Below are 114,783 nucleotides of genomic sequence, written 5' to 3'. Positions count from 1 at the left end.
ATATATATATATATAAAAACATATATATATATATATAAACATATATATATATATATAAACATATATATATATATATATAAACATATATATATATATATATATATAAACATATATATATATATATAAACATATATATATATATATAAACATATATATATATATATATATATATAAACATATATATATATATATATAAACATATATATATATATATATATAAACATATATATATAACATATATACAAACAAACATACATACATACATACATACATGTATGTATATATAGATAGATATAGGTATGTATGCATGTATATATATGTGTGTGCGCGTATATATATATATGTATATGCATGTAGAGAGAGAGAGAGAGAGAGCTAGATTTGGCTGTACTCGAATGAATCCTTACCCAGATTAGATCAGATCTAATTTGGATAATAAAGATGTCACATCAATAATCTGAGCTATTGGATATGGCATGCTCTCCTTCCACTCAATTAACAATATTTACAAAAAAAGCAGAAAATAGTCCACTTTGGCTTGTTGTATGCAATTTACATCTGTTTGGTAATAATAACTCTACTTCCGTTATTCAAAACTTTGAGATTTGTATTTGGCTACTCACTCCTCTAAGCGCCATCATATAATTTTAATAAAATTACACATCAAAACGAAGAATCTCGAGTACTATATATGTGTTTGAGTACGCTGAAAATGAACTAAAGCTTCTTCAAGGAAGCGGACATAACTCGTCCTCTATCACATTTTGATACGGCAATCTATGTTGAAAGCAACCTTTCAATTTGCATCAAAAAAAACAAGCAAAATGCTTCTCATCACATACTGCCATGTCAATTTATCAAGAAATATATATGCACAAAAGTCATTGCCCATAATCATTTGGCTATATATTTTCTCATATCTAAACTTATGAGTATAAAAAAATATAGATATCAAAGTCAAGATGAAAATGAGTGTCGTGATAGCTTGGCCATTCACAGGGCATGGCATCAGGATAGGACAGAGTGATGCCCCTCGAAGTTGTTCGAGTTTGGAAGGTGGTTCCTGCTGCCACTAGGATGGCAAGAGGCCAAATCCGGCCACCACTTCGTACCTGAGCCCACGAATTAATATAAAAGAGGCGTTGCTTCCTTATTAGTTGTTTAAAAAAAAAAATGGGGCTTGGTGCCAAAGGGGTGTGAAATATGGTTCGACGATGCTTTTGAGTGGGTGAGAGAAAGGAGAGGGGAGAAAAAAAAAAAAAAAGAGTAAGAGAAAAAAAGAAGAGGGAGAGAGAGGATGGGGGCGAGGGAGACGAGAAGGAGAGATGGAAAAGGAAAAACTATTTGGGATCCGTAGGAACTTTAATGGCAGCATGGCGGTAGATGGGAGGTTCGAAGGTGTTGGATTCGTGATTAGAGATCACTGCGGTAGTTTGGTCGCAGCAGGAGGTCGCCGCACGCCAGGCCTTACCGTAGTTGGGGTAGAGCTTCGCGCTGTCTAGAAGGAAATTTCATATGCGAGGCGGGCGCTTGGCGCTGAGGGGTCACTACATAAGAAAGGATATCTCCCGATGGTTTTTTTGGTCTCTACCGACGCTTTTAAGCGTCGGCGGATTTCCAGCCCACGCACCACAAAGCGTGGGTCAGACGTCGGGCAGGTGGGCGTGGGTCCGGTTTTTGCCGACGCTAAGAGAAAGCATCGGCAAAAACAGGACTTTCCCGATGCTAATGAAAGCGTCGCGAAAGTACTCAACGCCGATGCTTATAAGCGTCGACGTTAGCAACCTGTTTTTAAAAAAAAAAAATTAAAAAAGAAAGAGGGGAACCAGGGGCTCGCCGGCCTGGAAGGAGAGCTGATGGAGGAGGAGGATGATCTCAATGTCGTCGATCATCGAGATCCTCTTGACTGGTAGAGCTCCATCCGACCTCTGGCCTCCGGCAAGGAGGAGTCCACCTTGGAGTCCTGCACCAAGTGCCCCTGCTTCGAAGCCCAGGCGATCCGGAGGAGCTGGTCGACGACCGCCTTGGCGGCAGGCGAGGTGGGCTTGAAGGCGGAGTGGCGGAGGTCGGGGTTGTGCTCGGCGACGCGGGCCCGCCGCCTCCTCCTCCTCCTCCTCGATCGTGTTCAGATCGATCTCCATCCTCTCCCTCCCAACACCCCACGCCAAAGAGTAGCAGAAAGAAGAACGGAGAAGCCCAAAGGTGCAGTAGATAAAGAAAAGGGGAGAACGGGTGGGGTCTCCGGTGTGGGATTAAAAGAAGAACGTCGGCGGATGGTGGGGTGGGCGGATGGAGCGGCAAAAAAAGGAGGGATCGGGGGAGCGGCTGGGTGAAGAAGGAGGGATCGGGGGAGTTGGGCCCCTTTTGGCCTCCGACGACGCTTTAAAGCGTCGTCGTCTCTAAGATCGGGGGAGCGGCTGGGTGAAGGAGGGATCGGGGGAGTTGGGCCCCTTTTGGCCTCCGACGACGCTTTAAAGCGTCGTCGTCTCTAAAATCGGGGGACCCGCTGGATGAAGGAGGGATCGGGGAAGTTGGGCCCCTTTTGGCCTCCGATGACGCTTTAAAGCGTCGTCGTCTCTAAATTTCACCCGACCCTATCAAAAAGCGTCGTCGAGTTTCGACCCCCGCTCGAAATTCGCCGACGCTTTTTGATAGCGTCGGCGGGGAAGAGTCGGCAAATTAATATTTTTTTGTAGTGGGTGTACGTTGAGGGGGATTCTTCTATGGTGATCGAGTGGATCCGGGGTGCGGACAGATATGGAGATGGTCATCCGCTCATTCGCGAAACACGCAAGTTGGCTTTGGAACTGGGTGAGCTTCGAATAGCACATATTTATCGGAAGGCGAATAGGGCTGCAGATTGGGTCGCCTCCTATGTTGCACGACATTCTGGGGAGTTCTTATGTACGCCTTCCGTAGAACTCCCGTCTTCACTGTATTCTTTACTTTTTTTTTTTTGATTTGGCAGGATGTATTCAGATTAGAGCTATATGAATTGTCGTTTTTATTAAAAAAAAAAAAAAACTATTTTTTTGAAGTTTTATCTTGATATATCGGTGGCCTTTCGATCGATAACATACTTCTTCTATGCTAGATTTCTTGAAACACTATTTTCTTGTATTTTTTTTTTGGCTTAATTTCTCTTGATGAACTCTTCTAAAAGGTCATGTACTTTATTATGGTGGATCTCTTACTTTCTCCATGGACGTATATAGACTGCAGGTTAGGTAAACTATATTAAATCTTGGTGTACCTTGCTAGTTTAATTTTCTATGATGTTTTAATTATTTATTCAATTATTCTTGGAGCTATAGTAATTAGCATAAGAGTCTGAAGTTAACGTATGGAAAACAATAGATTGTTTGTGATAACAAGTAAAGATTTCATGACTTGAAAAGGAAACAACTTGGCACTTTGAAGGCCAAAGTTATAGGCCATGCTGGTGAAGGATGGGTGCGATATGATATTTGATGGGACAATGCAGAAATCTGCCACTATAACCGGTGAAAAGTTTTCTAAGTTGGATAAGATGGTAATAGTCAATCTTCATCTAGCAGGCAAGTTGATGAATCGGTCTTTTTTTTTTGGTGAAAAAATCAGTCTTATTCAATATTTCTTCGACGCCACTGGATCTTTATATTATCTAGGCAATAAAAGCCAGACGAAGAATGTTAGAAAAGTGGCTAGCTCCTGTTGCCACTAGGATAGCAAGAGGCCAAGTCTGGTTAGGGGAGTTGGCACTTGGACCTCACCTAAACGCAAGTTTAGCTCCTGTAAAACACACCAGGCATAATGAAGGCCGCCCAAGCAGCCCTCAGCTCCACACCTCGGAAGCGATATGCCAAAGAGTTGACTGCCCCTACAGCCACGACTTTGGCAGATGGGTTCTGAATAATGAAACTCGCGTCGTCCCTCGTACCTCTGTCCAAGACAGATCCATCGAAGTTGACCTTGAAGAAACTCAGGGATGAGGAACTTCCGGATGAAAAAACATCGTACGAGATGCTACCGAAACAGAATGGAAACTCCAGATGTCCCAAGCTATCAAGGTCCCTCCGACAGGTATGATGTGACTAATCTTCGCTGCCTGCACACGGGTACTCTCTACCACAAGTCTCGATGATATATTGCGTTCGTCAAAGGTTTAGGCGTTCCTTGCTTCTTTATTGTTATAAAAGAAGTGATCTTGTGGCTAAAAGGATGCCAAACAAGCTCCTGACGGCACTTTTGGTGGGGTGCGAGAAAATATGAAGGAAAGAGGAGAAGAGCGAATGACGAAAAAAAAAAATTTTTAGAAGTTTTATCCCGATCTCCATATCTAAGTGTAATCTCTTCTTCAATTTACCTTTATTGTATGTTTTTCGAATTGTTTTCTCTAGATGAACTTTTGCGAAAGGGCCCACACTCTATTAATTATAGTAGACCTTTCTCTCCCCCAATGCATACAGTTTGAATTTTGGATGAATCATGTATCGTGCCATTTTCATATCTATTAATTTTTTTTATTATTTCATTCAACTGTCTGAGGTTGCAACACTTGAGCCAAAAATATTATTAACCAAACACACTATTAGAATAATTTTAGATATCACGTAACAACATATATTAGCCCATATTATCTTTTTTTATCAGTCAGTATTATTTATTTTATTAGCATGATGTTGTATTAATTAGTATTATTTTTTTATTAGTATAATCTTATATATGAGTATATATCCCTTAAAATATACCGAACATGATGGAACACAGAAATAAAATTATTTTTTTACTCTCTTTTATTTTTTTATAAATATTTTGACAGATATCGAATTTTTTTGTTTCTTCTGTGCATCTAAGAATGATTCGTCTTTTTTTTTTTTTGCTTTGGCAGGTTTCTCATACAATACATGTACGGATACATTCAATAAAATCAAGAAACAAAAGATTACGGAGTGCCTGAGGCAACTCCCCCTCTCCGGCCCACAAGATGATTTTAGGATGATTAAACACATAAGTGGCCAATCAATCTGCAGTTCCGTTGGCTTCTCTAAAAAACTATTAGTTTGAAAAGTTCCACCATCCCTTATTATCATCCAGATAAGCAAAGAGTGGTTCGAGCTCCCACTTTTGAGACTTTTATGATCTAAACTGATCATCGTGGTCAAGTCATCCTTCAGAGTAATCAGCTGATTTCCTTTCTTTTTCGGCATCCACCGTTGGGATCGTGCAATGGCTGGAATCCAAGAAGATCGAAGGGAAGCAGCAAGTGGTGGAACTTTGCCTCGGTCTGGACCCTGCGCACGGGGTTCTGAAAGCGGTCAGTTCACCTAAAGCGAGAAGAGTCCCCGAGTTGGGCACCCCACAACCGATCCTAGCTCTCTTTTCAAGTACAACCATCCTACACTAGTTGTTGTCCCTCGCTCCAGCCTTCAGCTGCCATCTTCGGTACGGAAGACTTCATCTCATGAACTCTGATGGCATTACCACTTCATTTCCTTCGAAAAGAATGGGGTGGGGTGGGGTGGGGTGGGGTGCATCCACACGGCCTGCCCCCCCCGCCCCACCACCCAACACCAACGACAAAACTGTAGGAGTAAAAATATAAAGGGGACTTCATACGCAGGCTCTCACTTATTTGATACATCGGTTTTCGGAGCAGAGCTGCATACAGTCTGGGCAGATCTTCGTCATGCACGAATAATATTGCGGGCCAGCTTGATTATGTTGGAGGGTGACTCGGCCTCTGTCATCGGGTAGATTCAGAGAAGGTTGAGGGGTGAGGGCACAGACATTCTCTTGATCCGCGATATCGTGGTGATGATGAAAGATGGGATGGCCATCCAGGCCAAGCATATATTTAGAGAGGCCAATGGGGCAGCCAATTGGGTGGATGCCTACGTGGCCCACCACTCGGGATATGCCCTCTGGTCGGGGGAGGGGGAGTTGCCATTGGCACTCCGTGAGTTATTGTATTTTGATCTTATTGGGTGTATTCATATACGTACTGTATGAAGCGTCTGCTTTTAGCAAAAAAAAAAATATAATAATAAATAAATAAATAAATAAATAAATAAATAAATAAAGAGGACTTACTTGCCTAAGCTTCTCTCTCTCTCTCTCTCTCTCTCTCTCAATTTTTTAGCTCTCTAGATTACGGTAGTTCCATCGCCCTCTCGCCACCTCGATGGGCCACCGGTCTTTTATCCTGTCCTTCCTCGCGAATGCGACGCTCCGCGGCCCTCGTCCGATTCGATCCCCACCTCCTTGTCGTATCTTTTGGACGGTGAAGCCCACGCGCGTCTTTTGGCGGCCCTCCCCCGCGCTCTTTCGACCGAGAAATCCCTTGGGATCTAGCTTTGCTCGCCACTGCCCCCTCCCCCTTCCCTGTGACAGCCGACCCAACTACTCGATGAGGCGGGGTACGGTCCGAGCTTGATAGGGTGGGAACTACCGGCGAGGAATGGACAAGCCTTGTGGACTCTCTCTCTCTCTCTCTCTCTCTCTCTCTCTGTGACCGGGTCTAACTCCATCGTCAGCTGATGACAAGTAAACGTGTCTTGCATCGTAGCTTTTGCATTGGCACATAGGCACAAGACCCCATCTAAAAAAAAAAAAATTCTAGCCCAAAAAATATTATTTAAATTGTTTCATTTTATGCAAATATTTAAAAGTTCTTAGACGAATAATCGATAATTGAACTATAACAAACGCAAGCATGCATGGATCCTCACATTATAATTTCAAAATTACTGAAAATCAAAATTCAAATATCGTGAAGAAAGCATGAATTTCTTTCCTAAAGAGAAAAGTTCCAATTTCTCAACAATGGGGTTCCCTATATCCACGATAAAAAAATGGAAGAATTATTGGGAAAAAAAGTAGAATTTTGACCGCAGAAGATTTTACGATGGAAAATGCTTTATGCACCTGCTATGCTACACGCACACAAAATATTCATCAAATCCATAATTTTGCCAATTTTGGCTCCATCCTACCTTTTTATAGCAACAAATCTAGCAGGTCGCACGAACCTTCGTATGACATATAATTGAGTGGCAAAATTATTATAAATATGAAGATTTATTGTTCTCTACGAAAATTTTAATAAACTGAAAATTGAAACTAAAAGTCATTCATTTACTTTTTTGGAAAAAAAACTATTCATTTAGTTAAGTACGTTGGAGTTAAATAATCAAAAGATCAATATAAATTCAATCAAAATTTAGCTAGCAAGATCAATTTTGATTTCGAGAAGACTCAACGTACCTTATTGACAAATTTTGCCTAAAGCTAGTCATTTGGGCACACCAATATCGTGAAAAATAGTGAAATTTGCTTATATATAAAATGGGAGTAAGGAAAATTTTAGCTACTTTTCTTCACTTCATCTCCTACATAAACCTAATTTAATTGTGAGAAAGCACAAATATGGAGTCTAATGCAAGAATCTTGCAAGATTTGGATGTACCCGGGTCATATTTACTTTCTTGCTTAGGTTATGTAATTTTTCTCATTTAACTCTCGCTTGTTTAACGAAATTGTCCAACATTTTTGCATTGCATGAAATCTCAAATCTATGGCAAGTTAATATATGAAGCTATTAAAATTATTTAATACCTTTACTTTAGGAAATCATTATTAAGAGATCTTATATGTATAACACCAAGGGTAATTTATGGATTCTAAAATCTAAGAAAACAACCTATTCTAAAGGATTTAAAAAAGATGGATTTTTTTTTTATTCTTTATCTTGTTCATAATAACATTTTAATACAAAATTCATATCAAGTGCAATGGATTCCCTCCTCTATTATGGGTTATAGACCCAAAATTTTTATATATTTTAACTGAAAAAGGAGGCAGTTCAATCTAGGCTTATACAATATGAGGGTTGCTTCCTGAAATTCTAAAAAAATGGGGAAGATAAATCGTTCAGAAGAATATAAAGATACAACTATTATATTTTTCTCACTATCATAATAACACTCTAAATAGAAAATAAATTAAATTCATGTCAGAATTCATGAAACTTTAGGATCACGGACATTGGGTTGATAAGAGAATAAATCATTCTAAGATGTCTAGGAAAGAAATTTTCTTTATGTTTGGTTTGAGAATAGCAAATCTACTTATGTTTATGGGTATATATAGTTATACCAAGAGTTATTCTAATTTTTATTTGGCTACAATTCTAGAACAGCTTAAGATTAGGGATTTTTTTGTTCATAAAAATCAAGTAAATACTAAGCATATAGATGAGAGCTTTGTGGCAGGATTGACTTATGAGAGCTCTTCCACGGGATATACTTATAATAACCAAGTTTGGCTTACATAACTATTCCTTGCTTAAACCTGTTTAAGACAACTTGACAAGCATATGGTGCTTAACAAGCTTTTACGTGTCTATGTTATTCCATAACCAAATATTGCCTAAAGACCAGTTGGCAGATATAAGGCTTAATTATCAGAAGCCTGGGATTTTATCCCTAGGGTTTAGGCTTATTAGATTAGGTTTTACAACTAAAGCCTATATAACTAAATTTGGGCGAATTAATTAAGGTTTTGTGACAAGATAGAATTTCCGCATGTGATTTACTGCTTATTTATTTATTTATTTTACTTAGAAAAAGGAGGGGGAGAGGAACCCTCACCCGCATAGCAGCTCCCATTGAGCCCCCTTCTATCAAGAAATGTTCGATGCAGGTAGAAATTTTGCTTATACTCTTCCCGACCCATGGGTCACTCCACGTGTGAGTACGTCACCCCAGCACCACCTCGGTGCCAACTGGACCAGATAGCGTTTCCACCGAGCGTGTCCAGACAGAAGGCATATGGTCCCTAATATTTAATCGACGCCTGTGTGTTTCGAACTTGAACTGCGCCGGTGGAAGCAAAGTTCCGTTCCAACTATGCTACCATCCTGGTTATAAAATATAAAAAAAATTAAATCTTTCTTGTTTGAGGATTCCCACAACAATTATAGTTTTTTTTTGGGTTTTATTGTGCGTGTCTTGGACCAGAGCTCGTGTTATTATTAATAATTTAATTTGTTGTTTTTTCCTTAGATGATGAATCAGAACCTAGAATATTTCTTTATAAGTAAGAGACTTGACAGCTTCTAGATTCCGATTACATTCAACCGTTCGCCTGCTGCCTGGGGTACCTTCCTGAAGATGTGGCGTTGCCTTCAACTGCTTAAGACCTCAAAGTAAGACGTCAAGTAGCTGCAGGTTCGTGGGAAGAAAAGTAAAAATCAATAATACAGATAAAGGAACTTCAGCATTAGCTCTAAAAAAAGTTTCCCTAATGTCAGGAAATGAAAAGAAGTAGACATACATCTTTGAAGAAAGAAATCAATCCAAGTATGAGGTCTAAGCTTCCATGCATCGTCGAGGCCTAGATTACTTATGACCTGTGATGGCAGTTTTGGTTCCATGCCATCAATGAATAGGAATTCCATTATTGTTGGAGCACCTTCTGCGTGCGTGCGTGCGTGCGTGCGTGCGTGCGTGTGTGTAGTGAGCCCTGATTTGCAGATACCATGGACGCCCATATCCTGATGAGGGAACTTGGTGTTGGGAAAAAAAAAGAATCATACTCCGATAGAAAGTGTCTAGAATCAAATAAATGTTGGTTTGTAAGCCCTATACTCCAACAATCCAACATCACTAGATGGGAGGCAAAATGGATTGTCCTGCTCTAGCGTGGAACCACTCAATTCCTACCGAGCAGACCCTAGAGCCGAACAACCCTCGAGCAAGTAATGACGTCTCGGGTCTGAGCTTTGGGTGCCCTGCAGGATCGACCAAGAGCCGAAGAGCCCCGTCGACTGCAAGTATCTACAATGATGCCCCTCGAGCCGGGCTTAGAGCGCCCTGCAGGATTGACCAAGAGCCGAAGAGGCCCCGTCGACTTCAGGTATCTACAATGACGCTCCTCCAGTCGGGCTTGGGGCGCCCTGCAGGATCGACCAAGAGCCAAAGAGTCCCGTCGACCGCAGATATCTACAAAGACGCCCCTCGAGCGGGGCTCGGGGCGCCCTGCAGGATCAACCAAGAGCCGAAGAGGCCCCATCGACCGCATGTATCTACAATGATGCCCCTCGAGCCGGGCTCGGGGCGCTCTGCAGAATCGACCAAGAGCCGAAGAGGCCCCATCGACCACAGGTATCTATAATAACGCCCCTCGAGCCGGGCTCGGGGCGCCCTGTAGGATTGACTAAGAGCCAAGGAGGCCCGTCGACCGCAAGTATCCACAATGACGCCCTGGCCCAAGCTCGGGGCGCCCTACCGAGCTAACTTCAGAACCGAGGAGGCTAGGCCGACCTTATAGTCCGCCGAGCCGACCTCGCTAAATATACTAATCGGCCGCAGGTAACGGCGCCCCGATCTGAGTGGGAGCGTCCTGCAGAGTCAACTAAGAACCGAGGAGACTGGGCCGACCTCATAGTCCGCCGAGACGATCTCATTGAACATATGTTGTGGCCTCCATGTCAGCCCGACCTTAGTGCTTATCAAGCGAATAAATGTTGCGACCTCCAAGCGAGCCCGACCTCGCCCACAGCCGCATCCACGTGCGCACTTACGCGCGTCCCTACGCCCGCATACGTGGCCGTACATTACAACCTCACCGTGCTATGCTTTACTTGCTGGCCACTCCATAACATGTCGACTAGAGGCCATACCTTGTTGCCAAGGGCCATACCCTGCCACCTTAGTTAACGCCACGCCGTTCACAAGAACAACGTGCACCGTGTGCCTCAACCAAGTCCTGGTTACATGCCACCTGGCCCAACATCATCTCCTCTCATGATGAGGACGGATCATACCTCCATTATCTGGACATATTTGCAGGAACTATAAATAGCCCACATCAGGTAATGCCTAGGGACTTTTGGACCAATTAGGATCCACTCTAACTTAATCATCGGAGGGCCATCACCGAAATCCACCGGTGAGGCTTCGTGCAGGTACACCGGTGCGCACGAGTTGACGCTCTTTCTCCGTCCCGACTGGCGGCTCCTCCGACTCCTCTGGCGTAGTCGCCCTGAGGCCAAATTTCAACCATAACATCACTAATCCCATTCTTATTTTAACATCTAGACGTATGTTCTGCATGAAGTTGATCACTTGCTCAACGTATCTGCTATATTTCTGAGGCTGAAGGAATAAATTTAAAGAACATGACACGTAGTTGATTGAATGCGAGTCATCATTATCATCTTCTTGAGTCACTATTGCAGCTCAAGAGTGATCCTCCAATATCCTTTTTCCAGGCATTCAAATTAATACATGACATCATGAGAAGATAGTCGACGATAGCTAGAAATCTATTCAGTTAACGAGCCATTTGGTTTCGGACTTGAGCTAGGATGGTGGTGGTCTTGTATCCGGATATAGGGAACAAGCCAAGCCAAATGGTGAATATGGCTACACTTGGGTTTGAGCTTGGTGGGATGGCCCGGGGTGGGAGGAGAACAGGAACAGGACCGTGTTGTCGCCTGCCGCTCTATTCCTCGTGCACGGCGGACGGAGGAGGGGATGGAAACAAACGCGGCCACGTGACGCTGGGCGCTTTGGACGGGAGAGCCAGGAGGCAGCCCTTGTCCTTAGCCTTGGCGGCTGCCAGGAGCCAGGAGAGAGTAGAAGGGCTAATATAACACAGGGTATCGTTTGTGAGCTCCTTCTACTCCCCGGGCCCCATCCTCCACCTCCATGCCTTCTTTATATTTACACCTTTCGAAGAATGTTGCCTCATTTGAGGACAGACATTAGGACAAATAGCCAATTATTCCCTCCCACCTCCCTCTACCTCTCTCTCCCCCCTCACTTTCTCTCTACTGTTAATGCTTGTGTCTTGTAGTTATACACTTTCTAGTGCAGTACAGAGAAGAGTTAGAGTGAGGAAGGTAAAATCCAAAACAAGAGTTTAAAAGAAGAATCACCCTCCTCCTTTCCACCGGACTAACTACAAAAAGGAGGTCCTAGCGGCAAGGCGCTGGGGACAAAAGAGATGGAAAAACTAGTTGCGAACGGGGACAAGCCAGTGCTGAGAGGATATCGATCCGATCGCCTGTTTGGTATGCCGTCCCTGCATCATTATCACTATCTCCCGTTCCCATAAAAACATATGCCATCGAAGCTTGTTCTTTTGCCTGCTGCTCCTATATATCATAAGCCAAATTGGATGCTCCTAACTCCCTTTCTCCATTTTGTAGCTCGAAAATGAAAAAAAAAAAAAAAAAGGAAACAAAAAGAAGAGAAAAAAAAGTAGAGAGCGACAATAAGAGATGCTTTGGCCTTTATGAGCTATGGTTTTCACAGGTGGTATTAACAGTGGCTGCTCCAGTGAAAAAGGGTAACAGGTTTCTCTGCTCCTCCGCTTGCTTCTGTTTTATTTCCTAGTCTCGTTATTTTTCTTCACATCATATCTTCCTCCCTCCCTCCCTCCCCCAAGCTAGATAGTTGGATCGAAAAGATTTCACCAGCTAACAAAAATGAACAAAATAAGGAACATCCCCGGCTATGCCTTCACTGCGGCGCAGTCCCCTCGGCCTGGAGGATCCACTTGGTGAAGGCATCGAGCGTCTTCATGTCGGCCCTGTAGTGCTTCTGGGTGAACTCGAGCAACGTCGACCACGTGAAGTCCGGGTAGGCCCTCGGGTGCCCGGCGTTCACCAAGCCCTCCGGCGGCCGCACTATCTTGTTCATCTCCGGGCACAGAAAGAAGGCCAAAGACTTCCTCGCCACCTTGCTGTTCACCACCGCCCGGTGCAGGCAGCTCTTGTACCGCCCATTCGACAACGCCTGCAAATCCGATAGCGGTTTTAATGCCTTCACTTCTCGTCGCAAAAAAACTCGATGACACATTTCGCATGAGCAGAGTGGATTATGCGTACGGTGCATACCATGAAGGTGTCGCCGATGTTGACGACGAAGGCATTGAGTTTGGGGCTGATGGTGCGCCACTTGCCATCGGTGAACACCTGGAGGCCGCCGACGTCGTCCTGGTGAAGGATGGTCAGGGAGGTGGGATCGCAATGGGGGCCGGTGCCGAGGACCAGCTCGGGCTTCTGGCACCGTGGGTAGTAGTTCAGCCTCATGATCGAATCATTCCCTTGGAAAAACTCCCGAAAATGTGCCCGCCCCACCCCAAGGCTCATCCCAAGAACCTCCATTATCTCCAATGACAGCCTACTCATCGCCTCGCAGTAGTTTTGGTAGATTGTGCTGCAAAACCCAAAAAAAACAAAGCACAGTCACTAATGAGAGAGAGAACATTGCTTGTGTTCATGTCAGCCTTTTTTTTTTATTCCTACCCGAAGTGCCGGAAATCTTCGCCGAGAGTGTGGACGAAGTAGTCCTGGACGATATTTGGGGAGAGAGGAGAGGGGGAGAAGCGAAAAGAAAGGGTCTCCTTCCACGGGAGCCGATTGGCGAACCTCCCGGTAAAGCTGCTCGCGTAGCCGCAGCTCTCGCCGGGCTTCCTCTGGGCTCTCTGCTTCTCGGAGAGAGGCATCGAGAAGAAGGCCTCGACGCAGCTATGGACCTCAGAGAGGAGCGCCGAGGGGATGCCGTGGTTGACGACCTGGAAGAACCCGTGCCGCTCGCACGCCTCCCCGACGCGTCTGGAGACCTCGGCGGTGGCGGCGGGGTCGCCAGAAAGGAAGCCGCCAAGGTCGATCAGAGGGACGGTGAGCTCCTCGGCGGCGTCCGGGGTGGGCTTATCCTCCTCCGGCCAGACGAATTGGACCGGAATGTCAGGGCGCTGGCTGAGGATAGCCGCGTCGAACACCAACGGCGGCGGCGTCTGCTGGGCTGAGCTGCTCATCAGCCGCGGTTCCGGTGTGTCCGGTCTGGCCTCCGGCGTGGCGACCGAGGGGACTACCATAGATTTCGGCAGTTTTTTCGTTTAATTGGGGATAGGATGAAGTACGGAGGGTGGAGGAAATGGAGAGAAATGGGTGGGATTGAAGAGAGGGAGGTGCGAGAAGGGAAAAGCCAAGGCCGGTGTACAAAATTATGCAATCTCAAGGATTCAATCTCGTCATATCTTCTGGCCTTACTTACTGCAGCTCTTCCCCCTCCCCCTCCCACACCACAAACATTATATAGTGGGAGGGCTGAAGGCTGTTTTGCTCCGGGTTCGGCTTGTATCTTTCGCGCGAAAGAGTGATCGATCCTCTTTCGCGACGCCGACCGTTGGATACCTCCTTGCAGAGATTGCAAAGCATTCCGATTTCTCTTATTGCGCGATCCGACGGTGGATTCGCGCGAAGCAAGGAGAATCCTTCTTTCGCGCGAAAGATACAACCCCAGTACGTTTTGCTCCTCAGTGGGCAGTTCTCGGTGCGGCAAATCAGGGCCATTCATCAATATTTTGTCCTAAATGATACAATTTAAAACATCATTAGTATAATAATGTTTTTTGTGGATTTGCTCCCTGTGAGAAGGGAAAGCAAATCTAGTGCCATATGCCATATCTGGCCAATGAAAGCATGTCAGTAAATAACAAAAGTGCAACACAAAATATTATAACAATGGATACTAGAATATTATCCGCCAGTGCACGGTTTTCTAAGATTTTTTTATTTTTTTTTTGAATTTCGAAGAGAGGTTGAATTTTCCCTCTCCTACCCATTTAATGTATATTTAGAGATAGGGATTTGATCTTACTTCTTAGTTATCCACTTTACAAAGTAACTCTAAATTCATATATTTTATATTTTTATAATATAAAATAAATTTAATTTTTCAATAAATAATTAAAAAATTTCATGAAATTTATTTTAAACTTTTTCCCTGCGTATGTTTCCTTTTTTTTAAACATGAGGATTTTTAATATATTTAAATATCTTTAACATATTTATATAACTTTAACGTATCTAGATCATTTTTATTTAAAAAATTATGGATATTTTAGATATTTTTTATGATTTTTTTAATTGTTTTTAAATTTTTGAGTAAGCTTGAGTTTCCTCTCACCTTTTTATATATTAGGTTGGGAGATGGAGATACAAACAAAAATTCAATAATAGTCCAAATATTTTTTTTATTAGTCTTAAATTTGATCTCTAGGTTATAAGGTTATTGATGCAGGAGTATGAGCCCAAACTGGAGGCGCGTGGGGTGATTGAGTTCCTTCCTTGGGTGAGCAACAAATCACATTGGGTCCAAAAACTTCCGGCAACAAATCACGGTGGGTCCAAGATTTTCAGCATCAAGTCACATTGGGTTTAGTTATCCCAACGCCTAATTTAATTGAATCCAAGGCGTTGAAGAGTCTTGATTTAATTTAGGAGTTATTTGATTGAGTCCATGTGTGAGAGAAATGAGTCCTTGTGCGAGAGGATTGAGTCCATGTGTGAGAGAATTGAGTCTATATGTGTGAGATTAAGTCCATGTAATAAGTGGTTTAATCTACATTGGGTTTAATTGTTCCAACGCCTAATTTAGTTGAGACCAAGGCGTTGGAGGGTCATGATTAGCTTTAGGAGTTGTATGATTAGCCCATGTGTCAAGATGAGAAGAGTCCACTTTGATTAGGATTCTAAACCATGGCGGCATGAAGAGTCCTAGCTCCCTTGGACTCTATCTCAATACGCCAAGTGGAAGTCTAATTGTGGTAGGAGTTTGGATGGTTGACCCATTCAAACAAAAGGAGACTTAGGCATAGGTGAAGAGCATCTATAGGAGGCGTATAAGAAACCTATTTCACATGCCAAGAGGTGGTTCCAAGGATTGGATAAGCTTTAGTTAGTAAGTTATTTAGAGGATTTAAATTTTAGAAAGAGTCCTTGTGGTTAGGAGTCCAAAAAAAAATTCTGGTTTTAACTTCCTATATTTGCCAACCTCTTTCTATATAAGGAAAGATAAAGAATGAAATCAGAATTAGAATTTGTTTTCAAGCTTGAGTTTTCTTCCATGGAAAGGAGAGAATCCTTTTCTTCCTTTGGTGTGACGCCAAGGGGGATGAAGGAAGAGAGGTGAGATGCCATCTTCCCTTCTCTCATCCGTTGGATTGTTTGAGGGAGAGATTCTCTCAAACGACTCTATATTTATCCTCCCATATTTCACGCTCATCTATATTCACGCCTTTTTAGGATTAGCTACGTTAACTCCTTTTTAACTTCTCATCCTTATCCACAAAGCTCACGCCAATATTTCCTTGCGCCAATCTTTCATCCACTAAAATCCCATCGTGCCACCTCATCTCCTCCCATCCGCTGCTCCTAATCTCATTAGAATTCTGATTAATCCAAGTTTCATGCCCCAAACCCTTCACACTTAAACCCCATCACATCCTCCCTAGAGTCCCTCCCCAAATGAAACTCTAACTAACCACATTTCAGCCTAACCAACATTTGGTCCAACCAATTTCAGCCGCCACCTCAAATTGGTGTCCAATTTTAGTCAACCGGTTACTCATCCTCGAGCTCAATATGATTCAACCAGCAACCCACCTTCTTCCTCCTCCATTCCACCCACAAAGAACCCTAGCCGCTATTGTCAAAGAAAGAAGAAAAAAAAATTTCTGCAACCCACCTCGACTGGGTCCAGTATTCTATTTTCATCAAGGGGTGAATGATTATGGATTGGCTTGATATTGAGGTTCCAGTGAAACATAAATCCCCAAATAATAAACTTAAACAAGAAACCTTATAAATCATTAATTTTTATTACTAACACACATACTATATATATATAGTATATATATAGTATATACTATATAATTTTTATATATACTATATATATATATATATATATATATATATATATATATATATATATATATATATATATATATATATATATATATATATATATATATATATATATATATATATATATATATTGGCTAAAATTTTATAGGTCAAGAAATAATAACTTATGAAAATTAAAATTGGCATTTGAATCTGTATATATAAAAATTACATGAATGGAAATTGATGAAGATAAAAACCTAAAAGTGGGCCAAAACATATCTCAAGAATAAAAAAAATCTGCTTGGTATAGTTTTAAATATGTAAGAAGAGAGACAAAATGATTAACATAAATGGTAAAATTTTCATTATACAAAAAATGCTTTATGTTTAGTATTACTATGGTAAAAGAGACGAGTAGGACAAAAAAAAAAAAAAGAATACAAATGAGAAAGAGAGAGTAAGAAATAGTTTAATTGCATATAATTATTTCAAACTTGAAAACTCTTAATTTTTCATACAATATAGATAATTGAAATGAAAATCACACTTGTCCAATTCATCCCTGAATTGTTATTTTTTAAAAACAAAATAGCAGCTGCTATAATTGTTATCCTTAGTTGTAGTAAAAAGATTTTGCACATAATTAAAAAACAAGGATAGTTGTTGTTAAAAAATCATGTAATTATTCTTTGAATGCCAACATCTTATTGGCCAAGTTGGATATTCAATTGTAAAAATAAATGGAAATCCTTTATATAAACAGTGACCATACAAAGAAAAACTGAAACAACGGCCGTTTATTTCAGTTACCGGCCGCGGAAGAAGTTTGGGCGTGGCGCGCGGGGAATCCGCCTCGGCGGAATCTGGCCGTTTGCAGGGGGCTTCGCGCGCGCCCAAACGATGCAAAAATTATGGGATGGAACGCGAATTGTTGGCGTTGGGCCCAGGTTGGAAACCTTGCCCGTAATAGCTAGTAGTAAAAGCTTAACGCGTTTTCCACCATTAGAATTTATTGGTTGATTAATTATACCAAACTTAGTCGGCTTTACAAAATTTTATTTTAATTAATTTATGATTAATTGTGTCAAATTTAGCCAGGTTTAACAAACTTTCTCAATCTTTTAGTACTATATAAATATAATTCTCTTCTCTAATTCTTCTTTTTCAATATCCACATCTGAGTGCAATAGGGCTCCCTCCTTAGTTTTCCTTAGATAAAGAAGGTAAGGGCCAGTGCTTCGTTTCTTGATTTCTTGTTATCCTTAGCCAAACAGGATAAGGAGATGGATAGATCCCATCATCTCATGCTGCTCTGATCAGGCCATAATTATATGTATTAGAAAAATTAAAAAAACCAGCCATGAATTGAGAAGCTCTGACGGTAGGGTTGGCAGTGTTGGTGTTAAATTAGCCTTTTTGTGTCAGTACTATTTGATCATTATTGATTAGTTAGGAGTGAGGTCCAAAGACAATGTTAGCTGTAGATCGCTGGATATATCTGTGATGCTATATTTCTTAAGAACGACCAGTGCCCACTAACCTCGATTCTCTACATCGTAGAAAACTGAACTAAATTGGTCTATTATTGGGCACAGCCAGGTTGGGGGTTGCAAGATTGGGCCCACTACTTCGCCCTGTGTGACTACTGGATAAAAGTGCGGTTAGAGAGACCAGTCCAGTCCAAAACAAATCCAGCCTTTGTGATAGATACTACATCGTATGAACAGGCAAGGCCAAGGTGGGCCGCGGCCTGGAGACTTCTCCAACCTCATTCTGATATTTACTTTGGGAGAAGGCTTGTAGTTCTACTGCCGGCACCGGAGTCTTCGTTTTCGTGAAGTTTTTTTTCCGTACGTCAAGATGACGCTGGTCGGTGTGGAATGTCGTGATTCAGCTATCTTCTCGTGAATCAAAAATGGCGAGCAGAGCCCTATCGCATCTCTTTGGCGAAATCTCCAGATAAGCATCTGGTTAGAAATTACAGTATGCTGTCGTAACCTGCCACAACTGGCCATCCATGATTGCTGTAAGATGGAAGCTCTGTTGCTTGACCGGCCAAGAGGTTTTAAGCCCGAAGCACCGTCAGCCTAGGTCTAGGAAAGCGATAAACTGATAGTACTGGCGAGAACTGCCAAAACCATTCAGGCTGGCCAAGCCAATTTACAGGGGAGCGCCCGAGATACTCCGGTGCTCCTGCTCCCATAAAACTCGCTTGTTGGTTGGGGTGGGGGTGTCTGTCTTCACGCGGGCCGGGCAATTATTGGAGGGTAGCTGCGTGATAAGAGGGACTTCATTGTCCCAGAATTTGGACCGAAGTTGGAGGGCAGTTTGGACGGCTCTGAAGTCGGCTGGTATCAAGCTGAGTAGACTGGTTGAAGCGCGTTGGCACCGGCTTCCTCCAAGAATGGCCTGCAAGAAGCCCGCTTGGCGGAGTCTCTCCAGCGGAGACACTCCGATTCTTAAGTTAAAATAGAAAGGCAACATTATGAAAGAAAAAGTATTTCAGCAGAGTTTGGTCTCTATGAGTAGTATCGCATGCATGCATATGCGTGTATATACGTATATATTATATATACTATATACCTGAGGTCCCCTAGGTTGTCTCTTTATATAGGAGAGCTCATTTTGTGATTACTTGGGCTGATGTGGCGTGCATTGATGGCCAAGTAATGACTGGTAATGCAGTCGTGACGTAGGAGCCAGTCTGCGTGGGCAATATGTAGCACTAGTGGGGCGCCGGCCATGGTGCTACAACGATTGCAGGCTGCTAGAACTGTCGGTTATTAAGACTTCCAATCCTTATCAACACGTGCCAATTGTTCTCCTTTGCTGATTGGCTTCACGGTCGGTGGCTCCTCGATCGATCAATTCTTCGAGCGAGGCCAAAGTCATTCTCTTCGGTTGGTTGGCTGCTCAGCTGGGGTCGAAGTTATTTTCCTCGATTTATATCCGAGGTCATAAAAGTAGGTCTAACCATAGGTCGAGGTAGCCAATATTTTCTCATCGGACTTGTTAAGGGGCGCTGTAGTGTTACAAACCTATCAACTTTGTCTTCTTGTGTAATAGAAAACACGATGTTACAAAATTCATCAATTTTGTTAATTAGCGCCGATGCCCTTCGAACAGATTGAGCTCTCTTAATTTATCGAGCAACGAGCTTTGCTCCAAGAAAATTTTTAAGTGAGCTAAATCAGTGTTCAGGACCTGTAGACCCGGACCAAACCGGAATGGTTACTGGGTCGTGTCTGCGATTCAACCGCGGCTTCAAGAACAGATGCATCCATACCTGCTCTCTCCTCCGTTTTCGAGCGTCGCTACCGTGGAGACCCTCAAACTCGTCGAGCCTTCCATATCCTCATCTCTGAAACATCAAGAGCCCCCATGCCCACCTGCCCTGTTGTTACGTCGTCACCATCTCTCATCATTGAATCTCTATTCTTTCCTTGTCGATGGCTCGAGAGGGGAGAGAGGAGAAGTATTTAGGATTGCGCGTATTGATAGAGGATATGGAGATCTTGTTCCCCTTCCCTCACTGGTGGAACCACGAGCAATTTTATTATTGACCCGGCGGTCCGGACGGTTGAATCGAAGGGTTTTAAAAAAATTCTGGGTTTTTCCTTGACGTGCCCGTATTGCTGAACGGTTGGCGGGATGACCGGGTCGACACGGATGGGTCCACCGAGTTCAAGAACGCTATGGTAAATGGCCAGTCTCCCATAAACAATCCTATAAGGGCTCATACTTTAGGGGTAAAAAAAACTTACCTAAAATCTATATTTTTCTTAATAAATATTTTCTAAATAATATTTAGATTAAAAAAATAAAAAATAGCTTCGAAATTTTTTACATTACTACTTTAATTATATTATTAACATATTTTATAATATATTATATAATTTTATTATATATTATATTATATGTTGTTTTGGATGGACAAATGGATCGATGAGAGCGGCGGATATATGGATCCACAAAGAAAACAGAATGTGTCGGGCATCGGGTGACTCAGGAATGAGGAATGAGGAGGGGATCAAGATTAAAGATATTTTAGAAGCAAAATAATTTATCCATATGGGTAAGTTTTTCTATTTATTTCGTGGGTCAATGTTGCCCATAAAATTATAACTAAGTGGCATAGAAAAGTATCTTAATAAAAAAATTAATCAACTTTTTCATCGTATTTACCTATATATCATATTGAAAAGGGCATGTGCCCCGTGCGTGATCGGCGCACTCATCAAACAGCCAACAGCTCCGCGAGCCCCACACCTGATGCCAACACGCGAGCCCTGACACGCGCCTCAATCATCTGTGGCACATGCCAGGCACACGTGGCCCCAGCACAGAAAAAGCTCCAAGTCCGTACGGTTTATAATTTTAATATCTTAAAACACTATTTTAAGTTCCACCAGGCACTAAGGTTAACCAAGAATGGCAAACAGGAGGACATATGTAACAGTCCTCATCATGGTATTTTGCCACTATAGTCTATAGTCCTCACATAGCTACATTCTCTAGACCAGTAGTATAAAAGCCACCTCAATGCTTCTCACAGTTCCCCAACTCTTTGAACTACCAAATTTGGAGTCATTCAGCTAATATATTTTGTCATTATTGGGTTACATTATTTCCTTGCAATTATGTATTTTGTCCATCTTATTGTGACAGCATATAACTTCATGATTCTTCAAACAGTCCAAAATAGATTTGATGGACAACGTGCATAGGTGGAAGGCCCTAATATGGTTTAAAATCGTCATTAACAAGAGGCCTTTTAACTTATAAACTATTGTGCCCTAATTAGATCAGTTTTATTATTTATTATGAATTGAGATCATTATTGTTCACGGATTTTGAGGTCGTGATAAATTTTTTAGATCTAACATATTCTTTAGGGCTCTGTCTAGGGAGTGTGCGGTCGTATCACATTTTGGACCTGGATGTTGGGTTTGAGACGTGACAACATTCTTCCTTATTTGGTATAATGAGATCGTGGTAAGCTGTAATGCTATTTTTCTAAAGATTCGTTTGGCCATTGATTCCATATGTCGCATGTCATCGGGCTATATATTGGTCGACTAAGCTGGCAGACACAATTTTAATGGGTACTAAATCCAGACCATATCACTTGCATTCTTATTAATAATGCATTCTGATGATTCCAGTTAGGTGGCAAGCATTGGGTCCGAGACAGCTAGCAAAGTCTCCAAGCTTTAGGCCGTACTAATCTCATCATATTGTTCGAGGAAAAAGAAACCCTCTGGACCATACAAATACTTTCCAAATGTTTGTCATCTGGCAGCTGAAAGTGATGTTCCAGTTGTTCCTCGTGCAATAACCAACGAAGCGCATCATATCACAGAAGCAGTTGGCGGAGAGAATTTTGGCCTTACCGATCCTATCCCGGATGGAGCATAATAGATTGGTCTGGCTACCGACAAGCCGGTCGAGGGTACGTGCCAGAGATATTCATGCTTGGGCTAGTAGGGAGCCGGATAGACGAATTGATGGTGATTGGATATGGAGGATGAGGGTGCATCCCCGGGTGACGCTTTTTCTTTGGAAGGTGGCCTGGCGTTGCCTTCCGACCAGAAGTATGTTGGCCAAGCGGAGGGATGAGGATGACTCCGCTTTGCGAGGGGTGCCTGGAGGCTGAGGAGACTATTAGTCATGTACTTCTTCGATGCCTTATAGCCGTGCAGTGCCGAAGACGTGCATCTACGCTACTCCCTCCGTCGTAGGAGTCGCTGGAGGATATGTTCCGGTACCTGAGTGAGTCTACTCGGAGGCCGAGTTTAGCTGAGACGGGCATTATAGTGGCTTACTTAGGTGATCTTCTCTTGAGTACCTCCACCTCCTAGTTATCTTAAGGTGATCTTTGATGGTGGCACGACGGAGGATGGCGCTTCCAGGGGCGTTGGTTTTGTGATCAGGGATCATGGGGGCAGCTTTATCGTTGCTGGAGGGCGGAGCACACCAGGCATGACAGCTGTGGGAGCGGAGTTGCGGGCAGCCTGAGAGGGCGTTTTGTATGTGAGACGGATGCTAGAGGCTGACAGGCTTGTTCTCGAGAGTGATTACTCTCCGGTGATTGACTGGATGCGAGAAGTGGATACATATGGGAACGACCACCCCTGATATGGGACACTCGCAGTTTGGTGTGAAAGCTGATCTCATGTCAGATTGCTTATGTATACTGGGAGGCGAGCAGTGCAGCAGACTGGGTCGCCTCTTATGTTGCCCGGCATACTGGAGAGGTCCTCTGGACTAGCTTAGAGTGCATTCCATATTCTTTATTTTGTTTACTCTCTTTTGATATGTCTGGCTTTACTCACGTTAGATATGTATGAAATAAAATACCGTTTTGACCCAAAAAAAAAAAAAAAAAAAAAAACGCGCATCATATCACCAAAAAGATGTCATGACGGCATCAGGAGAGGAGGGGGCCTCTGTTTCACGAGGAGGAACTAGTCAGGCGCTTGATGCAAGGCGAGCTTGGAGGCGCGAATCTGCCCTGCCCAAATAGCTCTTTCTCATGGGCAATAATAGTTTTGTCACCTTAAAATACCGAGCTGTTTTTACTTCAGAATCCCTTGCAGACCTGGGTAAATTGCTTGGATATATATAACCTAGAGGCTTTCTTCCCAAAACCATCCATTACTTACACCAGTTTCAGAATGATTTACGACCCACAAAAAAAAAAAGGGTGAATGCTCATTACAATATTGTGTCACAAGTGCTTGGCTGCTTGGTAGTTGGGGCTTACTATTTTACGAATTTTTCCACCTTCATTCTTATCCAGTGATAGTTGTTCAAGATAGTCCTGTAGATTGGTTTGTAGTGGCCAGGTGAATATTGTTTCAAAAATGTGTCTTACGGCTCTAGTAGAAGTGAAGCTGCCATTCCTATAGTTCTATATCACTGCACATCGCATATCATATGAAGGCAGTCTCCTTTCAATGTCGTGATTAACATGATCACATCTCTGTATCTTTTGATTTGTTCTTCTTTCTGCATTGCTTATCTTTCTGCTTCCAAACTGTGTTTTCTTGTTCTTTCTCCTGTCTTCTGCTGCTTCTGATGTACATACTTCTACTAAGTTTAATAAAATCTGGTGGCATGCTTGGGAGACGACTGGCTTCTCCGGTTCGACCATGACCTAGAGAGTATTCTAAAATAAACATAACTGCCTTGACTACTATTATTGTTAATAATCCACTAATTTTAATTGTACATTCTTTATCTTTTATTTTAAAAGAAAAAAAGTTTGAGTTCGGCCATGCTGAAATCAGCCAACTTCAAATCAGTGAAGCAAGTATAGCAATGGTGTGAACTTATCGATGCATAAAAAAAGGTATCAGGGAGAAGTGAGAAATAACCCAGTCCCCGCTTCCCCCCTCCCTTCAAGAGAAAAAGAAAAAAGAAAGAAAAAAAAATTCATGGTACATGCAGAATATAAGTATTTATTAATTATAAAGTGATCATTCATGTTTTATAGAGTTTCCAAGTTGTACCTCCTAGAAATCATGTAAATATTTAGAGTTCTACTATAGTTCACCTCGCTAATCACTACTCAAACAACCGGTCTGATGTGGCAGTCACGATTTGTAAATATCTAGAGTGCGACCATAGATCCCCTCATTGTCCCCGTCCTTGCAGTCGCCTCCTTTCGTCAGCCTCTCGCTCTCCTACTTGGAGGGGTGGTTGTTGCTACCTCCGGAGGTAATGCATGAAGGTGGAGGGAGAAGGAGAAAGGAAGAGAAAATATATTCGCTAGAAATGAAGGAGAAATCTTGTTCTCTTCTCTCTTTTTTTCCTCCAATTTTTCTCTTATATGTGTTGGTTTGCAGTTGACATGATCTATAGATGATACGGTGAATCTGATCCAACTAATAATATATAAATCAGTGGAGGGCCTTAGATTCCATCCACCTTATCATCAGTTATCGGCGTGACTAGTGATTATTGGAGAGAGAACTTTTAGCATTTTGCGAAGTAATAATTATTTGTGTTACCTCAACTAAGTGGCACCCAACTCTCCGTGAGAGCGGTCATAAGATCTAATTTATCCCAACTGAATGCCAGCATGGGGAAGATACTGTAACGATCTAATTTATCTGATCAATAAAATCTAATTTATCCCATCAAAGTAGCATCCAACTAAGTGGCACCCAACTCTCCGTGAGAGGTCATAAGATCTTATTTATCCCCTAAATGCCAGCATGGGGAAGGTGCTTTAACCATGGGTTAGTGACCTTGGTTAGATATGGCAATAATTTTAATCAAAGGATCAATATATCTGATCAATGACATGCATTTGGCACTCGTTGACGCCTAAGTATGTTCGTTTAATGGCAGCTTAATTAAGGATGCTTTTAACATGGGAAAATGGGCTGGAAAAGCCATTCTTCAACATGTGAACACATAGTATTGGGCCTTCTTTTCTTTTTTTTGTGGGACAACTGAAAATATTTCTTCACCAGCAGGAATATAATGTGACAACTTAATATAGAATTAGGAGAAAGCCTTCTAGATGCCATTGTAAGCTTCCTTTGCAGCCCAAGTGTTTAGTTGTCCCACTTACAAAATACCATTACCAGCAACCCTTTTTGTGGTGCTAAAATTACTTTCAAATACTTTCCCAGAGCCTTGCAAGGTTAGTCAATTTTAAGGAAACATATATGTTACTTATTATCAAGTAGAGCTGTTCACGAGCCAGGCCTCGGGTCTAAATTACATTCATTCTTTGTTAGACTTCGGGTGGAATATATTTAGATTTTGATATTTTCCGTGCCCAAATCCGGCGCATGGTTAGCTCTATCATTAAGTCCAAACCGTCAATCTTTCATACTACTTTCCATCTACGCTAATCGGCATGTACTATTTTAATTTGACGATGCATCATAATGTTTTGGTATATGTTGATTCTAGAGAAAACCAATCATCTAAGATAATTCCTTGATACCTTTTTCTTTTTTTTCTTATCCTTTTGGTCACAACTGGCTGGAGAGCAAATTGGTAATGTCAGACTAGGCTGCGTTGGATTTGCAGTTGCAAAAAGGCTCAAGACCTTTGCCTGCTTACCATTTACCATTCAAGAAGTAATAAGACTTCTCTCTCATACAAATATGTCAAAGAAGTCATGTTGTGTTTGATGGAAGGGGAGATTAACTTCTTAAAGATCTAATCAAGATTGTAACAAATAAAAACAGCACCAACCTTATACTGATGTTGATATGCAGTGTTTGCTCTCTAGGACACAAATGTACTTAATTTGAATAACTACATTCAATTATTTGACAGTGTTCTGTCGTAAAGAAATTCCTTGTCCATGGGAATCCTACCCTGTACTCTGCAAGCTGCTAATCATCTACTCTAGATTAGCAATCAAAGGGGCCCCTATTAGCTCTTTACTGACCCTCCATCTTTCAAGACCCTTTCGTATTGCACCAAGAAAGGGAAAGAGCATGGATGGATAAACCGATAGGTAATTTTATTTATGTTTTTGTTTTTGTTTTTTTGTTGAGATCTCTTTTATACATATTTATAAACTGCTTAATTTATCATATTTGCAATTTTACATATTGAACCTTACAATGTAGCAAAATTGATGCATGTCATCCCTTTAATTAAAAAAACCTACATCAAAAGAGAATATTTTATATTAATCATTTAATAAAAGATCTACCTATAACGTTAATATCCTTTATGAATCTTTTTGAAAAATGTAAAAGAGGAAGAAGATGCTCACCCTAGAGGACGGTGCATAGAAAAGTATAACCAAAGTAAAAAAACATTGTTGTATTTCAGTAAGATTTGCCATAATGATCGATACAATGCATATCGATCGTATCGATACCGACCGGCACGCAATATGGGAGGCATACTAGCATTTGATACACCGAATCAATCTTCGTATCAAACATACTGATACTGTAAATTAGTACGAGGTCTAGCACTGAGAAGGTACTGAGAAGGTACTTTGAAAAAAAAATAAAGTTATGTTTGGCAAATTGGTCATTTGTCTCTCTGCTTCAACTTTTGGCTTGGCTATTGCATATAACATGTCCCCAATCCACTCCTTGATCAATTTTCCATCCTAAGTGCTAGTTAGGAAGTGTTATGCTCAGATATTGGTAGATGTCATCTTAAGGTTGAGCCATTCATCAATACCATAGGTTGAGGAATTGAGCAAAGAATACGAAAAAATTATATTCTACACCACATGCATCATACGACAATACACCGTATCATCAATTATAGCTGCTTGCTTTTATGGATCATATTCTTCAAAAGTTCCCCTCAATGCATCATCATAGAAACGAATTATTGTGATTGGCATCGGCCCTAAGCAGAGAACATACTAATACCAGAGCCATAGGCCCAAAGGCCGAGAGAGCGAGGCATACGACTTTCCACTTGATCCTGCTCGTCGTCTCCCTGGCCATTGACTTTCTTCTCCATACAAGTTGGTAATGCGCCTAAGTGGTCTCCCCATCCCCGAGCCCTCCAAGTTCTCGCTCCCCGTGCTTAAAACTCGTCAACCCCTCCGCCGGTTCGCGCCCGCGCCAGCGATGATGTCGGTCGAAAAACCCGCGGCGGAGACGCCGGCCGTAGAGCGAGAGCATCTCCCGCCGGTCCTCCTCCTTCGCCCGCTCTTATCCCACTTCCACGACGCGCTCGCCCCCAAATTCCGCTTCCTGAAGCCTTGGGAGTCTCCGCTCCCCCGCGACGAATTCCTCGCCGCCCACGCCGGCGACGTCCGGGCCCTTCTCTGCGTAGGCCCCTTCCCCGTCGACGCCGGGCTCCTTGCCTGCCTCCCGAAGCTGGAGCTGGTCGTGACCGGGAGCGCCGGGGTCAACCACATCGACGTCGCGGAGTGCCGGCGCAGGGGCATCGCCGTCACCAACGCCGGGAACGCCTTCACCGATGATGTTGCGGACTATGCGGTGGCTCTCTTGATTGATGTCCTGCGGCAGATCTCCGCGGCTGATCGGTATGTGCGGCGAGGCCTCTGGCCGATCCAGGGGGACTATCCACTTGGTCGCAAGGTCACTTCTTGTCTTCTTCCAGTTGTTTCCGTTAAACTTGCTTGATTCTTGACTGCTATTTATGATGGTAGCACAGTTTTAATGTCTGTTCGTCTCAAAATTTCCATTAGATGTTGTCGCTGTGGCTGTGAATTATTGGAGATTAAAGAGGACAGAGGATGAGTGGGATTCTAGCATTAGAGAAGCGACTCTGTAATGATCTGATTCATTGAAAAAGCTGCATGAATTTCGGAGTTGTTCATCGCGTGATGCCTTGGCTCATTAAATTATAACGTAAATTCTAACTTTCGAATAGGGATCAGCAAAAAGGAATTTCAGTTGAAATTTTGGTGGTAAAGTGGAGAAGTTTTTTGGTTTTCTGTCAGCATGATTCAGAGAGGGTGGAGATCTTTGAAAACATAATCTTGTCATAGATAAATTACTAGTTACTACAAAATAGTGTGTGTCCTCTAAGATATGACAGAACCATTTTATACTTCTATGGTTTATATTAAATGGCAATGAACGTAAGATGTGAAGCTCTGCCGACTGGGTCATGAATATTGCTCTGCTTTTTTTGCGAACGGAAAAAAACTTAATGGCTGCATTATCTATACATGATTTGGCAGAATCAAAACAATTTAGCTGCTATATAGGTTAATAACTAATAAAATCTAAAAAAGGAAAGAAGTCATGCATGATTTAGCAGAACAGGATACCATGCTATGCTGACTAGTTCGCTTATCTTATCGACTAATGTTAAATGTTTCGTGATCTGATCTGTTATGCTTACTATTTTCGGGTCCTTTAGTTTTAGTTGGCTGGCAATCTTAAAGTCTATATTCACTCTTGTCATTTTAGGCTTTTCTTTCTTGGAGAAGCTGTAACTGGCATGGAAACTGGACAGTTCATGCCCTCTCTCTTTTTCTAAAATGAATATCATACAGTTTTTTCTACATTGGATCATGGATGTTTGAGACATGGCTAGCTGAAATTCAGGATGATGCCTATAGTCAAAAGTAAATTGTTGTTTAACTCCTTATGCAAAGTTATATAAGAACATAGTTTGAAATTATAGACTTTCTCTTTCCTTCTTTTTTTTTTTTTTGGATTTTCTTTTGTATATATACCCTCCTAAATATATGAAATTGCATAAATATCCTCGTAAAATTACTATTTGCATGTACATCCTTCTTTTTTTTCTTTTTTTTTGTACATCCATCTAATGTTGTTAAAAAATAAACGGCTTAAAACTAAAATGTCTGAAATACCTTTATGGGTAAATATGTAAAAAAAGTTGTAAGGGTGTACACACAAAATGCAACTTTACGAGGGTATTCGTGCAATTTCTCATAGTTGGAAGGGTATATATTCAAAAAATTCATTAAAAAAAATCAAAACTCAGCTGGAACTTGCCAAGTCTTTTATAATTTAGTTGGATCAGCAAATCAAAAAAAGATCGAGCCACATTGTCAATTTTCTTTTTTAAGGTCAAGTTGGAATATTTGGTGATCATTTTGGTAATGCTATTCTCTATTTGATTTTGATATAATTATCATTATCATTCTTGTGCAGAGCCTGTTCATGTCTAACTAACATGGGTAATGACTTAGACAAATGCAGAAGGCTAGAAGATCCATTTGATTTGTGCACATTTATCCTAGAGGAATATATTGGACCTTCTGCTATATTGGTCTCTTATAGTTGAGGTGGTGCACATGTAAATCAACTTCGTGTTTTACACTAGACAATATGTGAGCATGTGGGCCTCTAGAGAATTGATATTCTGATGTTGCAGTTGCATGATACCTGAGTTACAATATATTGAGATTTGATTTAATCATGAAAATGCTTCTATTTAGAGAGTCTAAGCTTTTGCGAATAACAATTGGTAAAAGTTATGCCCCTTTCCAGTTCCTGAAATTTTTCGGGTTTTATGCTACAGACTAGTAGTCTCATTTTTTTTAACAATGACCTATCATGTTCTTATTTTGACTATCCTATCAACCCGAAGAAGAGAGAGAAAAAAAGGAAGTTCTCCTCGATGGCTTGAATGCAAGAAGAGGCAGTTGTCCCGTCGGACCACCTAGCCTCATCCAGGTGCCGTTCAGAAAGGGTCATGCATCGGAGGTACTGAAGTAACCATCACAGCTCTCGGGGTCAGTCAATCTGGATCAGTCTGGACCAGTTCTCATACTTGGACTAGCTGCATTTGTAAGCATAATTTTGCACATGCCTACTGGAAGACATACCAGATGAGGATGCTTTCCCTAATTTATAAAGTTCTAGGAAAAGATATCTGATGCAGAAGCAACAGAGCATGACTTGGGCTAGAATTCTATCTCTTTAGCAGTTGAAAGAACATCTATCTGATGAGATGTCTCGGTCCAACTTCATAAAAACACCTTGAGTAAGCCTTCTAACATATCTTGAAACTTAAGTATGAAGAAGGGAACTGTGGCTGATTTATCTTGGAGATATCAGGATCATGAAGATGGAAACTTAATATATGCTGAATGGATGACATAATTTCTTCGAAATATCTGTCTACAGGAAGAGCATTTATTGTTATTTTTCTGTAGCTATTGTTGGTTTTGTTTTATAATGCTCTTTAAGTTTATATGTGGGTTACTCAGTGTTTCCATAAGCTAAGAATGTTATAGGATTGGTTTGTTGACATTTAGAATTTTCATTGAGTCAATTTCATTCTTTCAAGGTAGAAATTAGTCTAGTGTGCTTAATCCAAGTTTGAAATTGGGGTAGTTATTATGAGATGAGCCAATTTGAAGTCCTCGTTACAATTCTTGTATTGATTGAATTAAAAGATGAAAAAAAGGAGATGTGGCTATTCATCAGGAAGCCTCAGTATAACTTCACAACCCATCCTCAATCTCTGACAACTGCGTTTTGGTGTCAAAGAACCATGGTTAAGTTACCGTGGACCTGCGGACCCGAGAGAAAAGGTCATGAATCTGATGCATTTAAACTTCTGTTCTGTTTTCCATGCATTTTTCTTCTTCAGAAAAAATAATACTTATGGTAGTTGTTGCTTTCTGTTTTCCCACCAATATTTTTCTTTTGGCTGTTTGGGGGATTTTTTTTTTTTGTTAAATTGGATTTCAAATATTATTAATGCACAGTTCTCTCTGTAAATACTTCACCACAGTTTGCAACAACTATCTAGAGAGTATTCAAATCAAGCTTCACAGTACAATAGGCAACTAGTGATTGCATATTCTTGCTCAAAGAATTTTGAAGATGTCTCTAATAAATTTCTTACAGTTATTGTGCAGTGCTTTTATCCTTATTTTTTGATGAGTCCTTCTTCTTGGTCTTTTTAGTTGCCATTCTGGATCGCTCGTATATTAGAAATTTCATCTGGTTTTGTGATTTAAATGACCATTTTACATGCTTCAAATAGATAAAATATAGTTACTGAAAAGTACTGCTCTGGAACCTTGTGCTCTTTGATATCGTTATTACAGCATTTTCTCTGGCCATGAGAGGAAGAAATTACTCTCCACTATGATTCTATTTGCTGGCCACGTAAATGAGAATGATAGAATCTTTCTTCTCTTTGTTACATATCAAGTAAAGAAGATTGCTAATCCTTTTTTCCTAGCTGCAGACTAGGTGTTGATACAGAATTGGAAACCCTTTTTTTCATTGTTTGTCTGTCAGGTAATTCTTTAGAAAGAATACAAGTCTCTATTTATCATCAGAGTCAAAGGTGATATTAAGATAAAGATAGAACATCTACCCTTTTCCTTTATAGGGAAGCCACCAAGTCATTAGATGATCTTACTTTCTTAGTTTATAAAGATCCTAGCCAGAATTTTACAAGCTCCTTCGAAGGCGCAGGACAGCTTGGGTACTGCAATATCCAGTTAAAACCAGTTAAAATACATACCTTCCTCAGATATGACCCAATCTTTCTTGTGGAGAACCAATGGAATGAGATCTGCACATCTATCTTGATTTTAGGCAAAATCTTTGCTGCTGGCTTGTCAAATGATAAACAATTTGAGAACCTTGTTTTCTATTCTGGAACTAATATGACATTATCAACCTTTTTCTGTATTCAAGAAATTTGTTTTAAAAGCCCAAAATATTCTTGAAAACTCACATTGCACATGCTCAAATTATTTATTAGAAGATTCTGAAGAAAGATTTAGCTAATAGTTTTTTGGGTGAAACTCTCCTTGATTTGAGAAGTGATTGTATTTGATTATAAATAGGAAAACTTACAACAATAGAATGGGAAGAAAAGTAATTACAAAGATTTTAACAGCTCAATTGGAACATTAGAGAGATTTCTTCTTTGTTTCCAACAACTCTGCATCTTCCTTATTGGTTTCCAACGACTCTATATCTTCCTTATTGATTTTAAAATCTCTACATCTTCAATAGCATTTGATAGATTGGTGATTTCCTTTCTTGGAGGGAATTGCATGATTGATGATTTGTTTCCAACAACTCTGCATCTTTCTTATTAGTTTCCAACGGCTCTATATTTTTCTTATTGGTTTTCAATATTTCTGCATCTTCAACATCATATAACAAATTGGTGGTTTCTTAACATCCCCCCTCAAATGAAGCTGCGAGATGAGGCTTAATTAATGGCGATTGAACTCATATGCTGGCCGATCCAATGGTTTGATAAAAATATCAGCTGTTTGGAGTTTGGATGGAACATGCTTCGTGCGGAGTAGACCTTGTTGGACTTTTTTCCGAACGAAATGAAAATCAATTTCGATATGCTTGCTACGGGCTTGAACAGGATTGGCTGCGATGCAAATAGCACTTTGATTGTCAGTTAGGAGGAGAGGAGGGCATTGTGGAGGAATGCTAAGATCATGTAAAATGTAGGATAACCAAAGTAATTCAGCGGCAGCATTGGACAATGATTTGTATTCTGCTTCGGAGCTGGAACGGGAGACAGAAGACTATTTTTTGGCTGACCAAGAGATGATATCGCTACCAAGGAAGGTGCCAAGGTTTGCTGTACCGGTCGGTACCAGTCGGTACCGACCGTATCGTACCCGTACCGATGGGTACCGGTATCGGTACACCAATGTCGGTACGGTCGGTACCGAGCGTATGGTACCGTACCGACACTCGGTACGCCTATACTAGTGCGGCACCGGTACGGGGTTCGGTACCGGTACGGCGAACCTTGGAAGGTGCAGTATCCTGAGGTAGATCGTCGAGTCTCCTTACAACCGGCCCAATCGGAGTCAGAAAAACCATAAAGGTTAAAAGCCGAGTGGTGGCGAAGGTGAAGTCCAAGAGTGATGGTGCCATACACATATCTGAGGATCCTTTTGACAAGTTGATAATGTCCGTACGTTGGAGAATGCATAAACTATGAGACAAAATTCACACTAAAAGAGAGGTCAGGTCTGGTAAATGTAAGATATTGTAAAGCACCAACTATACTCTAATAGTGAGTAGGATCAGAAAATGGGGTAGTGTCTGTGGAGGCTTTGTCCTTGGGAGACATGGGGGTGTTCACTGGCTTACACCCCTCCATTTGAGCTCGTTGAAGAATGTCTAAAGCATACTTGGATTGTGACAAGAGCAAACCATTAGGAGTACGTGTGATTTGAACACCAAGGAAATAATGAAGAAATCTAAGATCCTTCATATCGAATGCTTTATGAAGATCAAGAATAAAATTTTGTAAAAGGGTAGGATTGGACCCTGTCAAAAGAATATCATCAACATAGAGGAGTATTAAAGTGTCACTCTGTTTTTTGTAAATAAAGAGTGAAGGGTCAGCAATGCTACAGAAGAAGCCAAATTTTGTCAAAAATGAGCTAAAACGAGCAAACCATGCACGTGGTGCTTGTTTGAGACCATATAACGCTTTGTGTAATTTGCAAACATGATGTGGAAAGTGAGAATCGATGAAACCAAGAGGTTGTTCCATAAAAATAGTTTCTTGGAGAGAACCATATAAGAAAGCATTTTTAACATCAAGTTGTTGAATGTCCTAGTTTTTTGAAAGCGCAATAGAGAGCACAAGTCTTATGGTACCTTGTTTGATTACCGGAGAGAAAGTCTCATGGTAATCGATGCCATCAACTTGATGATACAATTTTGCAACTAAACGAGCCTTTAAGCATTTTAAAGTACCATCAGAATTGAGTTTAGATTTGTAAACCCATTTATTGCCAATGACATGCATGTTAGGCTCTCGAGGGACTAAACTCCAGGTTCCATTTTTAATTAGAGCATGTAATTCATCTTTCATAGCATTGACCCATCCCTCATGTTTTAAAGCAGTTTTAATAGTTTTTGGTATCGGAGGGATGGAGGTAACACTATGAAGATGGGCATCCTTGGGATTGGGTTTGGAAATACTTGCCTTACCCCGTGTGACCATGGGATGAATGTGTTCTGAAGACATGCCGGGAGCCGAGGCCATAAGAGGACCATATGACACCTCGGAGAAGTGATCCATAAGGATAGCAGGACTCTCTGGCGCAGTGGTATCTGTGCTCAGATTGGCTGTTACGTCCAAAGTGGGAAGCTCATGCGCTCTCTATCCTCTGTTTTTGACTGCCTTTACGAAGTTCCTATGTCTGCCTGGCCCACCCTACCCTTCTGAAAGTTCGATCCCCTTATTAGTAAAGTCAAAGGGAGTCCTGAGCAAAGAGAAGTAGTTTGAGTAGACTTTATAAAAAGGAGATTCACTATGATGTGCAAGAGATGGTAAGCGATTAATTAAAAAGGTAGCGGTGGAAAAGGCCTCCACCCAAAAATTTTTGGAGAACTTGCTTAGCGGTCCATTTATTGACCGAACTTTAACATTAAATCCCTGTTGACCGGTTGTTTAACAACCGGTCCATATATATTTCAACATTATTTTATGGGACGAAAATACCCCCGCCTCTCCCATTCCCACCGAAAAAGGAGAAGAAAAAGGCAGCCGCCGGCCACGGCCCGCCCCCTCTCGAGCTCCCTCCCACGCCTGCCGCCGGCCACAGCCTGCCCCCTCCCGCGCCCGCTGCCCCCTTCCGCGCCGCCGGAAATACCTCCGCCCCCACGGTGGGGAGGTGCCGAAGAAGAGGAGCCGCTGGCCAGCCACGGCTGCCGCAGGCTGCGACTCGCCCCCCCGGTGGCCCGCTCCTGCGGCCGCCACCGTCCGACCCCCTTCCATAGCTGCCGGCCTCGCGAGAGGAGAAGGAAGAAGAAAGAAGGAGAAGGGAAGAAGAGAAGAAAAAAGAAAAGAAAAAGAAAAGAAAATAAAAGAAAAAGAAGAAAATAAAATAAAAATAAAAATAAAAATAAAGTTAACTGTGTTCCTAAACAAGTTAACTGTGTTCACAGACAACTTAACTGTGTTCACAGACCTGGAGTCGACCTCTGCTCACCTGGAGTCGACCCCTTAACAGCACGAGTCGACCCCTGCTCACCTGGAGTCGACTCTCAGGCTTTCCTAGACAAGTTAATTGTGTTCACAGACAAGTTAACTGTGTTCCTAGACAAATTAACTGTGTTCCCAAACAACTGAACTGTGTTCCTAGACAACTGTGTTCCTAGACAAGTTAACTGCGTTCCCAAACAACTTAACTGTGTTTCTAGACAAGTTAACTGTGTTTCCAAACAACTAAACTGTGTTCCTAGACAACTGTATTCCTAGACAAGTTAACTGTGTTCCTAGACAAGTTAATTGTGTTCCCAAACAACTTAACTGTGTTCCTAGACAACTGTGTTCCTAGACAAGTTAACTGTGTTCACAGACAACTTAACCGTGTTCCTAGGCAACTGTGTGCCTAGACAAGTTAATTGTGTTCCCAAACAACTTAACTGTGTTCCTAGACAAGTTAACTGTGTTCACAAACAACTTAACTGTGTTCTTAGACAACTGTGTTCCTAGGCAAATTAACTGTGTTCCTAGACAAGTTAACTGTGTTCCTAGACAAGTTAACTGTGTTCCTAGACAAGTTAACTGTATTCACAGACAACTTAACTGTGTTCCTAGACAACTATGTTCCTAAACAAATTAACTGTGTTCCTAGACAAGTTAACTGTGTTTCCAAACAACTTAACTGTGTTTCTAGACAACTGTGTTCCTAAACAAGTTAACTGTGTTCCTAGACAAGTTAACTGTGTTCACAGACAACTTAACTATGTTCCTAGACAACTGTGTTCCTAGACAAGTTAATTGTGTTCCCAAACAACTGAACTGTGTTCCTAGACAACTGTGTTCCTAGACAAGTTAACTGTGTTCCCAAACAACTTAACTGTGTTCATAGACAAGTTAATTGTGTTCACAGACAACTTAACTGTGTTCCTAGACAAGTTAACTGTGTTCCCAAACAACTAAACTGTGTTCTTAGACAACTGTGTTCCTAGACAAGTTAACTGTGTTCCTAGACAACTTAACTGTGTTCCTAGACAAGTTAATTGTATTCACAGACAACTTAACTGTGTTCCTAGACAACTGTTTTCCTAGACAAATTAACTGTGTTCCTAGACAAGTTAATTGTGTTCCCAAACAACTTAACTGTGTTCCTAGACAACTGTGTTCCTAGACAAGTTAACTGTGTTCACAGACAACTTAACTGTGTTCCTAGACAACTGTATTCCTAGATAAGTTAACTGTGTTCCTAGACAAGTTAACTGTGTTCACAGACAATTTAACTGGGTTCCTAGACAAGTTAACTGTGTTCCCAAATAACTTAACTGTGTTCCTAAATAACTGTGTTCCTAGACAAGTTAACTGTGTTCACAAACAACTTAACTGTGTTCCTAGACAAGTTAACTGTGTTCCCAAATAACTTAACTGTGTTCCTAAACAACTGTGTTCCTAGACAAGTTAACTGTGTTCACAGACAACTTAACTGTGTTCCTAGACAAGTTAACTGTATTCCTAGACAAGTTAACTGTATTCACAGACAACTTAACTGTGTTCACAGACCTGGGGTCGACCCCTGCTCACCTGGAGTTGACCCCTTAACAGCACGAGTCGACCCCTGCTCACCTGGAGTCGACTCTCTCAGGCTTTCCAGAGAGCTGTTTTTCTGCCTGATTTCAGGGGTCGACTCCAGCTCTTTAGGGGTCGACCCCAGCTCTTCAGGGGTCGACCCCAGCTCAGCATAAGTCTACAATAATTTTCAAATAACACTTAACTGTGTGCACAGTTCTATTTACTGTGTTCGCAGACAAAATAATTATGTTCCGAAATAAATAACTGTGTGCACAGTCTAAATAATTGTGTTCCGAGGTAGAATAAGTGTGTTCCAGGATGATTTAACTGTGTTCCAAGCTTATTTAACTATGTGTCATCCTAGATTAAGTGTGTTCCAAACTTATTTAACTGTGTGTCATCCTAGATTAAGTGTGTTCTAAAGTCCGTTGGTTCCCTCGGTGGGATTAGTTCCAACAACCCCTACGGACTTAACCGAATACTACCTGAACCAACTAGATCTCCGCCTTTAAACTTATTTAACTGTGTTCCAAGCTTATTTAACTTTATTTTTATTTTTTTCTTTTTTTTTCTTCTATTCTTCCCTTCTTCTTCTTTCTTCTTTTTTCTCCTCATGCGAGCTGGCGGCACACAGTTAAGTTGTCTGCGAACACAGTTAACAGGACTGTGCACACAGTTAAGTGTTCTTAGAAAATTGTTGTAGAAGTGAGCGAGTCGACTCAAGATTCTCACGAGTCGACCCCAGCAGAGCAGGAGTCAACCCCAGCAGAGGCGAGTCGACCCCAGTTCAAACTTTTTCTTTTCTTTTTCTTTTTTTTTTCTCTTCTTCCCTTCTTCTTCTTTCTTCTCTTCCCGCGAGGCCGGCGGCGCCGGAAAGGGGCTGGGCCGTGGCGGACGCTGGAGGAGGGCGGACCGTGGCCGGCGACCGCCGCAGGATGCGGGACGGCGCCCTTCTTCCTCTTCTTTGGCACCTTCCCACCATGGGGGCGGGGGCGAAGGCATTCCTGGCGGCGCGGCCGTGGGAGGGGGCTCGGGAGGAGGCGAACCGGGGCCAGCGGCAGCCGCGGGAGGGGGCAGGCCGCGGTCGGCAGCAGCCGCGGCTGGGAGATTACAGTTTAGAAAGTCTCTGAAATTCTTCTTCTTTGGGAGGATGGGAGATCATGAGGGAAGGGGCATTTTCGGTATCTTATTTCAAAATAAGAGGGGCTCAGGGACCGGGAATTACAGTTTGGAAAGTTTCTGGACCGGATGTTTTAGATTTAATTAACAAGGACTTTTTGTTACAGTGGAGTCTTTAGAGGGATGGGAAAGTAATTTTCCCAAAAATTTTTGGCATACCACAGTGATATAGCATAGTAAGGCCAAGCTCACGAATGGTTCGGTGGCGACGTTCAACGACACCATTTTGTTCCGGAGTGTGTGGGCATGACAATTGATGGACTATACCAAGCTCCTGCATATAATTAGTAGAAGCATTGCTAACAAACTCACCCCCACCATCACTTTGCAAAATTTTGATCTTATAGAAAAATTGTCACTCAATAGAAGCAACAAAGGCACGACAGTAGTTAAAAAATTCAGATTTTTTTCGCAAGGGAACAAGCCACATATACCTACTATGATCATCAACAAGACAAGCATAGTATAAAAAATTATCATGGGATCTAATAGGTGCAGGTTCCCAAAGATCCCAATGAAAATTTTCAAATAGACCATAGTCATTATTCAAACAAGGTAAAAATGGTAATTTGCTAAGTTTGCCTAACTGACAACTTTCACAAATCCGAAATTTATTTTTTCCTCACAATCGAAGAAGTCCTTTGGAATGCAAAGCTTGAACAACAACAGCTTGTGGATGGCCAAGTCGTTGGTGCCAAACTTCACTGTTCACTGCTTGAAAATGCACGGAAAAGTGGGCCTCTGGCGATGTCTTGATTGTGTATAAATTACTCCTCTTGATTCCTCTTAGAAGGATGATGTTTGTCCCCCTTTCCTTAATAGCAAAGCCAACATTATCAAATTCACAATTTATAGGATAATCACTAGTTAGTTGTCCTACAGATGTCGTTCTAAATTTGGAACAAGCAAGACATTGTCAAGAATAAGAGTATGTGATTTATGATGCAAAATAGCTTGGCCAATATGCATAATAGGTATTTAGCAAAAAAAAAAGCGTAATAGGTAACATCATACCATTACCAACCATCACATGATCAGTGCCTTTATAAGGTTTGAGATTATGCAACATACCAGCATTTGACATCATGTGAGATGATGCTCCAGTGTCAGTTGTCCACTTCTGGTCTTCCAAAACATCACGGATTTGCAAAGCAGTAAACGCCTCTTGATTTGGAGTGTCATCATCAGACTGATCATTGCGGAACCAGCACACAGGGGCTTCATGTCCATGCCTTTTATAAATTTGACAACGAACAGTTGCATTGGAGGAGTGACTCGAGGTCTTGGATCCAGTAGGTTTGGTTGGTGGAGCAGCATTATGATTTGCAGGCTTATTTGAAGGAGTGGGTTCTGTACCTTTGCTTGAATAATTCTTGCTATAACCACAGAATGCACCTTTGTTTTTGTTGCCTTTGTTTTGTTGACTAGAAAATGCAGCATAGCTATGGGAGTGGTGTTTGTTGGTGTTAGTATGAATTTCGAAGGCTTGAAGTAAAGGAATTATCTCACCATAGGATGGAGTAGGTGGTTTAAGCATAGAAGAAACAAAAGGTTCATATTGATCACCTAAGCCATTAAGAGAGAAAAAACCTTTTCTTTGTCAGAGACAGGTCATTCCACAGCAGCAAGGCTATCGGAAATTCGCTTAAACTCACGAATAGAATCGTCAAGTCCCATCTCAGAGGTTTTGTGAAGAGAATTCAACTGATATAGAAGCATAAACTGCCTCTCCTGGGAAGGTTGGGCATATGCCTTTTGAAGAGCACTCCAGACCTTGGCGGCTGATTCCAGTCCAATAACAAGACTGAGGGCTTCTTCAGTTAAGCTTCCAATGATCCACCCTCTTAGAAGATCATTCTTCTTCCACTTGGCGTGTTCGGGGTTGGGAATGAAGCTAGTGCTGAGTGATCCTGACCTAGCAATAGTTCGTGTAGGTTCTGGTGTGTCGCCATCAAGATGGCCAAGCAAATCTTGGCTTGCAGCAAGGATTAGAATTTGCTCCCTCCAGAGAGGATAGTTATCTGATTTCAGGCAGAGGGTAACAAAATTACCGACAACAATTGTTGTAGAAGCCATGGAGGAGAGTTGCACGAAATTGAGCGGAAGAGTGGACTTTTGTGGATCGGATGATGGTTTTTTTTGAGAGCGTTAGCACTAGGCGGGCTCTGATACCATGAAGAAAGATTTAGCTAATAGTTTTTTGGGTGAAACTCTCCTTGATTTGAGAGATGATTGTATTTGATTATAAATAGAAAAACTTACAACAATAGAATGGGAAGAAAAGTAATTACAAAAATTTTAACAGCTCAATTGGAACGTTGGAGAGATTTCTTCTTTGTTTCCAACAACTCTGCATCTTCCTTATTGGTTTCCAACGGCTCTATATCTTCCTTATTGATTTTCAAATCTCTACATCTTCAATAGCATTTGATAGATTGGTGATTTCCTTTCTCGGAGGGAATTGCATGATTGATAATTTTGTTTACAACTATGCCATCTTCCTTATTAGTTTGCAACGGCTCTGTGTCTTCCTTGTTGGTTTTCAATAATTCTGCATCTTCAACAGCATATGACAAATTGGTGGTTTCCTAACAGATTCCAGAGGTAGCATGATTGCCGAGCCTGATTTTGTCTAATGTGATAATCCTCATTGTTAAGACCTCATATACATGGTTGATCCCTTTCCCTAATAGTTTAAGGTTTTGAAGTCTAGTGGTTCATTAACATGGTAATAAAATTAAAAATCATAAGTTCAGATCCCCTTTCTGGGTATTTTCATGAAACCATGAGTCATTCTTGACTCGTTCATAATTTCATGTGTGTAGTCTGAGATGCATGTCAAAGAGGTTGATAAGGCCTAACGACCCCTTCCCTAAGAGCTTAAGCTTTCAAGGTCTAGTCGTAGGATATGTTATGTTAGTAGTAGGCAATTGCATCTCTGGACTCTCACAGAGCAAAATGGTGGTGAATCCTTTGACATGCGAATACATCTCTCTCTATATCTATCTATCTATCTATTTATCTCTGTATGTGTGTTTGTGTGTGTGTGGGTGGGTGTGTGGTGTGTGTTGAGGTTCAGTGAAACACATTTGTTGAACATCTGGACTGGTTGTATGCACATTGAGGTTCAGTGGAACACCTTTGTTGAACATCTAAAGTGAAAGATCTTCTTTCCTTTGCTACTATCCTCTTTGCTGGAATGCAATTAACATGACAATTTAAGGAGTCTTCTTGGCAACATTTAAACCTCCTTTGGAACTGGACTCTTAAGTCATCGCTTGTAAAGCATCACTGCCTGATATTTTCTTGATGTTCTGCAATTAATTCCAAATACTTCCACAAAATTCTGTATTGCTAGATCAGATGGTTGACATAATGATACATATAGCCTTCTATCATCCAGGTTTTTAGGAGACTTGAGGTTCGGTGGAACACCTTTGTTGAGCATCCAAAGTGCAAATGATCTTCCCTTTGCTATTACCCTCTTTTCTGGAATGCAACTATGATGAATTTAAGGAGTCTTCTTGGTGATATATAGCCTTTTATGGTGGAGAATTTTAGAAGAATTGATGTCTTTCTGATTGCCAAGGCCAACGGTCAATTATTTTCCATGCTGCTTGCTTTTACATGCTATTTTCTGTCTATGCTAGTGCGCAACTACTGTTCCATTTTGACATAATGATAATCATGAAATTTCTGTACATGTTGATTTTAGAGATTCAATGTGCATATGTGCATGCATGCATACTTGAAACACCATTGCTGAACATTTATAGTGAAACATAATCTTTCTTTTGCTGTTAGCCTCTGCCAGAATGCAATTAACCTGACATTTTAAAGAGGGCATTTTTAACTTTTGAAACTGAACTCAAGTCATCTCAGTTATAATGTGTTACTTTCAGAAACTTTCTTGCTGTGCTGCAATTGATTCCAAATACTTCCAGAAAATTGTGTATGCTAGATCAGGTGGTTGAGATTTTTGGGAGAATGATACCTATAGCCTTTTGTGGTCAAAATTTTAGGGGAATCAATATCTTTCTGATTGCCATGGTCAGCTCAGTAATTCTCCATGCTGCATGTTTTCACATGCTACTTTCTGTCTATGCTAGCGTGCAGCTACTGTTCCAATTTGACATAATTATTCGTTATGAAGTTTCTGTGCATGTTGAATTTAGAGATTCAATTATACTTTATTGATATCTTGTCTTATGATGTTGCAGCTGGGTGGAAAGCGAGTTGGTATTGTGGGGCTAGGAAGCATTGGATCTGCAGTTGCAAAAAGGCTCGAGGCCTTTGGCTGCACTATCCTGTACTATTCAAGAAGTAGAAAGCCATCCATCTCATACAAGTTCTTTTCAAATGTTACTAATCTTGCAGCTGAAAGTGATGTTCTGGTCATAGCTTGTGCATTGACCACTGAAACATACCATATCATCAACAAGGAAGTCATGCAAGCATTAGGGAGGGATGGCATTATCATCAATGTGGGACGTGGGGCTCTGGTTGATGAGAACGAATTAGTCAAGTGTTTAATGGAAGAGGAGATTGGAGGTGCTGGACTTGATGTGTTTGAGAATGAACCAGCTGTGCCCCAAGAGCTCTTCCACATGGACAATGTAGTACTATCACATCATAGAGCTGTGTTCACACCAGAGTCTTTTCATGGAGTGCTTGAAGTAGTTTTGGGCAATTTGGAAGCTTTTTTTTCAAATAGGCCATTGCTTACTCCAATTTCGGAATAGAAAGAATTCAAGAAAATTTTTCAACAATTTATGACTACATTAGCCACATGAGGGTTGATAAGACTCTGCATTATCATTCATAGCTAGTGGAAGCCAAGCTGTTGTGCTTGTCTTGTAAGGTTAACATTTCACAGGGCAAAATAACAAATATTATTACAATATCAGAAAAGTTAGCTTCATTTCCTAATTGTGAGAGTGTATGCTTATGTTCGGACCTCTCTTACTGCAATACTGACCTGGTGACCTCTTGAAAGAAATTTGGGTATGTGGATGATGTGAGAAACTTTTAGGTCATAAATTAATCCATGGCAGGCCTGCATAGCTTGCAAGGTTTTAAACTTCTAATAGTGGTGATTTTCTCTTAAACCTTTATTTGCTGAGTTATTATATAAATCTTTGCTCATCAAAGATTTAGTCACAGTATGACGTCATTCTGATTGTTTAATTACCATCCGTGATACTGAAATGTGTCATATTTATAGCTCTCCCTGGATGTATATACTCTTTTAATTTTTGGGCAAGTCCCTATATATACATTAATGCTGTTTCTTCAGCATTTAGTTCACATATTATTGCCAAACTGGAATCACTTCGCTGGTGAGTCTACTTGTGCCTATCCAATCTAATGCATCTGCATTCTCTATGCAATACTTGACATCAAATCAGCAGGCAAGTTTTACATGTTGCCCGTTGCTCTTGCTACATGTTGAAAAATCCTAAAAACTCCTCTCCAACTCCTACTCTTATATATATTAAAGATACATAATCTACTTTGCTCAAAGAAACACACAAAGTCTAGGATGTACTAAAAAACAATGAGCTTCACTTATCACTATTGTTCTCCCCATGGAGGACAACAACCAGCTAAATGATTAACTCAAGTTACCATATTGTCTCTAGCAAGATAAACTTGAAGGAAGTCATTGTAGACCGATTTAGTATTTTTGTTTCTCTATGAATAAGTAAAACACTATTTAGAGATTCATGTTGGAGTTAGCATTTGCACGAAATATCTACCATTTCTTGCTTGTAGTTCTATGTTTTTTGAAAATAGTAATTCTTTGCCGCTAAAACCTCTAAAGATTTCATAAATAAATATAAAAATAATCAAGTTCAATTTTTTTTGAACTCTTTTTAAAAAAATAGAAAACAAAAAACAATATCAAGAAGTGTTAATTTTTCGTCTATTGTACTAATTTTCGTAAATTATACCATCTCTCGTATGTGGCATCTCTGTCTCATGTCTCCTTCAATTTTTGTTTTCCAAATATCATCCTGGTCTCAATAATTAATTAGCTTCATATCATATATAATGTGATTGTTTCATCATGCGACCGTCTCTTAACACGTGGCTGCCAGGCTTGGTCATCATTCACAGGGACATCTCTAACCGAATAAACTACCGCCGCCAACTTCGACCCAGCAGCAGTTAACCCCGTAATAACTCTCGTCGCCCCCGACGACTACCGGCAACCGCCCAAAACCCCAGTCGTCTTCAAGAATCGTCAAATCCTCCGCCGCCAGTTCGCCCCTGCCTCTGCGAGGATGTCATCCGAGAAGCCAGCGGCGGAGACGCCAGCCAGAGAGCAAGAGCAAGAGCTTCCCCTCGTCCTCATCCTCCTCCCGCTCCACCCCGTCTTCCACGACGTCCTCGCCCCCACATTCCGCTTCCTGAAGCCTTGGGAGTCCCCCTTTCCCCGGGACCAGTTCCTAGCCGTCCACGCCGACTCCATCGGGGTCCTCCTCTGCTCCGGCCCCACCCCCGTCAACGCCGAGCTTTTTTGCCTGCCTCCCCCGGCTGGAGCTTGTGGTGGCCTCCAGCGCCGGGTTCCACCACATCGACGTCGCGGATTGCCGGCGCAGGGGCATCGCCGTCACCAACGCCGGGAACGCCTTCACCGATAATGTTGCGGCCTACGCCGTGGGCCTCTTGATTGATGCTCTCCGGCAGATCTCTGCCTCCGATCGGTACGTGCGGCAAGGCCTCTGGCCGATCAAGGGGAATTATCTACCACGGTCGTAAGGTCACTTCTCCCCATTCTTCTCTTTCGTTCTCTCTCTCTCTGAAGATAAAAAAGTTGTTCAAAATGAAAGAACGTATTTTTTTTCTTCATATTTTTTGTTCTCACTTTCTTGCTCCTTCTTCTTTTTCTCTTTGAACAAAACGGTGGAACTATTGATGATGGTATCATTGCCCTATTACTATCCTCCTATATGTATATATGTGATGCGGCCAACTGCCAACCTCGCCTTGCTTTGCTCAGCCACCCACTCTACGCTGCCGGGCCCGCCCCTGACCCGGTCGGCGGGCCTTCCTGTTTCAAGTGCGGCGACCTCCTCCTCCTCAGTCCACCAACCGTATGTCTCGCCGAACCGTCGCGCCTGCTCAGCCATGGCGCCAACTGTGGAGCCCAGGGCCGCGCTACCGAGGCGGTGACGCTTATAGGCGGATACTGGAGGAGGAGCCGCCGGACGCAGTGACGATGGACTGAGGCAACAAGGAGGCCTCCCCTGGCGCCGGCAGTAGTCTGCGCCTCGTTGCACCAAGCCGTCAAACGTAATCGATCCTCCCTCGGACGTCGATCCCGCCGGGAAGCCACCGGGGCGGATCGCCGGAGGCGCGGCCGTGGGAAGGACCGAAGGAGCTGCACTCCAATAATCGCGTCGTCCTCTCCGCCCTCGTTTTGTTTCCGTCTGCACGCGTCGAAAGCAAGGATTGTGGTGTCGAATGATCACCACGTGGATCCACATGGACCAGTGGAACGTGGTTTGGCAACGGAAAATCCGCTAAAGGGTACGGATCCGAACACCGGTCACCCACTCGACGGTTCTCAGTATCAAACGTCATTGATGACGTCGTTCACGAGGAGTTCCTTTGACTCAATCATTGGTCATCTGGTACGTGATTGTCTTCCAGCTGTCCTGCTTTCGTTGGATACGCATGGAGATTTGACACTGTATGAATGTATACTGTATCATCTTCGGCCAAATCTACAAGCTAGAATATAACAGAGACCTGTAAACTTAAATGTTTGTCTTTTTTTTTTTAATTCCCACTTAATCTCCATTAGACAATAGTTAATTAAATATTATATCTGAAAATAATTATATCAGGGAAACATTATCAGCAGGTGTTGATAAATTACAAAACTATAATCCACATAACCTGTTTTTTTTTTCCTTTTTTTGTACTTAGAGCACTAAACATAATAGATGCTAATATCTTCGTACGTAGTATTGGTACAAACTGTTCATGCAGTAGAGCGGGCAGCCATGGCCTATCTTTCATGTAAAGAGCCTCTACAGAATGGACAATATATTAAAAAAAAAAAGAAAAAAAAAAGGAGATGAAACAATTTGACGAGTGTGGATGAAAGAAAGAAAACAGGAAAAACCATGATAATAGTGGCCTTTTTTCTCTTTTGGCTCTCTGTAAACATAGCTATTAATGCTGGAACTGGCATAAAGAAAGCGGATTGATCGGCAAATTCTTAGCGCTGCCGATAAACATATTAAGACCGGAACTCTGATTTTAATATTATATTATTGTTATTGTACAAATGCTGTACGAAGATGGGTTTCGCAATAGCTGCTTTGAGATCTATGCAGATAAAAAAAATAATTAAAATTTAGAGTGCTTTCAGAACTGTGCAATATGCAATCTAATAGTTAATGTTATGAAAGAATATCAATCATTCGTGCAAAGGAGGTGTTGAATTTGGTTTTGTATTGAAGTGCAGAATTTTTTTGCATCAGGTGTGACTCTTTTGAGGTTAGCCGAGTCCTTATTTGGGTTGATTTCTGAATTTTTGAGTAGCTGAAACTACGAAGAGAACCATGGAGTCTAGGGCTGACTCAAACACAAATCAGCGAAAGTTAGAAGCTCTAGAAAATAGCACCATACACATGAGCAGGACATTAGAAACCCTAATCAACACTTTGGCGGAAATAAAGAGGGATAGTACCTGAGCTCATATAAAGATGTGCTTGCCACTCCTATAGAGTGCCATCTGGTGTGCTAATTGTTTGTGCAATCACGAACAGAGAGAGAGAGGGAGAGAGAATGATTTAATTGTGTGCAACTTTGGGTTGGGCTTGGCTGGAACCCGAATAGCTCAATCGTTTTGCTGGATAAGATCATACTAATATTTATAGATTGAGATTGGATTTTAGACTTCAAGCAAGGCTCCCAGATTCAGCTAGGGTTAACCAAAAAATCAACGAAATCCAACCTAACCTGAAAATAAATAAGGTTATGTCTTATACTTTTAAATCTACTAAGTTATTGAATTGGAAGAGTGTATCGAAGTGAGATCTCAACAAACACAATACTAATTACTTAACAAAATGTCCAAAACTTTTTTTTTTCCTATATCAAATTATCAATAGATCCTGACATTCAGATTATCCAATCCAACCTAACCTAATACTAAGCCAATTTGTTTTGAACTTAGCCTAGAAAGAGATTGAGCTGATTTGGGTTGGAAAAGTCCCAACTAGAGTTTGGTTGGATGAGGGCGAGGTATTGGATATAAAGCATCAACATTTTAATGTCAAACTGTCATAGGGCTAGATATGGGCTCAAAGTCTGCATGATGCCCATTCAGTCCAAATGTTCATGCCCTTTTTCACTCATAGGAGATACTGCATATGAGTTTTCTGAGGTGCATCCTCAATATGCACACCTAAATAATTTGTATGGGCCTAAAAAGAATGTCAATGTCATCTTATTCTAGTTTATTTATGATAATTAAATATTTTGATATTCTTTTACTAGATTAAGATTTAGAACTACACATTCTAATCGGTTAAGTGAGAAATGAACACTTTATACATATTGTTACAAGTATAATCATTAATCAATAGGAAACAAGCAATTTATGTCACTCCTTAAGATTCATCAATTAAAAATTCTATAAACTTATGGTATGGAGTTTGATGTCATGGTATTTCGCAATCTTCCGTCCTGTAGAATATCAGGCCATAACAAGATTTCAAAAAAGCCAATACTTATTCCCATATAATAGGCCAACAATTGTTAGTTTACTTGCTTGGCACTTTTCTTCTAGGAGCTTTCTCTTGGAAGAGGCCTAAGATTTAAACTTAGTGGTGGCATTGGTTTTTTTAACAAAAGAAACCACACGATATGCCCTCTTTGAAACAAAAATAAACAATGATTTGCCTAGTTTAGTCATGGACTGCATTTTTTGTGACATTTCATAATGGTTGTTAATATATGAAATAATATAAGACATTATTTTTCTTCCGATGAATAATGAAAATATCAAATAAAGCAGCAAGGAAACCTGCGGTTTGAAAAATAAAAAAAAAAAGCACAAAATGATAACAATTATTTAAATACCCATTATGTATGCATATTATGCAGTAACAATCTTTAGAACAAAAATATTTGTCCTAACTCTGTAACATAAGTAATTACTTCTAACCGTAGACCGTACCAAATGCTACAACTTTAATTTCACCATCAGGGTTAAGTCTATTGCAAGAGCCACATGTTGCCTATAACCCTTATCAATCAAGAAGGGACATAAAAGGAGATGTATGTTAGATGCCTTCAATCTCCAATCCAAACAATTATGGCCTAATTGATGAAACAGAGGCAAATATTATCTAATTAGTATGGATTACCTAGCCTCTATTATTTAATTATTTTTTAATTATGGGACTGATAATTTTGTTAGTAAGAGTATCTGATTTTTAGGTTTATTTTTTAAAAAAAGTATTAAAAAAATATTGTAAAATAGAAAGTTCCTCTTATATTTCATTGGATTTTGTTCTTCCCATGCTTCAAAAAAAAAATTCTAAATTAACAACAATTCTAAAGCCGAACAAACTGTAACCCGAGTATCATGCCCCTTAACAAGCTCAAAAGAATATGCCGCAGATTCCAACATAGGACGTTATGCTCGATCAAAATTGCTGCGGCGGATTCCTTCACCCTTTAGGTCTTCCCTCGGGCGGTACAAAACGTCTAGTAATCTACCGGTCTCGACTCCCTAAGCCTTTTCGAGTTCATTGGGAAGCCCATCCGCTCCGCCGGCAAACGGTATGGCCGACGGCGGCGGCGGCGGCGGCGGAGGAGGAGCCTCCTTCTCCTTCTCGAAAGACACCGCTACTGGAGTCACCGGCGGTCAAGACAAGCTCCCCTCCTCCTCCTCCTCCGCCTCCTTGGATGGGGGCGCCTTTCTCCTCCGTCTCCTCCAAAAACCCCCTCAAACCCAACTCTCCGCCTCCCCTTTCTCTCTACCACCCAACCACGACCCCGCCGTCGCCGCCCTCGGCCCAAGCCGTCACTTCCTTCCCCCCGATTTCCGACCTCCACCGCCCTCCCACCCTCCCCCTCCGCCGCCGCCGGCGGGCCACTTCCCCGAACCCCACCTCTTCTCCCCTCCTCCCTTCTCCGTCCCCCCCGGGTTCCCCCCAGTCCTTTGGCCGCCGCACCCCGGCTTCCCTTCCCTCGGCGCCGATGCCGGGAGCTCCCACGGCCCCGGGAACCATCCCTTCTTCCGGATAGACCAAAGGTTAGGGCTTTCGGCTACTGGCGTCGGCCCTGTTGCTGCCGCCCCTCCAAGAGGCGATCTTTACAGAATTCCAGGGCACCCGCATCCAGATAGGGTTCTCGTGGATCAAATTGAGTCTGGCAGGAAGTTTTCCGGTCCTCAGGGGCCAGAAGGGAGGAGCGATTTAAGGCCACCACCGGGCTTTCAGAAGTTTCCAGTTGGTGGTGCTGCTGAATTGGACAGATCATTGGCCGACCAGAGCATTCCCAAAGTCAGCTCGGCGCAATGGAAGGCGCAGGCCGAGAGGTTACGTGGGCACTTTGAGCGGAACCACTTCCATGGAGAGAGAGGAAAAGATGCCCCGTTTCAGAGGCCACCACACAGGCCACAGGGATTGGGGCAATGGATCGCCACGCATGAGAGGCAAGATGGGGATCAAAAGGTGGGGAGGAGGGAGAGGAGTTGGAGTGACGAGAATCATGAGTCTCATTCTTACCCAGATGATGCAGCGGCACACGGAGAGTTTCGGCACGATGATCATAGGGGGTATAGCGATATTCCCCTCAAATCCCAGCTTAGAAATCGGCCTGTCAGCTCTAGCCGACCTATCAACAGCAATCGACGTCCTGGTGGAGAATCCGAGAAGGATGCAGATAATGAGGTTGATGATGGAGGGAAGAAAGCTAGAGGGCATAGGCTGGAAAGTTCAGATCAGAGTGAAATTGATGATATATCCTCTAGAAGGGATAATTGCAGGGAAGAGGATGTGTTAAACGAACAACTTATGGATTCTTTGGAGTTGAGGGATGATGCAGTGCTTAAGAATGCTATGACCCATGTCAGTACTTCACGGGGCAAGGTAAACCATTATTTCCTCAATATCCTCTGCACTTAGCTTTTCAAAGATGACATATTTTCTCTTTGAACCTTGTGTATCCTATGTAATATGTCTCTGAATATTTACGCGCCAATGCTTTTTAAAGATCACAAATTCTCTCTCTGAATCGTGTGTATCCTTTGTTATATGGCTCTGAATATTTATGAGCTTATTTAGTCTCTCTCTCCCCCCATCCAAATTGCTTCTTTATGATGTGCAAAAGCTGGTCAGTTAGCATGTCTTCTTGTGATTTTTTTGATGACCTAGAATAAAATTAATGCATTAACCATGTAGCCATGGAAGTGATTTTTGTTTATGTAGGTTTGTGTTGGCCTTCTTTCTCTTTGTTGCTGATTGTGTTGTCTATAATAAGCTGTAACCATCGAAATAAATTTGGAGAAGTACATCTTCAGTTTATGTGGGGTTCAGGTTATTCCAATTTATAAAATATAATTTTGATAGTTTCACTACAAAATTGAAAAAAAAATACGCATTAAATTCCTGCACATTACATTATACTTCAGAGTTATTTCTTTTCTTTTCTTTTCTGAATTTTTAACCATTTTGGTCTGATACTGTGAAACTAAGGCCAAACCGCCAATAACTGCTGAAAATGCTGATATCAAAACTCATTTGGCATGACTAAGACTGAAACCAAGTTCTTAATCAGCACGAGTAAATATATTTCTTGATTGTCTTGTGCATCATATAGTTGCTGTGATAGCTCATGATGATCCTGATGTTGATCTTGGTCTTGATCTGCCATACAACCACTTGTGGTTACAAGCACTGTTTTGTCCTTTTTCTAGACAAAGCACTTACTGTTTCAGTGACATGGAAACATGCAAATTTACAATAATAAACTTATTTACCGCAAATATAAATGTATATCAGATATAAAACTTTGTTTCACAGTTTCTGAATCTCGCCAGTTTGCAATTCTTTCACTCATTCATGTCATATATGATGCCCATGTCTGTCAATCATATTGAAAATTCCCAAATAATCCATTATTTTATAGGTATTAGGATACATTTCCATTCATTAACGGAGTATTCGTTAGACAATCTATATTAAAGTAATGACTTAACCCCATGTGTTTTATCAATTAACATGAGGCGTGCATAGCAATTGAGCATAACAAGGATATTTGTTTGACAATCTGTAGTTCATTGATAAAATGAGGAAGCAGAAAAACAGATTCACTTGACTATCAAAGAAAGCTAGGAATTTCACATGGATTACATTTATTGAGAATGCTATATGTTCCTTTTTTGAATAATGTAAGTTATGGTAAAACAAAACTACTTTCACTAACACATGGTTTGAGTAAATCATGTGAGCCACATTACCTAAAATCTCGATCTTTCTGGTATTGACTATAAGTTGATAGATTTTGAAATTTTTTTTACCTATTCATCATTATTTTCGTTTGTTGACTATTGAGCTTGTCATGTGCTTCCATATGAAAACAGTTGGACATCACATGGAATGTACTAAATGGAAGCCAAGTCATTCTTAGTATTAAATGTGGCTTGATGGGGTAGCAGTTAGATACTTCATTGGCTTAAATTTATGAATCATATACTTTATAAAGTATAGATGAATAGAAGGTGTTACAGTATAGATAACTTGGCTTCCATTTAGTACATTCCATGTGATGTCCAACTGTTTTCTAAAATATGATATATATTTTCAAATTTATTTAATTTGTTTAATTCATCGAATTTTTTTCCACTTTTTGCTTTTTTGTCTCAAAGTGTCCTAAATAAAATGAAACGCTGAAATATTTTTGGCTTGAGGCTACGTGAAAACATGCTCTTAAACCAAATACTTCAGTTCTCATAGATAATGGTTCTTAATGGGACAGTAAGACCAAAATTTAAATGTCCAACTATTACCCAGCTAAAAAAGGCTTGTACCTTAGGGGTGAAGAGTTGGGGAACATTAAATTTGAAATATGAGCTCTCCTGGAAATGATTTTTAATAAATGAACGGAAAATTGTGAGACATAATTATGAGGAATGTCCATAATTAATAAATATACAACTTCTCTTTATTTTATAAAAAAACATGTGTTGAGCCTTCAGTTTATCAAGACAATTTGATAAGATTGATAAAATGGGTTTCTTTTTTGATTCTAGACTGTGGTTCAATGTAAAAAATGATTTTGCATCATTTTTGCATCAGACTTGCAGGTCGGGCCTTCGAATTCTCAAAAATAGAGGGGAAACAAATGAAAGAAGAGCTTTAGACCATCCCAAATAGAAACATGAGTGTAAGGGATTATTAGGCATGGTTTAGAATTGGATAGTGCAATATAACATCATATTTTTACTTATAATATGTATAACCTACATTAAAATAATATGCATTGGCAGAGATTGGTAAGTGGTGGTGGAGACAAGCATGAGCAATTTGGCATCACTTACCCCTGTATAGTTCCAATAACCCACTCACTTGTTCGTATCATGAAGTTAATATGGTACTGGCACTTAAATCCATAAGAAATGTTGACTATGTAATTTACTTTATCATATAAGGTGATTCTTGACCAAGATAATGGGCTTTAAGACAGACTTGGCAATTTGACTGGTTGGGCCAAGTCTTGGCACATCTTTTCAAAAGTTTTGATATTCTAGGTCATTAGCCTAATGTTATCCCGAGATAGGCATTTCTATCATGGTGTGATACTGTGATTGCTGGATTTTATGCCCCCCACCTTTTTTTGTATGTGCGTGTGTGAACATTAGCAGGTAAGCAGGTAAAGAGTACATGTGTTGAGCTACTAAGGAAGTAATAACCCCTAAAGAGGCTAGAGCAAGACCTAATTGAAAATGAATCGAATTATTGATTGTGTCATAAAGACCCTTATGCCCACGTCCTAATCGACCCCCCGGAGGAATATGTGTTTCTAAAAGATCTTTGATACTGTGTCCAATTCCGAAGTTAGTTCTATACATATGCCCAGCAACGAGAAAAATAAATGCAATAGCTAAATGATGATGAGCAAAAAGGGTACTTGCGTTTATGGATGGGATCCCCTAAGAAGGGTTAGAATGGCAGTTCCAGCTCCAGGACTCGTCTCCTAGGGTACTTGGCACAACCCCATGCAAATGAGCAGCTGCTCCAATCTAGGATATAGGCTGATGTCCATGTTTGTTAATTATCAGGCTGAAGTTTAATAAAGAAAATAGATCTCTTTTCCTGTTGTAACTGCATTTCTAAAATCTGGTATTCCATTTCTAATATGATTTTCAGGATGTCAGGTCAGACACTTTTAGAGGACATTATGTATCAAGCCAGCGAGTGAGGATCCGAAGGAGAACACTGGAATGTCGCTGGGACATAGATGCACTGACACCTAGTTTCCTTTCAATTTTTGAATCTTTAGTACCTGCAGAGGAGGAAATAGCCAAGCAAAAGCAATTATTATTTTCACTGCAGAATTTGGTAAACAAAGAATGGCCCAATGCTCGGCTGTATCTTTATGGATCATGTGCCAATTCATTTGGGGTCTCAAATAGTGATATTGATGTCTGTTTTGCTATTGATGATACTGACAGAAACAAGCTTGATATTTTGTTAAAATTGGCAGATGTCTTGCAGTCTGGTAATCTTCAAAATGTGCAGGTAAATAAGAATGACATGTTCTTATCAGTTCTGCTAATACTTTCTATCTGTTAAATGACAATGTTCAACATTTTATGCTTAATATGTCTGTTTCACTGAGATTGAAATTTGTATAATAATTTCTTGTATCTGTTATTCTTCTTTTTTCTAATAGGTAAACATTGTGATAACAAAAGGGAAGAAATTCTATTGCTTATTTATAGTTTTGTCAAGCATAACTTATTCTCCAGGTGAATTGCAGTTAGGTCTTCAAGTGGGCTGAATTGACATTTCTGATTCAAAACTGAAATGGAAATGACCAGGTCCAATCTGAATCAAAGTTAACTAGTCAGGCTTGGATAAAAAAATTGACCTTTTCCAATTATGGATTGGATGTGGACCATATATGGCACGCTTTGTTGTGCCGGTACCGGGCACCATACCGGTTGCCCAGCGGCACGCGTCGGTACGGACCTACGCCGTGCCAGGCCTGTACCGACACAGGTGACCATGGGAGAGAGGAAAAGAGAGAATGAGCGGGGGAGGGAGGGAGGCCGACAGAGCGTGGCAGAGGTCGGCGGAGGGCCGGTGGAGGCCGGCTACTGCAGACACTAGTGTAGGTGGCAAAGGCCGCAGCCGGGCCTTTGTTTCGTTCGAAGTAGGAGTCCGGCCGTTAAAAAATTTTGCAATTTTTATAAGAAGTCGGCAAGCGGCCCGGCCGCGGCCTCAGCCACCTACACCAGCGCCGGCAGTAGCCAGCCTCCACTGGCCCTCTTTGCTAACCTCCTTCCCTCCCCTGCTCGTTCTCTTTTCTTCTCTTTCCTTCTCCTTCTCCCCCTCCGGCAGCCGCATCTTGGTTGCTTAGCCGGAATCATCCTGGTCCGCCATCGGTATGGCTCGGGATGCCCCGAAGCAGGCGGTTTGGGACGGTTTCGCTCCTGGTTTGGGACGGTTCTACCGACCTTGATATATGGCCTAAGCTAAAACAAAATCAGCCTTGAAGTAATATAATATGATTTTGCACCTACCTGATCCTCCTCAAATTTAAGAAAGTTAATCTCTTTGTGAGAACTTTTCTTTAATTAATCATCTATTTTTTGTTGTTAGTGATATCTTCGATGTGCTTGTTAATTAATCTTATGCTGATAGGTTGCTGATATGCTTATATCTTGTTATACACCCATATACCTGATTTTTTGATCCAGTGAAATCTGATCGGTAATGGGTTAGGCTTGGATTTGACTATTTGATTCTGATCTGATTTTAATAAATTAGGCTTGAATCATGGGAAAACTGGTTCTGGGCCTGACCCACTTTCAGTCCGAGTTGCAGCTGTCTCTTTTTAGATAATTTGCTGCTGCCTGGGGGTTTGTCCAATATTGGCTTTATATATCTACTTTCACCATATTTTCCTATTTAAGGCCATATCCTTTGTGCTAATATTTTAATGTTTACTTAGGTGTCCCATAATGTGCAACTTAAAAGGAAACAAATTATCTCATCTTGCAGTGGAGTCTCTGGTGCTTGTTACCTGTAATGCAACCACGTTATTCAGCTTATCTCTTTTTAATATATGCACAGCATTAGTTGTAACAAATCCAGCTCTAAAATCTTTAGGTTTACGCTAATCCATTTTACATCCTAAAATTTGCAATACTCGTTTAATGACTTCACACTCTCTTTTGTTGACTAGCCCAAACAAAACCATCAATTATTTCCATCGCATATAAATGATCCTTAAGTTTCAGGTTATGCTGCAATTACACTGTAGATAACAATCTAGGACATTGCTACTTCATCATTTTCTTATCAGAAGTGTTCTTACGACATCTTAATTTGATCATAACAGAGTAATGTATCAGAAGTATACACTCTAGGCTAACTATTACTATTCATCTGCTTAAATATTAAAAGCTAATACGTGACTTCTTGATTCTCTGATTCCACATCCTCAACCTGCGAGAGCTGATACTTGTCCGACTTTGAGAGTATACACTAGGTCTCTCATTTTCTCATTTAAGCACTAACATATACATATTCATACATATGTGCATGTGCATGCATATGTATGTATGTATATGTGCATATCTAAATATGTGTGCGGGCACGTGCGCGTGCGCTCAAACACACACACACACACAGGTCACAACTTCAAATACAATGCTTGACTTCACACTCGCCTTGAGGCTTCAACACTATATTTGCTTTAGATGCAAATTTCTGAATTATGGTTCCCCATCTTTTCATATAATTATTTTATTCTCGTTCATTGCTACTCTCTTGATACATATGAATAGTCTTTAAAGCTTGCACAACATTTCTATCACAGATTGCCTACTGCAGGGTCGAAGTGAAACTCTCTTTAAGGACTATAGTTCTTACACATATAATCTCTTCTTCCATGTAGAGACTAAAGAACATTTCATCTCTTTTAAAATTTGAGCCACTCATAAGATTACTGGATGCTTATTTTGTTTTTACACAAGTATCCGCTATCCTAAGTTGCAGGCTCATCACAAGAATTTGGGATGGTGGCTTCTGTCACAGCTCAACAATTTAGCCTAGAATATATGCTAATCCTCTTGTATGCCAATGTTCATATATTCATCTCCTGCATCTTTGTTGCAGTTCCCTTTGAAAGTATTCTTAGAATTAGTTTATCCATATCCATCAAAATTAGTTTTTAATTCTTTCTTCTAGCCGTGTACATGGTGTAAATCAAGTATGGTGCTTTTTTCTTCTTCTTCCTATTTTTTGTTTTTTTCTATAAATAAATATGGAAAGTTCATATTAAGAGGTGAAAGGAAGAATATGAGATCACTTATCAAGACTCAACATAATTCGGAAACTACTAATGGGAAACTGGCAATGACCCTGTGCCACAATGGTATAGTTACAGCCAAAAAAATTGCTCCACATGACACTATATTGCGTGTAAAATGAATGTGTTTTTTCCCTGACTAGAGTATATCTGATTCTGCTTTATCCCCTCTTGTAAAGGACAAAATTATGAGCCTCCCATAAAAGTAAGTTTTGTTACCCAAGTTTTTCAAATGTTCTTTTCTTGGTAATCCATTGTAAAACGCTAAGCACCCTCTGTAGTTAACCATTAAGTGGAAGTAGCTTTAGCCTCTCATAAATTGAATATTCTGTTACTTAACCCTTCTTGCTGCAATTTATTGATCATCATTGCTTGAGTCGCCCTCTTTTCATACATCTCCAAAGTGACTCACCGATGGTCCACAGCATGTGCATGGTCGTTGAAGGCTAACTTCATTCAGATTCCTATACAAGATGCGGAGTATGGTGTAACTTAAAATCTAAATTTCACTGACCTATTGCAGAACTTCTGAGCTACCCTGCTTGCCTGATAAACAACTAACAATGAGTCTTGGGGACTTCACAAGGAATCTAAATTTCACTGACCTATTGCAGAACTTCTGAGCTACCCTGCTTGTGTGATAAACAACTAACAATGAGTCTTGGGGACTTCCCAAGTAAAGGATTTCCATCTCTCTTGTATAATAAGTAAGAAATTCCTTCCAATATGACCAAGTAATTATTTATTTTTCCAATATGACCAAAAAGGCAAGAAATCAAAAAGTAAATCTCTTTTGATCTCCTTATGGAAACAGTAATTTTTCAATCCTTCATCAAACTTGAGCATAGTCTTAAAGGTTCCCATGTTTTACCATTTCCTTACTGAGGTGCTTGCTTTATGCGAGAGTGAAGACTTGCCAGAGCAATCTTTGTAGAGGAGCAATTTCTTAGATTAGAACATCAGAAAGAATCAGTTGTCCCTAGATTATGGCTGTGCTCTAAAGACCAGCAATCAAAACATCTGATTTAGGTTAATTTAATAAGTGCACTGAAGAAGATGATCCTTACTGATTTTCTTTTCTATAACAATAGCACCTTTTGGTATAGTGGCATATAATAAACTTTGACAGTGTTGTAGTAGGAATTACTCAAAATCCCATTTTATCCCTGTGTATACATAAGTGTCTGTGTGCGTGTGTGTACCAGTCAGGTAAATAATCTTTCTTTTTCCAAGGGGCATTGTTATTGAAATTTGTATTCTTTGGCTGGTAATGTTCCAGTCGGTCTTGTATTTATAAATTTCTGTTATAGAATCTTTATTCAATTGTAAAAGAAAACTAAGAGAAGTAATATGTGCTCGGTAGTAATGTAATTATGTGATTCGTACTGAATATAAGTTAGTGTGAATATTTTCTTTCACTCTTAATATAAGTTAGTGTAAGTATGTTCTGGAATATGTTGTGCTGATTTTTCACTTGAAATTGTTCATTTGATGCAGGCACTAACTCGTGCTAGGGTTCCTATAGTAAAGCTAATGGATCCAGTTACTGGACTTTCTTGTGATATATGCATCAATAATCTCTTAGCAGTTGTTAACACAAAGCTCCTGAAGGATTATTCACAAATAGATGGTAGACTAAGGCAGTTGGCTTTTATTGTGAAGCATTGGGCCAGATCCCGTCGCGTCAATGAAACATATCAAGGGACTCTTTCTAGTTACGCGTGAGTTCTGTTATATCTCATTCTTACAAATGATCTGCATTAGTAACTTGGGCATATAACATGTTGATTCTGGTTGTCTTTCCAGTTATGTGCTAATGTGCATTCACTTCTTGCAACTCCGCAAGCCTGCAATTCTTCCTTGTTTACAGGTATGTAGGGGTGGCTGTTGACAATCTTATGGAAGTATTTTTCAAATTTAGATTTTGCTATTTGTTACTGATATATTTTTTTTTCCATAATTAGATATTAATACCTTAACTCAATCTTATAATAATTTTGGCCTGTTATTCATTCGACCTCCATTATAGTTCTGTATAGTGTTTATTGTAGGCTAGCTTAATTGACCTTTTCGATGATGATATATTTAGATATTCTGTATCTAAGGCATTAATCAATATTGGCACAACAGTGTCTCAGTCAAGGTTCACAATCTCGGTATTAGACCCTCTACCAATACTATGGTGGTACAATGTCGGTACGCCCGATGCAGGTATCAGGTATTAATATTTGATATCATGATAAGCCCCCTTATTAGAGGCCTGGGATAGCAGTTCGGGGACTTGCATCCTTTGAAAGTACATTCTGATATTTTAGATGTCATCCAAACTTGTCCTTTTAGTGCGTATCAGAGACATGTTGGACCAACAAAATCCATTGCCTTTGTTCCAGATCAACTTTATAGGAAAAATCAAGTTTTACTTTCATTTGACATTTAATAAAATATCAATAGTAGTCATGCATCTGTGGAGGCACTTTGGTCTTGCAACAAAAGTTCTATCAACTAGGGCTTTTCATCCACTCAAATATGCAATTACAATTTCATCTTCATCTAGTTCTCAACCTATCAATATTTTAATCATCTCTTAAAATTGTCTATTTTAAGCATCCATTTTATCTTTCGGCTGTACAAATTGCTGAAAATGTTCATAATACATCACAAAGTTCTCTTAGTTCCTGATATTTTACTCATGTTTTAATCTACACTGTTCCAGCTAAGGATCACCGAACCGGTACCGGTAGGCATACCCGGACCGGTTCGATCCGATACCACTGGTTCGGCCTCCAAAAGCCCAAAAAAATTTGGCTTAGTTGGTACGGGCCAATACCGTTTTTTAACGCCGAACCTGACCGGTCAAAGACCGAACTGGTTCGGTACGGGCTGAACCAGCCGGTACATTCCTTGGTTCCAGTGCTACTCTCATTTCCTGTTGCATGAGGAAATGAATTTTGATTAACTCATTCGTTTTTTGATTTGGTGGATGAAATCTTGTTAACCTTGTAATGATAAATTCCACATTCTATCAAATTGTTTGATATCATAAATGCAGAATACTCCTTTTTTTTTGGGGGGGGGGGGGGGGGGGGGGGGGGGGGCAAACACTTACTCCAGAAGCTTGCTGATCTTAGTTTCTATTCTACTTCCCATACTTTTTTGAGAATTTGTTCAAGCGGGATTCCCTTCTAATGTATGCTGCCATCTATATGCCAGGCATTGGAGGCAACCTATGCTGTAACTGTAGATAATGTTGAATGTGCTTACTTTGACCAAGTCGAAAAACTGCATGATTTCAGTGCTCGGAATAAGGAAAGTATTGCACGGTTGCTTTGGGCATTTTTTCAGTACTGGGCATATCATCATGATTATACGAATGATGTTATATCTGTTCGAACAGGAAGCATCATTAGGTTAGTATCTTCAGCTATTTACACCAGCTTTTGAATATTGCAATACTGATTTGATTTTATTCTGATGCTTATGCAACTGCTTCTTTGTCTAGATTATAATATTTTTTTATGTTTAACTCATCTATATTTTGTGCATAGCCAGTCTCAAGCTGGATAAAGGACGCTTGTGATAGGTTGAGGCCAGCATAAAAACTGTTGTCACATCCTATGAACATGAATCTATTTACAAGATTGTTCTTCTTTTGTGAACTGTCATATGCTTTTTTTTCCCATGAAAGATACAAAGTGAGGTCATAGATGGATCTTTCTGTTTCTGCTTGGAGAAAAGAACAAGGCAGCAAAAATAGAGGCTGGCCACAGGAGAAGTTCCTGCGACCAACTTGCTTGGATTAGGCTGCTCCTCTGGTGGACCTATACTTTTTCGAAGTGATATTCTTGCTACCTGATTTTATAACCGATGACAATGAATATATCATTTGATGCTGTTTGGATTATATTTATGCCGTTGGTGGTGCTTATGGACTAAAATTTCACTAGCCTAGATGTCTAGGCTACCTTTAATAATCCCCAGGAGGCCACTTCTTTGTTCAATATCTCATTTGTCTAGGTTGCTTTAGGGCTGTCCTATTCCACCTGTAGTTGGGAATGCTAGTTATACCCTTTGTGCATAACACAGGTGCTCTTTCTTTACCCACATCTCCAACCCTGATCCATGGAACACTTCCTAGTGGGAGTAGACCCCCTTGCACTCTTTTTTTCAATAAGCACATCCCACCATAGAACCACTAGGACAAAGAGAATAAAGAAGCAAATAAATTGGTAGAATTTCATTGAATTTACTCCAAACAAATTGATATTAAAATTCACAATGGCCATTATGCCCCTTTTGGGCACCACATGAGCCAAATACTAATGCTTGTAACGGTTGTTTTTTTTATGATGATATGATTTGTACTTTGGAGTGATAAAATTTATTTTGTATGGATGATTTAAGAAAAGTCATTCTCTTCACGAGTCAAATTCTCAGTCATGTGATGGGATCAGATCTCGTTGTTGTGTTCATCGAAAAATCCTTTGCATGGGAACATGCATTCTGGATCTAGTCATTCATGGATTATTTATTTATTTAATAATTTTTTTAGGTTGATCTGCTGTTATATTTTGGGCATATGTATTATCATACAAAGATTATGTCTTTCAGAAGGATATGTAATTTTTTTGTAAAGCTATTACCTGACTCAGATTTGAGCATGCAGCTGTACTTTTAATGGCAACCACAACCTCAAAGAGTTTAGAGGATTTTTATTACTCTCATCAGTTTTATTTTATTTTTTCTTAATTTTTCTAAAATTTTTCTGTTCGTATTTCATTGTTGAGTTTTTTGTTTTGGGCACCAGTCAAATCTGGTTCATGGTGCAGAGCATGAATGAAACTCGATATCCATGTTGTTTGATGTATTCAACCCCTGCAACATCAACTTTTTTGTGTGTTATAAACAGTAATTATTAATTAACCATGGAACATGTCTTAGAATGCTTGTGAAATTCTTTTGTAACCTGAAGGATTTTTCTGGCAGCAAGCAAGCTAAGGATTGGACAAGGCGGATTGGAAATGATCGTCATCTAATATGCATAGAAGATCCCTTCGAGATTTCCCATGATCTCGGCCGTGTGGTTGACAAGTACAGCATTAAAATTCTGAGGGAAGAATTTGAACGAGCTGCAGATATTCTGCAATACGATCGGAACCCCAGTGTCACTCTCTTTGAGCCTTATGCACCGTGTTCAATGCAAAGTTCAAACCAGTAAGGTACCCTGAATAGGGATTTTAGCTGTAAATCCTCGCTGGTACATCCTTGTTCCTTTTGGAGGGGCAGTTTTCTTATAGCTCCTTTGTGCATGATATGCATTATAATAGTAAATCTATTTTCTGCTGTAAAGAAACTTCTAGTTCTGTAGATTATGCAACCTAATTATTGTCGAAACTGATCTGGTTTACATCTGAATCATAGCTGGCTTATGCATTTGTTTGAAGGACCCTTTTTTTTTCTGTTCCTCCATCGATTCGGTTCCATTTTCTTAGGAAAAGTGACTCCAACAATTGGAAACTGGACCTTGGAGGAGGAGAATTAATTGAAACAGAAACTAAAGTTTGTGATCTTGTCAACACATTTCACGTGGATTATGCCCATCTTGTATTACAGGTTTTCAGTATCAAAATGGGCAAGGTCGAACTTGTTGCTAGGGTTTATACTGAAGGAAGTTATTTGTTGTTACAAGACCTTATCTTTGATCTTTGACTAATATATAGCCTGTGCTTCATGCAGGCATTGGTGCCGTGGATTAGCTTTGTAGATATTTTAGGACAGTCTGGGACTCGAGTAGTATGGATAATTAAGATTATCTATTTGATTGCAGTGGTTGTTGAGATAAATTTTTATCCTAATTTTCTTTTTTAAACTTTTTTGATCATGCCGGAAGCATTTATGCTAACATACTGTAATCGAAGCTCGACGGATAAATGATTATTGCTAAAAGACAATATGTATAAATATAGTTAAATCATGTTGTATTTATTTAGTTTTGATAGTTGCGAGGGGAAAACTTCCAGGTACAAGAAGAGGAAAGAAAGAAAAGCCTACAAAAACGGACTCCCATTGAGTCAGCAGAGGATAAGAAGGAAGTCATCCGTCCAGACCGAGGGTGTACCGAAGATGACACCGAGTGAGGGTGCAACTTGGTTTCCTTCCCTCCAAACACGAGTAGCTCTCAAATCATCTCGAGAGCACTTCACTGATCTAATATTGGGGAGGTAAGGGTGACGAAGGGAGTCTGCCCCATTAATACATGACAAAACGGTAGTTGCATCACCTTTAAATGAATTTTGGTGGCTTCAAGCATGTGTCTTCATACCTATATATTCAGCAGTTAATTCAAAGTTGGTGACTGAAAGGATAGGGGCATAACTCCAGCTAAAAGGACTCCGGCATCATCCATCAAAATTTATCATGCTGTGTTCCAGACTTCCAGTTGTGGAGGCTCCCAGTGGTGATGCGAGAGCGAGAGAGAGAGAGAGAGAGAGAGAGAGAGAGAGAGAGAGATAGCCGCGGCGTATATGGCAGTTGCTTGAACTTGCCGAGCACCAATACAAGTCGTTTGAAGTTCTTATATATCCTTCCATATGATCTAGAGAAAATAAGCAGAGACCACATTGAATCGGACATTCATTACAGAATATATCATACCATACCATATTGATTTGGTATAATAATATGGGACAGAGAATATACTAATTCTTGGTGGTCGAATGATCTCTAACACAATAATAAAGTGGCACTGAAATGGAGCCTGGCATAAAAATGGCGTACCTCGATTTTGTTCCTACCGTAATCCATCTACGGCAGGCAAGCGGCCTCATACAAATTGTAGAGGTTGACTGCGACTCCAAACATATTGAAATTCTAGAATTTTCTCCAAATCCTACACCGTTGAATCCTTTGGGCATTTCAACGAGCATTGGTCAATAGTTTCAGGTTCACCATTGCGTCGTTGACGTACAGAGAAGCTAACGCCCGGAGTGGATAGGAAAAGGGATGTAGGGAGCCTGCCCCAAGGCAAACAAACGACCCAAGGCAAGTGGAATTTTTGAGAACCCAGGATCGGATATCACACCCATCTCCAATGGACCAAATAAAATTGTTGCTGATATTAATAATGTCCATTTTCTCCATTGAATCTTTGCATAAGAACTCTGAACCCAATCTAAGCCAACCCAATTTTAAAGTAGATTGAGTTAAAATCTGGTCAAACTGAAGCTGGATCTCGCCCAAGCAAATACCAAACTCCGTCAGCCCTGCAGCCGGCCGGCCAGCAAATTAAACAAACCGCTTCCTTCGAAATGCTGCTCTCCTGCCTCCATGTGGGAAAAAAGCCCATACCGGAGGTAATCGATTGCTCCGTCAAAGAGAATAAACCAAAAGAAGTTTTCACATTGCTCCTCGTTAATCCCTCCGCCTCACAAAAACATTCTCCCGTGATCAAAACACAACCAAGTAACCAACCGTCAGGAATGGCCGATTGATCTTCCAATATGCTAGTTTCAACAATTCTCGTTCCTTACATTTCTTCTTGGCTGCTTGGCCTGTAGTAGGTATCTGGTTCACTGCTTTAGGTATTAGTAGTAGAGCTTCCAACTTACACCAACCTTCCCCTTCCCTTTCCGCAACCAAGCAATGACTCCTCTCCTCCCCCTCCTACCATGGCTTCTTCTTCCCCTCATCTCTTCCCTCCTTCCCGCTGCCACCCCTTCCACCCTCTTCAACTTCACCTCCTTCACCCCCAACAACCCCAGCATCAACTTCTCCGGCGACGCCTACCCCTCCGGCGACAACGTCATCCAGCTCACCCGCAACCGCGCCGATGGCAACCTCAGCCAGAGCTCCGGCCACGCCGTGTACGCCAACCCGATCCAGCTCTGGGACCCCGCCACCCTCGCCATCGCCGACTTCACTACCCACTTCCAGTTCATCATCAATGCTCTCGACCCGACCAGCTATGGCGATGGCCTTTCCTTCTTCATCGCATCGGTTGGCTATGAGCTCCCGCTAAACTCCAATGGTTCATGGCTTGGCCTCTTCAACTCAACGACCAATAATTCTAGCTCGACGCAGCTCGTCGCCGTCGAGTTCGACACATACATGAACCCATGGGATCCCGACGACAACCACTTCGGCATCGACGTCAACTCCATCATCTCCAACGTAACGGTGACGTGGGGCAGCGACATCAAGGACGAGGGCACCGGATCGGCGTGGATCGGGTACAACTCGACGTCGGGCGAGCTCTTTGTGTTCCTCACCTATGGTGACGACCGCTATAATGGAACTCCGAGCCTGTCGCACCGCCTGAACCTGAGAGAGGTCCTCCCGGAGAGGGTGATCATTGGGTTCTCGGCCTCCACAGGCGGCCGGACGGAGCTCCACCAGATTATTTCTTGGGATTTCTCCTCTAGCTTTGGTAACGACCAGGAGGCACCTTCCAAGAAGAAGAGGAAGAACTTACCTTTGGTGGCGGCCGTGGTGGTGGGAGTAGGACTAATAGCTGCATGCTTTGGTTACTTACTTGCTCATAAAGAAGAAGTCGGGTGAGAAGAGAGGAAAGGAGAATGACTTGGTACTTGATGCATCAATGGAAGGTGAATTGGCTAAAGGAACTGGACCCAGGCGGTTCACTCACAAAGAACTAGTCCTAGCTACAAGAAAGTTCAGTGAGGAAGGCAAGCTTGGGCGAGGAGGTTTTGGAGGCGTCTACCTGGGACTTCTCAAGGGCAATCCATCGTCTGAGATGGTGGCCGTCAAGAGGTTCTCGAGAGGCTCGAGCCAAGGGCGGAAGGAGTACATTTCGGAGGTGACGATCATCGGCCGACTACGGCACGTACCGAAACCTTGTGAGATTGGTAGGGTGGTGCCACGACAAGGGAGAATTCCTCCTTGTTTACGAGTACATGCCCAACGGCAGCCTCGACGCCTACCTCTTCGGCAAGAAGTCCTCCTTGTCCTGGCTGGTGCGACACAGGATCGTGCTCGGCCTGGCCTCGGCATTGCTCTACCTTCATGAAGAATGGAAGCAGTGCGTGGTGCACCGAGATATCAAGGCGAGCAATGTGATGCTCGATTCAAGCTTCAATGCGAAGCTCGGCGACTTCGGGCTGGCAAGGCTGGTAGACCACGAGCTCGGCTCGCAGACGACGGTGCTGGCGGGGACGATGGGGTATCTGGCGCCCGAGTGCGTGACGACGGGCAAGGCCGGCAGGGAGTCTGATGTGTATAGCTTTGGAGTGGTGGTATTGGAGGTTGCTTGTGGGAGGAAGGCGATCGATCCCAAGGCTGGGGAGCTGGAGATGAGGCTGGTGGACTGGGTGTGGGAGCTCCATGGGAGGGGGAGGGCGGTGGAGGCTGCTGATGGGAGGCTTGAAGGGGGCTTCGATGAGGGGCATATGGAGAGGTTGATGGCGCTGGGGCTCTGGTGCGCACACCCAGACCACAAGTTCAGGCCTTCGATGCGGCAGGTGCTCCGAGTGTTGACGGCGGAGGCTCCGGTGCCGAGCCTGCCGAAACCGATGTACTATGCGCCGCCGGTGGACCTAACTAATTTTACTTACACTGGGACGGGGATCATGGGTAGTTCTAGCTCCAGCAGTCGGAGTAATGTGTCCTCGCACGCATCTTCAAGGGCTCCCCCTACCAATCCTCTCTTGAACGCATAGGAGGAGCATGGAGGAGCCATGACTTCTTTGGATAATTTGAGTTCGTTTTCGCTTTTTCTTTTCTCCTCTTCTCTTTTTTAGGTAGAAATAGTAGTTTTAGTTTGAATTGAATTGAGGAGGTGAAACTGAAACGTGAGGTGGTGGTGCCATGTTTACAAAGATTGCATGGGCCAAAGGTTTCGGGTAGCATCATTCGCACGAAAGAATGATTGATGATTGTTTTTTTGGCGACATCAACTGTAAGATTGCATATTACACTGCTCTCAAAGTATTTCAATTTTTTTCTTCCCCTATTTGCATGGATCTCGAAGTAGCCATTGCGCAATTTAATGAAAGATAGTGAATCATCCAATCCCACATTGGGACCAAATGGATAGAATACATGTATTTATGATATGTTAGTATGCTTACCTGATCATCGCTCCAAGTTAGAGGACTTGCTCATCTTTCCTTTTTTTTCTTAAAAAAAATAATTCAAAGAACAAGCCTCTATATTAATCATGTTGTTGTTGAAATTTGGCCTAAGGGTGACCATGCCGGAGGAAGCCAAGAAGACGCCAGCTGGGACAGAGGAAGCGAGCCACCTCCTGCGCTCCGGTGTACCTGCACAAAGCCTTAATCAGGGATTCCAGCGAAGGCCCTCCAATGGCTAAGTTAGCCAAATTTTTGGAGAGGTTTTTGAGTGTTTTGAATTGCTTCTCATAGCTTACCAAGAGCCTTTTCCTACCTCTTTTTATAGGGTGAGCGTTTCGGCCGTTACCTGAAATCTCGGGCCGATTTGTGATCAGCTGGCCATTAGCTTGAGGTAGCGTGAATCACGGAGATCGATCCCGCAGACGGAGGATGTGGGAGATATTTTTCCAGATTTGTTCTAAGAATCCATCACATCATTTCAAGCAGAAGTAGTTAAGGGCTCTTCAATGCGTTGCGTGTGCGCTCCCTCTCGAGGCGTTACGTGATAGTCTACCATGGGGCATGATCTGGTTGCTCAGCCGCCTGAGCAGGCCGATCAGAGCCGTTGAGGTAGGCTATATAAGGCCTTGGGGAGGAACCATTCCTTTTGTGCTGAGGATCCGCAGGATCTTTGATGGGATCAAGGTTGACTGGGCCGAGGTCGGCTTGGCCTTTGGCAGGGTCCAAGGTCGGTCTAGCTCTTAGCGGGATCGAGGTCTGGCCTGCTCGGCTCTGAGGTCTGCTCGGCCGGAATTGGATGGCTCAACGCTGGAGTAGGATGATCCATTTTGCCTCCCATCAAATCCTAATCATTATTACTGTGATTATGAATAAGCTTGCTGTAGCTATTCATAATACACGGAGTGGGGACCGGGTAAAAGAAGAATTCCCCCTCTATCGCTTGAAGCCACGGTTGGTTGACCCACCGCCCAGCTCTCAAAGCGTTCCAAATTCCATTATTTATCCGTTGGCACAGATCTGAAAGAGGCTAGCTGATGGTCCAACGGTGGATTCGTGCGGGAAAGATGCTGTCGGAGTCCTTGGATTGAGCCGCTATTTACTGGTAAAACTGGAAGCCAAACAAAGACACCTGTGCCTCTTAATTTACTCATTTACAAAGGTAACGCGCGCGTGCGCGAGGCTATTAACCGCACCATGCTCCTTCGGACAGGGCTATGAACTGCTATCCCTGTAGCCACTATTTGCAGGTACAAGGAAAACAAAGGCATTGGTAGAGTGAGGTCCTTTTGTGATCAAAGATGATGCAGGAGATATTTTGGTGGTTGGGGAGAGAAGGCTCTCCAACATCAATATTCTTATGGCAGAGCTTACAGCTATATGAGAGAGGCTTGCTTATGCAGTCTATCACCTCCAAGCTAGTAGGAGAGAGAGGATTGAGGATGAGTCCACAACACTGAGTACCGAGTTGACACAGTGATTGTATTCCAAATCTGCTTGTTCTAAGGTGTAGATGCATCAGTATCACCAAAAAAAAAAAAAAAAAAGAGTGGTTATTACCCTTCATAACTGTGCATTGTTTTTGTGCATGATTGGATGCATAACTGTGCATTACCCTTCATAACAACAAAAGGTATAGCAATTTTAGAGTGGTTATTACGGTAAAAAAAGGTGGATAAACAACCGAAGATATCAGAGCAAGGCTGAAAAAAAAAATAAAACAAAGTATCGCAAAACTCAAAGTATTTCATGGCTGATAAGTATAATACCAAGTCTTGCATCCCCAGCAAATTCCCAACATCAGTGAATCTCTAGGTCCAACTTCCAAGCAGAGACTCGAAAAAAGAAACAAATTAAAAAGACAAAAAAGTCCTGCAGATAATTATAACAACAGACACCTATGGGTTTCCAAAATTATTTCTTCCTTCCTGTACAAATTATAACATGGTGCTGCAAGTGCTTTAGCATAGAGCTTAAAAGTGCCTCCCACATGACAAAGATCCATCATCTCGTTTCAAACTCTCCAAGAAAGTTTATCAATAATAAGGTCTGAATGTGAGTTATGAAAGAACATAATAGCTAAGCTTCCAACCAAAGATTCACAGACTAGGGATTCGCTGAGACCAGCTGTGCATCCATACTATTTACTTCAGCAGCATATTAGTTGACAGCAAAAGCTTATATCTTATCAGTGAATGGAAATGTTCATTGATAAAATCAAAGTGCTACAATAGACTAAAACTTGCATCCACAGTATCCAAAATCTAAAGATAGAATGCCCTTGTACAATGGTTTGCAGGAAATGCCAGTGTGCAGGGGTTAGGGAATGGCAAGAAGTTAACACAAGTCTGACTTCAGATTTTCAGCCTGCTAATTGTTTAACTAGGAATTTAGTTTGGGACCAGAGAATCAGTGATCTGATCTGACCTCATGCTCATGCCAGCATAGATTCTGCAGCTGTTGTTAAATCTCAAAGACCAGAGAATAGCATGATTCAGAGCCCTCATTAGTTCAGTAATGATTGTTCTATTTGTTCAGTCCCGTAGCGTTCCTGGATGGAGGTAATAACTTTGCACGTTCATCCATTTGAATAAATACAATATTATAAAATTTTTACTGCATTGAAAGGCAATGTGTTGTGACTATGCTCCACATGATGTGAACAATCTTCTTCAATTTCAAAATTATTAAAACAAGAACAGAATTTCAGCTCCATCATCAGTGGTTCATCACTGAAAGGCATTGTTTCAGCACAATTTTCCTTCTCACATGGATGTCAATTCTTAGCAAGATCAAATCAAAGTCAATTATTCAGCATCTCAATTTAGTAAGGTCCAACTTTGTCTTAACGAATGTGTATATACTATAGCAGTTTGCTCAGTTGTAAATCAACATCCCCTTGATTCATCTCAGTTGTGCTATTCTATACCATCTTAACCATACCACTGCCATAACTCCACCTCCGATCCCGATAATCCCTTCTAAATGAAACACTAAAAGCATATTAACGATAATTTAAGTTTCAACTATAACCCAAAACTTAAAAAAACCTGCAATACTACTGAAACTTTTTGTTCTTAACCAAAACTGTTTTTACAACCACTATAAATTTTACAATCTCAGCCAAAACCAACTTGCAGGATCAAACATATTCTAGATATGGGCAACTTGTTAGTTTTATCTTTCTTATATTTCTTTTTTTCAAATTTTGGAAATCAATTTCTCAATATTAATCTTAGAAATTAAGAATTTGAAGTAGATATAGAAGAATTATAATGTTGGACACTGTAGGCATTTAGAGGAAAGGTAATATTTTGTCTCGGATTTGGTTAACCAGAAACCAAACAACATATTGAATAATAATCTGTTAGTTTGCTTTCAAATAATGAAATGACTGATTATATTCCTAAACATGAAACATTTTATTTTATTATTATATTTTTAACAATTATGAACTTTTTGCTTGTTTCAAAATGAAACTGCCCGGATAATACACTCAAATGTTTAAAAGTCGATACAAAAAATAAAATGATTTCTAAATTTTATCTTGACTCACTATTCTTCAATTATTTTGATTTTATATTTGGAATTTTTAGGATTTTCTGTTTTTTATCTGAAACTGCAGGATGGAGTTAAAAATTGCAAAAAGTGTCAAACAAAAACTCATTTGGCTCAGCTGAAATCAAAACCAAAATTTTGAACCTTGACAACAAAGGGAAATCCCTTCTTCGTAAACCTTGAAGATATTTTGTAACAATAATTTGTTTCCACATATCTTCATTTTCTATCAATATGATTTGTAAAATCATTTACCCATTAAGGCCAATTACATTACATAAATCAGACAATCAGCTTTGTGTTCAAGTTTTGCATATTCTAACAAAGTCAAGTGAAAAGACATCAACTCACATTATGTCTCACCCCAAATGAATGTACAGTTTAATACCTTTATTTTATTTCCCACTCTTTTCAAATATAATGCGCTTGCAATGTTCATTTAGAAGAACATAATTATGTAATTTGACTTTCATACAATCAAGTTTCTGTCAAATATCCAATACTGATTTATGAATGCCATTTATAAGAATTATAAATTCAAGGTATAGCAAACAGAAGTAAATCACCATGCATTTATAACAATCTACTTGAGCATGTAGTTTACCTTTCATAGGAATACATGGGATTTTTATAACCACCAATATTCCGTGACCTTTAAAGCAATAATTTAAAGCAATCTAGAGAATCAGCAAAATCTCCAAGACACTATAACATAATAGCTTATCCACATCATGTCTGCAAACATGCATTCAATAAAATCCCTGAAGCACTCAGCTAATGAGACACTTTATAAACATTATAGAAAGAATCTCAGAGAGCAATGGAGAGAGGCAAGTATTCAGGGACTGAGATTCTTTCCTCTGACTAAAAGTTTAATTTTATAGCAAACTTCTCAATAAATTTCGTCTTCCCTATGGCTCCTTACCAAAATATACAGCAACTGATTCAATTCTTCATGTCAAATCTTCTAATTCATGTCAATTTACAGCCAAAAGTCCATATCCTTCTTTCGCCATAACTTATGAATAACTTATTCAAAGCGGTGACTTAGACCCCTAATTTCTTCATAGGTCACTTCAGTGCAAATCTTGTACTGGTTCATGAAAAACACTCACATTCCAAGTGAAAACTCCATTTATTTATTATCATTTCCCTCATCGCAGAATCTTCTTCCTTTGTACATACATATCAAGCTTAAATTCATTTATTTTCAGAATCTCCAGCCCATGAATAGGCCTCTTCACCTCTTCTTGCTGTCACATCACCAAAGAATAATTATAATTCCTCATCATCCTGCTCCGAAATACATTTGAGCATCTGACGATCCCCAAGGCAATGCCTAATTTTCTACCAGTACCCAGAAGTTTAAGTCTGCTGCCAAACCAGAAGTGAACAGATAACCAGGGTGCACATTTTCTTCCTATCTACGTGCATCAAATATGCCACAAAATTAAGCAGATTATAGACAAGTTGTAGACTCGCTTGAGAACTGAGGACACAACTTCTTTAACTAATTTTAGCAACACCATCGACTCAAATGGTCTCTGCGATTGCTGAAGCCCGCAGTCAGCTGCTACATTCCTTGCCAATCCGTATCAACACAATTACCTGCTACCATGGGTAATCAGCTTAACACCTTACATCAATTTTGTCAGCTGATGAAGGTGGAAAATATGAAATGAAAAGGGAAATTACATGAACACCTCCTCAAAAAGGAAAGACAAACAGCAAGCAGGGAGAAAACCTGTAATTGGAAGATTGTCACTAGGATTCGTAAATTTTCCATAAAGCATTTGATTTTTGATTGTCTAACTGCAAATGATCATCCTTCATCTTTCATCTGATAAGTTTGTCAGTCAACAGGTCAGCAGCCTAAAAGTTGCAGAGTGGCCGCAAAATGTTGCCATTGAAATATCACTAAAAGATTACAACTCCTAAATTGTATGAAACAGGATAACCAAACAGGCTTGAAGCACTAGTTTGCAATTTACATCTAGAAAAGTGTATTCACAGGAGAGTAATGTGTGGATAATGCAAGAACATTTCTTTCCAAGATCTACTTACATTCAAAGGTGTTAATTAACAAAAGTTTTCAGTAGAAGTTAATTACACTAGCTCAACCATAATAATCCAGCCTTTTCCCAGCTACTTGGGGTCAACTTTATGGATCCTCATTCACCAAGGACATGCAGAAAAGGAAAAAAAATAAAATCCAATGGAATAAAGAAAATGTAAAAGTGAGTAAAAAAAAATTCAGAAATAAAACCAAACATTCTTTTATTGCAGAATCAATTTTAAACAATCATCTTAAGTTATCTCTTGGGGCAAGAACAAAGTACTAAAGTCACCCGGTCGCTCAAAAGTTCTCATGAAAGCAACAGGTTATCCAAGGTCAAAAACTGTTAGGTAGGTTTACAAGAAAAGAACTTTAAGTCTTTTCTCCCTGAACTCTCCAGGAAAAAAGGTTTGTGGAGTTCCACTCGAGGAAGAGCAAAGCAGCATACATCAGCATTGAAATTAAAAAGAAAAAGAGAGAGAGAGAAAGAAGTGTTTAGATCAAGAATGCTGTGCAGCAAGTATTCACCTATGAAACAGCTATAAAAACAGCAGCACATTTTGCTCTGTATATGGCCCAAGGAGCTGGATTAATAAATATAAGTATTCCAAATAATCGTGGATGGATGACCAATAACTATCATCATTTTTGGACCATTTTACGGGAAGATTCTAAACGATAGCAAAAAGAGGAGCAATGCATTAAATAGTTGACAGAATCTAATCAACATCAGTCATTTACCAGCTTTTAATACATATGCCCAAGAATAGGACCATCATTTTGGTCAGATAGGGGTACACAGAAAATTTATTAAAATAATGTCATCAGCAACATAGTAGAGTTGAAAATTTTTCTTGCAGTAGCCAATGTTGAAGAATTTTAAATTTCTGATCTTTCTGAACACATAATTAGCTCACAAAGTCAGATACATGGTAAGGTTCCCAGGTTCTCCTTGACCAATTCTGATAGCATGGCCCTACCTAACAGTGTGGCTGCTCTCCAAACCCAAAGCCTTCCACTTGAGTAGATATTCTGTGACCCAGAATGTCAAGACTGAGTCCTTGACAGGCCAACTCTGAAGACCATGTCATACTAGCATAGTAGTTCATCCAGACCAGATAGGCAAACCACATGGTAGAAAGTAGAAGCTTTTTTGAAAAGCACAGAGACTGTGAAGTAAGATTACATGTCCACAGCACCATGGAAAATGATATTCTGAAAAGCCAATTGCCTCTCTTACAAGGAATCTGGTCAAGGCCTACACATTGCAAAAAGAAGGAAGCAGAAGAATCTTTGACAACTTTTTTCCTTTTAACAGCATAAGTTTGGAGCAAAAGACCCGGTAGAACTGGGGCCAAAGCTTAGCTTACTTTAAGAAAAGTTGCATGCAAAAACTGAAGGATGGAGTGACAGTATATTTACATGGCCCAGTAAGCACTACCTCATGCACACGAAAAGGCAAGAGCCCTTTCAATCTACCAGGACAAAAGGAACTTTATCGATTTGAGTTGCCTCTCTACCAACAGTCCGAAGAATTCTAGTTTGGAGTAAGTTGTGCAAGAGATCCCTAACAACTCAATTGCACTAAAAGGTTCCCTCACACTCAAAATTGGAATTGAAGACCAATCTTGGCGAATTCAAAAGGAAATTGCTTCTCTTTTTGTTCAGAATTTTATACATCCATCACCTCCAAAGAGATGGAAAATTCAAAATGATGTACAATAAACACTAGAACCAATGCTCATAAAAATTGATTAACTCACCGAGCCTTCTTCCGGGACGTGAATGAAAACCCACCAGGTGGTGATGGTGAGAATTCCAAAGGGAGGTGCGGTGGCTCAGACTGGCCAGTAAGCATTCCAACTATCTCCTTGATAGACGGTCGGCGAGCTGGAGACCTCTGGAGGCACAGGAGGGCGACTGTGATGCAAAGAAGCACCTGCTCCCTGTCCACAGCTCGAAGGGATGGATCGACGAGATCAAGGAGCCTTCCTAAGTGAGCAAGGTGCCGCGCCCACGAGATCAGGTTGGCCCGCTCGAACTCGGACATGGGAGATGCTGTCACCTGCAATGGGCGCCGGCCTGATACGAGAACCAACAGAAGGACACCAAAGCTGTAGATGTCGCACTTCTCCGAGAGAGGTCCGCCACCGCCATACTCAGGGGCAACATAGCAGACAGTGCCCCTCATGCTTGGGGTGCTGCTGACCGTGCCACTCTTCGGGATATCCCCACTTGCCCAGTCCCGGCTGCTCCTCCTTCCAGTGGTCCTGATGTCCCCACTGATGCCTTCCGTCCACCAGTCCATACTGGTCCGGCTGCCCCTGCTCCAGCTCTTCTTCTTCCTCCTCTTCCTCCTGCCTGAAGGCGACGCAAGGTCCTCATCTTTCTGCCACCATTGTTGCTCTCCTTTCTCGGCATTGCTCTTGGACTTCTCAATCGCCCGCTTCTTTTGCTTGTTGGTGAGTTCCTCGCAGAACTCCTCCCGCCACCACTCCCTCGGCGGCCGGCTCTTCTCCTTCTTCTTCGACTTCTCCTCATCCAACGAAACCCACCACTCCATTCGCCGCTGCTGCTTCTTCCGCTCCGACCTCCCCCCTCCTGATGACTTCGGCAAGCAATCCTCTGCAGAAGCGGCTGAAGCTGTAATCCAGTCACTCTTAGGCCTCTCCTTCTTGATCTCCGACCGAATCCATTCCATCACATAGTCTTTGACACCGCCTCCAGACTCGGAATTTGCTCCCCCACCAGTATCCTGCCGCCACCACCAGTCCTTGCCCGCCCCGCTCTTCTTCCGGCCGCCTCTCCGGCTTCCGGAGGCTGCAGTATCCTTCCCGCTATCCACACTCATCCTATCGAATCCCCCTCCTGTCTCCGAAGTTGATTGCACTTCCAAGGCCACTGCAGTCTCCACCGGTGATTCCATGGTGAAGCCCTCATCTTCCTCTGGAGATTTCTCAGGAGCTATAACACCATTTCCACTACCATTAATTGCAAACCCTCCACATCCAATTGACTCCTCGAACCCGGTGGTCGTCGTGGTGCTCTCGGCAGTCTCTCCCATGATTGAAGCATCATCCTCGCCTCCACCCACCGCTGAGTCCTTCTTCCTATCGTTCGGAAAGGATTTAGAATCACCGGTCACGGCCTGATTCAGCTCGATCTCGACGACCACCTCATTATCGCCCAAATTGGCGGCGGCGGCGGCCGGGAGGTCGTCGGCAACGGGGGTCTTGATGCGGGCGAGGCCAAAGTCGGCGATCTTGGCGGAGAGGCGGGCATCGAGGAGGATGTTGCTGGGCTTGATGTCGCCGTGGATGACCGGGGGGTCGCACCCGGTGTGGAGAAACTGGAGGCCGCGGGCAATGTCGAGCGCCACCGAGAACCGGCGGCCCCAGTCCATGAGCTCCGGGCACCGCCGGTCGAGCAGCGCGTCCTGGAGGCTCCCGTTATGCATTAGCTCGTACACCAGGAGCACCCTCCGCCCTGTCCCCCCGACGACGGCGGAGGCCTCCACCACCACCTCCTCCTCGACGTCTGCCTCCCGCCACCGCCGCCACCACCGACGCCGGAGGCGCTTCTCGTCGGAGCTGCAGTACCCGAGGGGAGCCACCACCCATCCACGGTCCGGGGAGGGCCCCATGGCGAGCATCTTGCCAGCAAGGGCGAGCTCGTTTTGGAACTCGCGCTCCCCCTGGAGCGAGCCGGAATCCATGAGCTTGACGGCGATCTCCTCGCCGGAGGGGAGGGCGCCGCGGAACACGGGCCCGAACCCGCCCTGGCCGAGCTTGTGGGAGGGGGAGAAGGAGGCGGTGGCGCGGCGGAGCTGGGAGTAGGAGAACCGGCGGAGGGTGCTCGTCGGAGCGGGCTTCAGATCGGCGGGGACTGTGGGGGCTGCCCTGCCGCGGGCCAGGCGGCGGTAGAGGAGCACGGCGAGCACGATGGCTGTGAGTGCTGCCGCGGCGAAAACCACGGGGACCAGGATGGTGGGGCGGGGGCGGTGGTGGTAGTGGGGAAGAAGGGCCGCGGAGGGATCCGGCGGGTCCGCCGGCATCGGCGGTAGCCTGGATGGCATCGCTCCAGATACCCTCAAGGGGTAGCAGCAAATTATATAGCTCAGAAGTTAAGAGAAAAGATGAGGAAAAGGCTCTTTTCTATCACTGGCCCCTTTCCTCCTATTTAAGTCATCATTGAGAGAGAGAAGGAAGAAGCGAGCATGGGGGCTTCTTCTCTCTCCGGAAGAGAGAACCACCATTTGGGCCATTTGCCTTCGCTTCCATTTCTTTTTTTTTTAATACGATATAATAATTTTAATAAGTGATAATAATCGAATATTTAAATTATGTAAAATCGATAAATGTATAAATGTACGATTGTTTTTGGTGTGACTCCTATGATCTCACAATTAATTTAAATCAATATAAAGTTTTGTGCACGCACATTTTTTTATGTGCACGTAAATTCTTTTATTAGATGAAAAGAGGCTTTAGTATTATTTTTTTTTCTCGATCTTTTCAGGTACCTACACAGCTAAGCCACCGCATAAAGAATGGTACACCTTCCTTCACGGGTGTCGACCGTCGGATCATCCGTACTTCGCTTTGAGAGTTGTGCGGCGGCTTTGACATCCGTGCTGTCGATCATCCAACGGTGAATGGGCGCGAAGGAAGGTGTATCGTTTTTTACCGCGAAAGAGACAACCACGGCTAGAATGGGTAAGAGGGTGCTGGCTTTTGTTTGTCGTTTTATTTGGATTATTTGGAGTGGGACCGGGAGACCTCATAAATGTAACGAAGTTGGGGAGGAGGGGGTGGGTTGGAGAAAGCAGAGTCTTTTTTAAGAAGTTTTCTTTTTCAAGTAATATAAAAGTTATTACTTTCACCGAGCAAATTAAATCGTAATGAAACGCTCGTGTAGCTTATCTCCAATAATACGGATCAAAATTTCCTAATGAGTACATCATCTAAAGAGATTTACTTGTCACTTTTCTCATCACAAACATCTCAAAGGATGCATAATAACAGAAAAAAAAATAGAAGAAAAACAAAGAAAGAAGTGGGATAATAAAGAGCGCATCCAAGGTCACTTTTTTTCTTTTTCTATAAAACGATCGTTTCCACTAATCTGGCATAAGTACAGGCATACCTCGACAGGAGATGAGGACATATCCAATTAATACATATATAAGCTTTCTAGTATGCTCATGCATACCCAACAGTTCATAGACACATACTTATTACTTTATAGATACATACCTCATGCTTTATTGATACACACCTAAAATCAAGATAATATATAGTCGATCATGTTATTTTTGTTAATACATATTACATGCCTAAATAATACACAGTTTCTATACCTTCTCAAGGTCTCTAGCTATAAGCTTAATCTATTGTTCATGGTATTATCCTCAACAAGATGAGGACATTGATATTGGGAGGTGAAGGCCATTGTTGGTGACATGAAGTCCTTGAGTTCGGGTAAATTTCAGGTCTCAAAGTTTGTTAGGGAGAGGAGGACGTTGAAATAAATGAGCAGTTGGGTAGACCTTTCAACGTCGTTGAATGCACGCTGGTATGTGGAAGAAGAAAGAAAAGTGAAAGAGAGGAGAAGGAATTGGAGGACTTGGCTCTCTATAGTTATCCGTTACGTGGGTTTCATGAGAAAAGCCACGAGGGTAAATCATTGCTCAATGACATTCGTAGACTCCTGAAACAATGTGGCTTTCATCAGGCCACGTATGTTTAAAGAGAAGCAAACGGTGCCGCCGACTAGGTTGCTTCGTTTGCAGTTTACCACTCTGAAAGTTTCGTACGAATAGATTACGATGCAGTGTCGGAACTCTTATCTAGTTTTTTGTTTTCTAATTTTATTTGCCGCATCTGTGAGCCACCGTTGTAATATATATATATATATATATATGGATGCAAAGTTTTAAGAGTGGTAATTAAGGGTGGGATAGGTGGTGTACCAAGGGACCTCATCGTGGGATTCTATCCTGAGAGCACCCTTTGCCTGGGTACATGCAATAAAAACATGGAATTTGACGTGGTTTATTGGTATCAAGACAAAGAAGAGCAGGCAGACCTTGCAGTTGTAACTATTTCCAAGTAAAATATAAGTAGCATTCCATGTTTATGACGCTGATTCGCTATTTTTGACATTCATGATGCAAATATGCTCATTCAAGTGTAGTAAAATTGATTTCTTTCAAAATATTGATCCATCCTGCACTTTAAGCATTGATTGTAATCATTGTGTCCACAATTTTGCTATCATGGCAGTGTTAAATAATGTTGTTATTAATACAACTAACATTTGCACATCTTGAATTTTTTTTTTTTAATCTGGACTACTTGATCATGAAATATGTAATGTTGATAATGCTATCATTCTACTATAAAAGGTGTAGTACCATCCTGCATTTTGCTCTTACAAATCATTATATAATTATAGCATAGCAAATGCCATGAACTGCCATCCTTGCAAGGATGGCCATTTTTTAGTCCTATGCCCAAAATGGTCACACTAATCTTAAGTTCGAAAGTGAAAAGAATGAGGTCTGCATCCAATTAGTGTTAGGATTTAGTTTAGCATTCCAGCTCCTTAATTGATGAAGCGGTAAGAAAAATATGAGGAGAGACATCTCAAATATCCTAGTTAAGCTAATTAATTAGCTAAGGATAAATAAAAATGTATGATTAAAAGGAAAAATAATATTTAGCCCAGTTCCCTACTTATCCTTTTATTCCAACATCTGGTTTTTTTTGCATCATTGTTTCTCACCCCCCATCAATAGGAGATCTGTTTCTAAATCTTTTTTTTGCTCTCGCTTCCAGATGTACATCCTAGAGTTGCTAGGGCCTGCCATGGTTTAGAAATCAGAACTCAACAAACTTTGCTTCAAATACTGCGATAATGCTCTTAAATCACAAATCATATGCGTGTGTGTGTGTGTATTACTCGTGTATCTGCAAGATAAAAATTAAATTATGGCTAGTCAGGCTAAAAAATATGAGCTTCTTAACATGAAGCATATTCTATTTGAAACGCTGGAATCATTCATCAAATCATTTTGTGCTATGGTAAATTGGATGAGGTTAATGTAAACTTCAGCAATATGCCATGCTGCAAGTAATCCATTTAAAAGTTGCTTGAAAATTCACAACGAATCGTAGTATATTCGGTCCTCTCGCACGCAAGTGAATGCATCATAAATTGCTAGGCACAAGGCTCCCCGGGCAGCACGGCAACCTAGTGCATGGCTTGGGGGTCTATAAAAATCAACGGCACTCATAAACTATAGAAAACGACATGAGTTTAATGGACATTTGCCTGGATGTGTTTCTCACAACAATTTTCCTTGTCACATTAGAAAATTTTTAACCATTTCATCATCAAGATTTCAGACCACGTCATGGCAAGTACAACAACTCGCTTCAGTTCTATCCCTCCTTTGAAGGGCGGCACTACGTACCTTGATGCAGCTCATCAGCCATCCTGTCAAAACGATTAACGAGCATCGGAGCTAATATTGAAAGCTAGCATTGATGAGCAATAAGGTTGAAGCCTGCATCACCAAAATCGCAGATGCTCAGCTCCTCTCTCATCGTAAATAGCGACAGCGAGCAAACTTTTTGGCATACGTTGAGCCAGCCAGGATGGCCATCATGCCACCCATATGCACGGCATTATTATTATTATTATTTTCTAAAACAAATGATTCATACAAATTTTACATGAAACATCTAAAAAAAATTAAAATACAGTATATTTTCAAATGCACTAGTTTTGTTGGCCTCCTTGTAGATATGCATGGCCTAAAGAGCCATTCTACTATAGATCAAAGTTCAAATGTCTCGAATCAGAAGAGGCGGCGGCTGCTGCTGCGAGGATGAGAGAGCACCATGCTGACATGCCGCATCAAGGCATGTTCATAAGACATAGCTCCATCAGGTCCGGCTTAAGAACTCTAATACCTATCCTATATATATATATATATAGGATAGGTATTAGATGGCCAACTTTTCAGTAAACCCAATAGCAAGTAAACTGGTATAATAATATAGCTATCTTATAACGACAAGTAAGACCATAACATCGCATTGATAGATAGCCCTGGAATCCAACTACCAAGTCAAATATTTGGTCTTCTCAGCACGTGGCTTGTCCTCCTTGCATGCTTGGGGTCTCTCTGACTTCCAGTGATTGTTGCCGCTTTGGCGTCGGCTAGGAGGACCTCCTTCAGACTTTAGACTCGAGAATGGGAGAAGAACCATGGAGAAAGAGAGTGAAAGCGAGATCTTGGACAACATCATGTGAAACTCCACGTCCCGCCACCGGCTGTCGGCATCGCTGGCCCGTGACTTCTTTTCATCTCTCATCTGCCGATCTGCGTATATGCTCTACCTTTCTTGTTTCTTTTGCTATTATTTTAGACTCTTGGGAGTCGTGTGCAAACTATGGTAACCATGTTTTATTTTTTTGGTGGCGACTCACTACATCCAGCCGTGAGTATGTCAGAATAGTCACAATACAAACAACGCTCTAGTGCCACCAGCACGGGCTTCAAAATCCCTGATAAGACGGCCCTAGAGTGGTGTGCTATAAAAGAAGCGATCCAGTCTACCGCACTGTTCATCTTTCGAAAAACATGCGCGACTCGGAAGGAGTCCAACTCCTCTAAAAAATAATAGATATCATAAACTAGAGGATGCAAATCTGGCCTGACATGCCCACTCCGAATCCAGTCGACCACTGCAGCCAAGTCTCTCTCAAGAAGGATCCACCGAGCACTTAGGTGCACTCTAGCCTGAACGAGGCCCTCCAATGCCGCACGCAGCTTCGCTACTAGGACTGACTCATAAACCATTTTTTGTTCCGAAAAAAAAAAAAAAAGAAAACTATATATAGTTGCCTTCCTTATGTGGAATCTCTGGTTGGTGCAAATTCCATATATACCTTAGTAAGGGAAGATATTTTTTTATCTATACATCGTGTCATCTAAAAAAACCAATCCATTATATTGTGCTGCCACAACTATTTATTAGGAAATCTTCAAAACCAATTAATACATAAATATTTTTTAAGTACTCAACTTTTATTTATAACTATTTTAGGAGAATATATTTAATTTTTCTCTAAGTTTATAATAGATATAATTTTTTTAAAGTAAAAAATTTAACATTGGACGTTCTAGGCTTTGGAAGGCGAAACTAGGAGCATGTGAAACTCCGAGTTCCCCCACACTTCAGCATGTGAACTTGCTAATTTATCCTCTTTCGTTTGCGTATTGGGTATCTTAAGCACTAGAAGACGACGCAAGGTGCATTATTATATTGCTATTATGTTTCGATTAGTAGGGGTGGATTGTAAATTGTCCTCCTCTCGTTTGACGTGTGCACTTGTGTTCTACGATAAGAAGATCTTGATTCAGTTGAAATAGTAAGATATAAAATAAAACCCCTCTCCCTCTCTAATATAATCGTATCTGATGTCACACTGTCAATGCACATGTATGCCGTTTCAACTTTTCAATCTCAAATCCATTTTATAATGTTGTGGTAACGGGTGCATGAGTTGAGAACGTATTATTAATTACAAGAATACGTTTCATTCCAACCTAAAGTTGACTCATCCTCGAAGTGTAGACTAAATGTCTCATCTATGTTGTCCGACGGTAAGACTTGAGCCGGATGGGTTAGAAACGCATGAAGACTTTGGATATTGTGGAATTATTACCGGAACGATTAGAAACCGCTGAAGACCTAACCAAGTTTGACCTAACAAAGTTCGATTAAAAATCTAGGTGTAGTTTAAACTTGGAACCAACCCGCCTCTTCCCCGAAAAGAGAAAAAACATAAAAAAAACAAAAAAGAATCTAATCCAATCTAAATCCACCAAATGAGTCTAACGCCAGCAACAACATAAAAAAGCTTCCGTCCACTTACGAGAGGATTCTGACCATTCTGGTACCCATGGGGGAAGTATCGGACAGACTGGTTTGGGCTGCTATAGGTAGATCCAAGGTGAGTGCCTCGGACTTACAGGAGGCGATGGATGGGGTAGCTGCCAGGCAGATGGACAGTAGATGGATTTGGAGGATGCATGTTCATTCCCGTGTGGCTCAGTTCCTATAGAAGGTGGCATAGGAATGTCTACCTACAAGAAGCATGCTGGCGGAGAGGGTTGTTAGGATTACTCCGTGTTGTGGGTGGTGGCCGAAGGTAGAGTCCATCAGTCATGTTCTTTTAGGGTACCCGCGAGCTACATAGATCTGGAGCGGGGCTGTCGTTACCTGGCCCCAGAGCACTCGATCAGCTGATGACCTTCTACGCCAGATAAAGGAGGCGATGCAGAGCCCGAGGACGATGGAGTGGGGGATCACCTGTGCCTACTTAGCATATCATATCTGGTTGGATAGGAATGTTCAGGTTTTGGATAACCGACGGGTGCCACCGAGTAGTGTAGTAAGGAAAGCCACTCTCCAGATTGTAGAGCTCATCCTGGTCACTACGTCGATTTCATCTGGGATGGTTAGGGACACTTGCTCTGCTAATATTGTGCCTAAGTTCGTCCTTCTCTCTTGGGTGCCTCTACCCCCGGCCATTTCAAGGTGAATTTCGATGATAGTGTTGCTAGAGAGAGAGACAGAGTAGGTATGGGGTTTGTGATCAAGAGTCATAACTTACAGCTAATTGCTGTAGGAGGCCGAAGCATCGTCGCGCTGTCAGCTGCAGGGGCGGAGCTTAAGGCAACTTGGGAGGGCATATCCTTTACGAGCCGAAGGCTGAGCACGGAGCGCATCATCCTGGAAGGGGACTCAACCTCGGTGATTGATTGGATATGAAAGGAGGAGTGGAGGGAGGATGCGAGCCCTCTACTACACGACATTCGATAGATGGGAGGATGCAATACCTTTCAGGTTGTGCATGTTTACCACAAGGCAAATCGAGCCACAAATTGAGTTGCTACTTATACAGCTCAGCATTTGGAAAAGGTCCTTTAGACTTATCGAGGGGTCTCTTCTATACTACTGTGTCAAGTTCTTGCTTTATATTAGACTAGGGTGAGCAGATGGTGCATCGGAAAAAAAAGAAAAAAAAATGCCCTCTCACGTTAGTGGAGGTGGATTTGATTGGCTTATTGGGCTCCTTTCACGATGTTGCTTGGGTTCGGTGGGCTGCCCGATCCCATAAATCCTGGAGTAGCAGGATTTTGGGATATCACATCGCTCGTGACTTGACGCAGTGTGAGATGATGTTGATTCCCTGATGACATATACAACGACATCTCGTGAATAGGGGTGTTAATTCCAAAGAACTCCATTGGTCTGTCTTTCAGAATCGTTGGCCAAAACGCAAAGCCTATTCATCCCATTCTTCAACTTTCCAGGCTCGGTGCGTTTTAGTTTAGTATAATCACATCCACCCTTCACCGGTACAAGGAGGCACGACCTTTTCCACTTCTGAAAAAATAAATCTAAATTATGGCTCTTCTAGATATAAATAAGAGAGATTTTCTAACAAGCGGGAAGGCATCCGTCGATGTATGGTTTCAAGAAAGTAACCACTCGTGTTCTCTAAGCAGTCCGCTTCAGGAAGGATTGCTTGCCCAAAAATCTTACGATTGTTCGGGCGTGAACACAGTTTTATTTTATCGTCCAGAACTCTGTTGGCTTCGCTAGAATCCCCACATCAAAGATTTAGTCCATGCATCAGCTAGTAATGCTGACGTATCAGAACTGAAGTGCGAAAAAAGAGAGAAATTCGGAACAGCAATGTTTGGAAGCTTATAAACAAAAATGTGAATCGACAGTGAGCTTCAAGAATTTACGTTATTTGCCAGTATAATCACAGGCTAACTCAAACTAATAAAGTTGAAAGCAGAATAAATCAAACGCTTCTACAAAAGAGATTTGTTGTGCATTTTTATTTCTAGTTATTAAAGAGGATTGAGCCAAAGATTCTTTAGAAATGTTGGGTATTGTTAAAAATCTCCCTATATGATACATGAAAGACAACACAAATTTGAGATTGGAGCGGATGTTCAAAAACTTTCTTTCGGAAATGCAGAATGAGAGGAAGATGTTCATTTGGTGGCTTCAGAGGTACTCTGTCGGCCTCGTAGTAGTGAAAGCTTGGATATTTGCTCTTTATTAATGAGAAGGGAGGCTTTAGCGGCTAGACATGTGGCCCGGTATCTGTTTGAGCCCGAGAGCATATAAAGTGCTTTGATGAGAGCTAAATATAGAACCATATTTTTTTCCTCATATTATCTAGAATAAAGAGCTGCTTTTTCACGAAGAAATAATGTATCCGAACGAATGCATCAGCAGATGCAATTACCCCTTTTTTTGAAATTCCCTCATCACCTACTAGTGAGCCGGAAAGCTTAGGAACGCCTCCCGTTCCTCTTCCCCCATTTGAAAATCAAATACCTCAATAGCCTGATTACAAAGGTTTAAGTAATGACTAAGATGGTAAATTCAAGACCGAAGTCCTAATTTCAGAGGACAATGTGAAAGCATTATAACCATTTTCCCTGCCATCATCTCAGATCTACGGAAGTTGATCTATGAGACAACTTCCGGTCATTCTGTGACCATCCACTCATAGAAATTTGGTTAAACGACGCTATCATCTATGTCTGAATTAATCCTGGGTGTAACAAGTCAATCACGGAAATCAATAGTTTATCAAGGGTTCATTAGTCTTTTTCCCCATATTCTCTCCATATTCGCTATAAAGTATATTAAGGTTCATAAAAACTGGGATCCAGGACGGGATACATCACCATCAAGTTGGGAATCTGTTGTAACTGACAAAGCAAACACATTACATCTGTCTTCAGTACCTATGGGGGCACTTGAATTTTGCACGGTGAAAAGTTGAAACAAAACAATTTGTTTTTCACCAAGCATTCTTCCAAGAGGTAATCACCAATCATAGAGTGCCAGGTTCTTGAGGGGAAAGATTTTGATCTGCGAGCATCATGGTTCACAGGAACTTTTTGGAAGCAACAACATGGTTCTTAACTACAGTATCCACTTCCTCAATGGACTTCTGGAAGCAGGAAAATGGATCTTACGTAGTATCCACTTCCTCAGTGGTTTTCTTGTATTCTGGCTTAAGCTCGTGGGTCCCTTGATTAGGTCCTCTCTTGTTGTAAATACAGAGATCATTTAGTATCTCTTTCAAGAATTGCTGCAGAGAAAAACAACAGTCAAAATCCAGTATGTAAAGGCTGGTCTCATATATATATATATATATGGCATAGATACATACATACATTAATATATACATACACACATAAACACATACATACGTATATAAACATCTCAAATTAAAATGTTGCAATCAGCTTGTTAATCAAAAATAAGACAATGTATGACAAATATTTACAAGTTGCAGAAGATAGTCACCGATCCAAGTGAATATTAGTCAGCAAGTTCACAATTAGAGAAAAGGTAACAACATGTTTTGATGTCGTTACTCATTAACAAGAAAGCAGGCTGCCAAATATGCAGATTCTGAAAAATTGTTCAAGCTGAAGTACAATGAATTTCATATATAAGGATGAATGCAAAAAGTTATAAATGATCTTCTACTAAAGATGATTCCAGCAAAACATCGCACGTCTTGGTGATGTTCATTTATCATGAGCAAGGTTTCAAATCTAGTGCTACACCCCCATACCATTCATGTAACCTAAATATGCCCCAGACAACATCCCCCTGCTGTATGGGTCAGCAGGGGTCGAAACGACATGCTATGGGGTCAATTATGGTGCGGCATGGTCGAGATTTGAGACCTTGTTTATGGGTTGACCAACACAAAAAAATCCCTCGAACCCAACAACATGAAATAATTAAATTATAAGAAAGAATTACCTGTACACTTCTGTTAATTGATTTGTTAATTACAAGCTGAAAAGCTGTTTTCTACATATCAACATCACAGATATAGTGAACAACAGGTTAAACATAATACACTGACTGGAATGTTCATTGTCATATGAATGGAAAGAGAATACAATAACCATATTGTGATAGCAAATCTACATGAGCCATTAAAATTGGAAGCTCAGCTCAAACATAATAGCTACAAAAAATAATCAATCAATTGTTTCCAACCAAGGTTTCGGCCTCGGCACTGGACAACGGGTGTGACGACCTATGTGGGCGAGTTTAGTCCCATATCGGCTATGTAACAGGTAAATCTTGGGTACTTCCACAAGGCCAAAGAATTCAAATAATACCTTCTGGCTAGTCTTTTTGGATGAGATCCTAAATTGTTACAAATTTTAAAATTTTGGACCATATCTCAATTTGTGCATGACATCCTTGCGCAGGAGCCATGCTAATCTTCTCTATATCGTTCCAATTTTATCGAATATCTCCAATGTGAGGACCCATGTCAGCATGTGTTTAATCCTACATTAGTTATGTAATGGATAGATCCTAGGTATATATAGAGCGTCAAGGAATCCAAATAATATATTCCGGCTAGTCCGGCTAGTCTTTTTGGGTGAGATCCTAGATTGTCACAATAGGTGTACTATCAGTCAGTACAGGGGCATTCTAGGTCTCCATGTTGATCCAGGCAAGTAAAGTATGCCCATACCATCTAGTACAGGTCAGTACAAAAAAAATTGTTTTGAACAATATTGGAATGCCATCATCAGTGTAAATCGTATGAAAACTATTTCTGTTTTGCTTAAAATTCAAAATGAATAAACCAAACAAGAAAAAAAGTTATTACAAAATGTTATGATAAAAATGACATTAAAAAACTCAAGAATTCAACCATCAGCTAGTCAAACTAGTAATCTTATGTGTGAAAATTTGAACTCAACTAAAGGAAATAACACTTATTTGAGATATATGTCCCATCTTTTCGTATAATTATGTATAGGCATATCAAAATCATTATTTAAAATTTCTTTCTAATTCTTTGGGGCATGGTTAAGGCTTAAATTTCATTATTAAATACTAAAATAACCAGTTTGATACATTTTTTGGGCTCATCACAAAGCAAATCCAAATTCGGCCCAGTTATATTTTATGTAAAGGAACTCAGCCAGTAAACTTTCATCTTCTTTACACAAAAAATGACTATCAAGTTGAAAATACCTCAGGTTGATCTGTCTCTTGAACCAACTGTTTCAATGCCCAATTTGGCTGCCTTTCAAAGAGTTTAAAGATAATGTTCTCCAGTTCCCGACGGTCTCTACGTGTTCGTTTCACATCAGATCCTTTTGTTGGTGTTACCCTCCTCTTGTCCTGGTACAAACAAAACATGTAAATAAACAAATAAATAAAATATAGCATATTTTTATGGGAGTGAACAGAATTGGCATTATTGAGATCCAAGTTTAAGTGCCGTATTAAGAAGTCCTGCAATAAAATCATAGTTGCGAGCACAAAATACCGAGGCAATCTACATAACAGCTTATATATATATATACACAAATACATGTGATGTGTTTGCCATCCAGGTAAGACAAGAGAAACAAAATTTCTACCCCCTAAAGACAAATAGTTGAGAGTACAGAATAAATATCACATGTCAAACTAGAAACCAGGTCAGGTGTCAAGGTCTGGAAAAACTAATAGCTGATGCAACTGACCAGGTTACTAGACAACAGCTCTGTATATCTAATCTAGCCTGATGTAACCTGCACTATACTTACCTCGGAGCTAATGTGCCAAATATCTTGGCAGTTTAGGTCTAGTCCAGTGTGTTCAACATATAAAGTCAATTATCATGAGATTCACATCATCCCATAACATAGAACATCTTGACCTTCTCTTACCAATCTATAGTTAACATATAAATGAGATGTAACATTTTCAAAAATACAATTATACCTTTGAACCAGATGGAACCAAGCCAACCATACCAGGCATAGGCCTCATAAGTACTCCACGATCATTGTCAATCACCTAATACAGATAATTTTTTTACACAAATCAGGACAGTTTAAGAGCACCAATTTTCAGAGCAACACATAAAAGGCAGAATACAATATTAAGATATAAACCTGCACTTGTCTGGTTTTAATCATAGCTTTGTTGGTCCTTTCACGGCACAATTTACCATACTCCCCAAAGTTTTCACTATGAGGTTCCATGTCAAATTTATGTTCCACCTTTCCTTCCAATAAAAATTTCCCTACAATAAATAACAGTTTACTTTTGAAGTGATTACATCGCAGAGGTTATAACAAAAGGAACAAATGTATATAGTTGGAATTATATAACAAGTATAATGAGGAGAGGTGGTATACATTTGATTGGTATTGTCAGAGTTGTATCTACCACATTATTCTATATTTATATCCATAGTTTAGAATTTGGTACACCGGACAAGAGAAAGAAACTGCAGGATAATATCTCATAAAAATGGCATCCCATTGCACGAGGGTCCCACCACTATGGGGTCTGGAAGAGTTAGATGTATGCAGCCTTACCCACCCACCCACCACCCCGCATACGGAGAACATGTTTCCATATTTCAAACCCATGACACCCAAGTCACAATCGAGCAACTTTCCCATTGCACTAGGGCCCCCATGTTGCATGATATTATCTCATAAAAACGAAAAATGAACTGATATGTTCAAGTAATACAAAGACAAGAACGTTCAGATGTTCCAAGAATTAGAGTCAATCTAGAATTACTGGAATTAATACAATACTATTTGTTTTAATTACTTTTTCTTGTAAGAAGAAAGTGAGAAACAGAGGAACTAGAAAATAACCTAGTCAATTACTTTCCATATTTCATCTCCGCAATGTTGTTCCCCATGTTCTTTTATCTCAGTTTGGAAATGATTTTATTAGAAAGCAGGCCCTAACAGTATCCCTTTGATGGAAAATTTGTGGCCTATTCTTCATTGACAACTTCACAAGCCATATTTTCTCTCCATTTTTTTTTTATTCAATCTCCATATGCAATGTACTATCACTAGTTTTCTCATCTTATAATCCATACTGTTCCTTTTTCCAATAGTGTCTTTGGGCGGCAAATATACATATAGGCAACTGCTTTCTTCCTGCGAGGCTATATAAGATCCATACTACTAAAAAAATACACATGGTATCGAAGTAGTCTTAAGTCAATCACAATATGTATATATATACATATCTATACACACGTGCATATCTTTGCTCAGGACTGGCCAGATGGAATTTTTTTGCTATTTTTCCACCTAAGTGTATGATATTTACAAAACATATTCCTTTACAGAAATAACTCTTGGATGCACAAAGGCAACCATGTAAAGAGGAAAAATATTGATGCAATTACAGAGTTGGTTCACTAATAACAGTCCTAGGATAGCTCTAAGTAGAGACCAGGCCAAGGGACAAAAGAGCTACAAGCCTAAGTAAGGTCTGAGTTGAAATATAATTGAGCTTGTCCCAGAGAACATTTCTTTTGACCCAAGACGGACTAGAAGACCCACATATTAAGTCACAACATGATAAGTTTTCCAAAGTATTTGGACCATCCATTTGAGATGGAAGACCTAAATCAAGAGTAACCTAAACCTCTTATCTCACCCCAACCATGATACTCTAGCCACTTAGCCTCATTTTCCCAATTCTCTTCCCTTATGCTCTCCTCTCTTTTTTTATCACCACAAACTCCCAACCTGTTAACTCCGTCTATTGATCATGGTCAGGTTCACTCACCTTGTTTCCAACCCTAAGGCCCTCCCTATCTGCCTCTCTTTTCCACCACCTCACAGCCCTCACCTTCTTCCCTTTTTTCCCCCACTTCTCCCCTATCAACACTTCCCTCCCCTCAAATCCACCTAAGCCTATGCACACAGATCCCTTGACCTATCTCCTCATGACCTCATACAATGTCAATGCACCATTGACACCCACCCATGTTGGCCCACCATCAGCCCTTCCTCTTCACCATCCACAGCCCCAACCTCCACCCTACACCTTACACCTCAATCCAAGGTGAACCCCACTTCCCTCCTAGTGCCCATTTTCTCTCACCCATCTCTCCCTTCCCCTCCTATCATCATTGCTATCAATATTACTTTGCTGCTCTTCCTCAACCACGTACAGCCATCGCCTTCTGACTAGTGTAAACAGAGAGGGGGCCAAAGATGACCTTGGGCTTTAAGTATCATTTTTGAATTTAAGCCAAACATAAGCTTATGAAGGCAAGTCTCTTGCTGAACCTAGATGCTTTGCTACTGCATGGTGCTCCCTTTGACACTCTCATTCAATGCCAGTGTGCCATTAACAACCACATACACCAGCCCACCTTCAGCCCTTCCTCTCGACCAGCCGCAGCCCCAACCTCCTCCCTACACCTCCATCCTTGGTGAACCCCCCTTCCCACCTAGTGCCCATTTTCCCTCACCCATCTCTCCCTTCCCCTCTTAAGTTACCATCACTGCTATAAATATTACTTTGCGACTCTTCCTCACCCACGTACAACCATCCTCTTCCGACCATGGTTAGCAGAATTTGGGCCGAAGATGGCATTGAGCTTAAGCTTCACGAGGCAAGTTCGCTTGTTGAACCTTAAGGCTTTCAAATGTGCAACATACATGGATACATACACATGGTTTGTCGTATCAGTCCGATTTGGGCAATACGGAGCATATCGTACCATACCGGTTCGGTATCAGTATCCGATACGGATGGCATACCGACCATACCATACTGAGACAGTGCTAGTGTGGCACCAGTATGGGATCTAGTACCGAGACAGCGAACCTTGTACATACATACACACATACGTATGTAAAAAAATGTAAATACATACATACTAGGCAATACAATGCATACATATATATATAATATGTGTGTGTGTGTAATGTACATACATGTGTGCACACATGTATGTATATTTTTGTAAATTATTTGCACCCTTCTATTATTAAAAGTTTATTCCCTTACCAAAATTGTAAAAAAAAAAGAACCTATACTTAGGTTCAATATATAAGCATCTTGATGTGTATATACCTGATCAAATATGTACTTGAAGCAAGGACCTAAATCATATATTTTATTACATCAATAAACTGAATAACAAAATTTATCTACAATGGGCTCATATAAGTTGGACACTTATTGGGTATTGGTATCTCACCAGACATAATACATATATACACATACATGTATGTGTGTGTATTCCCTGCACCTTCCTAATACTAACACTTATTTCCTAAGCACTAAAAAAGGAAAAAACTATACGAGTTCAATAAATAAGCATCTTGACTTATATTCTACCCATGGTTTGCCAAACCAGGCCAAACTACCCAGTTTGGCTTGTACCGAGCTGACCTAAAAGGGGACTGGGTCGGTCCTGCATTTTTTTCGGAACCGGATCCGAACCGGCCATAATCGCTGCTGAACCACACGGACTCGGTCCAAACCGGCTGGTTCTACGTGGAACCAGTGTGAACTAGCCAGTTCACCCTGAGTCGGATCGGTTCCAAACCGGTCCCCCCTCCTTTTCATTTTTAAAAAGAGTTGGAAAAGCCTGAGAAACTTCTCAGACCTTTCCAACATTTTCTTTCAAAGCCCCCCCGAGGGCCAAAAATGCGTTGTTTCAGCATAATTCAAGGAGAATCCAACCTAAAATAAGGTATGCTTCCTTTCTCCTACCTTATTCTCTTTTCTTTTTTTGGACACTAAAAAATGCCTCAAAATTTACAAAATAAAGAGAGATCATGCCAAAATTAAACATTAAAAATTTTAGCATTATTTCATCATATGTTGTACATCTATAGATGATATACACAATCCCACAAAAAATTTTTATTTTTGAATTATATATTTTTAAATTTAAAAATATATATTTGGATTAAAAATAAAAAAAAAATTTAAAAAAAAATGTATAATCATAAGCATATTTAGGGGCATGCAAGCTACTCTCCAGCTAAATTTAGTGTCCATTTATTCAAGTTTTGATGTAATCATTTGCATATAGCCTAAGCTTAATTCTTTTAAAAAAATTGAAAAATAAGTAGCCTTTGATGCATGCCGACAGGCCTATAAAAATATATGTAGCATCCATGATAGGATTCTACATAGATCTGAGCTTAAGTTACTTTTTAAAAATATTTGTATTTAAAAATTATTTTCAAATTTAAAAATAATCTAAAATATATAATTAATACCAAAAATTATTCAAAATTTGTAGTGCGTATTACATATTTCAGAAGTATTTTCTAAAATAAAAAATATATTTTTTGAATTTATGGTATTTAAACATATTTTTAAATTTAAAAATTATTAAAATATATAAATAAATATATAAATATGAAAAAAATAATACTACGTATTTGAAGTAAAAAATAATTTTATAGTCATAACGAAATTTTACTATTTTTAAATAATTGATAAACTAACGTACTTGATAAACCTGCAGGAATGGAACCATCAAGAAAAAAGGAAACTAGCGTGTGACATTGGTTGGGATCATGGACAAATGCACTCGGATCAATACCGCTAAAAGTGCAACTGGTGCAATAGAGTTCAAGAGAAAAGGGATACTCAGGTTGAAGCAACACCTAGCTGGTGGTTATCCCAATATATTTGCGTCAGAAATGCCCACAAAAGATCCAACAGCTAATGAAGAAGCACTTCGCTAATTTCAGAGTAGCGAATGAGAGGATTGCCAAAAAAAAGCGGAGATGGACTGCCGAGCGACAACCACCTTCCTATCACTCTAGGGAGTCAAAGGAAGTGTTCGCTCTAGATGACGAGGCGTTCACTCTAGGTTGTCATTCAGGCAAAGCCTAGATGATCAATAATAGCAGGATGAGGTGACCAAGCATAGGGCTCGATTTGGGCCTTCACACTACGAGTCGGGCTCCAGTTCTACGAGCAACATGGCAAATTCAAAGTTCAATAGGACCTCAGTTAGAGAAGCTATTAGTAGAGGCGGTGGCCATATTGCATCTATGCTGGAAGAGTTTTGGTAGCAAAAAGTTCTCCAAGAAGTTTCACCTCTCCAAGAAGATTTCACCAGGAGCCACCATCCATGATTTAGATCCACATGCCTTTTCCAGCAAGAATTCAAAACAGCAAAGGGTTGACACAATGCTAAAAAAAGATAAGAAGGATATGTGGCGAGCTATTAGATCATGGTTCCACTTCAGTCACATTTCAGCAAATACGGCAAACAATATGTACTATAGTTCTGTCATTTCCTCCATACAGGTTGTCAGTCCCCATGTAGATCCTCCAAGATCGAAGAAAATCTATGGTGAGCTTCTTGACAACAATAAAGAGGAGCTAGAGAAGTGAATTGCCTCATACAAGAGCAAGTGGCCCACATATAGACTGATGGTGATACGTGATGGTTGGACCAGTCCTACCATGCGGAGTATTATCAACTTCTTGATATATTGTGATATGAAGACTTTCTTCTATAAGTCGGTTGATGCTTCCAATCAAGTGCACGACGCCATGTACAACCTTGGATTAATGGAGGCAGTGATTAATCAGCTAGGAGAAGAGAATGTCGTGTAAGTCATTACTGATAATGGGCCACAATATAAAGCCTCCAAAGAGATCTTGATGGAACGGCGGCCACATATTTTCTGGATCCCATGTGCTGCACATTGTATCGACCACATATTGATGAACATTGCGAAGATTTGTAGGATGCAGTAGACAGTAGGGTGACGAGGCAAACATTCTGGCAGCGGGCCGAGAAGATAGTGAAGGCATCAAACCATTGTACGAAGTGTTCGGGCCATGGACAGCAAGAAGTACCCCTAAATAGGCTTCTTCTATTACATGATGGAGATGGCAAAGAATCAAATCAGGAAGGCAGATCTGAGACATGCTCGGGAGTACATTGACATCATTGAGCGACGGTGGGACTACCAGATGGATAGACTTGCATCTAGCATGTAAGCAAGAACATTAAAAATTAGACTACTTTTGTACTTGTACAATGTTACTAAAACAATTACGAACTCTATCTACAGCTTACTACCTGAACTCGAAATTTCAATATATCGTACCTGAAATCGATGTGGATGACGAACTTCTAGCCGCTCTGCATAATGTGATTTATAAGATAGAGCCTGATCCAGAAATCACGACTCTATATTTACAAGAGGTAAGTTAACTTAAGTGACATGCATTAATTAACCGATATCTTCAATTATTAACATATTACAACATGGTTCTTTTTCAGTGACCAAAATATTTAGAAAGGGTACAAACAGATTTGGAGTCTCGGCAGCTGTCGTAAGTAAGAAAAGTATGAATCCGATATATTACATATCAACAATAACTATTACCTGAGATTAGATGGTTACTAATGTAATACTATCTTATATGTAATTTTCTTCAATATTTTTGCAACTGAATGGTAGATTCTTTTGGTTTGTCTGCGAGAAATCTTAAGCGGCTAGCTATCCGAATCCTCTTCCAGACAGTTTTCTCGACTTACTGTGAGAGCAACTGGTCCACCTTCGCCCTCATTCACGACAAATAGAGAAACTGTTCGACAGAGAAACACCTCAACGATCTTGTATATGTTTGCTATAATCTAAGGTTGAGGCTGAAATGCATTCAGAAGGAAGTGGAGCTAAAGTACACAGATCTGATCCATAATGCTTTCATTGACGATGACGATTATCCTATGATCAGATGTCTTGTGGGCTAACAACAGGAACCAGAGCTTGATAAACTAGGATAGCCTCCACGACCGGCTAGTTTCGTAGCCAAGGAGGCTAGGATCGATGCAACGCATAGGCAAATCGCAACATTCCACGCATCCTTCCAACTGATCAGCCACAACCACAAGGGTTACTAGGGAGCCGGTCATACGTGACTCCTTGTCCGAAATATCCTCTTAGATATATGATCGAGAGTTGCTTAGACGAGGCCCCCATGCTACCCGGTCGACTCAATTAGAGGGCGACATTCATCCTTCCAGTATAGCCAGACAGAATGGGGCACGAAGGGGAAGCAGGCAGATGCTCAACGCATCAAAAAAGAAAAGAAAAGGCAGCTGCAGCCTTGATAGTGTAGAGTCAGTTCACTCAAATTCAAAGGCCAGAAGCAGCAACGATGATAATTATGGTGGTCATAGATCTACTAGCCAGAGAAAATGGAGAACATGAGACCACTGTTTACGCATACTATACAGGATAGAGACCACGGTGCACGATTTGATAGAGCCCGCGAGTCTATGATTGCATATAGGAGACAGACTTCTCGAGGTCATTCGGAAGGACACGATGCAGCTGCAAATAACCTCGCACACAGAGTAGAATCCATAGATGTATTAAGTTCTGAGTCATATATTGGATTCTATTACCCACAGCTTAAGATAACCTATGACCTATACGGATACGCATATGAATATTGTGCATTTGAGGCATCATCTTCTGGTGGCTACTAACCTACAAACTCGAAGTATCTTACAGGTTAAATTTTGCTGACAGCATATTCGGATGGCCCCTCCACAGCTGTATTATCAGCCAGAGGACACCTTTTAGAGCCAGAGCTTCAGCGAGAGATCCAAGAGTGCTTATAACCCAGAGTACGTTCCTTATGGGATGAACGTACAGGACTATAATGCCGCTTGGTTAGAGGGCTAGGCTGATATGCCTTCTAACTATGCTAATGATCCGAATATCTACAAAAGGCATCAGCACTCAATGAGATTTTAGATATCGGTATGTATGTTGTACTTTAAAAATATGTAATTGATTGTATTATTTTATATTTTTCATCTCACTAGTTGATTTTAGGATATTTCATGTTGCTTCTCATAGCATACAACACCTTACTAATCATTTTATGTTTTGTTTCACTTTAAAACAACAAGATGCATTATTTAGGTTATACCGAGATCATAAAAAAATCAAAAAATATTAAATTATACTTAAAATTATTAAAAAAGTTTTAAAAATTGATTACCAATAAATCAAACCTAAAAAGCTTTTTTAAAAAAATGGGCGTGCTAATTCCAAGCATACCGTGTGTCAGTACGATACTTAACTGGTACCGTATCAAAGCGCCCGCCGACCGGTATGGGTTCCGGTACCAGTTCGGCGAACATTGATTCCATCTAAAGAAAGTGAAATGGAATAAAGAAATGGAATACTGAAGACTTGCATATTTTTACATGGTTATGGAACAAGATTAAACCATGCATCAACTCAAATCCGATTCCTAAAACGGTCGTAATTTTTTAATTTTTCTCCAAAATCCAACCGTATGCCTAGGAGATTGGTCATCAAGTATTATGTCCCTCTGATAGGATTACCCTCTTATGCATGATAGAAAATACTACATATAAAAGTAAACGCAAGAATATTTTTTGCTGATAAACTTGCAAAAGCTAAATTCCGAGATTGAAAATGTGCGAGCACTCATACACATTTTCTTCCCTATTTTGCATGAAAGCCCCATACTTGCCAACAATGATTGATCTTTTTTATATAGAATGCACTTTCAAGTTTCAGCTTGACCATTTTGTTCATACTATTTTTCTTTCTAGGAAAATAAACCAACAACAGTGTAATAGTGGTTATGGTTTCACCAGCTCTACTAGAATTGTTTGATGCCACTTTAGATAAAATAATCAGAAGCTATATATATAGTTCTACATCTTGGGAGCCAATTCATTTAAGTAGTTATATTTTTGTAACTCAAAAATAAATGATAATTATTTAGTTTTTAATTTTTTTGAGCTAAACCAAGCTGGATCAGAGCAAGCTAAGCTAGCTTGTGTTTAAATAAAAACAGGCTAGCTTGTGTTTAAATAAAAACAGACTAGCAACTGGCCCCTTGGGTAAACAGGTAGCTCTGGTGAAAGGATGCCATTCATCTCCCAGGAAGCATTGTTGGTGGCATCTCTGATAGTGTGTTAGCAGCTAACATCACATGAAATGTTGAGTCACCTCAAATGGGACAATTGACTGAACTATGTAACATGTGTGAAATGTTAGTATAATATGATGAGGTTAGCTAAATATACCATATATGCTACAATATGATACTAAGCTGAACAGAAAATAATAAAGCATGATAATTGTTTGTTGGCATAAGAAACACCTTTGACAGGAAACAATTTCCATGAATTTTCAATTATTTGAAGAGCCATCTTGGTCATAAGAAACAAACCGATATTTATCATAAGTTAGATATGGTAAACAAATGCATAATTAGCAATGCATCCTTACCCTGATTAGACTCAGAAAAAACACACATTGGAACAAAGTCTTTGAACATATTCAAAGAGTAACTCTTGGGTGTATTGCCAGAGTCATTTTGAGCCATTTCCATCTTAAACTGTCAACAAAATAGATCAAAGACATATTAGAAAAGAAGGACAGTGACTGAGATGTGAAATATCCATTAAGCTTAACAAAGCCAACTAAATAGTATTGATTAGTAACAGACAGGCATATGGTACAAGGAATTATTAACAGTTCATATGCGTAGGTACAAATAACTATGAATATTGATTTATTACATACAAATAATATCTATATATCTTTTTAGAGCTTTAATACCAAACTTAGGATCCAATAGAAAGTTACTTGGACCAAGGTTTTGCATCTTGGTACCAAGGCCCATATTGATACCGCACGGCACAAAATGCCCATCTTGATACATGGTGAAGGTGCTAAGTCAAAACAGCACCTATACCATGCGTTAGTATAGTATCGTATCAAGCCCCTCTACCATACTTACACCATACCAGTTCTCTACTAATATGATATTCCTGATACAGACTAGTATGGTCCAATACATAAAACCTTGACTTAGACAACTTAAAAAGTCATGTCTAGCAAGTACTTAGATTACAATGTGGAAGTATATAGAAGTGAAATGAAAAGTCTTAAGAAACCAGTAGACTTCAATTTTTTATCTACATACTGATAGGAAAAAATCAACATAATAGAATATATAATAGCATACAGGCAAGGAAGATAAATTAGCTCACCTGCAACTTTGAGCACTTCATCCTGCAAATCAAACTATCTCAATTGTTTATTGATTCTATATGTGCATAAGCACAAAGTCAGCCAGATAAGTTGAGTGCCATAAATGTTTAAGTCAATTTTTATGCAATATATGTCAATATCTCCCATATGCTAGCTTCGGCCTCCATCAATCCTATATATAAAGTGGCAAGAATGCGTATCCATATGGTAAATATTTCATAATAACGCCATGTAATGCACTGAAGTGTAGTAACTTCATTGACTTGGAGAATTACATAACAGATACGATACAGCAAATTTACAATAGATATCATAGCAAGTTGCAATAGTATGATTTCTTGCACATAGTCACAAAATTTGCAATGTTTTCAAAATAGCAATAAAATAATTTTAAACAATTCCAAGGCCCATAGTAACGGAATTAGCACCCGTGCTGGTAGGCCAGTGGCATGGTACAGTCCTGTACCATGCCGTGCCGTTCCGGCATGAACAAACAAAGAAAAATCAACAAGGACAGAGGGAGAGGGAGGGAGAGGAAGAGAGAGGGGCGAGGGAGGAACGGAGAAGGAGAGGAAGATGGAGGGAGGGAAAGGGAGAGGTCGGTGAGGAGAGAGAGACACAGAGTGAGGGGGAGATGGAGAAGGAAAGAGAGGAAGAGAGAGAGGGAGAGGGAGAAGGTGGCGAAGAGCGAAAGAGGCGGAGGGAGAGGCAGAGAGAGTGTTTTTGAAGCCTTCTCTCCTCCGCTTGCCAGAACATGGGCAGAGCCCCTATTCAGGCTTCGACATCTTATACGTTTTTTCTTGATTTTTTTTAAGTGAAGTCGGCAAAGATTGCCGACTTCACCTTTTTTTGAATTTTTTTAAGTGAAGCCGGCAGTCTCTGTCGGCTTCACTTAAAAAAATTCAGAAAAAAACGTATAAGAGGTCGAAGCCCAAAATAGGGGCTCCGCCCATGTTCTAGCAAGCGAAGGAGATGAGGCTTCGAAAGCGCTCTCTCTGCCCCTCCCTCCGCCTCTTTCGCTCTTCGCCACCTTCTCCCTCTCCCTCCCTCTTTTCCTCCCTCTCTGCCGACTCTTTCATTTCAAAAAAAAATCAAAACAAAAACAATAAGTGAAGTCAGCAATCTCTTCAAAAAATTCAAAAAAAAACATATAAAAGAAGCCCAAGCCCCTGTTTTGTTTTGAAACAGGGGCTCTGCCCCTATTCCTGCAAGTGGAGGAGAGAGGGCTTCGAAAGCCCTCCCTTTACCCCTACGAAGCCCTCTCTCTACCCCTCGCTCCTCCTCTTTCACTCTCCGCCACCATCTCGCTATCTCTCCCTCCCTTTCTCTCCCTCTCCCTCCATCCCTCTCTATCTCTCTTTTCCTCTCTTTCCTTCTCCCTCTCCCCCTCCCTAGTTGGTTTCTCAATCTAGAGGCTAGATCCACCCAAGTCGGCTTCCGGTATGGCTCGGTATGCCCTGACCTTGAATAATACTATTGATATAAATCATAACACATCTTGAAACAGTAAGATACAAAACATAACATAACATAGTATTACTATAATAATTTACTATAAAATTAAAAATAATAATAATATTTTATGTTCATAATGTTGTATCTAATGTAATTGATAGAATATACAATAGAATACGTTATATTACATTACATTACAATACATTACATTTTATATCAATGTTCAAAACCCGTTGACTAGAAAACCCCATTCAGGTTGCCAGGTCACGGGTCAACAGTTTGACCATAGGTCAACCTAATGACCTATGACATCATAAATAAAATAAATAAATAAATATTTAATAAAACAGTAAATTAAGAAGTTATATAAATATCATAAATTCTTATAATAAGGCATCACTATAAAGTGTCCTAGCAGTGGCACAAGTTTGAATCACATCATATATAAGTTTTATTTTTTCTTTTGCCTTTTATCTAGACTTGGACGGGTCCAACCGAGTTGAACCGATGTGTCAAACGATTCAATTCTTCAACCAAGCCAATTGAGCGATTTTCTCCCAAATTCCAAGTCACTAATAACCCAACTCACCAAGGTTCTTGAGTTTGCGGATCAACTCAACCAGTTAAAAAAAACACAGTTATATATTACACTTTAATATAATTATATGTTATAATAATTGTTAATACTAGTATCAATGTATAATAATGTGATCATAATAATGTTAAATTTATTATAATAAAGTTCTTACCATTTTACAAAATTACTATAGTAGTTATATTATCTAATACAATACTATAATATAACAATATTATAAAAGATAGTCTATTCTCCTATCAACAAGAGAGGGTATCTACGCATCTCAATTCTAAAATCAATAATGAGAAACCTAAATCAAAGATGCACGCCATTGATTATAATGATCTGTACCTTTAAAAAGGCCTAGAGCCCAAAAATCACATATTTTGGCGGTCTCTAACCTCCGCTTCAAATAGGTGCAAAATTGAAGGGTTAAGATGATATAAGACCATATTTTCCAATTGCATTAAAATCTACCAATTTTCAGTATATACATGTTTTAACATGTGTAGATTGTGATCCATAAGAGGGGATCCCAAGTTAAATGCTTAATCAAGTGTTTAGCATACTAGCACAAAGGAAACTGTCCATTTTTTATTTTTCTAGGCATTTTTCGTGGTACTAGTTATAGTGCACGTGCAGATACACATGGCAAACAGATATTTTATTGTTAAGGATAATCTAACTAAAGTTTAAATTCTAAAAATCTGAAAAATTAATCAATTCATAATTAACTTTCTTTTTTCTTCTGCATTATATCTCATGTTCTTCTTTTGGTTCAAAAGTATCTCTCATTCTCTTCCCTTGAAAATTCAAATATACAACGGCATCGTTTGCAGAATTTTATCAATTCTTTCATTCCTACTAAAACAGATTTTCTCTCACATGTTCGTATGTATTGTCTTCATTCCTTTTCTTCTTCTCAAAGTCCAACAATATAAAAATCGCTTTCTTTATAAAAGCTTAGCAGGTTTTAAACGTTTTGGGAGTGAAATCTAATTAGTGTTATTATGGGAATCTTTTAACTAAGCAAATTAATTAAAGTAATTTTTGGAATTGAAAATTTGCAAAATTAAGCCATTTTTATATAGTTTAAGGATAGACCATGATTCAGCAGTGTAGATGGTCGATTTGGACGCCCCATTATTGATTTTCGAACTAAGAGGAGTTGGTACCCTCTACTCTCAAAGAGGGACATAGTCCATCTCTTATTATAATAATACTAGTATTTTGCACAAGCTTTCCACATTTTTTTTTGAAAAAAAAAAGGGGGGGTGGGGGGTCTAGTGGGGGGCACAATATGCAAGAGTATCGAGAGAAGGAAAATAAGCATAATTATTGCAAGGCACCATAATGGCATGGGCCCACAATAAATTTTTTTTTCCTTTCTTCCTTCCTGCAAAATTGTTATCTGGTATAGAATTCTAAAGGCCTCACCCTTGGATTCCAGCTTCATGTGGCCAACTCCAAGATTTCCATTAAATATAGCAAATTATATTATATTACTATAATAATACTATAATAACATACATAAATTAAGAATCCACCTTATTTATCAAAAACACTATATATAACAATATTTTGTTATAATAATTTATTATAATATTTTCTTGATATTAATATTGTCATATAAAAAAATGTTATATTTGTATTTCTCAAAAACACTATATATAACATGTCAACATTATAATTATAATATCGATTATCATATGGGTTGGACTAGCCTCCTCTCAAGAGGAGACGTTAACTACTCTCAACTTCAAGATCAATAATCAGGCACTCAAATCAAAGATTCACACCGCTGATCATAATTTACACCACTAAAAATACCTAGAAATTAAAAATCATGCACATTTTAGTAGTCTCTAATCTATGCATCAAGTAGACAAAAGGTTGACGGTTTCCATTATACTAGTGCACTAAAATACAAAATAAAGTATCTAAATTAAGAATCCACCTTATTTATCAAGATTTATGCATGTTAAAACATGTGTCCGTTGAAAATCAATAGAATTTAATGCTTACATCATAGCAAAACAAGGTCTTGTACCGTTTTAACTTTCCATTATGTATCCACTTAATGTAAAGGTTAGAGACCATCAAACACATGATTTTTGACTTCTTGACATTTTTAGTGGTATAGATCATGATTAACTATGCGAACCTCAATTTGGATATCCAATTATTGCTTTTGGACCAGAGAGGAGCAAAGTCCATCATTGTAATATTTATACAATATAATTAATAATGATATAAAATTAAAATCAAGGGTACAATCTATAGGGTGAGTTTGGTATAAAGAAGGGCATAAGGCTACTCCAAAATGGACATGGAATAGCCCACGCTAACAGAAAATGGTAGATCGGGCATAGTATATTCTAAGTCTATGCCCATTTTGCAAATGGTGTTTGGTTGGCATAAGGCCCTATTCCAAGTCTTATGCTCCTACCAAAACAACACCATGAAGAAACAAGAAAAGTTCAACAATTTAAATTCCTAATCCCTTCCCGTCACTCTTGCATCCCTTGCACTTCTTGTGTTTTCATGACAAAATCTATGGTGAATGTTGTCTGCAAAAAATGATAAAGATAATTTATATGCAATGAAACAGTTAGCCCAAAGGATTATGTGTGAGATCAATAATTATGAATTGATTCAAATGTTGCCACAAACCAAACATGAGCATAGAAGATATAAAACTGCTCCATAACTATTTTAAACATAAGAACTAATGGCAGATATTTGACAAATAAATAAGGAGATCTTATCATGGGAAATGATGGATGCAATCTCATTAAGGAGAGGAGGGGCAAGGACCACAAGGTATTAAGATAATAGTTGTAACAGGAGTTGAAAAGGCTCATGTTGGTGAAACATGCAATCAAAGACCGGAACTAATGGCAAAGATGGATAAATATAACTCATCACATTCCTTACATAGAAGTTACAAAGCTTCTTAGGCCAGTCATATCCTTTTTATAGTGCATTGACTGGATATCAATAGTGTCTTTGATGAATCTCTCCATAGTCTGAAATGATTGGAGTCCTATGAAGATCTAAAATTTTCAAGAAATCAATATTCCACAAGTATAACAGACATGGTAGAGAATAGAGACCACAAAATCAAAGTATAATTAATTTATGAATAATATTAAGATTGGACAGCAGTAGTCCCTATGACATCTCTCAATGCAAAACCAACATGAGCAGTCTCAAATCATCATAATCCTATGTAATCTTGAAAATTTTAAGATAAGAGTTCATAAACTGCTATTCAGCATGAAGCTATAAACATGCCACAAATTACTATTAAATGTCACTGTTGACTATGATAAGCATAAGTGGCATCCCACGCAATGTGACAAGCATGACAAAATGTCATCACTAACACAATTTGTCAAACAATCACTACACATCTAGCTTCTTCCTTAATACTCAGTGCTTGCAAAATTAAGGACTCTTTGGTTTGCCAAGTTACTTAGGTACCTATTCTTTGGTGAAGATTTATAGATCTTCAACAAAGATAGAAAAGCAAGAACATGCTTCATTGGTAGGAAACTCACCCTAAAATCTTTTCAATCTTTTCAATCTTTTCCCACTTTGTTATCACTTTTCCCAATGTTTTTTTTTTTCATATTTTCCAAGGATTCGACCACAGAATATATGGACATCCACATGGCCTTTAAGTAACGTCATTCACCTTCATATGATAAGTACCGCAAACCAAAAGCTCCATCAAAATACTCTGATCCAAGTCCAAGTTTAATGTTTCCTATCACAATGTTTTAGTTGGGTATTAAACAAACCATCCCCAGACATGAGGCCCCGTATCATCATATGGGCCCTAATCTAGAGCACAATAATGAAAGAAGCATGCTAAATGTTCCAATTCTTTGTCTGAGGTAACTGATTACAGAAATGATGATCCTATCAACTACTGATTTGACCACCAACATGCTCCTGCTATAGTTCTACTTGTTTTGTCTATTGCTAAAACCACTAGATCTCAAAATCTCTTGAATCCGATTCATTCAGATGAGTGGTTTGACATGTTGTGCATCTGAGGGACATCATTGAGATTGAAACTCGCTCTATTATCAATATGTCTTCACAACACCACAACCAACAGCCTAGATTAACAAAGATAGATGAGTCACACGAGGAAAAAGGAGCCACAAAGAAAAAGAGAATTCCACTAGCAATATCACTAGCAAAATATGGAAGTTTGCCTACGACGCTTCTTAAGTGAGTAGACCTATGCAAAAGACTAAACTACTCCATAACTGATCCTAGCCACTGATCTAAGGCTTTTAATTTCTATGAAATATCATACTTTTGAGTCCTATGATTGTAAGAAATCCAAATTTACTCAAAAAAAATATTGGCAACAAACTTGAAGGCAGGCAGCATAAGATTTCTCCATGAGCTCGGCATTTACCGCAACTTCCAGATTAGAATACAACTAATTGCAACCACATCAATTGCAATTTGCAACACTTGCCAACTAAGGCCTCATTTGGCAGAGATGCTGGCAATAGAGCTTTCGAAAGTAGAGCTTTTTGAAGTAGAGCTTTTATAAAAAAACAATTTGATGTTTTGTAACTATATTTCTAAGGTGCTGTGAAACTTGAATATGTGTTTGGTAAACAAACTCAGAAAGTACTTTTGGTATAACAAAATGATCATAAAGAACATTGCATAGTATTATACAACAGAGCATAATAAACTATAATATGTATTAATACATAAATATATAATATAATATAATATTACTATAATGTAATATATACTATAGCATAATAATATAACATAATTTGATATTATATAATATAATATATCAATGTATTATGATATAATGTAATATAATATTATATTTATAGTATAATAAATAATAAAGATATAAAATATTATAATTATTATCATTACATATTAATATTATCATTTTCTGTAATTATTATATTTTATAATGAATATTTTGGTCCAAAAAGAAAAAAATTATAACTTAAAACAGCTTTCTGATGGAGCCTAAAAGTGCTTTTCTGGAGAAGCTCCAAAATGGAGCTTCTCCCAAAAAGCTGTTTTAGCATTTTAGCAAAACTAAAACAATTTTTTGATGTTTTTACCAAACACCTCTATTCCATCTATAAGTGCTTTTGATGCTTTCTGGCCCTCCAAAAGCTCTACCAAACGGGGCCTAAATCCTCCTCCTCAACCTTCTTTCTTTTCATTGTCGTTGTCATTAGCCACCTATAGTTCCAAATTCTCTCTTCCAAAAGCTCTGCCAAACGGGGCCTAAATCCTCCTCCTCAACCTCCTTTCTTTTCATCATCGTTGTCATTAGCCACCTGTAGTTCCAAATTCTCTCTTCCTACACGAACCCCCTCATCTTCCTGATTATGATAAGTCCTATGCTTCCTATAAGCTCATGCAACAGATCTTCCAGTTATAAATTCTAGACCACTCAAAGAAAGGCAAATTGTGGGCGTCAAAAAACACAAACTCACAAATTCACTATAATCTTGGATGAGCACCCGAACACAAAAACCTCAGAAATCAATCCTCTGCATTTCAAGAGTAAGTAACAGCATCCTTTTCCTTGGTATGAGTAACAGGAAGATGGCACAACCATTGCACTAATTAGTTTCCTTATTTGAATCCCTTCAATTACTACCACTGATGATCGTAACCATGAAAAGAAATACGATTACCCTAATTTTTCAAATCAACTCTTCCGCGATTTCATCATCAGAACGGAATTAATCAAATTTGCAAGCAAGGAATAAAAGAGAAAACAACAGTTACTTCGAAGAAAGAGGAGTGCCCTAGATGAGTTTGGAAAACAAAGAACGAGGAACGGAAAGGTCTTGCCTGGAGAGAGGAGGGCTCGTCGGGATGGAGAGGATCGAGGGAGAGGACGACCTTGGCAACGACTGGGGGAGGGAGGCCGGCGTCGGACGACGAGGCCGCCGCCGCGGCGGACTGCCACGACCGCGACGCCAGCGGTGGGCACTTCATCAGCCACACCGACCGATCCGCCCTCCCCGTGTCCAGCACGTTCCTCCCGTCGTCTCCCAGCGACATCTCACCTCCTCCTCCTTCTCTTTCTTTTTAATCTCTCTCGCCCCTCTCTCTCTCTTCTTGATTCTGTTCTTCTACTACGTGCGGAGGGGAGCAGAGAGTCGATGATTCGATGCGCTCTAACCGAATCTTGAAGGGTTTTAGCTTTTTTTTTTCCTTTTAATTTTCGCTGTGGATTCGTTGGTGCGGGGGGTTTGCTCGCTCAGCGGAGGCCGCAGAACGGAGAAGCGAAAGGGAGAGACGCGAGGAACGGCCACCCGGGCCGCCGGAAGCTGTTTATTATAGTAGCACGATGAAAATTATAGTCGGTTGCTTTTATAACAATCTCGGGAAACTCTGCGCCGACTCCTGATAATCAATAAAGGAAAATGAAAAAGATCACCTTCCATATCATTGCTAACACCGCTGCCCCTGGGTCCACCGTCCCAAAGGAAGCCAGTGATTGGCTGTCTTTGGTTCACCGGTGTTCAAGTTGGTGATTAGCCAACCGATTCACCGGATCTCAACTAATACTATCTACCATGTATTGCATCAATCCGATATGATGGGTGATTGATCATACTGCCTACTTTTCATTATACATGACCACTTACCTAGCTACAATGTCAGTTTGGTAAACTAAGGGATGATGTGGGTGATCGATAGCTACCTTTCTCGAGCCTATCTAATTTAGATTTGTCATCTCACCAGATAATGGTAGTAGTCTCAATTAGTTACAGCAATGCCCTCCTACCATGATGTAGGAGGAACATTTCATACCTTAACTACTATATCAGACTGGTAAACTTAGTGGTGATATGATGGTGATCAATAGCAATACTTATTGTTGCTGGAAATTGGACCCGGGGGCGACCGTCGGCCGGAAGGGGGAGGCTCCGCCGCCTGAGTGGCGAGTGACGGTCCGTCGGCGGGTGGCGTCTTCCTGGAGACCTGCAAGAAGCCGGTGGCCGGGCTCTCCGGCGCCGGCCCTCCGATGCTTTTGTCAGCACAGAGGCAATATGTGGAGAAAAATGGACCGAGAGAGAGAGAGAGAGCCCCCCCCTTGAGTGGAGAAATACTCCTTTTATAGGGAGAGCTAGTTCACCTGTGATGTGACAGAGTCTGTCGTACGATCAATCTTTTAATGCCCGATCTTGTAAGTCAATGCCATCATCGCAGGAGATTAGGCCGGAGCCCAAGTCGTCATGGAGCCATGCCGTCATTTATGGGCATGTGAGTTTGCCGTGAAAGGCTTGGTGTCCGTAAGCGATGGAAGCCATACGCCTTAATTGTTGAGTAAGCTGAGGGCCTGCGAACGCCATGCGCTTTGATTGTTGAGTAAACCGGGAGTCTGCACGACTCATATACGTCGGCTGTTGGTGAAGTCAACACGTAATCTCCCGACTAAGCTGCGGGAGGACGTGGCCTCAGGATATGGTTTGGGCGTTCTTGGGTTGGCCAGACTAAGTATTGCTAGGTCGGACCCCGCCCAGGGGGTCCGCTCGGCTGGCTTCTGCTCGGAGGAATGCGCTCGGCCAGTTCCCGCGCAGGGGCTTGCTTGGCCAGCCCTCAGCCTGCTCGGCCGGCCCCTGCTCGGTGGAACGGGCTCGGCCGGCTCCTGCTCGGAGGAATGCGCTCGGCCGGTTCCCGCGCAGGGGCTTGCTTGGCCGGCCCTCAGCCTGCTCGGCCGGCCCCTGCTCGGCGGAACGGGCTCGGCCGGCTCCTGCTCGGAGGAATGCGCTCGGCCGGCTCCTCAGCCTGCTTGGCTGGCCCCTGCTTGGCGGAACGCGCTCGGCCGAGGATGCGGCAACACTTTTCCCCCAACACTACCCCCCGACTTCCGACCTCGAGCTACTCGGGAGTTCGAGCGCGGGAAGTAGTTTTGGCCATGTTAATGTAGCTTAGGGGGATTTTCGAATTTCCGCGCGTTTCAAGGCGCTAATAATGGGCAGTCGCTTCGTCAGCCCCTTTTCGCTTCTCGAAGCATCCTCGCGTCGTGGGCTCAAGACGAGACCATACGATCCGACGCGACGCTCCCGTAGTCGAGGTGCCGGTTCGGGTTGAATGCGGCGTCTTAATTACTAGGGTTGACACGTGTCATGATCTGGTCGGTGAGCAGCGCTCCGTCCCGCGGATCCGGGCCGTTGGAGGGGTGTATATATAAGTCTTCCTTGGGCCACCTCCTACCTCCTTTCTTCTTCTTCCTACTTTCTTCTTAGTCTGGAGTAACCGATTTCCGGCGAACTTCCGACAGGTTCTCTTCTTCTTTTTTTTCTTTTTTGTCCGGAGTCTCCCTTCTTCCTCTCCTTTCCGATAGGTTCTGGTCCGAATGACATTGCGTCCGTCATGAGCGAGGTAGAGGTTGAGATGGTCGAGGAGTGGTTTTTCCCTCTGCACGGGTTCCGTTTGGAACCCGCCGGGTTGGGGGACCGTGTTACGAATCCCCCGGTAGGCCGGATCGGAGTGTATTTGGAGGCACTCTGGGCCGGCCTACGGTTCCCGCTTCATGGGTTTGTGAACGAGCTGCTCGCGGAGTACCAGTTAGTCCCGGCGCAGCTCGCTCCAAACGCATGGAGGACCATCATCGGGTTTCTGTCGCTATGTCTGGCGTACGGGATCCCGTCCTCTGTGAACGTCTTCCGGCGACTTTTTATGTTAAAGTCGAATCCGGGAGACGGGGAGTGGCTCTACATCGCCCTTCGGGCGGGTCGGCCACTCTTCCAGGGCGCTCCGTCGTCCATCCATGACTGGAAGAAGAAATTCTTCTTTTTGGGCTCAGAGCGAACATGGGGGTTTGACCCTAGGTAGAGGCCGAGCCGACTCAGGAGTGCCAATAAAATTCCCAAGCTTACTGCGCGCGAGCAGGGGATCCTCGACGACATTCGCAGCCTCGGGGACGGTATCCTCCTAAGCGGCCTCATAAGCAAGGACGCTTTAGTGAATGTAGGCCTGAGCTCGGCGCGCCCTCAGGGTAAGGGTAATAGTAGAAAGTTTGTTTTTTCCTCTCTCCTCCTTTTGTCTAACACATTCTGCTCGTCCCTGCAGACATCGCAAAGATGGTGACAAAAAGCGAGGTCATATATGCTCGGTTCCGCAAGAGGGCCGCCGAGCTCTCGGGGGAGCCGCTGGAGCCGAAGAAAAAGGCGAAGATCGCCGCTCCCTGAGTCGGCCCTTCCGAAGGCGCGAGGGGAGGTCGAAGCTCCGATCCCAGAGGCTCGGGGAGTGAGGTCTTGGCGCTGGCGTCGTGCCCTGCGCCTATTTCACAAGTACCGGGCCGGCCTTCAACCCGGCCCGGGGGCTCGGCATCCGAGCCGGGCAGCAGCAGAAGGGCTGCGAGGCCGCCTTCCCCGGTGGCGGCGAGGCCCGGCTCTCCCGCCCCGCCAGAGGAGGAAGAACGAGGGGAGCGGACCTACACCGTCGAGTGGAGGCTATCAGAGGGCGACTCCGCCCTCGAAAACATCGAGACGGCGCGGCAACTCTTCCGTGTCGCAATCCTTCCCGCCGATAGGGCGAAGATTCAGGCTATGAGCCTGAATCAATTTCTGGATTCGGCCCGCCTCTCGGCCGTTCGGGTAAGTTTTTCTTTAGCGACTCCTTGTACCTAGCCCTTTACTTGTCCTCGACCTGACCCCTGTTTCGCTTACAGCATCTCCTCGAGGTCGACACTCTGATCACTCTGGGTGCCGATTACAAGGAACGGGCTCGCCGGTGCATGCGAGCCCAAGAAGAGGCCGAGAAGAGAGCACGAGAACTAGGGCTCCAGAAGGAGGAGCTCTTGCTTAGAGTGGGCGCTGCCGAGGATGAAGCCAAGCTCCTGACGATGGGGCTTGACGAGGAGAAGGCTGCCCATTCTTTGGCCAGGTCGGAGCTGCGGGCCTCCGAGGCTCGCCTGGCCGAGGCGCGGTCCTTGCTCGCCGTGCGTGAGCAAGCAATAAGAGAGGCGGAGCTCAAGGTCGAGGAGCTCCAGGCTCAGCTCGGAGTCCGAGAGGAGGAGGCCGAGAAGCGGGCCTTAGACGCTGTCCGGCTCTTCAAAGAGTCGGAGGAGTTCCAGGAGCTACTGGAGGAGGAAGCCATCAACGGCCTTGTCCAAGGGTTCGACGACTTCCGCAACCAGCTGCGCCAGCTCTGCCCCGAGTTCGATCTGGATCTGCTTCAGCCTGGAGCTGGAGTCGAGGGCCTCGGGACAGAGCCTGCCGAGGCGGCCCCGGAGGTCCCCGAAGAAGAGGCAGCTCGGGAATCCGCCCCCGAGATTGCGCCCGAAGGCAACGAGGTCGGTGAGCCCGGAGCTACCGCTGAGAGGGCCGAGGCCGAGGGCGCTGAAGTCGAGCCCGGGGAGATTCCGGTTGAAGGTGCCGCACAAGCCGCGCCCTGACTTGTATATATTTTTTGTAACTCGGGGTCGGTCCACGCCCGTCGCACGGCCGATCCCCAATTTTGTACTTGGCCTCTGGGCTTTTTTAAATGAATATACTTTTCAACTTTTGGTCTTTGTTCTCTAATGCTTCGGACCGAGCCGCTAATCGTACTATAGATCGGAGGATGCTCGGACCTGCCGAGCTGAGTTTGGGTCGCAATTTGGCGACCGTAGGGCTCGGAGTCCCAAATATGGGGCGTCGTGCTCTTAATCATCACGAGACCTCGAGCTCGGGATTAAACCTCATCGAGCGGTCAAAAAAGCAAACAAAGGTTAAGTAGGCGCATTCGACCAGGTTTCTGGCCGGAGTTGGCTCAGCTTAAGACCCCGGTATCTATCGAGGTACTTTTCGCTAGAACTATCCAACGTAGGAACGAACATAGCATATATATCGAGCAGTGCATAGGCGCTAACCAAAGCGTACCTTTTCGGGGCTATAGAGGAGCCGTTCTCGAAGCCGCTACTGGCTTTCTGGGGCCCAGATCTTGATCTGGGTCTATCATTGGAATTATGCATTGATAATCGAGGCGGGCTCGATGCCTGATGGAGATCGAACCGAGCTCGATGCCTGATGGAGATCGAGCCGAGCTCGATGGCGGATGGAGATCGAGCTGAGCTCGATGGCCGATGGAGATCGAGCCGAGCTCGATGGCCGATGGAGATCGAGCCGAGCTCGATGGCGGATGGAGATCGAGCCGAGCTCGATGATCGATGGAGATCGAGCCGAGCTCGGTGCCCGATGGAGATCGAGCCGAGCTCGGTGCCCGATGGAGATCGAGCCGAGCTCGGTGCCCGATGGAGATCGAGCCGAGCTCGGTGCCCGATGGAGATCGAGCCGAGCTCGATGATCGATGGAGATCGCGATCATTTGTTTCCGGGGGGGACCACGTAGGTACTGCCCCGTCATCCCGAAGCGTCGGGGCATCTCGACCGTGGTCGAGGTATCTGATGGAGGTCGATAGTCGATGGAGATCGAGCCGAGCTCGATGACTGATGGAGATCGAGCCGAGCTCGATGCCTGATGGAGATCGAGCCGAGCTCGATGCCTGATGGGGATCGAGTCGAGCTCGATGGTCGATGGAGATTGAGCCGAGCTCGATGCCTGATGGAGATCGAGTCGAGCTCGGTGCCTAATGGAGATCGAGCCGAGCTCGATGCCTGATGGAGATCGAGCCGAGCTCGATGCCTGATGGAGATCGAGTCGAGCTCGATGGTCGATGGAGATCGAGCCGAGCTCGATGGCTGATGGAGATCGAGCCGAGCTCGATGCCTGATGGAGATCGAGCCGAACTCGCTGCCCGATGGGGATCGAGCCGAGCTCGGTGCCTGATGGGGATCGAGCCGAGCTCGGTGGTCGATGGGGATCGAGGCGAGCTCGGTGGTCGATGGAGATCGAGCCGAGCTCGGTGCCTGATGGGGATCGAGCCGAGCTCGGTGCCTGATGGGGATCGAGCCGAGCTCGGTGCCTGATGGGGATCGAGCCGAGCTCGGTGCCTGATGGGGATCGAGCCGAGCTCGGTGCCTGATGGGGATAGAGCCGAGCTCGATGCCTGATGGGGATCGAGCCGAGCTCGATGGCTGATGGAGATCGAGCCGAGCTCGATGGCTGATGGAGATCGAGCCGAGCTCGATGCCTGATGGAGATCGAGCCGAGCTCGATGCCTGATGGAGATCGAGCCGAGCTCGATGGTCGATGGAGATCGAGCTGAGCTCGATGCCTGATGGAGATCGAGCCGAGCTCGATGCCTGATGGAGATCGATAGATGGAGGTATCGGCGTTCCGAGTTTTTCGCTGCGGTGCCCGGCTTTGCTCAGTTCTATTTGCATCCGAGCAGGGTCGTATATACGAGCTGGGCCAGGTCATCTGGAAGCATGTAGACACCAGGAGAAATTTAGCACAGTTAAACAGTTGCAAATAAGTCAAATTTACAATTGATGTGGAGGACCCTTCGGGACATTATTGGTAGTACACCCGAAGATTTTCGGAGCTCCAACTCCGTGGAATGGGAGTCCCGTCAAGAGATTTTAGCTTGTAGGCTCCGGGTCGCTGGACACGTGCGATCCGGTAGGGTCCTTCCCAGTTCGGGGCCAGCTTCCCTTGTTCGGTTGGCTGGGAGGCTTCCGCCTTTCTGAGAACAAGGTCCCCCTCTTTGAAGGATTTGATTTTGACTCTGGCGTTGTAGTATTGCGCCGTCCTTTGCTGGTACTTTGCCATGCGAACTCGGGCGGCTTCTCTTACTTCCTCGATTAAGTCAAGATTATTTCTGAGCTGCGAAGAGCTGGAGCTGGTATCAAAATGTTCTACCCTCGACGAAGGGAGCCCGATCTCTAGGGGGATGACGGCTTCTGTCCCGTACGTCAAATTGAAGGGAGTTTCGCCGGTGGGCACCCGGAACGTGGTCCGGTAGGCCCACAGGACGTTGTACAGGTCTTCGACCCACTGTCCTTTGGACCGATCGAGCTTGGCCTTGAGCCCCTGCAAGATGGTTCGATTTGTTACCTCGGTTTCTTCATTTGTCTGTGGATGCGCGACCGAGGTGAAACGGTGGTCGATGCCAAGTTCGGAGCAGAATTTCCTAAAACGGGCGTTGTCGAACTGGCGACCATTATCTGATATGAGGATGCGGGGAAGCCCGAATCTGCAAATAATCGACTTTCAGACGAAGTCCCGCATCTTCTGCTCGGTGATCCGGGCAACCGGCTCGGCCTCCACCCACTTCGTAAAATAGTCGATGGCGACAACTATGAATTTTCTTTGCCCGGTCGCCAGAGGAAACGGTCCCAAGATGTCGATCCCCCACTGGGCAAATGGCCAGGGGGAACTGATCGAGGTCAGTAGGGCCGAGGGTCGTCGTTGGATGTTGGCGTTCCTCTGACATCGGTCGCACCTCTGGACGAAGTCCAGGGTATCTTTCTGGAGCGTCGGCCAGTAGTATCCTTGGCGCAGAATCTTGTGCGCTAATGCTCGTCCCCCCATATGGCTTCCACAAATCTCCTCGTGGACTTCGCGCATTGCATAATCCGCCTCGGACGGGCGGAGGCACCTGAGGAGGGGAGAGGTGAAAGATCTCCGATAGAGTTTACCTTCGTACAATATGTACCGGGCAGCCAAGCGCTTGACTCGGCGAGCCTCGCGTTCATCGCTGGGGAGGACTTCATCCCGCAAGTAGCTGATGAGCTCGTCCATCCAGCTCGGCTCAATTTCAATGCAGAGAGCCGGCTCGGGCTCTTCTGTGCTGGGTATTCAGAGGTACTCCAGCGCCGCTGCTTTCGGAAGCTCGCTCATGCGGGAGGACGCCAATTTCGATAGTTGATCCGCTCGGAGGTTCTCCGTCCGGGCGATGTGTTGGATGTGGAAGGAGCTCAGGGTCGAAGTGAGATCCCACACTTTTCGGAGATACTCCTGCATCGTAGGTTCTTTGGCTTCAAAATCACTCAGGACTTGGTTCACGACCAGCTGGGAATCACTAAAGACCCTCAGGTCCTTTACTCCCAGCTCGCCGGCCAATTTGAGCCCGGCGATGAGAGCTTCATACTCCGCCGCATTGTTGGAGGCGGGGAACTCGAAGCGTAGGGCCTGCTCGGCGACGACTCCATCTGGACTGGTGAGGATTAGGCCCGCTCCGCTACCCCCCGAGTTCGAGGAGCCATCGACATGTAAAGTCCAGATCGGACTCGGGGTCTGCTCCGCTGGGGCTGGCCTGGCTTCGGGCTCGTCCGGCACTGTGCACTCGACTATGAAGTCGGCGAGTGCCTGTGCCTTGATCGCTGGCCTGGGTCGGTACTCGATGTCGAACTCCTCGAGTTCGATGGCCCACTTCGTAATTCGACCGGCGCGATCTGATCGCTACAGGATCTGCTTCACCGGTTGGTCGGTCAGCACGGCCACTGTGTGAGCTTGAAAATACGGCCGGAGCCTTCGAGCTGAGACGACCAGGGCATAAGCGGTCTTTTCCAGCTTAGAGTACCGGATCTCGGCGTCCCTCAAGACCCGGCTCGTGTAATATACCGGCTTTTGGAGCTTGCTCTCCTCCCGAACTAGGACCGAGCTCACTGCTACGGGAGAGACAGCCAGGTACAAGTAGAGGAGCTCGCCCTGCTGAGGCTTCGTGAGCAGCGGGGGAGAGGCGAGAAGGCGTTTGAGCTCCTCGAAGGCTTGCTGACATTCGGCCGACCATAGGAAGTCCTTCGGCTTCTTGAGGGCCGCAAAGAACGGA

The 114,783-nt window shown here is 41.7% G+C and overlaps 5 protein-coding genes, 1 non-coding gene and 1 pseudogene across 7 annotated transcripts; 3 read left to right on the top strand and 4 right to left on the bottom strand.

The window, feature by feature from the left end:
• Positions 1–12,147: 12,147 nt before the first annotated feature.
• On the bottom strand, positions 12,148–14,074 carry LOC103697092 (gibberellin 20 oxidase 1-D-like). The gene is made up of 3 exons (XM_008778875.4): positions 13,298–14,074; positions 12,887–13,208; positions 12,148–12,785 (listed from the first exon to the last, which is right to left on the bottom strand). The coding sequence occupies exons 1-3, from the start codon at positions 13,867–13,869 to the stop codon at positions 12,510–12,512; spliced, it is 1,170 nt and encodes a 389-aa protein (XP_008777097.1). The 5' UTR covers positions 13,870–14,074; the 3' UTR covers positions 12,148–12,509.
• A 13,001-nt stretch (positions 14,075–27,075) lies between these two features.
• On the top strand, positions 27,076–42,918 carry LOC103697093 (glyoxylate/hydroxypyruvate reductase HPR3-like). The gene is made up of 2 exons (XM_039123349.1): positions 27,076–27,735; positions 42,052–42,918. The coding sequence occupies exons 1-2, from the start codon at positions 27,160–27,162 to the stop codon at positions 42,571–42,573; spliced, it is 1,098 nt and encodes a 365-aa protein (XP_038979277.1). The 5' UTR covers positions 27,076–27,159; the 3' UTR covers positions 42,574–42,918.
• A 5,571-nt stretch (positions 42,919–48,489) lies between these two features.
• On the top strand, positions 48,490–62,375 carry LOC103708199 (UTP:RNA uridylyltransferase 1-like). The gene is made up of 7 exons (XM_039123342.1): positions 48,490–49,953; positions 53,233–53,604; positions 57,902–58,125; positions 58,211–58,274; positions 59,615–59,811; positions 61,388–61,620; positions 62,138–62,375. The coding sequence occupies exons 1-6, from the start codon at positions 48,643–48,645 to the stop codon at positions 61,617–61,619; spliced, it is 2,400 nt and encodes a 799-aa protein (XP_038979270.1). The 5' UTR covers positions 48,490–48,642; the 3' UTR covers position 61,620; positions 62,138–62,375.
• Positions 62,376–64,042: 1,667 nt separating this feature from the next.
• LOC103708212 lies at positions 64,043–66,093 on the top strand (annotated as a pseudogene).
• A 4,571-nt stretch (positions 66,094–70,664) lies between these two features.
• Positions 70,665–76,364, bottom strand: LOC103708198 (receptor-like serine/threonine-protein kinase At2g45590). Of its 2 annotated transcripts, none has more exons than XM_008793021.4 (2): positions 73,864–76,364; positions 70,665–71,884 (listed from the first exon to the last, which is right to left on the bottom strand). In XM_008793021.4, the coding sequence occupies exons 1-2, from the start codon at positions 76,173–76,175 to the stop codon at positions 71,881–71,883; spliced, it is 2,316 nt and encodes a 771-aa protein (XP_008791243.1). In that variant the 5' UTR covers positions 76,176–76,364; the 3' UTR covers positions 70,665–71,880. The 2 variants fall into 2 exon arrangements, with proteins under 2 accessions (XP_008791243.1, XP_026660861.1); XM_026805060.2 differs by lacking the exon at positions 70,665–71,884 and adding an exon at positions 72,837–73,358.
• Positions 76,365–84,767: 8,403 nt separating this feature from the next.
• Positions 84,768–106,463, bottom strand: LOC103708197 (transcription initiation factor IIF subunit beta-like). The gene is made up of 6 exons (XM_008793019.4): positions 105,964–106,463; positions 97,296–97,404; positions 88,146–88,276; positions 87,973–88,047; positions 87,235–87,384; positions 84,768–85,306 (listed from the first exon to the last, which is right to left on the bottom strand). Exons 1-6 carry the CDS (start codon positions 106,174–106,176, stop codon positions 85,187–85,189), a joined length of 798 nt encoding a protein of 265 aa, XP_008791241.1. The 5' UTR covers positions 106,177–106,463; the 3' UTR covers positions 84,768–85,186.
• Positions 86,408–86,513, bottom strand: LOC113462786. The gene has a single exon (XR_003385920.1). It is a non-coding gene; the product is annotated as a U6 spliceosomal RNA (small nuclear RNA).
• Positions 106,464–114,783: the final 8,320 nt, after the last annotated feature.

The sequence above is a fragment of the Phoenix dactylifera genome, chromosome 2 (genome assembly GCF_009389715.1).
Source record: "Phoenix dactylifera cultivar Barhee BC4 chromosome 2, palm_55x_up_171113_PBpolish2nd_filt_p, whole genome shotgun sequence".
In the NCBI taxonomy this organism is placed as follows: domain Eukaryota; kingdom Viridiplantae; phylum Streptophyta; class Magnoliopsida; order Arecales; family Arecaceae; genus Phoenix; species Phoenix dactylifera.
The sequence above is the reverse complement of the archived record's forward strand: the minus strand, read 5'-3'. Positions and strand labels throughout refer to the sequence as shown.

Coding starts and splice junctions, on each gene's coding strand:
- LOC103697092 (XM_008778875.4), bottom strand. CDS start 13,869: ATGGTAGTCCCCTCGGTCGCCACGCCGGAGGCCAGACCGGACACACCG. Junction 13,209..13,297: donor GAAGATTTCCGGCACTTCGG/GTAGGAATAAAA, acceptor TGGGTTTTGCAG/CACAATCTACCAAAACTACT. Junction 12,786..12,886: donor ACATCGGCGACACCTTCATG/GTATGCACCGTA, acceptor TCGGATTTGCAG/GCGTTGTCGAATGGGCGGTA.
- LOC103697093 (XM_039123349.1), top strand. CDS start 27,160: ATGCGCCTAAGTGGTCTCCCCATCCCCGAGCCCTCCAAGTTCTCGCTC. Junction 27,736..42,051: donor ACTATCCACTTGGTCGCAAG/GTCACTTCTTGT, acceptor ATGATGTTGCAG/CTGGGTGGAAAGCGAGTTGG.
- LOC103708199 (XM_039123342.1), top strand. CDS start 48,643: ATGGCCGACGGCGGCGGCGGCGGCGGCGGAGGAGGAGCCTCCTTCTCC. Junction 58,126..58,210: donor GGGACTCTTTCTAGTTACGC/GTGAGTTCTGTT, acceptor TTGTCTTTCCAG/TTATGTGCTAATGTGCATTC. Junction 58,275..59,614: donor CAATTCTTCCTTGTTTACAG/GTATGTAGGGGT, acceptor TCTATATGCCAG/GCATTGGAGGCAACCTATGC.
- LOC103708198 (XM_026805060.2), bottom strand. CDS start 76,175: ATGCCATCCAGGCTACCGCCGATGCCGGCGGACCCGCCGGATCCCTCC.
- LOC103708197 (XM_008793019.4), bottom strand. CDS start 106,176: ATGTCGCTGGGAGACGACGGGAGGAACGTGCTGGACACGGGGAGGGCG. Junction 87,385..87,972: donor TGGTTCCATCTGGTTCAAAG/GTATAATTGTAT, acceptor TGTTTGTACCAG/GACAAGAGGAGGGTAACACC. Junction 85,307..87,234: donor AAGAGACAGATCAACCTGAG/GTATTTTCAACT, acceptor TTTTCTCTGCAG/CAATTCTTGAAAGAGATACT.